A 140,225-nucleotide genomic window follows, 5' to 3' on the forward strand; every position below is an offset into this window, starting at 1 on the left:
ATTGTGTGCCCACACAAACATCGAAACATTCTCACCTCTATCACTCTTTTTTTGCAAATGTTATTTTTTGACCACCTTACACTCCGTGCCATAAAACGTTGCGGACCTTATTGTCATTGTATAAAATTATCCCTGAACTTCAGTGATTAACAACGATCCCACAATACAAAAGCTCGTGCTCAAGAATGTCTCAAAGTTATGACGTATACAACTTGAACAAACTCAATAAGGCATTGTTCGGGGGGTTGGATTCACTTGATTGTTTCTTCTGATGATTCTAGCAAAAAATTCTCTCTTCACTTATAAGAGAAATTATTAGGTTCGATTTTACTTTCATATTAAAATAGTAATTGTTAGGTTATTGTCTGACTCAGCCTAACCCCACTTCCCAATATCGTTAAGTAAAAAATAAAATAGTTAATCAGAACAAATTTTGTTTTTTGGATCCAAAGGGCAAGCTTCAAACCAGAAATAATCAAGATCTGCTGCGTTGGATTGTGGGAGAAAACAAATCAGAAACTCACCAGAGTTTCTAGAATCGAGAGCTCTATGTCTCTGTGTAAGTCTGCAAATCATTTACAATTTAAACAAACGCATTGAATAGGGCCGGTACACTATATATCGGACGTGTCGGTTGATAATATATCAACCTTAGATCCTCTGTGCTGCACTTTGTTTATTCATGCATTGGAAGCCCCTGCCGTGCTGGTCTGGGAATTAAATGATTTCTCAGTTAAAAAGTTATGTAAACTGGGAAAGGAAGTTGAAGTTTCTTCCAGAAAAGGATCGGGTGAGGATACTTTTTCTAAGGATTATAGGGATCCCGTAATCGTGACAGTTTATCATATATCGTACAGTTAGTTTTCGTTAAGTATTTTAAATTTTGAAATAATTTTTTACCGCACAATGTATGATGAACAGTCATGATCGTGGGATCCCTAGGAAAATGATCCGGCGAGAATCCTTCTCCGTTTCTTCCGGGTATTACTTATGTGTGATGATAATCAATATAAATATGTGGGCAATTCATATAGAGTGATATGGAATATATGTGGTTCTTAAACTTTTACACGCGAGCAAACTATGCGTTGATATTATGAAAAAAGTTAAGATTCTAACCAATTTGCAATATAGAAGATAGTTCAACCTCTTAAAATAACATACATTATAACGTCTTTTAAGCTTTGCGATGCAGTACAACATTCCACATCACAAATTGAACATTTACCACATAATCTACAATGCATCCGTAATGCCACAACAAAACTATGCCACTGAAACAGAGTTAACTAAAAGCGAAAACTAAAAACCAAAATGATTGTTGAACGATACAACATCAACAACAATAATAATAACAAAAAATTATCCCATTAAGTGAGTTCGGCTGTATGAATCCTAGAACGTCATTGCGCTAGATTTTGTGTCAAGTTTTCTGTTAGCTCCAAGTATTTCATGTCTTTTTTAGAGTCTCTTCCCAATGCTTCCTAGGAATTCCTCTATCCTTTTTGCCCTAAATCTCTGTCTCATAGTTGTATCTTCTAGAATCTGACCGGAGTACCTGTAGGTCTTCAATTCACGTCCAAACCACCTTAATTGATTTTCTCTTATCTTATCTTCAATTGTGGTTACTCCTACTTTACTTCGGATATTCTCGATCTTAATTCTGTCATTTCTCGTGTGTTGATACATCTAACAAAGTATTTTTATCGCTTTTACACAACATATATAATCGTCATTTATGTGAACCAACTCAATAAGGCATTGTTCGGGGGGTTGGATTCACTTGATTGTTTCTGCTGATAATTCTAGCAAAACATTCTCTCTTCACTGATAAGGGAAAGTATTAGGTCCGATTTTACTCTCATGAATAACATTGATATTATAATATTAATTGTTAGGTTATTGTTTGACTCAGCCTAACCATTTCCCAATATCAGTAAGTAAAAATTAAAATAGTTAATCAGAACAAATTGTGTTTTTGGGATCCAAAGGACAAGCTCCAAACCAGAATAATCAAGATCTGCTGCGTTGGATTGTGGGGGAAAAAAAATCAGAAACTCACCAGAGTTTCTAGAATCGAGAGCTCTATGTCTCTGTGTAGGTCTGCAAATCATTTACAATTTAAACAAACGCATTGACTGGGGCCGGTAAAGTATATATCGGACGTGTCGGTTCATAATATATCAACCTTAGGTCCTCTGTGCTGCACTTTGTTTATTCATGCATTGGAAGCCCCTGCCCAGCTGGTCTGGGAATTAAATGATTTCTCAGTTAAAAAGTGTCTTCATGTATTTTTTGAATCATAGTGTGCTACACGCGACTTACATATTTTAAATATATTTATATGCATAAATTGACAAAATAAAAGTCAAATATTTGAAGTAAATGAATAATTTTAGATCATGCTAGAAGCAACTCATCATAAACCATTTAAAGCAACTGAATTTACATAATAAATTCGGTTTCTATAGAATTTACATTAATAATAGGGAAAATAATATTTAATAAATAATTGATTGAATCACATTATTGTTAGCCCATTGTGAGGCTAAGCTCATCCTCCTCCCATTTAGTGTAAATAATATCGTTTATTAAAAAAATCATTTGATAATTAATTTAATCACATTATTATCCGCGTGCGAAAGATTTTTTTTTTTATGAATAAAATAATATTTAATAAATAACTTATTGAATCACATTATTACTAGTCTATTGTGAGGTATTATTTAAAAAAAAAAAAACTTTACTAATTTATCACGGGCACTACGCACATCTTAAGATGTTTTGAACACAATATTCATGATTTTCCTTATTGTTTTATTATATTTTTATTTTCCCTCCACGTGGGCACTATTAACTTTCACTCATCCTTCCATTTTTTTATTTTTGTCTCTCTTCCCACTTATATTTATATTATATTTTATGATAACCAAATTACCCCTGCATTATTTGATATATTATATTGGGCTGCTTTTGGATTTTTTTTGGTTGAGGGGCATTCTCGTCCTAATTATTTTGTCGAAGCCTTGACCCCAAATTGGGGCTCTAGCTTTATATATAAGAGATAAATTATGTATACTAGGGAAGGAAGTTGAGGTTCTTCCAAGAATTACTTACGCGTGACGATAATCAATATAAATACGTGGACAATTTATATAGAGTGATATGGATATGTGGTTCTTGGACTTTTACACATGAGCAAATTGTGCTATGACACCATGAAGAAAATTGAAGTTCTAACCAATTTGCAATATAGAGGATAGTTCAACCTCTTATAATAACATACAATATAAGGTCTTTTAGCTTTGCGATGTAGGACAACATTCCACATCACAAATTGAACATTTACCACAATATCTACAACGCATCCGTAATGATTGTTAAACGATACAACAACAACAACAATACTAATAACAAAATTTTATCCCACTTAGTGAGTTCGGCTGTATGAATCATATAATGTTTTTGCGCTCAATTTTGTATCAAGTTTTCTGTTAGCTCCAAACACTACATATCTTTTCTTAGAGTCTCTTTCCAAGTCTTCCTAGATCTTCTTCTATTCCTTTTGGCCTAAATCTCTGCCTCGTAATTGTGGAGCACCTCTAGGTCTTTGATTCACGTGTTCAATCCACCTTAACCGATTTTCTCTTATCTTACCTTCAATTGTAGCTACTCCTACTTTACCTTAGATATCCTTGTTATTAATCTTGTTATTTTTCGTATGCCCACACATCCAACAAAACATTCTAATCTCTTATATACAACATATATATTCGTCATTTATATGAATCATAACTGTGTGAATAAACTAAAATAAGAGGTTAGCTAGTAAACGCCACATTAGAGTCAACTAAAACTATTGGGCTATGACCCATGAAGTCAGTGCATGATGCCCCAAAACTCGAGAAAAATTATGATTGAGTAAACTGTAAGTGTATTTCACTTTAATGTTCATTTGCTTCATGTGCCACATTTAATTTGAACCGAAAAATCGGGTCAAATCTGAATTAGAGGGATCCGAGGTCGGCCATTATGCACTCTTATCTTAACTAGTGGCCACCGTAATCAAGAAGTACGGCATGGCGTTTGTTAGGTGGCATCCCAACACACAAACCTCCCACAAGAAGTTTACTATTGAGATTGAGAATGTGAGCATTCTCACAATTATTTTCTTTCAAATTTTCAACTAACTGTATAATTACACTTATTGTATCGTATCGTATTTCTGACTCATCGAAAATCTCTTTTGTTAAAGTATTTAACCAAGGTTTTATATGCAGCATTGAAAATTAACCGAGAATCAAGACCTAAAGTACCGTTTAGTAACTTAGATAATATAGGGTTTGGGTCAACCCTCGAGGGCCTTGGAAAATTCTACATTTGGCTTGCTGCATGGGGAAATATTCCAAATATTGGCTACTCGTTGTGTAGATTAAAAATATTGTCCACGGTTCTAATACATATGAATATTATACTAATTAGATTCTATTTAAATTCATACGCTACTTATTTTTAATCTACACAAAAAACTTTTATTTTGGTCAATATCAGAAGAAAACTTTAAGGGATGTTATTCACGCATTTATTTTTATTTCTAACACAGATTTTTTTTAACAAACGGATCAAATGAATTGAAAAAAGTCTATAAATAAAAATAAACAAGAAGTATGTGAGGATGCCTTCAATATTAATCAAGAAAGGCTCATTAACGTAATGTTCTTCACAATTATCATCCCAATCAACTAAATCTTTATCCTAAAGCCATCTAGAGTCTTTAGAAAATTCCTCACAAATACATGTGAAACAAATGATACTTTTTAACCAAATTTTTATCGAAAGTTACCCTGCGAAAAAAGTTAAAGTTTTATTATACAATTAGTTGATATTACAGAGAGTAACCCAATTTTTAATAAGTTCTTACAAAGTTTTTCCTTTCATTGATTTGAGACTCTTTTACTTTCACATCCTTACACTCCCCATCACGTGTGAAGAATTTTTAAGGGAAACACATGAACTACAGGAATTGGGTGACGTGGAGCACAAATTGAGTGACGTAGAGCACATGTGACCGTTTAACTTCATACGTGAGTCAACATGTTCTGATACCATAAAGAAGTTTGGTGATACCTTTGCACTAAAACATGAGTCTGGATAGTAACTCAAATGGTGGTTTCATAGTTTTCTTTAAAAGTGATAAAAGAACATTGTATATACACATGTCAAACAACAATTTAACTCTAAAGTTTAACAGTAACTCAAATGGTGGTTTCATAGTTTTCTTTAAAAGTGATAAAAGAACATTGTATATACACATGTCAAACAACAATTTAACTCTAAAGTTTAACGCCATGTTTGGATGAGGGTTTTGCTAGTTCCAATAGATTGATGCCAAGTTAATAAGGAATGGATTACAAAATGTAAATATAAAAGGGATTATAAAAAACCCTCCATGTGCATTGCATGGGGATGTGAGAGGAATTTGCTAATCTTTACGTGAGAGATGTTATCTATAAATCCCTCTTGAGAACTTTTCTAATCTTCTCTGCATAACATTTTAGGAAACTTTAACGAAAAATTTATGGTATTGTTCACTTTAACGAAAAATCACATTTTTACACTAAAAAGTTAATTATGGTACTATTCACTTTATCATTTATTTTGTCATTTTCGTTAAAACTGAAAGTTTTCAAGCCATTTTTATTATTTTTCCCACATTTTATGATCCATTACTTCATAACTTAAGCATCAATGTATTAAAACTTGAAATACTCTCGTCCAAACGTAGTCTAAAGAATTCTTGACCTAAGGAGCCAATTATTTTCCTCCACAAATAACATTTTTTATTCTTTTACTTTAATATTTTTCCAATTCTCACATTTCTAAAGTCCATTATATCCCCTTCAAATACCAGCCCAGACCAATAAAAAAAAGTTGAAACCAAATTTACCAAGAAAGCCCGCAGGGAATCCTGGCTTAAATTCCTATAAATCTCACTCTTGAGCCACTCACTCCATCTCTCTCTCTCTCTAGAAAAAAAGACTAGAGAAAGAAACAAAACATGGGTTCTCCTACTGTGTTTGTGCAGCTCTCAGTCCTCCTACTGAGCTGGTTCACTGTCATCGGTGATGTAATTACCACTTTACCCGCCATTCCTCCACACCACAGCGTTCACTATTCCCATCCAGTAGCTTCCCCAACCCACCCACCGGCTTACCCACCCACTCACGGCCAGCACCACCGCCACCCCCACCCACACCCACCCACTGCCTCCCCGGTGCACCCACCAGCCCACTCTCCGTTTCACCCACCAAGCCCCCACCACCACCACGGCCACCCACCGGTTCACCCTCCTATGTACCCACCTAAGAAACCTTTCCCAAGGAGCTTTGTAGCGGTTCAAGGCGTCGTTTACTGCAAATCTTGCAACTACTCCGGCGTCGACACCCTTAACGGCGCCAAGCCAGTTCTTGGTTAGTCTAAAATTTGTTTACTTTTTACATAATTTCAAAACAAAAAAATGTACATATTTTGCATATATAAATAAACAAAAAATTAGTGTTCTTGGTTTAGTCCAAATTAGTCTAATTTTTACATTATGCACCTAAAAATAGTGTTCTCTTCATGTCCATAGGTACACAGCCATTTTATGAAAATTACAAACATCACATGGTTTTGTTTTACTCATTTTTCTAATAATTTGTTTGAATTGTTTTTTTTTTTTGGGCAGGTGCTACAGTAAAGCTACAGTGCAACAACAGAAAGTTCCCATTGGTTGTGAAGGAAACCACAGATAAAAATGGCTACTTTTTTATCATGGCACCTAAGACCATCACCACCTTTGGAGCTCACAAGTGCAAGGTGTCACTGGTCTCCTCTCCCTCCGCCGCCTGCTCCAAGCCGTCCGATCTGCATGGTGGACTGAGCGGTGCTCTCATGAAGCCTGCGAAGCCATTTATGTCCCAGAAGCTCCCATTCCTTCTCTACAATGTCGGTCCGTTCGCCTTTGAGCCTACATGTCCTCGTTAATTTATTTTACAGTTTATTAGAGCTTGTGTTAATTAATGGGGCTTTCTGTTGTCACTTAAGCCTTAATCCCAGATTAATGTGCCATTGTTAGGGTTTCCCCCTGCCCCTGCATGGTTTGAACTTGAAGGAATGGCTGTTTCAAAATAATACTGCTTTGTTATTTGGGTTACAATAATGAATCGTAATTGATCTAGATTTTGGTTCAACGTACGTGCATATACTGAGTTAGTTTAACTAGTAGTAAAAAGTGATATATTTTCAACGATCAGATGTGGTACTGCTTGTCCTATGGCAGACATGATAGTAGCTTTAGTTTTGAATAAAATAAAGAACGAGACCAAAAATTTGAACCTCGGCATGCATGCTGTCCAGTGCACTGAGCTCCTTGAGCCATTGGATTCTTTGAATTGTCCGTAAAATCACATCGAAGAACCCTAAAATGGAACTGCAGTGCGGCCCCTTTGGTGTTTGAAAAATTGGCCTTTTTACCAAACAAAGGTAAAGGTCCTTCTCGTAACGGATAAGGAGTCAGAACACACCATCATCGTAGATCAACAGTTTGCTTTAAAATTTTGGACATGTGAGAGAGTTATTAGTCAGATCAAATCATGTGTATAGTGGGACCTCATCAAGCAATATCGTGGTGGAGTAGAATATTTAGGGTTGAACTGAAAACAGAGAAAATGTTACGTGGTTGGTTATAACTTGGTTTCATCCATCGAATTTCCTGGATTATACTATACATACATACATAAGTTGGCGGATGTGTGGATTTAACTGCAGTTTCTGTTTGGTCGTCTATTGGCTCTGAACTATGTGCATGCACAAACAAGTTAGGTTTCATGATTGGTCATTATGCATGGCTACTGGCTAGGGCAAAATCTTGTGTTTCAAAAGCCTAATGGAGTAGGTGTTTGCAAGTTTACGTTTCTCTTATGCATTCAAGTGTTTGAAAATTCCTCTCGGGCGCCTATGTTATTATTCGGTCAGAGGATTGACACAGAACAATCATTGTTTCTTTGATAATGCGTAGTATTGAGTGATACATAAAATAAATTGCTAAGATTGAAAATAAGAGATTTAATAATTGTGAAAATCAAATTTAACAGCTAATACATTCGTAACTCTTAAGCGTTTCGTATGTAGTATTGAAGTCACACTATTTGATATTATTCTTTCAGTTTTACTGCTTTTATAGAAAGAGAATGATTATTGAAATGTCCATACGACCATGGCTAGCCAAGTCGCCAGGCTCTTAACATTTTAATTCCAAATGCCAGTATGATGATGATTGGGTACATTATCTATTGCTGTGATGACTACACATACATATGCTGATGATTTCGTGCCCTTTTCTTAGAAGTAGTTTCTTAAACAACGATTTTTCTACATTTCCATGATTGCATTGCATCAAAATCCGAAACTAAAAGTGTGTTTCTTTTCATTAAAAAAACCCAAAAGCAGAGACTCGATTTTCCCCTTAACTCGATCATATCACATACGAAACTGCTCAAACACCATTTTATGTTTTACAAGTTCGTTGTGGTTGAATCGAGCTTTTTAGAGCCTGTTGGGCGGCATATATATTCTTAGACATATTTCACAAGCTCTAGAATGTTACCGGAATAAAAGACAGTATATTACACGTCATAATATAAATAGAAGAATAATTGAAAATGTAGCATACATAAATTTATATTTTCAAATTTAATATACGGTCTTATATTCCAAGAACATTGAATTTTTTTTTTCCCATGAACTCAATTATGGAAAAGGTCACGGTGTTAAACTTTTTAAGTTAGTGATTTCACTCTCGTTTTTTTTTTCCTGCAATATTTTCAAAAACTAAAATGCATGAGGGAAAATGTGAAAATTATTATAACACTAAATAATAAGTCGCACCCACACCCTCTCAAGTAATAGTATATCGAGAATTAAACAGCATGAACAGGAAATAGGATGACTGCTCAGTTGCACTATTGCAGAACAGGAAGTAAAATGAATTTATCGTTACTGTAATATTCTATTTAATATATAATCGCAGAGAAAAACATCACGTGTTGATGAAATGTTCCATGAAAATTCATTTTTAACTCTATGATTTAGCAGCGCCGATAATGGTTCTGTTTATAAGACATTATTATTAGTACTAATGCATGCCGATTATCATGTGTCTTCTCAATGGACATGATAATCGGCATGGTAATACTATGGTTTTACAATGGGAGGGAATGTCCCAAGCTCGACACACCATTTATACTGAAGTAACATGTGATGATGGGTGTGGCGGGCTTGTCACCCCTGAGGACGTAGGTGCGGGGTGCTTGGCATGCCATGGCTAGCATGGTTTGTCAAGCAGGAAGCACCTACTATTCGATCTTATAGATATTGGACTTCTCAACTCCTACTAACATTTTGAGAGTTCATGTTAAGCTCTTGCAATTAATCCAAGTGGTAAAGGAAGGGAGAGAACGTAGGCAAATCGTCGCGATCATAAAGAAAAAGGCCAACAACCCACTACTAATTATGTTGTTATTGTTCTCCAATTTGCGTATTACTACCTACTAGTACAATAAGTGAGATTTTTTTTTTTTTTTTTTTATCATAGAAGGTCCGGTGCGACTAGTAGAGGATCCCCTCATTACATGTGAAATTTTGTGAAATTTTCTGATGCAGAGTTTCTTGCATTCTTCAATAGAGACGTGTTAAGATCCAAATTGATCTGGAATCAAATTCTTATTCATTCCCTCCTATACAAACCAATGAGAAATGGTGAGGAAATGATTCGGATAGGTTTGGGTACGATTCCTTCCAAAGTAACCAACATACATGATTGTGTCCATCTTATTAGAGAATAACATAACAACCATTGCATAAAGGGCTGTGGAACTATATTTCTATGCCGTAACTACGAGCCAGGCCCATAATTGATCCTCCTAAATCCGTATAATGACACACCCCGATGTAGAATGTCCATGTATTGGGCAACAAAATACAACGAATTTTGAACAGGATGTAACATCTAAAAATTTTCAACCCCGATCTGATTTTCGCATGTTCTTGCTGTTGTCCCACTTTCCCATAGAATGAAATTGCAATTACAGTATATTTCTACGGTAAAATTGAGGCTGAAGCCCAGAAATCCCCTATATTAAACGTGGCATTGCATTATTCAATCAGATATCACAGTGGCGCTTAATGACCCATTGGGAAGTACTTCTACAATGACTAAAAACACTTTTAGAAAAAATAGTTTGAAATTTCAAAAGCACTTGAAATGCTTTCTATAAGAAGCATCAAATGTGTTTCTTTCAAGAAACACTACGTGCTTTTCCACAATTTAATTGGATTTTTATTAAAAATTAGTTTCAAAAACATTTTTTTCGAAATTGCTTTCAGCCATTTTAAAAGTATTTCCAAACGAGCTCTTAACATGTTCTATGTAAGTTGCTATGGTTTGGCTGGGTGAAGGGATGGAATTATTGAGCAATTAGAGCTACTCCACAGCTGGTAAGCACAAGCAATCCTACCAACTTCAAACTCAAAACGCAAACGCGTTTACGAGAAACAAAACATCCGAATAACAACATAATTGAGAAAGGTAAACGACTTCGATACCAAATATTAAGGCAAAAATTCAAGTTTTTATAAAATAGCATAACATATCACAAAGCTCAAGGTTAAAAACAAAAGTGAGAAGAAACAAAACCATTCCCATGATCTGCTAGTTTCCTCTACGCCAGTTTAAAAGATGGAAAAGCTATAAAATGCTCGTAAAAACTATATGCCAACGATGCAATAAAAGTTGGACTAACTTCAGATACAAGTCTTTGATGGCCTTATAATCTTCTCTCGCTTCGCAACTATTAAGAGATGTGTAGCCAGGTTTCCCCGTTCTCAGCAATTGTGAAAATCGATTTAAATCTGCAGTCACCAATCGACGATGAATCAATCAATTATATATGATCAAGAGATATCCGATGTTATTATGACCAAAAGTGCGACCGCATCATACAACAGGTAACACATGTGAAATATCAATTAGTGACCTCAACAAGTTAAACACATTCATCCCAGAACCCAGGATTTCATTTCAAGATAAGTAACGAGAAGAGTTCAGCCAACTACTCTACAATTTGGCAGAGTGATTCTGGAAATACACAAGTATCCCAACAAAAGGATAAATACAATCCAATTTGTCTCTAATATAATAACTCCTAACATCATACCCTGATCCCCGCTCTCTCACCGTTTAATCCATGATACAGGAACAATGGAATCTATATCTGATGAAGAATGGGCCTAGAATCGACTTGGCAAAAAGTGATCTGTGAACTTGGCACTGTCTAGTCAGTTGAAGTTTCAATGACTAAAGTAAACCATTACATTCATCATCAAAAACTTTAACAAACTAGAACTAATACATGATTCACAGGGAAATCAAATAGACAAAGACCAACAAGCAACAATGAACGTAATTAAAATGTTTAAACATATACCAAATTTTTCAAAATAAATAAAACAATAAGGAACACATATTACAGTAGACAATGCAGCAAGAAACATTACCCTTCAAGCTTCAACAGCATCAACCGGCTTATCCTCAACATCATTAGCAGCAACATTCGGCTCAGCATCTTGCCCTTCCTCCGTCGGTGGCTGAACTTGCTCATCCTCGGGCAGTGGCTCCTCCACATAGTCATTCTCAAAAGCATCTGGAGGCACCTCATATATCCTAACTTGGGGCTTCGATGGGTCCTTAACAAGCACATACTTGCCCTCATTCAATTTCATACACAAGTCCACAATCGACTTCACAATCCCCCACATACTGTTTTGGTTCAGATTAATCTGCGAGGCAAACTCCTTGGGCTTGTATCCAACCACAGCCAAAATCACATGGTTAAAGTGATCACGAGGATGAACCCTTGAAACGTAACCCAATTTCATCAAATCAGCACTGGCCAGGAGCGCTTGTGCAGTCCATTTTGCCAACTTGTTAGCATTGTTCTTCAGCTCAGTTGCCAATACAGCTCCCCTCTGAGTCTCCAACTTCTGCCTCCAATCGACACCCGAATACTTCGGATCAAACTCATTAAGCGCATTCAGGGTCAAAAACGACCTCTGGTTATTCACCTCCATAACACTCTGCACCTCACACCTCGCAACCAGATACATTCCCTCCTCAAGCTTCCACCTCCGGTAGCGATAAGCAACGGAAGCAACCTCCTCTCCTTCATTCGCAAAGGGGTTAGGCTCCTCGAACGTGACCTTATTTCCATCCCTAACCAAAACCTGCTGTGAAAAGTTCTGATTGATATAAGCAGCCTCGACACTCAACGAGTAAGCTGAATTGATATCATCCTTAGCTTCAGGCAAGGGCTCCTGAGAGGTTTCGTGGACCGAAAGCAAATCCAATTGCGACCCATCACGTTTATCAAAGAACAATTTGTTCCCAACTTTCTGCACCACAATATCCCAAGAGTAAACTGACCTGGGTGCACACATGAGAGTCGAGAGAATCGTATCAGTGGCAAAGACTGTGGCTTTATCCTCGTTTGCGAGGCGGCGGATGACGGGGTCATCGGTGGTGGTGACCTTGAAGAAGTTCCTGTTCTTGAACCTCTCGAGCCGCCTCTCGTTCTTGGGGGTGATTCGATCGACGGAGCGATCGTAGAACTCGAGTCCGCCGCAGAGGAGGAGGTCCTCGGGTTCCGGTACAGAAAACGAGAGCTTAGAGAATGTGGAGAAGGGGATCTGTTCCAGCATGTTCCACTCCGGCTGGATATCGACGGAAGATTTGAAAACCGCGGCTTCTCGGCGAGGGGCGTTGACGTTGGACCGGTTCATGTTGTACTGGCGGTCGCGGCGGGCCCGCTCCTTCTCAGCCTCGCGCTTCTTGGCCTCGACCTCCTCGTCGCGGCGGTGGGGGAGCTGTCGCTGCTGCTGGAACCGCCACTTGGGGCCGAATCTGGGGCGCGGAGGGGGCTTTCCATCGACGAGACGGAACGAAGCGTCGTCATCGGCAGAGGCGGGGAAGGACTCGTCGTTGGAGAAGTCGAAGACGGCGTCAGATGGGTTCTTGGAGCGGCCAGGATTGTTGAAGGTGCGGGTCCAGTCGGCGATCCGGCCAAGCTTCTCAGAGCGGGAGAAGGGGGCGAAGGGGACGTTTTGGGGCAAATTGGAAGAGGTGGTTGGGGTGGTGGTGCTGTCCGGTGGGCCCCACCCGTCGGGGTTGAAAGGTACGCCGCCGACTTCGAAACCTTCGACCATCGTTGATTGCTGGATTTGTGAGATTCAGAGGGAGAGAGAAGCTTTTGGCTGTGATGGCAGTGGATTGGGTTTCTGCTTAAAACCCTAGTTTTCGTACGGTTTTTTATACTATGAGTAATTTACCGTTATACCACTGGGCCGTTGTTTGTAGTTATGGGGCTTCGGTTATAGCCCAATTATATTCTATTGGGCTTTTAAGATTGTTTTGTAAAATAAGTAATTCGTCAAGCTTGTAATCTAAGTTCTAAGAGTAAAATGTAGCAATGGTCCTTCAACTAAAAATTCATTACAATTGGTTCTTCAACTCATCAAAATGTGTAGCTATGGTCATTTTTGTCAACTTCGTTAGAATTTTGTCAAAATAAGTTATGTTGGAAGGACTATTGCTACAATTGGGGTCTCTCCACTCATCAAAACGTGTAACGATGGTCATTTTTGTCAACTTCATCAGAATTTTGTTAAAATGAGTTATGTTGGAAGGACGATTGCTATAATTGAGTTAAAGTTAAGGGACCATTGATTCAATTGGGTTAAAGTTGAGGGATCATTTCTCTAGTTGGATTAAAGTTGAGGAACCCATGTTAATGGATTTTTAGTTGAGGGACCATACCTGCACGTTTTGATGAGTTGAGGGGCCAAGGGTAATGAATTTTTAGTTGAGGGATCATTGCTCCAATTGAGTTAAAGTTAAGGGACCACTGCTACAATTTACTCAATTTCTAATAAAAATTGAAAATCCTAATTAACAATTCAAATCCTATTAGAATTAATTTTTTATTAATACTGCAATTGAAACATAAAATAAATCATAATCAAAGAGGTGTGAATTAGGTGAGTTTAGCTGAAACAATGTATTCGTCTATTTGCACTAGTTCGAGTCCTTTAACTTGTACATTTTTAAGACATATTTGATGGTCGAGTGCTAATTATATTTACTTCGTAGTTTCTTTTCAGTTCTGAAATCACTCTATCTTCAAATCTTATCTGCTTTAACGGTTTCCTATTGTCCTATGCATCACTTATGACTCTTGATGGATTAATTAGCTTTCTCTCACTTCAGTTGCGAAGACTTTCTCCTTAGGCGCACATGCCTCAGCAACATAAAATGATAGTTTTGCGCGTTATAAAACTTGACCAAACATCTTGTTGGAAATTATTAGTATTTTGGTTTATTTGAATGTTTGGTTTTATGGGCTTAGCCCGTTAGAATTAGGTTTTGTTAGAGATTAAGGTTAGTTTATTATAAATAGGGTGCTTTGTTATTCATTGAAGATAAGTCAATCACAATGTAGTCTCTTAGGGTTTAATACCATTTTCGGCATTCTCGTTTGTTTAATAATATTCTTATTATTTTGTTAGTCGTTCGTTGTGCACTCTGATATTCAACTCATCTCATGACAAGAGCTGACGACAGCCATACAACATTGGCATGGGCGGTATGGATTCATTCGATTCTTCTAAATTCATATGTGGATTTCAATAGCTGGTTACAAAAAAATTCCAACTTTTTTCTACTTGTGCTATCATATGCTGCATTCGTATCAAATTAGCAATTTGTCGAGTAGGCAGTATGTCTTAAGCCATCGTTTGGTCTAATGGCTTCAAGTTTCTACTTTATTAGAGGAGATTATAAATTAAAATGTCATCCACGACTGTTATTTTAGTCGGCAATATGTGTAACTCTAACTAAAAACATACAGGACGAATTGTTTTAAGTTATATCCCACATGTATCTACTGTCTAAGGCCTGGTTTGGTACCGAGGTGATTCTGAAAAAAGTGGGTATCAAAAAAAGCTGAGAGTTTTTTTGTGTTTGGTAAACATTCAGCTTTAGTTTTTTTCACAGTTTTGGGTGAAAAAAAGCCAAAAACGCAAAGCTGCAAAATCCAGCTTTGAAAAACCGGCTTCTTTTCACATCTTTTTTACATAAAAGTTTACTAAGCACTATAATACTGTTTTTTTTTTCAAAAGCACTTTTACAAAAAAGTTTACCAAACACTCTGCTTTATTTCACAGATGATTTTTTTCACAGCATAGCAGAAGCATTTTTTTTTCAAAGCACAACAATACCAAACCAGCCCTAAATCAATCTGATTCTGGCATTTTTTTTATGAAGCTTTGGAGTATTTATTCTTTGCAAACTCTATAATCTGCTTAACAAAACATTTAATTCGTTTTCTGAAATCAAATCCTATTTGATTCCTTAAACAATACTAATTATATATTAAGCTATTTTTGAACCCTATTAATCATCCTCGAGAATCATTAATTTCCATATACTAAGAGACTGGAGAATGCTGTGAGCTTCACGGAAAGGTTAAGTCCATAAAGAAAACATTTACCAAAAATATAGCCAGGTTACAAGAAATATTCATTAAATTTTATAACTTAATTTGTGCACGTACGAGGAAGGCATAATATTTTTGCATTGCTTCTTTCCTTCATTTTTCTATTTGTTACTCTGCATGCCAATGACCTAGTTCTTGAAACTTACTGTACACTTCTCCTTGCTCTTGCTTGTCATGTCACTATGGACATCACTTGGTTTGGAAGTAGGGAATCGTTTATCTTTTCGCATCAAATCGTCTTTCATTTTTGTCGAAACAGTAGTACATATGATAACAACGTACAAATTTTATGTGTGTGTGCACGCACGTGCTAAGCTGCTAGCTCATTCATGCTAAGATCGACTTAAACATGTATTTCAATATTATTAGTAAAGTGCAGTAAGCTTCAGAATGCTTAGAACTTAGAAAATATTAGCTTCAGATCATCACAAGGACATTTGAGCTTGATTGACAAAGTTTCCGCCTGAAGACAGCCTGAAAAGATGACCAAATTAAGAAATCACTACAAGAAAAATGGGCATTGGTCACGGTGCCCAAATGGTGACAATAGCTGAAAAATGAGTGCTTATATGCTTCCAAGTGCATCAGCTTGATCATTCACAAACTTCTTATTGAGTCTCTCCGAAATCCTTGCAGCTGCACAGCCTGGTGCCAACTCTTCAATCTACATTACATTCAGAAGAACATAAATATCTCTAATAAAATGGTGATGCATTGTGTAGTAATTAATTGTTTCCTTACCTTGGAATGTATTGTATGAAAAACTGTATCTTCAACAACTGAGAAACCGGCATTTACAACGTCAGCTCCCTCTTCATGAAGCACGCGAATCGACTCATTGAACATGAACTGGTATTCCAACCCAGTTATCATCTGAACCTCTAGAGCTGAACCCGTTTCATGAATCTCGACCAATGGTGATCCCCCGGTTATTGGTCCAGCGCAGCGGCCAAAGCCTGCGTTGCAATGAGTGCTCTTCTCGATTCCCCCCATTAGCCTGTCTTTCTTCTCCCTCATCTTCTCCAAGTTTGTCTGTAGTTGTTTAATGTAGTTTACAGCATCATCTAGTTGATCCGGCAGCGATGCCGCTTCCTGCAACAATAATCCCATGAACAAAATACACATTTCTTTTAGCAGGCTTGTATTGGCAGACAAATATATATGGCGTCAAACTGTGAGTCTGGATTATAATCTTAACAATTACATAAACAGACTCACAATCTGACAAGAAAACATGATCTATAATGCAAAAACAAACCCACAAAGAAGATTGAAAGAGAGAGACCCCTGAGCGTTGGTGGGGAACAAGAGAATTAAGCTTGGAGAATAGAGCTTTCATTTGATTTCTTCTGTTTTTTTCTATGGTTTTCCTATCAGTTGTAGATGAACTAGGGCACTTCTCCATCAATATATTCCAAGCTAGAAAGATATCAAACAATATCCACCAGCAAATTGAAATACTTGATGATTATATTAAACAAATACCAACAAATATTGGTCTTCAACTTATTGTGGTATAATGCGCGCTTTTATTAAGACTCTCATCAGGAGAGAAAGAAAGCCAAAGCTGAAGAGCAGTACTCTATCATTAGATGCCACTGAAAAAAGTTTACAGATTTCAGAAGGCGGTGGGACCCTTTGCTCTCGTTTGTCAGGAAAAAATTAAATCTGTCTTATAACCGATTGTGTATAATTTCATGTTTACATTTAATATCTATCATCTAACAAGGTCCTATGAACGCACCACTGTTTTTGACCGTCCATTTGACAAATGAAAACACATGTACAATCGTGCAATTTCAAAGTAGTAGAGCTACTTTGAATAAAAGCATGATGAAAATGAAATTTAACAGATTAGTGCCAATTTCATCATTTGGCAGGTATATTGTGTGAAACCTAGACCATTTATTTTACATTCAAATTGTGTCGATTTAGTAGTGTGAAACTGATGAGTGTGACATGTCACATTACACCCCTTAACCTAAAGACGACTCCGGAGACTTGAAATTCCAACGACTAAATTTCTGCCATACAAATGCCAAGGGACCATTCGTTAACACTCATTGCCATACAAATGCAAGGGACCATTCGTTAACACTCACTGCCATACAAATGCAAGGGACCATTCGTTAACACTCATTCATTTTCTATTCAAGACCTAGTAATTTTAACAATCATTTTTAACTTCCACCTCTCGCGAGTAAAACATTCAATTTGGAAATTGGAGAATATATTATCAAATAAGAAATATGCATGTTTAGAGTAAATTTCACATCGAAAAAGGGAGTGAATCCCCCTCAACTTTCTTCACTGGTCTTAAGAAACAACAAACAGTGAATGCAAATTAAACAAGAAGACGAGATGAATTATATGATGAGTCAGAAACTTGTGTTTAAGCTTAAAACAACATTACAATTTTGTTCCTTTTCTTTTTCCGTGATTTGAGTTTGCATTCTCTAGAAAATTCATTGATAATCCACCCCGATCAAACCTTGTCTGAACTGACGACCAATTCTAGAGGATAATGTGAATCTATTGGTTGGTAGGCTAAATATTCCAGTAAACTCTACACGTGCTCGAAGAGCGTCAATCAGGCAAAGGGATACTGTTTCCCTTTTCAATTCAGCATATGATAATGATAAGCAAACCAATAATTAAAGATGATATACTGCTGCAGCTTTAATCTGCATTAACATATTAAAACCTGGTGTGTGTTTTTTTGTTCGTCTTTTCTGACAGAAAACTTCAAGAGCACTATATGTTTATCAGAAACAGTACCGCAGAGAAATATTATTCAAAGTAGCTTTAGGTGTTACTACCACAGCCACATATACAAGGGGTTATTTCTAGAGATTTATGAAACTAAAGTTACCGGTATATGTTACTTTATATTTTGAGGGTCGTCTTGCTCTCCAATTCTCATACAACCTGGCCATTGTTGCTTTCTTCATGCACAAAGGGTGGAGACACATAGTCTATCTGGATCATCTTGTTCTTTGATTCGATCCTTTTAGTGTTCAAATCTTTCTCGCTACATTGTTTATTTCTTCCCACAAATTCGTAACTAGCTAGCACGGTTTCCAGCTAAATTATCGTAGGGATGATTTTTTTGTAGTATCTAGGCTTCAAAGTTGGTTTTCTTGTAGTGAGCATTACAAAACGATTGAAATGATAGATATTTAATATAAGATTTCTTTGCAAATAACTCGAGTATATGTACGTAATACAACTATAACACACTGTGTGATGCGAGTTTCTCCTTTACAGTTTCAGTGGTTAGATTTATGGTACTAAAACTATGTATCATGACTTTTAGTTATGTATTTTATTCCTGAACCCTAACCCTAGTTTTAGAACCAGAAGTCCTTCCTTTATAATCGATACCTTGGTAACTAGATTGTTCCACTATAACAAAACCTGTCAATTTCATTAAAATTAAGCATCGTTTAGAAAATGAGAATAAGAATCAAAATTAAACACAAAGATCTTGCTTAGTTAAGTTAGAACTTGGCCCAGGCTGGCACAAGATTAAACAAGCAGCTAAAAAGAGTTGAATAGTAATTGAACAAACCCTAATTTCAAAAATAAATATTCACCTCGAAGAAATAAAACTCCAATATTTAGTTGGCATCATGATTCATATTTGCCTTGGTGGCTTTTCTGGGCGATTCTGCGATTTGTTTGGTACGCCTGGAGTCGTGCAAAAGGACCAAAAAGGGTCCCCATCCTTGTGGACTTCTGCCATGCACTAAAGTTGATTGAATCGGTCTGCGGAGTCGAACTAAGAGGCTCTTTGAATTTCTGTGTTCAGAACCAATAAATTTAGAGATACAAACCACTCATTTTAAATTTTTTAGTTTTTATAAGCCCATTTTCATCGGCTTACCTCTTATAAATCTAGAGTTCGAATCTCTTTCTTTTGTACGATTCAAATATCTGAATTCTTGAATTTCGAGCATAGAGATCCTGAAAGGATCTCGGTTCTGCGGCATCTGCCACTAAAATATAATGACCAAGACTCATACATAAGCACTTCCACAAAAATTCGAAATATAATTATAAGTTTGATATCAGATTTGTGTATCACAATTAAGTATTATTTTTTTTGTTGGTAGACACTTTCTAACTTTCCATGAAGTAAACCACAAGACTCAAATCATATGCTAAAATTCCCTACCCCAATTCTCCAATCAAGACAATTCATTGGATCAAATATTGACCCTAACTTGGAGGAGCCAATTAGCTGGTGTTAATGGTATAGATTCCTCTTTCTGCTTTTCTTTGGGTCCTTTCTTTTGGTACATATTATGAGTTGGAGAAAACTATCGTGTTACTGACGATCTATTATTTTGTGTATGCAACACATATTACGTAACTTAAGTTGTGAGGTAGATTTTGTCGTTAGTGTCTGATTGAAGTATTCGCATTCTAAATTCCTTTTCATTCCATAAAGTTTTCTTACTATTCTTATTTATCTTTGTACTTTTGCTTTCTCGTTAATCAAGCGGATATAGGATTTGTACTTAGAACCTTTTTTAGCAAAGTGAAATGACATAATAGTAAACCAATTTGTAGTTTGCTTGTCTATTTATTGATAGTGAATTCTTGATAAAATTGTGGCATGTGATGAGTCGATTTTATACTATATATTTTACCATAATCTTAATATTAATTTATTGGTTATTTTGTGTGAATTTGATACTTTGAATTATATTTCGAATGTATGCTGGAGCATAAAGTATTCAAACGGACGAATTTTGGAGTGATTCCAATTAGATGATATTCGTGAGTCTTTCAAGATGATTGTATCAAAGTATCAGATTTTTCTATTAAGCTGTTTGACCGTGGCAATGAAATAAAGGCCCAGCGTGCAGTTTTTCCAGATTGACGTTTTTGGATGTTTTGGCTATTTTGGAGGTTATGATGACATATTTTGAGGAAGATTCATTCTGATGATTTGTTGGGGACGACTTAAGCTTTCAAAAGAGACCTTTTGGGACCAAATCGGGGTTGATTTGGTCGGTCAAAAGTCTGATTTTCTGAAAAGTTCGAATTTCAGTTAAAATAGGAAACCTTTTATTTGCTAGTTTATTATTTTACTATGTTTCCTTGTTTTATTTTAAGACATTTTATTAAGGAGATTAATCAATTTGGAGAACTTGTCTAGGGTTTGATGATTTGTATTTTTCTTTCAAGGTGTTTTCTATCATTTTTCTATTTTAATAGAATTCCTTTTGTTTGTTGGTCATTCTTAACTAATTTTTGTTTGCTAGGGCGAAACCACGAGCCTTAGCATGAATATGTAGTCTTTATTCAATTGTTTATGATATTATGCATGCATACATTGAATTATTAATCACTGTGTTTAAACTGTCTCTATGTCTTAATGCTTAGCTACCATTAGGATGTTGAGATAAGTAATCGGATGAAATACGGTAGGATTGAGTATTGCTTCTTGTGGTTAATAATTGTAATATCACCTAAGAGGAATATCACGCTCTTAGGGGTTGCATGATTTTTCAAAGGGTTTTCACAAAACTTAATGAGTCTTGCATCTTCGTATTTGATCTAAATATCACAGACGGGTTGCATATTAGATATATGTTCTTGCTTGAATATCACAAGGAGAATATGCATTAGCAAAACCTAGCCTTCAAAGTTACACGTGTAATTCATAAATAATTGGTAAAATTATATAGAATTGTTAAGGTGACGGCGGAACCCTAGGGCTTAACTTTATTTTCAAAACTGTTTTCTTTTGTTTTCTTTGCTCTTGCCGATTTCTTTTATCTTTTTAATTAATTTTGTTTTTAATATTTTAGGTCATAAAATTAATTCTTTCCAAACTTTGTTTTTAAATAGTTAATTAAGAATTAGTTTAAATACAAATTATTCACTCAATTCTTGTGGAGAACGATCTTACTTGAGCTGCTATATTATAATTTTGCAAGAGTTTTTAAGTGTTTTTATCCCTACTTTTATAGGTGGTGAAAAATCCGATCAACCTACCTTCTAACTTCTAAAAGGATAAAAAACCAGGCATTGTCTGCCCTAATGGGAAACATCCATCCACCAATTGCTAAAGGGAATTTGCTTGCTTTATCATTGGTTATTCCGGTCAAAAAAGAAATAATTAGGCATTTAAATTACGTCACTTAATTTATGGGATACTTTGGATGCGGTCCCTAATCCTTAACATTCTTTGATTAAAACCTTGATGATATTCAAAGTTTGATCAAGGTCCCTTGACTTTGTACATCTCATTATATTACTATTAATATTTATAGTTTTATAGTTTTGACATTAATTGTATGATATTTTAAAAGATTTATAATCCTATAAATTTAAAATCCTTCATTATAATACTATTAGAAACGGTTACAATAAAAGAATTCAAACAATTTGATTGAATAAATAAAAACTATGTAAAAATAAGAAATAATAAATGGCAAAAGAATGTATCCATAGTGTTAAAAAATTGGTACATTTTACAAAAAAATTGGTACATTTCACATATGTACATTAATAAAGAAGAATGGGTACATTAAAAATAAATTAGGGTACGTATAAAAGATTAAAAAAATTATGAGTACAAAAGAATTTTAAAAAAATATAGGCCCTAAAAGAAATTAATACATGGGTACAAAATAAAACTAAAAAGAAAATACTACAAATTTTAAAAAACAATGTTGCAAATTAAAAGTGGGTACAAACTAAAAATATAAATATATGATACAAAGTTTAGGCATAAAACATAAATATACCATATGTAATTTTTCTATCATTGATTAAAATATACAATATCATGTGACGGTATACACATGACATGAGTACAAACACAAATAAAACTTAAAAAAATATGGGCACAAAAAGAAACTAATATATGGGTACAAATTAAAAATGAAAAGAAAATTGGTACAAATTAAAAAATATTTGCAAATTAAAAATAGGTACAAACTAAAAATAAAAATATATGATAAAAAATTTAGCCATAAATATAAATATACTACTTGTAACATTTTTAACACTAAAGGAATATATTTAAAAATAAAAATATTTTATTATTCAAATAATTAATGATGTTATTAATACCTAAGGACCTTGATCAAAAATTAAAAATGAATAGGATTTTAATCAATGAAGTAACAAAAAGAAGGATGTGAACCTAATTTCTGCCTTAATTTATGGACCACAACTGTCACTTAATTATATTGTACCTCCAAACATGCACGACACGGCAGCAGGCCTTGTCAAATGCCACAATTAATAAAATAAAATAGATAAATAAAAAATTAATGAAAATAATTTGAAAACTTTGAATTTTAACGATAAGGACAAAATAAAGATTAAAATGAATAGTATCATGATTGACTTTTTAGTGTAAAAATGTGGTTTTTCGTTAAAGTGAACAATACCAAAGCTTTTCGTTAAGGTTCCCTTAAAAAAATTGATCCAGGTTGAGGATAAGAACACTATTTGAAACGTTTTACTGTCTTAATAGTATATTGGGTAAATTACATTTTACTACCTGAATTTTGGATCGCATAGTAATCTCATACGTCATTTTTTAAACATTACAATACCATACATTAACTTACGAATTCAATGCAATGTAAGACCTTTGTCAACTTTTCTATCATTTTTTTGTTATTAAATGTTGACGTGGTATACGCAGGCCCCATTCTTCACCCAATCCAATATCGTTATTGTGATGTTTTGGACTAATTATATGAAGTATGAGATTGTTATATGACGCAAAGTTAAGATAGTAAAATCTAATTTACTTTGATGTATTATTGTGTAAATTTTACTCCAAATAATAATATATAATTAGATGAGGACATCACAACAACGAAAAACATGTTTCATGTAAGTTATTGTACGACTTTGGAGTGGTTAGATTTATATACAGTTGACAAGTCCAGTGCATGTGAAAAACTACAAATCATTGCAAGAGATTGGGGTATTTTTGCTGGTTGTGCTGATGTTGCTTGTTGCAATTGGTTTTTATGCTTTTGTAGAAAAGAAAACGTCGAAGGCATGAGAAATTTCAAACATCACGGATTTAGGTTGAAAGTTATCGGTGGCAAAATAAATAAGAAAGGCCATTACATGCAATGCATCTAAATAAATTCGGCAATCGAATTTGGTAGCGAAATGTCATACGTGGGGACATAAAGGTTCTATTTAGGAGTGGATTTTAAATAATAAGCGTTTTTGTTGTAAGCACTTTTATTAGAAGCATAACAATATGAAAGTGCTTTCATGAGAAGCACATGAGAAACTGTCTAACAAAATATCATGTAGCGTTATAAGGGATATGAGCAAATACTCATGCTTATAGTGCTTTGCTTGGTTCCGCTTTTGTTAGAAGAGAAGTCATTTATGCACATTTCATTTGTTGCCTTGTAAACTCTTAATTTCTTATTTCATGTCTTCGAATTGAATAAATCAAAGAAAAATTGAAGAATAAAAATAAAGGAAAACTAATGAAAATGACTTGAAAACTTTGAGTTTTAACGATAAGAACAAAATAAGGGGTGAAGTAAATAGTACCAAGATTGACTTTTTAGTGTAAAAATGTGGTTTTTCATTAAAGTGAACAGTACCGGAAGTTTTTCGTTAAAGTTTCCTAAAAATAAACATGAGTGGGCTTGAATGAATAGCAAAACAAATTTACTGTCAAAATTTCAAGAAGAACTGCTTCTGCAAAAAACTTTATAATTTATAAAGGGTTTTTTTTTCTGGCCAAACATTGTTAGAAACACGTATGATTATTCGAAAGTGCTACGAACATGCCCCAACTGTTTTGCAACACAAGGACAACGTGTTTTTCCCTTTAATTGACAGGACAATTCAAGTTGAGTTCTTGCCAATAAAACACACAAGAACATTGTGAGAACTAATGTGAATATGTCCTTCACCTACCTAATTAAAGACCACGGGATTTTTTGCACCTAAATTTCCATACAAGTGATGAAACGTGGTGCAAAGATGGTAGGCCACGCATCCATGGCTGCTTCATAAACAGACATTTATGTTTTGCATCAAGAGTTCCCAAAGCTTGGCATCACGGAAGCAGACAAATAGACAAGGGGTGCATGACGAACGGAGCTTGGCTGCTGAATCAGCAGCAGCTCCTGTTGCTAGCGAATCACGGATGGACACGTGTATAAATAATTGATTTTTTAATCATAACTTGGATACGTGTTCATCCATGATTCGCTAACAACATGAGTTGCTGATATTTTTTCAACAACCAAGCTTTCTCCGTGGATGACTGGGTGGTTAGAACAACAAACCAAAGGAGTTGGGGGATGTAAGGTCATCTCCAATCGAATGAGAGATAGATGACTCGTTTTAGCCCTATAACCCTCCAAGAAATTAATATTTTAATTAACAGCACCATATCATATTTCATACCATCTCCAACAAATGGGCCAAAGTGCTATAGGCCAAACATAACCTTGTGATAAAAAACCATCTCTAACGAGGGGGCCATAGTACGAAATGTGAAGAATTAAAATAAAATGAGGTAAGATAGTATGAAATAGTGAAAAATATGTGAGAAATTGTGTAGAAAAAAAAATTGTTCAAAACAAAAAAATGGGCTGGCTCATCGAGATAGTTGATTGGTTTGAGATGGCTAGTCCATTGGCCTGATTGGCTGGTTTTGGCCCGGTGGGGTCAACAAGCCATTTGGCCTAGGGGTGGGTTCGGTTTAAATCGGTTCGGTTTTTTGCCAAAACCGAAACCAAACCGAAATTTCGGTTTGGTTTGGTTCAGTTCATTTTTTTTTCGGTTTTTTCCGGTTCAGTTTCGGTTTTTTTTTTTTTTTTTTTTTCAAAAAATGAAAAACATTGAAATTTTAAATTTTAGGGCAAAAGATTGTTTACTACCCTTATGTTTCGTGGTTTTCAACATTTAGTACATCAAGTTTTTTTTGTCCCAGATTCATACCTAAAGTGTAAATTTTGGGACAGTCTCATACATCCGTTAGTCAAACTGTTAAGTCTGCCGTTAACAGTGACGTGGCGTCTATGTGGACAATGACTGGGCGCCACATGTCATCCATGTGGAAATTTAAAAAAAAAAAATATATATATATATATATATATTATAAAATAATAAATAAATAAATTTTTTTTTTCTTCTTCTTCCTCTGAATCTGGGTAGCAGATTCGTTTTATTTTTTATTTTTTTTCTTTCTTCCTTCTCATTCTTCCGAATCTGCCCATTCTTCTTCTTCTTCTTCTTCTTCTTCTTCTTCTTCTTCTTCGATTCTTCTTCTTCTTCGATTCTTCTTCGATTCTTCTTCGATTCTTCTTCTTCGATTCTTCTTCTTCTTCGATTCTTCTTCGATTCTTCTTCTTCTTCGATTCTTCGATTCTTCTTCTTCTTCGATTCTTCTTCGATTCTTCTTCTTCGATTCTTCGATTCTGCCCAGTTTTTTTTTTTTTCTTCTTCCTCCTTCTTCCTCCTTCCTTCTCCTTCTTCTTCCTTCTTCTTCTTCCTTCTTCTTTTTCTTCGAATCTGCCCAGTTTTTTTTTTTTCTTCTTCCTCCTTCTTCCTCCTTCCTTCTCCTTCTTCTTCCTTCTTCTTCTTCCTTCTTCTTTTTCTTCGAATCTGCCCAGTTTTTTTTTTTCTTCTTCTTCCTCCTTCCTTCTCCTTCTTCTTCTTCTTCCTTCTTCTTATTCTTCCTTCTTCTTCTTCTTCGAATCTGCCCAGTTTTTTTTTTCTTCTTCCTCCTCCTTCCTTCTCCTTCTTCTTCTTCTTCCTTCTTCTTATTCTTCCTTCCTCCTCCTTCCTTCTCCTTCTTCTTCTTCTTCCTTCTTCTTATTCTTCCTTCTTCTTATTCTTCCTCCTTCTTCCTTCTCCTTCTTCTTCTTCTTCTTCTTCTTCTTCTTCAAATCTGCCCAGTTTTTTGTTTTTCTTCTTCCTCCTTCTTCCTCCTTCCATCTCCTTCTTCTTCCTCCTTCTTCTTCTTCGAATCTGCCCAGTTTTTTTTTTTCTTCTTCTTCCTCTTCTTCTTCGAATCTACCCAGTTTTTTTTTCTTCTTCCTCCTCCTTCCTTCTCCTTATTCTTCTTCTTCCTTCTTCTTATTCTTCCTTCTTTTTCCTCCTTCTTCCTTCTCCTTCTTCTTCTTCGAATCTGCCCAATTTTTTTTTTTTTCTTCTTCCTCCTTCTTCAAATCTGCCCAATTTTTTTCCTTTTTTTTTTGTTCTTCCTCCTTCCTTTTCCTTCTTCTTCTTCCGAATCTTCTTCTTCTTCCGAATCTTCTTCTTCTTCCGAATCTGGGCAGATTCGGTTTTTTTTTTTTTTTTAATTTTATAATATATATATATATATATTATTTTATTTTATTTTTTAAAATTTCCACGTAGATGACACGTGGCGCTCAGTCATTGACCACATGAGCGCCACGTCACAGTTAATGGCTGACTTAACAGTTTGACTAACGGATGTATGAAACTATCCCAAAATTTACACTTTAGGTATGACTCTGGGACTAAAAAAATTTGATGTACTAAATGTTGAAAACCACGAAACATGAGAGTAGTAAACAGTCTTTTGCCCTAAATTTTAACATATCCAACACAATCATAACATAAGCATTCTAACTAGAATCAAAGACAATGAAAATAAACATTTAAAGTTGAACTAAAATCATCAATCAAGTCTTCCAAAGTCCAAACTAACAACCTCACAACACAAAAATCGTACAAATGACTTAGAAAAGTTAAATTGTATGATGTTGTTCAAAGATCAAGGTTGTTTGCTTGTAACTGCATGTTGACAACTTGATTAGTAAAAATAATGCGTGAGTGGATTTATTTAGTGTGTGTTGGATTCGTTTCCATCACAAATTACCCAAGTAATCTATCCGAAATAAATGTTTATGGATTCTGTTACATGTTATATGAGAGTAGATTTAGAAAAGAAAGCTAGGGCAGAAATAGACAATGCTATGGAGATGGATGTAGGTACTTCAGGATGAGGTTTGGTTTCGGAACCTTGTATGGGGGATAAATAATAGGTTAGGGTTTAGAGTTTTTATAGGCTTTTTTTTAATAGTTTGAGCTTAAAGTTTGGCAACACATTGGGTTTAGCACATTTTAACTTACAAATTGGGTTTAGAAAATAATACCCAAAACAAATAATTAAATAAAAAATTTAATTTAAAGAATTCAGTTCGGTTCAGTTTGATTTTCGATTTTTTTCGGTTTTCGATTTTTTGAACCCACCCCTAATTTGGCCTAGCCCTCGGTTGGAGACAGTTTTCGTGTCATTTCGGGCTATTTTGGACCTTATGTCCCTCTGGCTGGATCGGTTGGAGATGGTCTAAGGTAATTGCCTAATTGGAGGAGTCACTCAAAAGTATTTAAATGCTTGAGAAGATGAGGGAAATGGGAAAAGGATCCTTGCCTGATCATTTTCCTAGGGATCCCGTGATCTCGATCGTTCATCATACATTGTGCAGTCAGTTTTCGTTAGGTACTATTTACATTTAATTTTAAATTTTAAATTTTAAAATGATTTCTGACCTCCCGATGTACGATGGACGGTCTCAATTACGAAATCCCTACGATCCCAGAAAAAGGATCCGACGAGGGAAAGAAATTGTAAGATTGCACCAATCATTTTGGTTGTGATAATGACATGTGAAAAGGAACCCCCAATTCATGATTTCATGAACATATGTGAAGGTAAGATGAGAGAAAATCAGTTAAGATGGTTTGGACACATGAACCGAAGATTTACAGATGATCTGGTTAGATGATGTGACTATGAGACGCAAGCTTAAGGCAAAAAGGGTAGAAAAAGACCTATAAAGACTTTGAAAAAGACTATAAGAAAATATATGGAGCACTTAGAACTAATGAAAGATTTGACGCAAAACCGAGCATAATGACGCTCTAGGATTCATACAGCCGTCATCTTAGCCGGATAAGGTTTGGTGGTGATTGTTTATGAACAAATGTGAATATCTCAATTCCAAATCCTAATTTGCATGAAAAACTTCAGAAAGATAGCCTAATCAAGGACAAGCTAATCATGTGATTGGTAAAGCCATATAAAAGATATATATGCTTCACTCCGATGCATGCCTATCAATCAATTGGTTCACTTCCACTTGTTCCAAATGAATGTGACATCAAAGAAGATGACAATTAAAGAAGAACCCTTTTCTTTAATTACAATTTTGACCTGGTGACACTACAAAAGCCAGGAGGTCTCACAAGAAAGATGAAGGTTCAAGAGAACTTGGGTTTAGGTGTTGGTGTACCATGAGGATGCGCAGGACCAAGCTTCTGAATCCGGTGAAGGAGCTTCACCTTCTTGTGATCTTGGCAGATTGGACTCGTTACATGAGTCAAGGTTCCGTCGAGGGCGAGGGAAGACTCGAATTGCTCCAATGCTTTTACAACCTGCGGAAACTCGGGCCTTTTGTCCGGATGCAAGGACCAACAATGCTCGATCAATGCTTGCATTGCAGACGGGCAACCCTTCGGGATAACAGGCCTCAAATTCTGAAAAAGCAACCCACCATTTCTTAGAATATGGTTTATATGTAGCATTAACTCTGAATTTTTCCCTGATAAGTAACTTTCATTTGGACGTTGAGCTTCACGAGAAAGAGTAAATGGCGGAAATATTAGTTCAGCGCAAGAATTTTAGAAACAAAACACCCGAATCATTTGCAAATTCACTTCATTGAGATCCTCATTGGCTACTTCTCGAAGATTAGCCGTCATAGAGAAGACGAAAGCTAGAACTAAGGAATTAACAAAAGTACGGATGAAGGAGCCTAATATGCACACTTCTAACTATAGGCCAGTAAAACAAAAGTTAAGAAAGTACCTTGTTTACAACAGCGAAAGCAGCCTGAATGGGATTCATATCCTCGTAGGGGATTGCTCCGGCCACCATTTCCCACAAGACAAGTCCAAAACTGTACACGTCAACCTTACGCCCATAGGATTTACGCTTGATCATCTCTGGGGCCATCCAACGGTATGTCCCAGGGTCATCAGACAACGAATCACAGTACACCTCCTCACAAGCTATACCAAAATCAGCAATTTTCAGGTGGAATTCTGCATCTACAAGAACATTTTCAGGCTTAAGGTCCCGATGAATGACTCCCTGTGAGTGTATGTATTCCATTCCCCGAGCAATGTCCAATGCAATGGCAACCAGTTTCTCCAGAGGAAGAGACTTTTCCTCAAGTTTGTGGAGATATGCCCTCAAGGAACCCTCTGATAGATATTCCGTGACTACACAATAAACGGGTGGCTTTCTGCACGCCGCGATGAACTGTTTCAAGGAAACAAAATATCAGTAACAAATGATACACACTATTCTTCAACGTGAAGTTCATGATTTGCAATTACGAAAGTCCCAAACATGGTTAAACTTAAACATATCTGGTGTCTAAAAACTCCAAACTAGGAACGATAATTTGTTCACCATTATACGAAATTTAACAATCCAAATGCATACAAGGCGGAAAAAAGGAAGAATTGACATACCTTTATGACATTTGGATGGTGGAGACGTGATAGAAGAGTGACTTCTCTATTAAACTGTTTCTCCAATCGAGCTGCCAAGACTCCGCTATCGTCATCCTCTGGCACCCTGATAATCTTAACAGCAACAGCTTCGTCATTGTAAATACCATGGTAAAGCCTGCTATGCGCCCCATGAGCAAATTTAAGCCCGAGAAACAGCTTCGACAAATCAACACTAAATTCATCGGCAGCTTCCAAAGCATTAACTCTCCCGCCAGCATGATCAAAGTACTTGGCCCAAGGCGACTCCTTCCGGCTCTTCGTCTTGTCATTGACGTTCATAGAAGCCAAGTGCCTGAGGGGGCTCGTATTCATCGAATTCGATGACTTACTATGCGAATCCTTACTGAACAATCTTCCCATCCCCTTTCTCTTAGGATGTGGTGTTGAAAACCTCTTCGTATCAGACTTGGCTTCCTTGAACACATCAGAGAGGTTGGTCTGAGGCAGAGGGGACAAAGATCTCTGCTTGTTGGTAAGGAGATTTCGCTTAACCGGTGTATGAACAGAATTCCTCTGTATCTTTGAATTACTGGGACTCGATTGCTGCTTCAAAGGAGCTGCTTCCACCTCTGCCACCGCTGCTGCCACTGCTATCGCAGGCCTTGACTTTAATCCGGCAATCCGGTCGTCCTGCAGGACTAACGGAAGGGAGGCCAACCTTGAAGAATCAAACCGATGTGAAAACTTCGTTCTCCGAATCCAAGAATACGCCTCCTCCTCCATCTTCCCCAGTAATTCTCTCAAATCCCAAAACAGCGTTAACTTACACCCCAAAAACCTCCCTAATCACCTCCTCCTTCACCTTCAGCCGAGAAGAAGGCCTAAATCCGACTGGGAAATCCTCAAACAATCTGAATTCAGCTACAAACAAGCTCGAAAAACTTGAAAATCCGAAGTTCTTTAAGCCCATCAACAACAACCTCTAACCTTACAAAAACTAGTTGAAGAAAAAGAAACAAATTTTTTTAACCCTTTTGGAAGAATGAGGCTGCACCAAATCCTGATAAGCTCATCTCCATCAGAACCAAAATTCCCTCAAACCCACCAAATCCCATCAATCAGCAGGCTCTTCCAATCAAATAATTTGGACACCCTCCTCAGCACCACCAAACCCCCTAACCTCTCTAAATAAATATAAAAATAAATAAATAAATAAATAAAATAAAAACTGGTTATTGTTTCCAAGTCAAACACCACCTTCCGTAAAAGCCTGGAAATTCATACACAAACAACCCAATAAACAAGTCAATAAAAAATATAATTACAGCCCCACGAAAACAAAAGTGTGTTCAATTAAATTGAAATCGAAGAAACACCCATGATTACAACCCCATCAAGCACGGAAGAAAAAGCTAAAAAAATAATCATGGTGTCAAAACAATCATAAATCCACTAAAATAATGCAGAATAAAAAAATACCAGAGACATAAAAAAAAAACTCAAAAATAATCAATAAATCACACATAATATCACTAGAAAAAGTCAAAAATAGCATATTTTAAACAAAGGGTAACCAAGTAAAATGCCTGAGCTGTTGAGGAGCTTACCACAAGGGAAATGGCTTCTACATCACGGCGACAAATCACCACGAGCTTCAATGGTATTTCACCATTTTCACCATCTGATATGAGAGACGCTAATGATTTTATACAGAAGGGCGGATTTAAATTACAAAAAAAAAAATTAAAAAATTAAAAAAAATCCCAATAATTCTGGGGTTTTTTCGGCGAGGATTGCTATACGTATCATGTAAGTTGGGCCTTAGATTCCATGGGACCCGGAAACTTTTGGTTAATGGGGCGGTGGGATTGTGGTGGGGACGGCGGTGGTGGGTGGGGACCACCGGGGGCAGGGGCAGCGGAAGTCAGAAAAGACGGCGAGAGAGAGAGAGCGATTGAGGAAGAAGGGAGGAGGAAGAGGAACTGGTTTGATTAAAATAATGAGAAATGTGGATTCCATTCCATATTTCCATGTGTCGTTATCGGAGAGAATGAGGTACGGATATGGCTTTTTAAAAGGATCAAAAAGCCCGGTTCTCTACGGTTCCTGGTACGGGGTACGTGTGAGGTGAGACATGTTCGTGGAATTACTAATTGCCCCTTTGTTTTTGGTGTGTTTTTCTTGTTGGGTCATGGAGTTTTGAGGCTAATCTTGGGATTATGGAGTTTTGCATCTAGGGTTTGTTAAAAAGGGTATGTCGGAATCGAATTTTTATCGGAATATGAGGATGAATTGGTTCAGTGTTTGTTAGGAGTGTGTAGATAATAAAGTTCAGAATAGATAAAGCATCTTTAGTTTATAATAAAAAATTAAAAATACATGTATCACGTTGTATGTACTGTTTAGAAAAATTTTATTTGAAAACATCTAACATTTTTCTGCACTCAACTTGCTCTCTTCACCCATATTATTTTTTATTAAAAAATTAATATCTCTTTAAACTCAATTTTATTACCTAAACTATTATCTCAAAACCAATTCAAAATATAAAGTTATCTTTACACTCATTCTCTTTATAGAATAACATCTATAATTGAATGTTTTTATTCAAAGAGGCGTCATTTGCCACCCTATAATTGCATATGCCTTATAAGACTGGTATTTCTATGGCTGTTTTTTTTTTTCTTTCTACCACCAAACCCATCCATAGACTTGAATTTGCCAAAGAATGCAATGAAAGCTCAAGGTCAATCCATCACTGTGCCGGAAACATTTGACCTTGATGCTTTGAATTTGGATGGAGGCATGTTCGGTGAGGGGTAATATTCTCATTAACACATTTTCATTCATCTTTCTATTATGCTTCTAAATGAATGTATGATGCAAATAACCTTGTTTCCTCAGGGCCTATGATAATCAACACGCGAGTCAAGAAAATATCACACTATCAGGTTGTAGAAGTTAATTGCTGTTTGGAATTCTCATATTTATTATTTGTCTTTATCTGCACCAAGAATCAAGTTAGATGTCTTTTCAGTACTAATCAAAAGTCCTTTCATGGTGTTTTAGGGCGCAGACAAACACATGTAGAGAAAAACAAATACAATATAATATAAAAAAGTATGAAATTTAATCCAAATAATAAGCAAACAAACAAAATATCCATAAATCGAGTCATACCTTAGTTGGAGGATTCAAAACTTCAAAATCACCATCCATCAATAGAAAAGCTTGTTTTTCCTCTATCAGAGCTATTAGGGTTTTAGCCGAAAAGAATGTAGGATAAACAAAGGGTGATGCTAGGGTTTAATTATAATGTGTGGGTTTATTGATAAATTTGTGTTTTATTATTAATTTCATTTTGTACTTAATAGTAATTATGCAATAGGGTAAAATAGACAATTAACATTTAAAATTTAAGTTGGAGGTAGAAATAGGTTACAAGGGTTTATATAAAATTTCCCCACTATTTATTTGTACATGATGCATGCTCAACTTAAGAAAGAGGTAATTTGAATCGGAACCTAACAAGTGCATACAAGTTAATACTTTATGGGTATGATATTCACACACATTTTTTTACTTCTCACACATCTTTCTAATTTTCGGCCGTCGGACGAGGAATTGAAGAAGATAAAATTACAGAAATCAATAAGAAGTATGTGAGAAATGACAAATTGTATGTAGATAGCACACCCCCATACTTTATTACTGGAGCCATAAGCCATCACACACATACATGTACAATTATCGAATTCTACTTAAAAGAGAACTACATTTTCTAATTAGCATTAATAGTTACTTTGAATCTCAATATTGATATAAATTATTTCTTGTATCTTTATTCAACTAACCGTTGTTAAGAGATTAAAATTGATAATATTTTTTGACAAAATATAGTCTGTACGTCGCTCTAAATGATTAATATAAGCTAAAAATTTCATTTACAAACCATACTATTACTTTCCAAATCAATTAAAAACCTAGGTGTCGAAGGAGAAATTTACGACTAGATTCTACTTCCACGCCTAGATTTGGTTGGAAAATAAACAATATTTGTAGATTTTGATCGTTGAATAAATTGGAAGGGGGAGATGGTTTTTCTTGCTTTTACGAAAAGGAAAAGTGAAAATAAAGAAAAGGCCTTCTGCCGAAAAAGAAGAAAAAATGTATAAAATAAAAATAAATGGCCCAACGGCCCACATGATCAAACCCAACTGGATTTAGCTGGATTTAGCTGGATTTGATCAATTCTTAGGAATGGGCCAATTAGTTCCAACCCAATGAACATTCCAAGCTTCAGCAAGAGAACTTTTTAGTTGTAACAGGAACACGAATGGTACATCACGTATTTCTATGTAAATGGTGAAATTTTTTAATTTTTAAGTTATTAACCTTTTAACACACATAACTCACAATTTATATAGGGACACGTGGTGTACCACCTCGTGTGACGGTTACATTAAAAAATATTTCCTAGAGCTTGACCGTATCGATGGGCGTGTTAAAATTTTATGGCGCGTGTTTTAATTGGACTAATCAGAGATTAACGTAATATACTGGAACGTGCTTATACACTAAATAAAAAAATTAGGGAAAAGGAAAGGAATACACAGAAGGAAAACAAAAAAAGGAAAGCAAAAAACAGAAGAAAAACAAAAACAAGGAAAGAAGAGAGAACCCTACTCTCTTATATAAAGTCCACTATTTGAGCACGTAATTCTAAAGCAGAATTGTTTTCTATCCCAGTTAAATCTGAACTAGTGATCTCCTGCGTGTGTTTTTTCTTCACCCTAGTTTGTCTCTGTAATTCGAACTTGCGCGCAATAGGGCAAGCACACGAGTCAACTTGCATAACTCAGGTTTGCAACTCCTTAATGTATTTTGAAATAGTATTTTTGTGCTATTTTCATGTGAAATTCTTAGACCATCTCCAATGGTGAGTTTCAATGGCTTTTTAGGATCTGAAATTTATGATTTACACTTACAAAAGTATATTTATTTCGCCCACACTCCAAGATAGAATGCCTTAAGGCTCTCAAGTGCTCGAATCATGGTTTTTCCCATTAAACTTTGTTTAAACAATATTTTTTGCATTATCTTAAAGAGGGATTTTTATAAACGTATTAACTTTAAAATATTCGAATTTCAATAAAGTATGAAAAACCACACAACCACCGCCTCCAACACACACCAAGCACACTTCTATATGTTGATAAACAAACGAAATATATTTATTTGGGGGTGGAATACGAGTTACTTGGATTATTTTTTTAATTGTTGGATTCAGTACCAAAAAAAATTAACCGAAAGAAAAAAGAAATTCAAAATATAATATTTGAATCATCCAACGGTCACTAAATTAGCGCGTCCATGTGCACTATCACGCCTCTAATTCTCACCGGATTTAGGTTAACCTAAATTCTAGTGTAACTTTGGTTTTTATTTGGGATTTAGGCTTGGGCAGGGGAAATTTTCGAATTTGGACCTCTCCATTTCGAGATGGTCATACCTTTTAATTATCTACTTGTGTGCACTTCAAATTTTATTCTTTTTCCGATATTATGATTTATTCTTTGAGATCAATCTTCAAGTTGTAAAGAATTTTTTTCTATGTATCTGCATTTTGTCCGAAAATTACGTGTTTTTTTAAGCGATATTGGTTAGAGAAATCAAGCTCATACTTCGGATGCTGATTATACACTAATATTGGCATATGTTTTTGTTTCCAGACAAATTTTGAGTACATATAAATGGAGGCTTCACAAAATACGTTGTGGTGTGCGCATTGCAGATGTCTTATTCATCCGACACGAGATAACTACTTTACGTAAGAAACTAAACACCTTATTATTATGTTAATCTACATAATTCAATTGAATCAGTTCAAAGAATTACCAGATATTAGATTGTTCTTGTATTAATCACTGCTTACTTAACTGTGTTTTCTCTTGATCAGATCTTGTAGTGTTTGTGGAAAAGTTCTCTATCAAAGTGTCATTAGTACTGAACCCCCAGCTCTTGTCAAAAGCCGTGGAACAAAGGTAATATTCTGCTTATTGGTGAGAGATTCTTGCATGCAACTGAGAATACATCCTTGTGTCCTTACTAAACTCATCACACGACGAATGTCTCGTTGTTATTGTAGCATTCTCGATTTGTATCTAAACTATCTGTTAAATTTGTACTTTGCAGAACAAGAAGGCAGGTTCTTGTATAATTGTAAAATCCTTCTCAAGTGACCATTCACAATCATCTAAAAGGCCTTTAAATAAGGGTATGTGATTGTGTTGTTATACAAAATATAATTTGCATATGTCCATTTTCTAGTTTCTACAATGTTGGTTTTAATTTATCAAAAACTATTCTCAAACCTTTTTCTTCTTCTCTCTGTCTCCCATGTTTTTATTTAAATTAGGGTTCATGTCAAAGTCATATGCAGTAGCAGCCCACAAAATACTCAAGAAGGTTAGTATCTGATATATTTGCTGAAAGCTCCAAGTCTTATAAATGTGACAATAGTTGGCATGTATAGAGGAGAAATTCTTAGGGTCTCGTTCACACACACAAGCACAACATCCTACTCAAGACAATAACCTCTTGTGTAGTAGACCAAAAAAAAAAAACAAGGAACCCAGAAAACCTACCAAACTAGACTGATCAGACTGATTTGGTTCGATTTTCATTTTAAAAACTGAATTTTTTGAAACAAACGTGAAGTTTTAATTTTAGTGAGCATAACCAAACCAACCGGGTAAGAGTGATTCAGCCGGCAATTAAGAGGACAACAAAAACCAAACTGAACCATGCCCAATCCTACTCTTTTGTATATTGTCCTCGTGCTCTCATACAATGAAAGATGTGGGCCTCATGGCCCTCATTTTCCTATTTGTGACAAAATTATATTTTGCCTACTATCAAAATATAATGTGGCACTCCATACTCGTAGTTGAAAGCAAAAGTCCAAGGGCCACGATATTCGTGATTGTGATGCAAATTGACAAAACCAGATTACCATACGGCATGACAGTGACTTTGAAATGATGCAGGAGCAAGGAAATGTTGACGTGAGAAGTGATGGAGGAGCAGCAGATTATAAATGCAATCAAGAGAATGATTATGACTGTAGCTATGATGGTGATGATGAGGATGATTACAACTGAGGTTTCATCCATCTGTGTGACTGATAACCATGTCCATCTACCAAATCAAGAGTATGAGGAGGATATCCCACCCTGTCACGTCGTATACAAGATTTTACCGAGTTTCCGAGTCTGTTTTGTAATCCATTTGCTTTTATTTGTAAACGACAAACTCAATAAGACGTTTAGGTATGGAGAATGTCTCATCACTGAAGTGGGTCTAACAAAATGCATCACTATTGCTGTATATTGCTTAATGCACAATTCTTATTTGTGCTCTTTGCATTAAAGGACACGAGGCTTGTGTTATATGTCATGGTCACGGTGCTGCCACTTGGAAGTGGGCGGCCCCTATAAACCAAAATAATTTTATGTGACACGTCTGCATCTGCATCGTATGCCTAGTAGTAAGCAATATGCCAAAAGCAACCAAAATATTCCTCGATGAACAGGGCGAAAACTTGAACAGACTTACATACTTTTAAAAAAAAGGTAAAGCCAACAGATATAAAAACACATGTTATTGCGATCAATTAAATAAAAACATATGAATAAAAATTTACATATATTTTTATTATATTTTAACAAAATGCCAACGTAACAGAGTTCTCGTAAGATTGATCAAACTCATGATATAATTTTAGCAAACTTGAAACCGACCAGCAATAAAATGTTTGAAAAGTGTTACATATCTCTTGGAACTTATTTTGTTATTTCATATCATTACTGATGAGATTATTTTTTTCGTTTACATATATACACATACCCTAACTTCAAAAGTATATATTACAAAGTATTTTACTTAGGATCAAAGCAAGAACACGAAAAAATTTGCTTAAAATCACACAACTTGAATTGCTGTCATGCAATGCCTGTTAGGCATCATCTCTAACAAATCTATGGTTAACATTGACTCCTTAGGCTTCGGTCGCAGCCGGGCGGAGTCTCCCACAGCCAAAACAGGTGTCAATGTTGTTCTTTTGCAGGGGCTAAGCCATTTTGCTTGCATGTACTTCTGCTTCCTCCATGGCCCCATGTGCATTTTCTTTTCCTTCATGCATTTCTTTGCAGCAGAACATAAAATTTTAATCAGGCTTTGCAGTCTCTCAACTTTGCCAACAAACACTTCGGGGAGTTTTTGAACCAGATTGTTGTATTGGTCGCCTGCTCGAGCCATCTCGAATTCGGCTCTGAAGTTCAGCTCTATGATCACTCTCACCTCTCCCTTCTTTAGGCTTGAATTATCCACCACATCCAAAAATGCGTGCTCTCCTGGAGAACAAAGAAATTAGTCAATGAGAAATGTTCTCTTATTAAACACAAAATTTATGTGATTAATTATATATATATATATACACACAGATAATGCTTCAGAATTACAACAATGGTATATGTTTTTACCTGAAGGAATATCCGGCGAACTCCTCCACTTAGACTTGCAGATGGCACTGTTGTGACCATCATTGCAAAGTCTGCCGGAAACTTCTCTCAAGAGGCAGCTCCGGCAACCGCCCGCCATCGTTTTCCCGCAACCACACTCCATCCCCGACCGCTGTATCTCCTTCACCGCCTCCCTTGTCAAACTCCTAATCCTCGTCTCTAGAGAACTAGTCCTGCATAACGTAGCCTGCGGACCATATTTACATAACCATTAATATCGTGCTCATATACTGTAAATTAAAATTCATCTACGGATAACATAACATATAAGATCAATTACTTGTAAAAGTTGGTGCTGGTTATCCCAAAACCTCATGTCCTTCTCCTGATCTCCAGCTTCTTCCTCTTCATCTAACAAGTAGGCTTCATTTTCTTGGCAGCCTTCGGTGCTGCTGCCGTAACTTTCTGGGAACTCGTTGCAGTCCTCAAGGAACCCGAAAACCATGCCGGAAAAACTCGCCGCCAATAATTCTCGAGCGGTGGCCGGAGTTTCTCTACCCATTCACGTTAACTGCTAGTAAATATTTCTAGTTGCTAAACAAATGGTGTGACTCGATGGACATGAACAATGTGAGAGATGGGATCGGATTTATATACCAAACCCAAAGTTTGGACCAACGTGGGGCCTGAGAGTCGGACTCACCACCAAGACAACGTGGACAAACAAGCCGCGGCGTACATGATCCGAGGGGTCTGAAGATTGGGCTGGACAGCCAGGATCCACGTCAGTTTGGTCCAATTATTACAGCTCTCATATACTCGGATATCCAGCCTAAATTCTGTAATGTTGTTCAATCTTAGCCGTTGATGCTGTAGCTCTATCCAATTAAGGGGCCCACTGTCTCCAACCGACTCATTGTTTCGTACATTTTTGTTAATATCGTAATACTGAAAAGATTAGGATTTGATTCACAAATGTTACGAGTACGCGGCGTCTCAGACACCGCAAATCATCTGCTTTTCCGCATAATTAAGGACTGGGAGTTTTTAGTGTGATACTATTAAGACCAACTGAATTTTAAATTAAATTTACAAATCAAATAATATGTTATTAATAGAAAATAAATATCTTAATCAATATTTCAATAATAGTATAATCATCCGACACATCATTTAACTTACAAAATTTAATTTAAAAATTTAGTCTACTTAACATTACTCTTTTTAGTAACAATGGAGAGAAAAACAACTTAAGGGCATTTTTGTTATTTTGACGGCCCAATAATTTTGAAGCACGCCAATGAATGTGTCTATGTGCGTTCAATTTGTCCACATCTTTGCTATCACATGTTTTATTAGGATAAATAAAACAAAATATTTCACTGTTTGGCTATTTGATATTTGAGAATGGATGTGACTGAATTCTTTTTTTAATTTTCGTGTTTAGCATGACTTGATTTTCATGAAAATTACGGGTAACCTATATAGACCTAAATTCAGGTGTCATAGTGGAGTTTGAAATTTATCTTCTTGAAGTCAAAGATAAAGCATGCTAGTTACCTTGGTTAGTTGTTTTGATTCTTTGTCTATTAAGTCTATTAATATGAGATATTTTGTCAAACATCTTGTATGCGTTGCGAATTGGTATCTATACTCAATAATATAAGTTGCATAAATTGACTATAAAACTTAAAACACACCTAAATTAATATTTACACTTTTTTTTTGTATTTTTCTATACCTACTTATCTACGTATAAATTAATTGCCCACATTGTATTAGCTAGGCGTCAGTGTATGCAGGTTGGTTATAAGTAATTGGATTACTCCTCATAATATCATCTACTTACAGTTGGCTACCTAACGTGCATGCATTGTTTAATAACATAGGTCAACGTTGGCGATTTTGTAATGATCTCCCAAACCCTTAGTTTTAGGGGTGTGTTATCCATACACTCCTTTTTACTTCTCCCACACCCTTGTTAATTTCTATCATTTGATCTTCTTCAATTTATTCGATCCGATGACCAAAAATTAAAAGGGTGTGAGAGAAGTAAAAAGAGGTGTGTGGATATCACACCCCTAGTTTTATGTATACCTAGATTGTCACTGTTTTCCTTCAAAATGTATAATATATAGCTTGCTGCTTTGTTTTGAGTCAAATTTGAACAGATTGATTCCACCTTTGATGATAGCAAGTTTGACCATTTGGAAACGGGGTGATAAATCCAGGTTTTTTGGCTGGTATATAGACAACAAGATTGAACCATCTCGTTTAGAAGAAGATATATTTGGTAGGGTTTGCATAAACAGGGCAACTCTCATGAGTGAGACTAAAATATAAAGAGCGTTTCATATTTTTGTAAGAGTGTCACACTAATGACGTAGTTAGATCTGCTACATGTATAGTTTTTTTTCTCAAACTCTAAGACTTACATACTTACTTATTTTTTGGTTTGATTGTATAATAAAAAATTGAACACGCATATGGAACGTCTGGATAAAAAAAAACTGGCTCTAAAAGGGATAAGAACAACGACAGAAGATAACAGAAAGGGAAAGTGATATGTTGGTATGCTTATGGCCACTCCTATTTTTGCCTGTTGATGCCAAACGACACGCTTTTGCCTTCATGCCTTCTGACCAGTTTTGGTGTGGTGATGTTTTTGTGAACCTGTCATGTCCCATATCGATCTGTACTGAGATTATAAAAAACATGCAGGTGTAGTGTTTATCTGAATTCTTTAGTGTCATCGTTAGGGTATATGATTTGACCAGATTTGATCAGCTCAGGTTGCTAGATAGGATCGTTATCTTCTCTTCTAGCCTTGATCAGACTGGATACGATGATGGGAAAGACCTAGCTAGTCCAATTTGGTCTATAGTAGCAGCTTAATTAAGAGAGAAAATTGAGGATCAAATTGTTGTTCACTTAACTATATATATATATATATATATATATATATATATATATATATATTTGAGATGTACGTTACGCACAATACTTGTATAAGTGGCGTTGTATCTGTAAACGAGTTCTTTGCGGCTTTTGTGGCATGCTTCAACATGATCTTTGTTGGCTGTCCTTTAACTTCCTTGATGAATGACTCACCAATTGACCAAACCAAAAAAAAAAACTATATTTGAAACGGAATTAGTTACAAGTTTATAACGTCGATGTTTGATTAATGAAACACAAAGCAAAACTTAGGAATATCCTAGTTAACATGCTTGATCAAAGGATCAGCACTACAAACGATGAAGGTTTCTTGCTTCACGGTAGCACCAATTATCTGCATCATTGTTTCTTTCTTTCGAGCAATATGTCATTTGAAAGACAACCATCAGCATTATCGGCAACGTACATGGAGTGATATTTTGTGTGCTAGGAATACAGCTTGGTACACAAAGTGTTGTAAGACAAGTGGTTGGGTATATTTGAAGATTTTTTTTTCTTTTCAATAACTTGTATTATAATACTTGGTGTACATGACCGTGTTTCTGTTGGAATTTTTGGATCGCCGGGCCCGCCCCACTCTAACGACACCGATATTGTCCCCAACTTAACCACCTGCACAATCCTCAGGTGTGGGGTTTTACCACAAAAGGCCTCGGTGTTAGTTAGAGTGGGGTAATACTATTTAAACCCCTTTGGTTTTCTTGCACCCACCTATGTGGGACTTTAACACTCCCCCTCACGTGTAACCTCATTTAGTGGTTCACACGTGGAGATCCACATCGGTAATTGAAGCTCAGAGGTCAGCTCACGTTGGGCCCACTTGTTTTCAATTGAACTCAGCGGTCGTCTCTTTGTTAAGAGTTCACACTTGTTTCCTTCTTGGTGACAAGCTCATTGGCTTGCACAGGCCCGCAACCATGGGCTCTGATACCATGTTGGAATTTTTGGATCGCCGGGCCCGCCCCACTCTAACGACACCAATATTGTCCCAAACTTAACCACCTGCACAATCCTCAAGTGTGAGGTTTTACCACAAAAGGTCTCGGTGTTAATTAGAGTTGTTAAAGTCCCACATCGGTGGGTGCAAGAAAACCAAAGGGGTTTAAACAATATTCTTTTTCTTTTTTAGTTTAGCCTCTAGGGTATCACCTTGATCCTAGGATTAGGAGGCTACAAAGAAATATGGTGGTTTGATCCATGTGCATTGACACAAGGTATGTAGACAATCCAATGGGGATAGATGGAACCAAATCCTTCCTTGGATGATCTTCTTCGTGGTTTGTACAACGGTTCGTAGGAATGAGACGACGATCCAAAATTCGTTAATTTTGCAAGGTATGTCCTATATCGAATTCCTTATATTTTTAGTACAAATTCCCAATAATGGTATCAGAGCCATAAGGCTTGTTCCTAGTCTTACAATTCGATGTAAATTGCGAGAAGATCCACCATGGTTGCATAAACTCGAAAAAATAACGTTTTGATTCGTTGCGTTTTTTTGAGGATTTCTTTTGAGAAATATGTCATCTTATGTATGAGAATCATTCCCTCAAAACTTCATCCAAATATGTGCCACGGTTTGAGAGAAATCAAATACCCTAGTTTTGTGATTTCTTGAAAATTTCAGTTTTTTTAGCTGTTTTGTGGGCTGAATTTAGGGTACATGGAGCTGATTTTTCTGTAGTTTTTTGCTTGGGGTTTGTAGTCGGCCACATGAGCTACAAGTGACTAATTCGAATTAACGTTTATTTCAGAGAATGTTGTGATGCACATTTATTTCGAGTATCACCAAGCGAGAATCAATTTCACTCACACGAAACGATTTGCCCTGACGCTGAGGTAGCGAGCAGGATGAGATATATATGTCTGAAACGCATTTGAGTGTGAGACCAGACATGTGTATGATTTCACATACAAAACATACACTAGATATAGGTAAATGTTGCCTTAGAAGTGTCTAAGATGAGACCTAGCAAAGGTTGAACATGGAGATTTTTTTCATTTAAAATCCATGATAAAGATTGTCAAGCTGGATGTGAGTAACTAGGTAGGCACCGAGAGGGGTGACTAGGCTAGATGCTCAAGTTAGGCATTTGTGTAGTGCTTAGACTAAGATCCGTATGGTGTATACCCAATGGACATATGACACACTCATTAAATTGAGAATACATCATAGCATACATTTCTTAATGCATGTGCTAGTTGCGGGCCGACAATGGGAGTGACGAATTGATCCCTACCTCAAGTCACTGTGTGAGCCACAAATTTGAAGAAAATAAAATCACCCAAATATACAACCCAAAAAACTAACCAGAAAAACCTAACTTTTGTGTGTACGAAATACCCAGACGGTACAACCCAAAAAACTAACCAGAAAACCCCAACTTTTTTGTGTAAGAAATTCCTTTAAATCAAACCAAATAATTGAACATGATTATCTGAATTTAAAAAAAAACACAACCAATTTACTCTTATCCAAATAGACTTCATCTTCACCTAATACGGTAATACCCCAAATAACGCACAATATTTACATCAATGAAATTCCATCAAAAGTTCAAAACACCTAGGGCCAAGAGAAAAAAAATGTGACCCGTGAATACTTTGCATCCAAGAAAAAGGATAATAAGAGTGGAGCTTCTTCACCTTCAAACCTCATCTTAAACCGCATGCCTATAGAATAGTTGTTTTCAACAGACTCCATGTATTGATCAAATGGAACAATGAACTCAGCAGGACTTGTCCTGTAAACAAACAATTGAAACAGTACTTCAAAAACAAAATTGAGCTAATCATCAAGATCAAATACTACAAACAAAATAAAACACAACTTTCACAGTAAATTTGAAACCTCTAAACTAATTGCTGAGAAATACAAATAATACCTTGGCTTGTAGTACACAGTGAACATGGTTCCTGTTAAAATGGCGTGCCATGCAGTTGCGAGGACACCAAGATGCATACAGTGACTGGATATAACAGAAGATGGTACACTGCCTTGCTGTCTCATAGCACGTCTAACATATTATTCTCTCTTTTTTTTTCCTCTGCTTCATTGATTCCATCCTTCAAGTCACTGACTTATGTTTTGAACTATAAGAGGTTGAAACTGTCATGAGTCAATGGTTGTGAATACGGAAACTAACAATAATCAGAAAATTCAGGTGCATCTGTTACTGGAACTATATATGTGGAATGCATAGAACCATACTAGTACAAAAAATACTTTGCGCGACGTAGGACCGTCGTCGCGCAAAGTCAAAAATACGTCGCCCAAAACTTAGCGAAACGAACCTTCGTCGCGCAAGAACCGTCGCGCGAAGGCAGTGAAGGAAGGGTTTGCGCGACGCAGTGCCTACCTACGTCGCGCAAAGCTACTTTGCGCGACGCATGATCTACGTCGCGCAAAGCTACTTTGCGCGACGCAGTGCCTACCTACGTCGCGCAAAGCTACTTTGCGCGACGTAGGTCTGCGTCGCACAAAGTAGCTTTGCGCGACGTAGGTAGGCACTGCGTCGCGCAAAGTTTTAGTTTTTATTTTTATTTTTTGTCATTTATATTTTTTATTTAATTTTTAATAAATATTATAATTGAACTCTAAAAAATAATTAATAAACCAAGAAAAAGTAAATAATTATAGAATATATGAAAATGTACGTTTGTCCGAACAAAAAAATAAAAAACTACGAGTCTTCTAAGTTTAATACATCATGCTACTCGGTATCGTCTAGGCAAAATGGCTGAGATGTCGAAGGTGGAGCAACATTAGGTGCGGGCATCGTCGGGATTTGGAGGCCGGACATCGCTAAGGCCTGAACAATCATATTCATCCTCTCGTCCTGGGCCCTAATGTGGTCGCCCTGGGCCGCAACCTGACCTCTTAGGGTTGTCACTTCCTCCTTCAAGGAATTAACCTCTCCTATGGACAATCTGGAAGAAGAGGCACCCGTTTCACGAACCCCCGCCTTCCCCGTACACCGAACAACCTTACCATGACGACGACCGAACTTCTGATCCAAGACCTCAGTCACGATCTGAACATCTGCATCCTTGGGTACAATGACGTCCTCGATCGGGGTGTCCGGGGGAAGTTGCGATGTTGCTTCTTGGAGAATAGCAGTGCTCTTTTCCACCATATCACCCTGTAATAATAAAGAAAAAACATATAATGTTTAATAACAAAATATAAATAATATTTGAACGATTCATAAAAATAAGAAAAATAACAATTACATATACTTACATAAAGCTGGTCACTGTTCTCATTGTTGGGATGAACGTAAACATGCTTGAACAGGTCAATCTGTGGGAACTTAGAACCCTCCTAAAGAAAAAAAAACATTAAGAAAATTTTATTAATCAATAATATAAAATAAATTGTATAAAATTTCAAAATTAATATACTTTTACCTCACGTCGTGCCTCAACCCTATACGAAAAGGGCTTCGAACCAGAATGGTGGAGAAGTGTCTTTGAGTCCCGAGCTTTCTTGCCAGCAGCAGATCTCTTCTGTTAAACATACAATATATATGTTAGTGCGACTATTTGAAAGAAATTATTAAAAAAAGCTTAAATAAAATAACAAAAACAATAAATTATTATTAAAGTATTATGTACATACCAAAAATTTTGGATCCGTAAAATGTGTGCAGAGCCACTCCCAATCCTCTCGCCGCTCCTTATACTCGCGTGGGCAACCCTGTAGGCGAGCAATCTCCGGAGATTCCCATAGCTGAAAATGTGTGTGAAGAGCGCTCTTCCAATCTTTGTACCGGCTTGCTAAGGTCTCCTCTAAGTAGGCACTGACCTCAGGGGATATGTCCTCCATTTCAAAAACAACCTACAAATATGAAAAACAAAATGACAAACAAAATGACCATGTATAAGAATAATTGACAACTAGTTTATAAGATATTGATAAAGTTTGTCGGTTTACAATAATAACTAGAATCTTAATTTGTTAGGAAGCAAACAATATAATGTTTATATTCGGAAAGCAGTATCAAACCTTTAATGTTCAAACCATAAGGTTAACACTCAAATTATTTATCAAAATCCTTTCCTTAGCACAATTTCTCAACAAAGGATTTAACTCGACTATTTAAGGCTGCTTTCGTAGTTCACTTTAATAAATAAAACCAGGACAACAACTAAAAACAATTCACTATCAAATTGAGGCAAAGTCAAGAACCATACATAGGACTCGCTCGGTAAAAGATCGATTACTTGATTAGTATAGCCAGTCCTAAGAAGCACTTAATGATTAAAACAAAACAGCATGTATAGGCATAATGTTTAGGTATCATGATGCTGCTCAACCGGTGGATACTATGGATCAGGTTAACTGATGCACAACACAAGCAAAGCAATGTACTAGAGACGGCATGCATACTCACCTAAACACTATCATAAATCATTTAGCAAGGACGTAGACCAAAACTAAAAACCCATAAATATGCATCAGATAAGGTAGTAATCCTTCCACCTAATCAACATAATCATTATTTTAACAATGGTTCACGGAATTATTTTTCAATTTCCTTCCCAGGAAGCATTCAGACAACAAAGAACAGTGCCGCAAATCACTGAAATTAACCAAAACTAAATGACCACACCTGCTCCCAATTATGAACAGAAGAAGAGTGTGCAAAATACATGACCAAATTATTCATCACAACAACACTCGGCTATCAGGTGCAAAACAATGAAATGCACCTGATTTCTCTTTCCCCTTACATTTTCTTAGCAACCAAACAGAAATTGAGAGAAAGATCTTGACTTTACTAATCAAGATGATGGCCCTGCACTAGTTTAAGCAGAGAAAGATGTTGACTTTGCTAAAAATTAATATACTAACCTCCAAATTGTCTCGCACCAGGGCCCTCGTCTCCTCGGGAATTTTTGCCCAACTCTCCCACCGCATAGGACAAAAATTCCTAATAATAAAACCACAGCAATTAACGACGCTGTTATGCTGCTGTGAGGTAACCGCTCCACGATGTCGCTCATCATACGCAATCTTGATCAAGGAGGCAGACATACGTACAACCTGTAGCTCCTTCAACATTCGATTGGGCCCCCTGGTGTTTTTTTTAGCTGCCCAAAAAAACTTAAATGGTAAAAACCCTAAGCTTAAATTTGTACAGAAAATTTGGCAAAACCTCCCCTAATCATAAAAGTACCTTAAAACAGTAATTCACAATCCGCAACACATTTTCACAATCATAAAAGCAATAGTTTTGAAATGAAAAAAAAATGCAACATAGTGAGAATTAGAAAAAAACTACCTGGTTGGGAGGCCACATCCTCGACTCTGGAGGACGAGGAAGTGTGATCAGAAGGCTCCGGCTCGCGGCGGCGCCGATGAGGCCGCCGTGCACTGAGGGGCTCAACTGACACTGATGACGTTGATGATACGGGCACCTGGGACGTTGTAGGAGTAGCCTCCGTAAGGGGTGTAGGCTCCCCAATCAACGGAGCACTCACGCCTGGAGCACTAGATGCTGATAATGCAGGAGCTGCATTGGACACACTCCGACGACGAGTGATCAACTGCGACATCTATACACTTTATGAACCATAAAAATATAACATTAGAAACTAATCCTTTCTTGCATTTGAAACTAATAAAATAGCAACCAAAGTAATATAAGTAATTAGAGCAATAATATCAATACAAGAATATCAATACAAGAATGGGATATGTGGGTTATAATGCAACTGCTCAAAAGTACAGTATTTAAATGGTCGGGTCCTGCACTGCTTAAGTCTTTTGAAGTAAAATTCTCATCTAAGGTAATACCGTAATAGCTCGAGGCGGTGGGTTAAGCAATCATGCATATCATATATAAGTATGTGCATCAAATGTTTTCTAGTTTCAATCCCCTGTGAAAAGTTAACACTTCCTACAAATCTGGAAAAGCCATATGCAGGGCTTATTCTTCAGAACAAGAATACAGGTTTTTCACAACAACTATCTAAAAGAACAAGATTTTCCAGAATACATCTAACATGCATGAATACTATATGCAAGTCAATGCCAATTAAATAAGCAAAAGGTTTGTCTGAAGGAGAGGCCATCGAAGAAATCCAGAAATCCTTCCATGGCATACTTAGTTGTACACCCATGGCATGTGTGTTGTATGCTAGATGCCCTCTCTCTTTTAACAACACACAATAGCTTATGCAAATGCGCAGAGGACTTCAATATGTTTCATTGAAAATAAATTTACATTTTGTAGCAAATACATATGGCGAAATAGTCCATAAGTAATCATAATGGCAACCAAATACAATAGTTCAAAAACTTCAATGCAAATATAAATTGCAGAAAAAAAAAACTTGAATTTCCAAACCTACAAAATAAAAAATTCAACCAGATTATGTGTAAGAAGAAATACCAGAACTGAGAGCTGCAGGCTACCAAAATGCTCATGATCTTGTTTGTGCTGATGAACTAAAAAACTTGAAATCGAATTTACATAGGTAGAAGTTGAGATTCCAATATGAGACAGAACAATCCAAATGAAGATAAGGCGCCTAATATTAAATCAGGGCTCGAAAATAAAATTAAAATTTTTGGGGCAGGTAAAAAACTAATCATTGATTAATTAAGACAAATGACTGAAATTGTCAACTTTTCAAATTATTTGTTCTGAAGCTAATGCCTGGAACAAACTTCAGCCAAACTGGAAACCCCCTAAAGAAAATAGAAACATTCAAAAAGAAATTCATTGACGAAACGCGCAAAGCCGAGGAAAATGATCATTCCCAAAATTCCATTATGAACAAATATATGGACCAATCTTAAGATGAATATAGAGCCCTGCCTTGTAAACCATCTTTGAGCCAACCAATTACACAAATCTAAATAAGAGATGGCAGAAAAGGAATATGCTGGGCAAATGCTAAACTCATATTCCCTCCAAGATCTGAACCCTCTCCGGTAAAGTGCATCAAGAATCAAATTTCATAGTTTTTGTTTGATTCCGAAATCCAGAAGAGAAAGGGAAACCAGGCCAACCGAAACTGAAAAGTACAAGACCCTGTGCCAATCTCATTCAGCCCCATCCCGAATATGTGGTTCTTTAATTTCACACCCTAAACGGTGAACGGTGCAGACTTTTGGTGTAATCTCAACAGACCCACATAACCTCAAACCCTCACAAATCCGAAACCCTATCAAATCAGAACCAACATCCAATTTTATCTGGAGATTTCGACAAAGTACTCAGAAATCAACATGCAATTTGACCCTATACCCTAAATAACAAAAACCCTTCGAAAATGAGAAACCTTTACCTTGATTTTGGGACCCTATGTCGCGTCGGCTTCGAGATTTGGGGGTTGAAGGTTGTGAAGAGGAGAGAGAGGTATACGGGAAAGAAGGAGCGAGAGGGAGAGATGCAGGCTACGTACGGGAAAGAAAGAGCGAGTGGGAAGAGAGAGGTATACGGGAAGAGCAGATTTGGGGGTTCAAAAGGTTGCCAAACTTGAGAATTGAAAACAAGCGCCTATTTTTCACTATTGGGGCGCCAAAATTATCACATCAGGCGCGACGTAGGTATACAAATTGAGGTCGCGCAAGGTTTTTTTTTTTTTTAATATTATAAAAATTACTATTTACTTCTTTCAAATTCAAATTTATTTTACATAAAGTCCACAATAATATATTTTTCTAACAAAAACTCACAATAATTATTATTTTTACATATATATCATTAAATTTCTTAAGTGTTATAAGTACAAAATAAATAAATTAAAATCAACTTAGTAAATATATATACCATTGAACTTGATGGGAAACGCATTGTATGAAACTAATTTCAACTATCCAACCGTCAAACTTGTTTGTATATGCTTCGAGATCGCAGACGCCAAAAAATTGCAAAAAACAAACATTCAGATATTATGTAACGGGACAAAACTTTTTTACGGTTATAAATGAAAAAGCACGATTTTTCTTTACAAGTTTATATTAATCATCATCCGAACTACAATAATAACTCTCGCTATCCTCACTACTATCATTTCCGGATTCCCATTCATCTTCATCTTCGTTTGCCTCTTCTGGTGCATTGTATTCAGGTAGATCACCAAGGTCAATTGATATTTCGAATTCAGGAAATCCAACTACGTCAAACGGTTCTTGGACAATATTAGTATCCCGGAGTGTTTCTTCACCAATTTCTATCGAAGATGATAACTGTTGGTCAACGACGTTATCGTAATTGTCATCATGATCTTGTTCTGGAATATCATATAGCCCTCTTCGATCAATCTTTTGAACAACTTTCCAACCATTGCCAGCTTTAGGGTCGTCTAGATAGAATATTTGTTTCGCCATTGTTGCCAAAATGTATGGGTCTTCATCGTACCAATGTCTCATAGTGTTTACTGATAGTAAACCATGGTCTCGCTTAACACTCGTTCGGTTATGTGGGTTTGTATCAAACCAAAGACACTTAAACAGTATCACTTGACACCTGTCTTTGTAAAGCAATTGTACTACACTAGTTAGTTTGCCATAAAAATCAATGTCTTCACTGTCACCCGCACCCGGAACATGGACACCACTATTTTGAGTAGACAACTTGTCATCACGTGTTGCCCCCAAGAACTTGATCCCGTTGACATGACAACCTGAGAACAATTCAACGTGAAGCGGTCCTCTCGCCAAGTTATATAATTCTCCATCGTAAGAGGGTGAATTCAATTCCTTCAATTTGTTCATCTAATATAACATATACAAAAAGTTAACTTGTTAGTATAACCAAATTTAAAGACGGGCATGAACAAGTTGGAAAATATGCTCAATTCAAACCACATACAACTTACATGTGCGTGAAACCACGAAGGAAACAAGTCACGGTGCTTCTTGGCATATAAATGTGAAGGATGTTCCTGCTTCATCAATTGTTCATGCTCTTCAAGGTATGGCAAAGCCTCATCACAATTGTTGAGTATGAACCAATGCGCTACCTCCATGTCCTTTTTGGTAAACGATTCGTCTTTTACAGGATCGCCGAATGGTCGCGCAATTTGGGCAAAAACAGACAATTTCTCTTTTCTGACACCACCGTCATTATTGCATTGAGAACGATTGAAAGCTGTCTCAACATCTTCAAGATACATTGCACAAAAAGTAAGTGACTCATATGCGACCCATGCCTCCACAAGTGATCCTTCAGGCTTTGCCTTGTTTCGAACAGACTTTTTCAACTCACCAATATATCTGCACAAATAAAAGGTATGCTACAAATTATTCAAAGCGTTCGTTGATCATGAATATGTTATATATATATATATATATATATATATATATATATATATATATATATATACGCTTAATTAAATACCTTTCTATTGGATACATCCATCGACAGTTCACTGGTCCGGCAAGCAATGCCTCATCTGGCAAGTGAATCATCACGTGAATCATACTTGTAAAAAAAGCTGGGGGAAATATCTGTTCGAACTTGCATAAGACGTTCACAATGTCGTCCTGCAATTGTTTAACATCTGACTTCCGCAAACACCTTGCAGTCAACTGCGAAAAAAATCTCGACAATAACACGATTGGTTTCACCACATCAAGAGGCAATAAGTGTCGAATACCAACTGGAAGAAGGCGTTGGAGTATCACATGACAGTCATGACTCTTCATGTTTTGAAATTTACACCCATTCACGTTCACACAATGCGAGATATTGGAAGCATACCCATCTGGAAACTTTATAGAAGAAATAAAGTTGAAAAACTCTTTCTTCCCATTCGGCTTAACTGTAAAAAAAGGATGGCCTTTCTTCAACGTACCACCGACCTTCTTCATCCACAAAGATGACCTAATGCCCATTCGTTCCAAATCGAGGCGAGCTTCGATCGTGTCTTTTGTTTTTCTTTCAATGTCTAGAATTGTCCCGACCAAAGTGTCAAACACATTTTTCTCAATATGCATAACATCGAGGTTGTGTCTCAATTTTAACTTTGACCAGTACGGAAGCTCAAATAGCATACTCTTGTGCGTCCAGTTTAGATGTGTAGTTGGTCTGGGGTTACTGACCCCTTTGCCGAAATGACCAAATTCCAAACGGTTTAACTGATCCAAAATCTCATCTCCGGACCATTCTCTTGGTCTTAGCCGAGTCTCTTTTGTGCCGTCGAAGGCTTTATCGTTCTGACGCCACTCGTTGTCCCAAGGGAGCCATCTACGATGACCAAGATAACAAACTTTTCTTGCATGCCAAGATGATGTTACGTTCTCCTTGCATATTGGACATGCCAAATAACCCTTAGTCATCCACCCAGAAACCATTGCATATGCAGGAAAATCGTTTATTGTCCACATCACTGCCGCTCGCATGGTGAACATCTGCCCAGTATATTTATCGTATGTACGAACACCGTTTTCCCATAAATCTTTTAGCTCATCAACCAACGGCCGCAAATAAACATCAATGGACTTTCCTGGATCTTCGTTAATTAATAGAGTCAACATCATGTATTCTTTTTTCATGCACTTCCAAGGTGGCAAATTATAAGGAAACACGACGACCGGCCAAGTGCTATGCTTTAGGTTTAACACCCCGAATGGATTAAATCCATCGGTGGCAAGTCCCAATCTGATGTTGCGCGGGTCAGCTGCAAAATCAGGGTACATCCGATCAAATTCTTTCCATGCCTCTCCATCTGCAGGATGCCTCATAACATCGTCATTTACCCGTCCTTCTTTATGCCATCTCATGTCGGTTGCGGTATGCATCGACATGTACAATCGCTGCAATCTAGGCTTTAATGGAAGATAGCGCATTACTTTTTGTGGAATCTTGGTGTTTCTATTCTGTGATGTCATTTTAAACCTCGGCTCATTGCAAACAGGGCATTTATCCAACGCTTTGTTCTCCTTATAGAACAATATACAATTATTTACACATGCGTGAATTTTTTCATACCCCAATCCGAGACCCTTCAACACTTTTTGGGCCCTTTTATGATCTTCAGGTAAACAATTCTCCTTTGGAAGCATCCTCTTGATAACTCCCAAAAAGTAATCAAAACACTTGTTTGATAAACGAAACTTGATCTTGCCATGCATCAACTCCACAATTGCTGTGAGCACTGAAAAGTTCTCGCAACCCGGATATAATTCTTGTTTGGCATTTTTCAATAGTTTTTCGTAGTTTTTGAATGCCTCACTGTCCATGGTTGGACGGCCGTCATCTCCCTGTTCTCCCCCTTCCTGATTGGTGTTGCTTGAGGCGTATGGATAAACGTCATTTAGAATATTCATAACTTGTTCATTAGGATCCACATTAGATTCAACAGTTTCCACTCGTGTCACGTATGAAGACGAAGCTTGGTCTAATCGTTCTCCATGATGATACCAAGTAGTATAGGTCTCCAACATCCCATTTCTTACTAAATGAAATCGAACATTCTCGAATGTCTCCCACGTTGAGTTGTTACACCTCCTACATGGACATCGGATATGAGTTGAACCTAGGTTGTGTCTAGTTGCGAATTCAATGAACGCATGTATTCCATCCAAGTACTCAACATCACATCTATTATGATTATGTATCCATTGTTTGTCCATTTTGTCTGCAATCCGAATAAAAGTACAAGAATTACAACAACGTCTACAACGGAATCCTTATAAATGTGTTACCAAGGAATAACCCTTCGTGCTTCCCCACGCTCAAGAAGTAACTGCAAAATCCACCGTGAACCAGTGAGAAAAAAGTTGTATAGATCTTTAAGAGATGCAACTGCTGCAACTAATAATATCTAGAAAAGTTTTGCATCCAGCGATCATATAAAATTGGAATGAATAGGTATATAGGTAAATGGAGATATAACTAATTAAACTATATGAAATTGGATGCCATTGAAAATCTAAACCGTTGCTGACATTCATTTTATTCAAAAATTGGAATTAAGTACAATTGAAGCAAATTATGAGACAGATTAGGACATGAAAACTATTGTCTTGTCACCTTATTCCTCCGGTCAGGGCCCTATCCCATTCAAGAATGCACAGTTATGTGCCGTAATTTACGATTCCAATGGATTAAATTTCGACGTGGGCTAATTTCGGCAGCATCTCCTTACAGTTCTTCAAGTGCACGTCGTAGATACATAATATCCACCGTGTACTCAAAGAACATTAGGAAATGTTACCAAAATTTCCACTATCGAAACCTAATCCGTGGACCGCAAACTACAACACATAACTAGGGCATTCCCAAACTGTCCAAAAAATGGGACAATTCAAGAATTAATTGGACCGCAGTCATGCTTTCGCATCCATGCACGAAATCCAACTAATTCTCAAACGGGAAACTAAGCTTTTCCTGAGAAAAGGGTACGAAGTTAAGTAGTATTAACTTCGTACAACACAAAATAATTTTGTAGGTGATGTACAAAAATATATGCATACAAATAAACTAAATCACAATAATTACTAAAACTAAATAAAATAGATAAAATTAACCAAAATTAATTTAGCGAAGAAAATGAAGTGATTTATGTACACTGTGACATCTCAAATGTAGTTAAATTTCTCTTAGACTTCATTTTAATATAAAGTGATTTATGCACCCTTTATTTCACTTTACGCATCTATCTCTTAATTTAGTCCTTAGTTCTCCTTTATTAGTTCTCCTCTTATATGAGATACAATAGCCATGCCTCTGTCATCACCAATCAGAGTATATAATGACAGTGAAAAAGTTGATTACAAAAGGCAGTAACAAGTGAAAAAAATTCAAAAATAAATTGCTTCACATGTGTACACGTATAAACCAGATCACTGCATGCACACACAACACAGAGAGAGAGAGAGAGATAGAGAGTTACCGAGCATACTGAACTGTTTATGCTAGATTGCTTTGGATTACGGATATCCTCTACTGGGGAATCTTGAAGAGTCCTAAAAACATCTGTGATTTGAGAAATCAACTTCACATTTTCAGCCACCTGCACCTCTCAAACAAAGGAAGGGAAAATGAGTATACATTTGAAATATATAATTTGCAACCATAAATAACTTATTTGTGGTGGTCGAAATGCAAACCATAATTATTATGCACAGAGTTTCAAAATGTCAACCGCTATGGTCACCACAGAATTAAATAACAAAGTTGCATAGACTAGAACGGTAAAGTACACAACATTATATTCATAGTTATAACACCCCAACAGAATTAAGAAACAAGCACATGCTATCCTGTGAACTAGAACGATTGAGTATTCATTATTCACCAAAAACAAAGAACTTACTTTATTTAAAACAACTTAGTAAACCCCCCTCCTGAAAGAAAAAGGATGCATCATAAATTCTTGCTCGATTGTAATGGATCTCTGGAAAGCTTCCAAAAGAAATTAGTAAACCCCCCCCCCTCCTGAAAGAAAAAGCAAAAAAAAATAAAACAAACAAACAAAACAAACAAAAACAAAAAAAATTGGAAGCTGTTTTATAATTGCATACTTCTTGATAAGAATTCTTAAAATCGGAACTCATGCATTCAACAAGTCAGCCATGTTGGATTGAGTTCTAAACACGATCCTCCTATCCATAAGATGCACATACCTCAATGGGAGTTGATAGCTTCTTCTCACAAATCTTATCATATTTTTGCTTCTTTGTTGCAGCTTTTAGACCCTGCCAAGGAAGGCTAAATGCAGAAACCAATTAATCAGCCAGGCCGAAAAATAGTGTAGAGGAGTACCCAGATATCTGGTCAAAACATTGTGCGAAGAGTGCTTGTCATCAAAATGAAATTGCAATAGCCAACGCATCGGTTTCACCAATAAACGTAAATCAGCAAGAATCCTAACTGGAGTGGAAAATAATTCAAAATATAAAATTCTCATTCAGAAAAGTGGTTCGACTTTATGGCATACCTTCCTCTTAAGAAGTACAGAAGAACATATCCAAGTGACTCCAAATCATCCCGACGACTCTGATCTAGAACAATGAACCCAAAAATGAGAAAAAAAGATAGTCAAAACGTTTCTAACAAAATTAAATAAACAGTAAATCTCTACTTACCTATTCCCAAATGGGTATTGCAACTAGCATAGCGCAGTTCCTGTTAAGCTTTTGTTTTCCTTGTATGAGTTTTAAAAAGAAAAGATAAACAACACATACTGAAAAGCGAAATACTGTTGATAGTAGGAAAAGCTCATTCAAGATCAAAACAACTTGTTAAGGTGGGAAAAAAGCGGTAAATTCTTAGGGTTTGGCGCCAAAAGTTTGCGCGACGAAGGACTACGTCGCGCAAAGTTGTTTTGCGCGACGTAGATGGGCATGCGTCGCGCAAAGTGGGAAAAAAGCGGTAAATTCTTAGGGTTTGGCGCCAAAAGTTTGCGCGACGAAGGACTACGTCGCGCAAAGCGGCTTTGCGCGACGTACGTATACCTACGTCGCGCAAAGCCTCTTTGCGCGACGTAGTCCTTCGTCGCGCAAACTAACGTCGCGCAAAACCGTTTTGAGCGACGTAGGTGTACGTACGTCGCGCAAAACCGCTTTGCGCGACGTAATTAAATGCGTCGCGCAAGTTTTGGTCGCGCAAACATGTTTTTGTACTAGTTAACTTTGAGTTGATACATTCAAGTGCTTTATGACAATAATCTAATAAAAAAACAACACAAAAAATTCTTGTAACTAACAGACTCTAATCTGTATGTATAACAGGTATGCTCTTGAACTGTGTAGATAGCTCTGATAGAGAGTAAACATGTGAGCTTTAGTATCAACGCGTCATTTACATTTTTCCCTCTTGATGCAGTGAATCTGCAGTTGATAAAGTTACGCTGACAAATGAAAGCAAAAGTGGAGAATTCCACTCAAAGATTTCTAAGAGATTGGAGCAAGTTGGATCTCAAATGTGTCAGCCATCATCGATAGGAGCAAAATATCTCTCATCTGGAATCAAAAGGATTGATACCATGCGTCTACGTCGTGCAATTGAGCAAGGGTGAGCGATACAGTGATACTTTCCCGTAACAATTGAGTAGTAGGAATTTAAGTTATAAACTGTTTTGGTTAATCTTCAAAAGGGTGGTGGTTACTAATGCTAATGATGCACAAATTGGAAGCAAATTGCCTGAGACTCCTGAGTTAGTTGATAAAGAAACAAAAGCCAAACATGTCATATCGGGAAGGTGATGTTAAAATCCAATTAGTATCAGCTGATGACTCGAGCCAACATATTCCAGTAACCTTATTGTTTTAAATAAACATAAGTTTTTACACTGACATCATATTATTTTGAATCGCTCAAGAAAAAAGATACATCATTTTAGTTCATAGAAAATACAATAACGCTATTGACGATGCTAAACAGCAGTGTCCCGTCCTTTGTAATCATCAACGGAGAGGATTTCAATTCTGACAGTGTACCCAGGAAGGCCAAACTGGTTGGGAATTCACGGCTGTCTGAAAAAGAAGTAACAGAAAGGGAACCTGTCCTGGGAAGTGGAACGAGAAGAAGTCTTCATGTTCTCAGATAAGGCATTTATAAAAGACCTTGTTCCATCTTGTACTTTGCATATCTTATCATTAAGAATGTGGCTCTTTTGACTGATGTTCTTATCCAAAGATGTGACTGCTTATTTCTCATGCACGTGACAATTTAATTCGTACATTGTTGAGCAACATAATCAATGGTCGAGTGGACCTTCTAGTGAAGCGTCTGATTGTCAATGCATGTATTCAGGCATGTGGAGATTTCTAGCAGTCAAGCAAATCCTTCCAGCTTAATCGAGAAGACTATTAAACCTAGTGCTCAGACATGTGTAAATCCTAAATCCATGCTTTCAAGCATGGAGTCTATGAGGAACTCAAGGATCATTACAGTCGAAGGGAGTAAACTTTGTCCTGATAAACCTGCCAAGAAGAAAACCAAGCTTTCTACCTTAAACATTTCAAAGTATGGTGCGAGTGTAATTATTCCTATGTTTCAGTTCTTTTCTGTGCGGAAATGTTTTGGTTGTGATTTTGAATGTTTTGATGTTTCTAAATGTAGGAATATTGATGGTAGTAAAGTTTCATCGAATAATGCTTCCAGAAAGACCTGCGGAAATTTCAAAGAACCATCAGAAGTTTGTTGTTTCAGAACAGGTTCTCAACCAACTCTATAGTATCAAGGAGTTTTAACGAAAAACTTACGGTACTGTTCATTTTAACGAAAAATCATATTTTTATATTAAAAAGTTAAATCTGGTACTATTCATTTTAGGGGTGGGTTCAAAAAACCGAAAACCGAAAAAAACCGAAAACCAAACCGAATCGAAGCCGAAAAAAACCGAACCGAAAAAAAACCGAACCGAAACTGCCAAACCGAATTGAACCGAATCTGGTTGGTTCGGTTTCGGTTTTTGAGGTCCGGAAACCGAACCGGACCGAACCGAACCGAAAAAAAAATCATATATAAATTCTAAAAAAACATGTAGGCGCCGGGGTTTGAACCCCTTCCCTATAGCTTAGGATTAGTTGCTGCAAGCCAACTTGACTGTGGGCTTTGAGTTGTTATTATTGTACCAGTACAATATTTATAGGCTTCTTGTATTTAATGCTTTATAAAATTTCTTAAACTTTACAAACCCTAGCCGTCTCACACTTTATCTCACTTCCCATTTCAGATTTCAAACTCCTCCGCTGCGTCCTCTCTCTGCCTTTTGCTTCCTCAGCCCCTCTCTCTCTCTCTCTCTCTCTCCTTCCTCTCTTCCTCCAAATCACTCTCTCTCCAGTCTTCTCATGTCCTCCTCACGGATTCCTTCTTCCAAACCATGATTTTCCCTCGCCCCTTTCGAATCAGAACCCCCTCTAAATTGGAAGATTCGAATCCGGGTTTTCCGATCTCTCATAGGTAATTTTCGAATCAAAACTAATATGATTTATAATTTTATATTGTGATTTACTGAATTAAAATGGGTTTTTCTTTTCATTATTTGTTGGGATTTGCATGTTATAATCTTTGCAGATTTGTTGGGAATTTATATTGTAATTTTCGTATTCATTTGCAGATTTGTTGGGATTTTATATTGTGATTTACTGAATTAAAATGGGTTTTTCTTTTAATTATTAGTTGGGATTTTGCATGTTATAATCTTTGCAGATTTGTTGGGATTTGGGATTTTATATTGTAATTTTCGTTTTCATTTGCAGATTTGTTCCAGTTCGTATTCATTTGCAGATTTCTTCCAGTGCAGATTTGCAGATTTGTTACAGTTCATATTCATTTGCACCAACACCCAATAAGTTTCTGCATCTTCAGTGCTCGCAACCAATCGTTTCAGATTTGTTCCAAATTAAAAAAAAAAAAAAATTATGGAAAAAACCGAACCGGACTGAAACCGAACCGAAAAAAATCAAAACCGAAAAAACCGAACCGAAAAAATTTGAACCGAACCGAACTGAACCGAAATTTCGGTTCGGTTTCGGTTTTGACTAAAAACCGAACCGTTTCAAACCGAACCCAGCCCTAATTCATTTTATCTTTTATTTTATTTTTATTATTAAAACTCAAAATTTTCAAGATATTTTCTTTAGTTTTTTTTAGAATTAATGATTTATAATGTAACAGCCCGTTTTTAAAATTGGTGTGGGACCCACCACAGTGTGGTGTTTGTAAACCGGCCCACTGTTTTTCTTCCCACTCCGTGATCTCTCTTTGGATCCCTCTCTCTCCAACTCTCTTCTCCTCTCAAACTCACTCTCTCTCTCTCTCTAGGATGGGTGCCAATCACCATCATCTTCATCATCTAAGCCAAATTCGTCCCCCAAATTACCGAAATCACAACATGTGGAGCTTGGTGAGCAACATGCTGCCCTTGCATGTGAGGATCTATGTTGGGTTAAGTAAAACTCACCACACCGAATCATTCCGACGAATTTGAGTTCAATCTTGAGGGATTTAGACTTAATCGAGCTCATGATCGTCTTCAATGGTTTCCAGGTAAGGAGTTCGTACTTGGAATCTTGATTTTTAGTTTGAAATTTGAAGATTTTAACCTTGGGTAGTTTCTGTGCAACTCGGAGATTAAATCTTAGGGTTGCATACATAATTTATTTCAGAGTTGCTTATGTTTTAAAAATACGATTTATAAAATTGCATATTTCTGATATTTGGATAATTTATTAGTAATTGAATTACTTATGGAATATATTGGATATATCAAGTTTACTATATAATAAAGGTTATAAAATATTGGTTTATACGTATGATTTTTCTGTGGATTTGTGAGGATGTATTATTTTACGGGGTTTTGGAACTTTTGGATCTTGATACGTTGGCATGAGATTTGAGCTATGTTTTGGATATATATATATATATATATCTAGTAGGCTATCATACATCACATTCACACAACACGGGTATTAGATGTCTATGGCCATAGGACACGGTGATGAGGAGGAGTGAGATATATGTTATAGTGTTCTTCTTTGGCGTAACCCAGAGTCGTACAACTTCACTTTTGGGTGATGGGGCATACCATGTTTCTTCATTGGCGTGACCCAATGTGGTATAGTTTCATCTTCAGGTGATGGACAAGTTTTGCCTTTGGGCAAATATGATACCCCTAGAGAGTATAGTTGTACTGAGATTTATGGCTTTGCCTTCGGGCATTTCAAGATGCATGTTTTAGAGATGATTTTACGGTTATGAACATTTCCTGCATGCTAGAGTTTTAGAAAAACTCATACGTAGTATTATATATGTTTTCAAAACAGGGGGTTATTATGTTAAGAAAGGAATTGGTTTACTTATTATTAGCATTAGTATAACTTATGGTCCACTCACCTTTTCTGTTTTTGCGCCCCCTCAGGAGTTAAAAGCGAGGCGTTCGATCCCCGAGTCAGTGTACCTTTGCGTAGGTATGTTCGAGTCTTTTCAGCGTAGGACCCACTCCTTTATTCATATACTTTATTGTGATTCTTTCATAAATTCCTTGACTAGTTGTATGCTTTGAACATGTTTCCGCATCGACATATTTCTTTCTAATTACCTATCTTATTGTATGCATGTTTAAAATGGCTTCGTCATCCTCAGGTGTCGGCCAACACGTTCCTACCCTGATATTTGGGGATATTGGGGTTGGGGCGTGTCATATAACGACTGCTAAGTGTATCTCTTAAGTGAATTAGGCGGGAGCCTCTAGTGGATAAACTTAGTAAAATATTTTTATGTTTCGCTAGGTTTGCATTCATGAGAGTCGTGTGGAGAGCAAGTCTAACAACACTTTTGATGACCATCCGACCTCTGGACTTGGTAGTCCTTGCGTGATCTATGTGATGGAACTTGATATTCCTTCAGTAATGGAAAACGATGGAATTGTTTTAGAGTATGCTGTGGACAAGGAGCTTGAAGATGTGAGTAAATTTCCACTTCTTTTATGGTGACAATGTGTGTGCATTATAATTAAAGAATTCAAACACCTAAAAATGCAAGGCATCATTATCTTCTGCCCATAATTTGAGCCGATAACGCCATTCCGTATGATTATGCATCGGTAATTTAAGCTTAGAAGCTGAATGACGAGTTGTAGCTAAGAAACTGAACATCTGGTGTCTATTTTGTTTATACAGTTGCATACTTTTTAATTTTTTTTAAATTTTTTATGGTTACGTTGTTATAACCACGTTGATTCAATTGTAAATGAGTATCAATATCTTCGCGTTGCAACAGGCCATTTAAAGGAGTCTCTTGATGAAATTGTTGAAGAACTTCGAAGACAAGAGGGCACTACATGCCTCTGCTTCTCCTTCACAGGCTTTGCCTTGTTGGCTGTAGATTCAAGGGTCACCGGCCCTGACATGTTAACAGTATCAAAGATCTCGGTTGTGAACAGCTCATTGCAGACCAAAATATGCCGCTGTGGGGATCTATATGAATCCGTTCTCTTGATTGAAGGTAAAGAAGGAAAAATGGAGCATAAGAGGAGCCATAATCGTGTTGCAAGAGCCAGTAAAGATTTCAACAAGCATCAAAATTTCATGCTATGTTTGCACCGGTCTTGGAGAAGCACATTTGGTATATTATAATGTTGAAAAGAATGGTGCAACATCCCATGGTTCTACGTAGTTGAGCTTGGGATTGCATGACATGGGTTTCGAAACACCCGTTGCAATGTCGGAGCTAGCTTATAAATTTTTGGGTAGACGAGATGGAGTCTTGCGTAATGCCTATCTACGTCACTATGGAATAAAAGGGTCGCTTGTAGGTCAGTGAGGTGGAAGCCATAGAGGCAGCGTGTGGAGCCCTATACCTTGCAGGTCTTAAAAGCATAAAAACTAGACCACCGTATGAGGTGCATGTGTTCCGTAGAGGAGTACCAAATTACGAACGGACTGTGCTATTAACAGACGTTTCTTAGAAGTAGTGGGATATAACAAAGAAGTTGGTATGTGGAAAGAGAAATATGGCAGTGTTTTATTCGAAGGCGTTACTCTGAGAGAACCTTTGGAAAATGGTCACAACAAAGTACCCTTTTGTAGATGTTTGTAGGCAAGGACACCCTCTTGCGCTTCTAGAAGGAGGATATATTCTACATGTGGTTAAACTTGGGAGTCTTGGTAGCATCAAGAAAACGATTCAACGTGCGGCGACGTCTAGTGTAATTGTACTTGAGGAGTTTGTGGTGGAAAATTCATATTACATTGAAATGCGAGTTTTCGAATTGAGTTTCACAAAGACAATGGTCAAGAGGAAGAGGAAGTTGACGTCGAATGTTTATATTGGGAGGGCTGGAGACAATTTGTTGGAGTGCCTAAAAGAATCCAATCACTAATCCAAAAAGAAGGGAGATCGACTAATTTATGAATTTTCCACCGTAAACTCCGGAAGTACAATTGCACTAGACGTCGTCGCACGTTGCATCGTTTTCTCGATGCTACCAGCACTTCCAAGTTTAACCACATGTAGAACATATCCTCCTTCCAGAAGCGCAAGAGGGTGTCCTTGCCTACGAACATTTACAAAAGGGTACTTTGTTGTGATCATTTTCCAAAGGTTCTCTCAGAGTAACGCATTCGAATAAAACACTGCCATATTTCTCTTTCTACATACCAACTTCTTTGTTATATCCCACTACTTCTAAGAAACGTCTGTTAATAGCACAGTTTGTTCGTAATATGGTACTCATCTACGGAACACATGCACCTCGTACGGTGGTCCAGTTTTCATGCTCTTAAGACCTGCAAGGTATAGGGCTCCACACGCCACCTCTATGGCTTCCACCTCACTGACTTGCAAGCGACCATTTTATTCCATAGTGACCGTAGATAGGCATTACGCAAGACTCCATCTCGTCTACCCAAAAATTTATAAGCTAGCTCCGACATTGCAACGGGTGCTTCGGAACCCATGCCATGCAATCCCAAGCTCAACTATGTAGAACCATGGGATGTTGCACCATTCTATTCAACATTATAATATACCAGATGTGCTTCTCCAGGGCCGGTGCAAACATAACATGAACTTTTGATTGTTGAAATCTTTGCAGGCTCTTACAACACGATTATGGCTCCTCTTATGCTCCATTTTTCCTTCTTTACCTTAAATCAAGAGCAAGGATTCATATAGATCCCCACAGCGGCATATTTTGGTCTGCAACGAGCTGTTCACAACAGAGATCTTTGATACTGTTAACATGTCAGAGCCGGTGACCCTTGAATCAACAGCCAACAAGGCAAAGCCTGCGAAGGAGAAGCAGAGGCATGTAGGTCCCTCCTGTCTTCGAAGTTCTTCAACAATTTCATCAAGTTTAACCACATGTAGGATGTATCCTCCTTCCACAAGCACAAGAGGGTGTCCGTGCCTACAAACATTTACAAAATGGTACTTTGTTGTGACCATTTTCCAAAGGTTCTCTCTGAGTAACACCTTCAAATAAAACACTGCCATATTTCTCTTTCCACATACCAATTTCTTTGTTATATCCCACTGCTTCCAACGAAAATTTGTTAATAGCACAGTCCGTTCGTAATTTGGTCCTGCTCTACGGAACACATGCACCTCGTACAGTGATCCAGCTTTCATGCTCTTAAGACCTGCAAGGTATAAGACTCCACACGCGGCCTCTATGACTTCCTCCTCACTGACTTGCAAGGTATATGTGGTTATATAATGTTATTTCAATAGGCTGGCAGATGGATAAATCTAGAGACTTTATGTGGGATATATAGATTTGTGAAAATAGTTTTGAATTCCAGTCGGGTTCCTTTCTCCATGTACTATCTATGCTTCAGGAGAGAGAGCTACGAGCAGTTGAATGAGGCGCTTGGCGATACAGATCATTCGTATATTGTCGATTATTTTTCTTGAGCAATTTTATATATTTGTTTCCTTTTGGTAAAGATTGATTGGATTACAATTGCCATTCACAAAATTAGGTGTATAGAAGAAAAGTAGTATCATGCCTTGGAAAATTGTTTACAACTTGATCTGATTGTAAACAATTTTCCAAGGCATGATTGAAGGGTTATCCAAGTCTCGTCGTGGATGACTTTTCTGTCTTCGGGTGTCTTCCCTTGATGATTGTCTTCGCAATTTGACTCATGCTAAAACGGTGTCCAAGAACACAAACTTAGTGTTGAACTAGGACAAATTTCCTTTCATGGTGCAAGAGGGCGCTTTGTATTGGGGCATTGAATTTCTTTTCTATCTTGGGCATTGAGGTTGATCGAGCAAAAATTTGAGCTTATTGAAAAGCTTCCAAAACCTAAACACGGATGATGTGAAGAACTAGACCATGCATTCAACATTTCAAGCAGCTAAACTCGGATAATATGAAGATGTTAAAGTACCTTAATAGTAGCAGATTTGGACTTAAGACATATCAATTATTTATACCAGAATTACGAACTAAGAAAGACATATCAATTATTTATACCAGAATTACTAACTAAGAAAGACTTGACAGTAAAAGATTTTAATTACATGCATGGTCAGTTTGTATCCGAAACTTATATAACTTTACGTATGTTTTACAAGGTGAATTTTTGTTCTCCATGTGAAATTTTAAAGCCAAACAACATATATAAAAACAATAAAGTGCAGCAATTTTGATTCGGATTTAGTTTTATTCTGATGAGTAATACCTTAAACCATGGTTAAAAACCCAAGCTTTCTTCCATTCTCTTAAAAGGGGGGACCCCTACAGCATTAGCAAACTTATATGACTTCATCGACAATCAAACAACACTTGGGGAAAACACATCGAACTAATGCAAAATGCGGAAATGCATTCATACGGAAGTACAAAGAAAGTTTCGCGTGATTCACAACGAAAAGTAGTATAAATACACCGATTCTCTCTCTTAAATTCAAAAGAGGGGTGAACGAAAAGTAGTATAAAAACCTGCCCTTCCTTGAGGCAATGCAAATATGGATGGTCCAAGTCCAAGATGGTTCAATTGTGTCTTTAAATAGCAAGACAAAGAGCTTCTCTCATAGCAAAAATCTCACCGAGTCCTACCCTTGCGGAGTGAACATGCCTTTTACAATTGGGATGCTACTGATCTTCTGAGTTGACTTTCTCGTTCTTCTTTTTCTATCATCCTTCTCATAATGTTGTACGAATCGAGACCTAAGTTCAAAGATTGTGAACAGATAAATAGTTTGCAAAAACACAACGGATCTTTGTGCAAACTCATCATTCATATTATGTGGTAAAGTGTGCTACAATACATATGTACCCAAGAGTTTCCCTTTCCATTTGGTGAATGATGGAGATTCACCTACCTTCCACTGTGCTAGTATTGGACCAAGAAAGAGACGTTGAAGTGGATATGGACTGCTTGATGTCTTCAAAAGTTGGGTGTGAATATGATCCATACCCAAAAGTTTGTGAAAAATCCGACCACATCTCCTTGGATTGCAACTTTCGGAGCACATATGCATCCATGTCCTCAGTTTCCGACTCGTCCGGCTGATCGTTCTTCTTCCCCTCCAACACTTTAACCACTTGTCGCATCGACGGTCTAGCATTTGGGTCAGGATATGCACACAACAATCCCAAATGCAAAACCCTTTCTACTTCCTCCTCATCAAACTCTCCCCTAGCCCTTAGCCTCTCATCAAAGGCTTGTAACAAGTTTCCTTGCACCTTAAGTTTCCACACCCATTCCACCAAAGGTGGCCTCCCATCCTCTAGAGGCCTCCTCCCACACATCACTTCCAAAATCAGGATCCCGAACGCAAATATATCGGTTTGCTCTGATGCTCGCCCCATCCGGATCACTTCCGGGGCCAAGTAACCTACTGTTCCGACAACCCTAGTGGTGCCGAGCACTTCACCATGTCCATGCATCCTTGCCAACCCAAAATCCCCAAGCCTCCCATTCATTTCCTTATCAAGTAACACATTACTTGCCTTAATGTCCCTATGTAGGACTTTGGATTCCCAACCCTCATGCAAGTAAAACACCCCTGAAGCCACATCTTTCAAAACCCTAATTCTGTCTTCAAAATTCAACATCTTATTCTCATCACAATCAAAAACCCTTTTGTCCAAACTCCCATTTTCCATGTAATCATACACTAATACGAATCTACCTTTCTCTTGCTTGCACCAACCTCTCAACCCTACCAAATTTCTGTGCTTCAACCTCCCAATGCTTGAAATCTCAGCCAAGAATTCCCTCATCCCATCATTTTCGTGTGAGATGCGCTTCACCGCGATCTCCGCCCCTCCTGCTAAAACACCCTTATAAACCTTCCCATTGCCTCCAACTCCGATCACATTCTCTTCATCGAAACCCTTCGTCGACGTCTCGATTTCCTGGTAAGTAATTCTATGCGGCCAGTACTCCAATTCCCAATCTTCCATTTCCTCCCTCTCCCTAGCTAGCCTCCTATGCCCCTTGAACAAAAACAGAGAAACCAGAGCAAGTATACAAATCACAAAAAATCCACCCACTGTGATCCCTGCAATGAAACCTTTTGATGCGAAAATCGAACTCTTTGGAAGCACAAAAGAAGGTAAACCAGAAGTGATCAAACTCTCACTCAACGAAAAGTTGGAATTGCTATAACTCCATGCCAAAACCCTGTGGCTCTCAACTAACTGCCCCGTTGAACTTGTGAACCCAATAAACATTTCATCCAACAATACATCAGACAAATTGTAGCCAAAACTCAACAACGGTGTTTTCGGCCTTTTTGCGCCGGCCCGCGCCATTGTAACATTGATCAAAAGATCCTTGTAATCAATCCAAACCTGGTAATTTTCCCCACTATTAAGCTTCAATTTCTTGAAACTTTTTTCATCACTTCCATCACTATTTTCCGGCCAAAACCCTGCCTCGTGTGCCTTGACAGATAGAAGAGAATTCAGATCGATGCCGACATGGTTGTCACTAATATCCGTAAACTCCTCATTCTTAAACACATCAAATTCAACACCGAAAACATGGTTGTCGGAGCTACCGCCGTTGGTGAAGTTGAAGAGTCCGAGATGCTCGCCCGGGCTCGTCCCCTTGATGCCAGTTTGCGGCACAAAAATGAACACCATGCCGTGACCGGCAAGTGTGTTCTTGTAAGGGGCAATGGAGAAAATGAAAGAAGTTGAGAAAGGGTATACGTACGATGAGTTAGGTTCTTTGGTAGGGATCTTGGATTTGTAGAGAGCTCGACCGATGGAGAAGTTGGTGTCGTTTGTGAGCGTTAGGGTTCGAGACTCGACGGTGGCGTTGCTGTAGAGGAGCAACATGTCGGAGGAGTTGAAGCCGTTGAAGACAAAGTCGACGGCAAAAGCTGGTTGGCAGGATAGGATCGAAGGTAGTAGAATTACGAGGAGGAGAGGTTTGGGATTTGGTTTTGTTTTGTTCATCGTAGAGAAAGTAAGGAAGAAAACGACATGAGTTAGGTCAAATGGTCAGTTAGTGGAGTCGCTCGACTATAACTGATGCTGAATGTCCGGCCGTGAAGATTGGGGTAGTTCAGAATCTCCAAAGTAAAAGGGAAGAAGCTGAAAAAAGGAGGAGGAGGAGGAGGGAAAGGGTCACACATGGAGTTTCGGGAAGTGAATGAAACAGGAGAATTGTAGGGGACGCAGAGAAGTGTTCTTTGTCCTTCCGCACTGATAAGGTGTGTGTGAGTGCTCATGGTCAAGCACTCCTAGTCAGGAGATGTGTCTTCTATTTTTTTCGGATTTGGATCGCATCCGGATTTAAATGGTGGGGATCCTAAAGATGCTCAGATCATAATTATTCATTGTATATTGTACGGTCATAAATTATTTGAATTTTTTTATTTAAAATTAAACATAAATAGTAACTGACAAAAACTAACCGTATAATGTACGATAAACTATTAGGATGTGAGGATTGATCCTCACAAAGAGAATCCGAATAGGATCCTCATCCTTTTTTTCGCTTTTGGAGATGGGTTTAATTACGAAAATGGTAGGGTTTGGAGGTGGGATTTGCTGTCTGGCTGCCGACTCGAAAGGCCACCATGAAATGCAAAACAGCAGCATTCTTTCTTGAGAGTTGAAATTTCAAAGGGCAAAGAAGCCATCGGCTGATCGAATAAAAGTCCTCCCAAATGTGATTTTATTCAAGTCAACTTATTTGGTCTAAGAATCGGAAAAATTAGTAGTTATTTTGTTTATTCGGATTCTTAAATCACATTTTAGTGTTGTGATTTTTTTCCTCTTTGCATTTCTTTTTTGAATTAGATTAAAAGAATTTCTTCGATCCTTCTATATTCCTATCACTTTATTAAACAAAATTTAGTTTGTTTTTCATTAAAAAAAAAAAACAAACAAACAAACAAACAAAATTTAGTGAAAAAAAAAAAACAGCATCTATCCATCATCAAACTGGTATCAAAACAATATCGTATGAGGTGTGATATCCACACATCCTATTTTACTTCTCACACACTTTTTTAATTTTCGGCTGTCGAATCGAATGAATTGAAGAAGATCAACGAACATAAATTATTAGGATGTGTGTGAAAAATAAAATTGGGTGTATTGATAGCACACCCCTATCGTAAAACTAATTTCGAAACCTCGACTCTAACACCAAACTAAAATCAAAATAGTCATAAGACAAAATTCAAAACCTAAGCTCTGATATCATGATAATAGTAATATATAATATCGGGTCAAACCATGTTAATATATAACATCACTTGCCATGAATACCAAAATGGCATATTGGTTATTTCGGTAGAAACGATGGCCAGTTTCCATGAAAAATAAATAAAGTAAAATGTACACAAAACATAATGGAATGGATGCCTTTTTCTAGCTGCCGTTGGACTCTCTCTGTCAACAATTATTTTAATGCATTTGAAACACCAAATATCATAATATAAGTGATTTCAGCACTTAATATATTAAGTTGTGTTCTCAACATACTAAAATATTTATCATCTCCGTCGAAGAGAAAGGGACAAATTATTAAACCCTAGTTGGCTGATATATAATACGTACTTTGGGAAAAGGATCCTTGCCGAATTCTTTTATTAGGGATCCCGTAATCTCATTCATTTATCATATATTATGTGATCCATTTTCGTTAGATACTATTCATATTTAATTTTTAATTTTTAATTTTAAAATAATTTTTGACCGCACGATGTTCGATGAACGGATGAGATCACGGGATCCTTTTCCTGTACTTTGGACATCCCAGATAAATCCATCTGCTACCGTACAATGAAAATAGAAAAAGAGTTGTTTTTGACTTTGGTGATAATTGGTTTTGGTTGGCCAATTTAATACCTCTCAAATTCTTTTTTTAGAATAATACCTCTCAAGTTGAACACAAATAAAAGTCAGAAAGAAAAAATAACTAAACATTTGATTATTATTTTTAGGATTGAATAATTTTACACTTTTCAGGTCTGAAGTGTTTTTTAAAATGTTTACGAATTTAATTTTTTTTTATATTGTATTATGTGAATTTAAAATTGCATTAATGTCTATTTTATGACGTTAGCATAATCATTTTTAGGTTGATAATACTTAAGTACTGACTAATTAGTACCCAATTTACTCACTATATTTTGTGGCCCAATAAAATTGTTGTAACATCTGTCTATTTAATATTTAAGAAAAACTAATGAAAAAGATTTGAAAACTTTGAATTTTAATAATAAGTACAAAATAAAGGATAAAATGAATAGTATCAGGTTTGACTTTTTAGTGTAAAAATATGATTTTTAATTAAAATGAACAATACTGTGGACATTTCGTTAAAACTTCCTAATATTTACTCAAACTCTTTGCTATGTTGATAACCAAACACCCACCTTCTCCTACCTTTACCCTGGCCATGGCAAATCTGCATATTTGAATCCGATCCCATCCCGACATACTCCTCCAACCTCCCTCCTCTGTTTGAACCCACGCTCATCCCCCCCAACCTATCTTCTCCCTCGTCTCCCTTCCTCTGAAAATCCGAATCCCACCAAACCATCACCTGGCCTTTGATTAAACATTTCAAACTAAAATTGGGCACTGAACAGAGAATAAGTCTAGAAAATACTGGGGAGAGTGAGATTTGTCGCGGAGAGAGGTTGGTGGAAAAATTCATGCGAGAATCGATGGAAAGGTTGGAGGAAGAAATGCGTGTATGCTTGGCGGAAGAGAGATGGATTGGGGTGAGGTCTGCGACGTTTGGAGGAAGGGAGGAAGAAAGGTCGCGTTTGGTCACAGGCTTAAAGGATAAGTTTGTGTTTGGTTATAGTGATTGAGAAAATATAAATAAACAGGTGTTGTAATTCGATTGGGCTATATAAAATGGGGAGTAAATAGGGTACTGACTGGGCAGTACCCAAGTATTTTCCGACCTATAAGCGGTCAACCATCATTAGTTTAACGGTCATATGGACAAATAAATAAAAAGAAAATTATTTGAAAATTTTGAATTTTAACGATAATGACAAAATAAAGGGTAAAGTAAATAATATCAAGATTGATTTTTTAATGTAAAAATGTGATTTTTCATTAAATTGAACAATACTTGGAGTTTTTTTGTTAAATTTTCTATAAATAAAAGACATAAAATGATACTATTTTATAATACATAATGCAATGTGAGGGAAAAGAATCTTTTGACAATTTAATTATGAAAATCAACCTAAAACTTGAAAAAGTATAAAAGATAGAACATGAGTAGTGCTATCCACAATCATTTTTACTTCTCACACGTTTCTCTCAATTTTTGGCCGTCGGATAAAATGAATTGAAGAAGATTAATAGTAAAAAATTAACAAAGATGTGTGGGAGGTAAAAATGAGTGTGTGAATAATACTTTCCTAGGACATTCTTCACAATGTTTGTAGAATTCTCAAGTTGGAACGTACGGTATATTAACATTTTGCAACAAACTAATGCCAACAAATTACTTGATTTTTGCAGGTAGAGAAAATGAATTAGTATAATTAGTGATATAAGTTGTGAGAGATGTATAATTTTTTATTTTTCGTATATTAAAATAGAAATATATTGTATGATTATGTAGTAGATTTTAATGAATTAAATTAATAATTTTCAAAATATAATTAAAATAAGGTTTAAGCACCTTAAATGTAAAAGAGACGGTGACTTTAAGAGTTGGTGGCCTATCATAATCAGTGGCCGATTAAATAATTTGAATATTTGGTTTTCCAAAACGGGTTTAAGTGACCAATTCAGAGTTCAGCTAATCTTTGCTACCTTTGGGAGGTTGCTGGCTTGATTAAACAACACCATAATCCGATTCATCATCGTCACTAATTTTTATTCTCGTAAGCAAATAAGAAATGGTTATCATGGTTTGTTTGTTAGTGTTAGCAAGAGCTGAGTACTTTTTTGGTGTACTGAAAATATAGTCATATAGTGTTATTATTCCAACGTAAATTTTTATTTATTTATTATTAATTTATGTTAAAAGTAAGACATAATGTTACAGATAAACTGTGAACGGAGACTTGCGTGCACGACCAACGCACCACATGGTTTTGACAACCAATTGGCAACAACAATCCAATATTCAGATATATAACGGCTGCAGAGTGCATACCAGCTTATATGAAGATTATTTATTTATTGTTATATCTCTTCAACTATTTGGACTCTCGGTCTCAACTCGAGTCAAGACTTCTCTTTCAACCCCAATCGACATTATTCACACACAGTTCAAGGCCTTCCCCTTCAATTCCAGTCGATGATGATGAGACGATATTGTTCAAGCATCTACATTCTCCAATTGGTTCTATTCTGCTTTTAATTTGTTTGCTGTTTCAAGCATTTATCTTGCAACTTTGTTAAGGAAACATAGTTCATGTGCTCAATTATCAAAGAAAAATATAACCAATTTACCTTGATATATTAAAGGGGGAGTTGAGATCGTAGAGATGCATAAAGGATGGCCATTTCTTGTCATCTTTGCCGTTCAATATCTCTATGCATGACTTTCGTCCTGCCCTCTGGTTTTTTATCATCAAATTCACTAAACTGATGGATGAAGATTATATAAGAAGGAAGAGAAATGATAAGAAGACTCTTTCAAAGTGTGATTCTTTGTTACCTCATGTTTTTTCACAGTATTTTATAAAGTTGGCACAAAAATTGTGCTAAAAATATAAGGTGATGGAGAACTTATGGAGAGTCCTACTTTTGAGAAAGTCTTCCCAACATTCCTTTTATAAGGAATGTAATCTATGTATACAGCTCTAATGGCGTGTTTACGAAACCAAAACTGAATGGCAAGAAACGGAATTGCATTCTTTTCCAAACATTCAAGCTGTTTACTAAAATTTCCGGAATAACAAACAAGATGGGGTCCACTTAAAATTAGGAATTGGATCCCTAAATCTCCCGGAATCGGATCCCCTAGATGGAGGTGGTATTTGGATTCTGGAGTGAAGACTATTCCAGGCATCCAACTTTTATACCCAAACTACCCCCGTATCTTCTACCTCCCCCTTCATATATGTGACTCTCTTTGCCCAGTCTGCCGACTCCCTTGCATGTTCACCAGCTTAATCACGGTTCTAGATGATTTTGTGCTAGGATGGGCTTCAAAGACTAAGTTGGTGGAATGGGTTGTCGTTGGCGAAGAATGGATTTGCAACCCTTGCGGGTTGTGTTGATCTACTTCGCATAGTAAGAGGGGGAGCAGAATGTGGTTGGCAATGAGGAGAATGGTGTTGGAGAGGATAGTGTGGGTGAGATATTTGAGGGTTTTGGTCAAAGCAGCTGCTAAGAAAGATGGACTTGGATTCTCTGCCTTCCCAATTCGGTGCCCTCCTCGTGCCCTCCTGTTTGTGTGGTCACGGTTAAGCCACGTCAATATTTTATATTACTATTTTTTTTTGTCTTATTATTTTTATAAAAAACAATATAAAATGTTAGCATGGATTAACCGTGACCACACAAAACAGGAGGGCACAAGGAGGGCACCGAAATGGGAGGGCAGAGAATCCAAATCCAAGAAAGATTGGGGAGAAGGAGAGAGAGAAGAGGAAGTAAATTTTACTTTATGTTGATATTTTTAATAAAGTTTAGGGTGATTAAGGTTAGGTTTGGGATTGCTTAACTTTAAAAAAAAAGCTGGAGTGTAAAACGTGTTTGGTAAATATAAAAATAAGTGTTTTTTTTTTCCTTCAAATCTCAGGTCAAAATAAGCCGAAAAGTGGAAGCAACAAAATGCTGCTTCCTAACCCCCCCCAAAAAAAAACCCTTTTTTTTATTTTTTTTATTTTTAAGTAGCGGATGAACAGTAAAGTTTAAAGAAACTTTCTCAACCCAATAATACCCTCTCCGTTTTTCCATCTCCCTCCCTCCAATGGCATTTGGGCTGATGCTGCATCAGATTAGGGGAGCCTAGAGGGGAAGATTGGGTGCTTTGAATCCCCATCACTGAAAGTGAACTTTTTAGCTTTGGTATATAGAGATTATGTAAAGGGGAAAGCTAGATACGTAGACAGTGGTGGAGGTGGGGTAATTTGGGTGCGTCTGGGCTGCGGCGGGGCTGGGTTGGAATTTTTGGGGTGTTGGTAGCGCGGCTGGGTTGGGGATTTAGGGTGTCGCCATCACCAAATGCTTGAGGGAGATGCCACTTGTTCATAATTGAAATAAAAAAGGTAATGATTTCTCAAGAACAGGCACTGATGCAATAAAGTTTTTCAAGGTTCTGATGCGATAAGTTGTTTCAAGGAAGATTGAGAAGATAAGATTTTAAATAAAATAAATTATTATTTCAATATCTAATATTAAACATTTTTCAGTCTTTTAATATAGTCATAGCAGTTTTATGTAAAAAATTTGCCAAACAATCGATTATGCTTTTTTCAAAGCACTTTCACAAAAAAAAAAAAGTTTACTAAACACTCAACTACTTTATTTTACAATTGTTTATTCTCACAGCACAGCAGAAGCAGTTTGTTGTACTTTTATGCGCAAACGGAAGCGAATTATAATAAAGTATTAAATATCAACGTCGTAGGTGAAAACTAAAACAAACAATCTCAAACTAACACAAGAGATTTACATGGTTCGCATAAAGCCTACTCCACGGACGAAGCACGGCGAGGAATTTCACTAAACAAACGGAGATTACAAAAGAATGTTTAACTCTCACAACCCAAATCCCACAAATTACAAACCCTAAACCAAATGAGTAGAGAACTCAAACAAACGGAGAAGATTCTCCCAAATTGCTCTCTAACTCACAAATTGACTCTCAACAAATTGCCACACGAATGAGCCACACACAAATACACTAACCCTAAGGTCCTATTTATGGTGCATAAGACTTAGGTTACAATAAGAATCATAATAGGAAGTAAATCCAAATCCTAATCAAATAGGGAATAACAAAATCTCTCCACCAAGGAAACCAACTAAGAAGTCAAAATTCAAACCCAAATAGGACACCGAAACCAAATAGTTAACACAACATAGTTTTTTTTTTTAAAGCACAGTAATACCAAACTAGCCATAAGAATCTTCTCTAACATGTAGAAGAAAATAAAAAATATTCTTTCATATTAAATTTGTGCTAAAAGTTTTACTAAAAAATAAAAAAAAATTATTCTCTCTAAAAAATTTAAAAAAATGGAAGAGTAAAAGTTTTACTAAAAATAAATAGCATATAAAATATATTAGTTAAACATGGGTACTTTATTACTTACATTAGATTTTATTCTGACTCATATGAATTAGTAAACAATTTATATAGATTAATGCCATTTCTACTCCGATTCTAGGCAGTTTTGGTAAACAACTTAAACAAGAATTTAATTCTGATTCCACTCATTCCAAATTCTCATCAATTCAATTTCTCTCAATCTGATTACGAATTAGTAAACTCACCCAAGCCTCTTTCTCTAACCATACAAATGATGCTACATGCATGTGCCACGTTCATTTGTTACCAACTATAGAAAGATAACGGTGACATGAATAATTAATTGGAAAAAGGCCACCAGTAATGACTAATTATCTATATTATATATTCAATAAATAATGTTTGGTTTTTAAATTAAACCACGTCTAAATCCTTCCAATCCCTTTACGACAAGTAATTGCTTTGTGTTGTTAAATATTTGAAAATCAGTGCCTAAACTTTCCAATGTGCTTCGCTAAAGGAGACTCTCGCAAAAGTATGATTCTCTGTCACCTCATGTTTTTTGTACAATCTTTATAATGACACGGAATTGATGTTAAACTATTAGGTGATAGAGAATTTATATAAAGTTATTTATATAAAGTTTCACTTTAAAAAAGTCTCATTAGCATTTCTCATCCAAATGATATCGTAGTTGTGACAAAATCCTTCTATAATTTGAAGCAATGAATACGAATGTTTTAAACCTTGGCTATTGTGCTTATCCATATTGCATCAAATTGATGAATTTGCAACTTGCACGTTTTAATTTGAATTGATTTTGATTAACTTATTTATGAGCATTCAAAACTTTCCAAATCTAACAAAAATAAACAACAGGATAGATTGCATCAAATGAAAGTTATGCTCCCTTTGAGTAATAGCGTGGCAAGTGACCTGAAAAGCTGCACACAAAGTTATCACGTTTAATTAGTATATGGCGACCCATATTCATATTTATTTTTTTCATTTTTTAAACCAATGATACTGAAGGAAGAATGAATCAAACACCGTACTTTGAATGTAAAAATAAACGCTCTGTATTAATTGGAAGCCTCTTGCACTTTGTCCACATTTCAAAAGAATAACAAATTGGGAAACGTATTGCCTTGCACAAATACTTCTATTGTCAATAAATAAAAGTACGAGACAAGTTCTTAATTGAAAATATTATAGATATGAGCTTTTGTACACGCAAAAACAAAAAATCATGTGTTATTATGTTTATAGAAAACTTATCTTGCATTGTATATAGTAAAAGGATAAGTGTAGTGTATTAACAGTTTGACACACCCAGACCATGAATCATAAATGTACATTTGGACCTTAGAATCGAGTTGAACCCCGTTCACATGCGTACTCTAACGTTAGTTACTCTAGGTGTTAATTTATTCGCACTTTCCACAACACCATTCAGATGTCTAAGTGAACATTACGGATCGGGATTTGTCATGTATGATCAAGTTTTCCTCCTATATCCATAATTGTTAGAGGATTTTTGTCACAGCCCGTTCCAAAATATTACATTCGTGGCTGTGAATGGACGAAATTGCCCTTAAGAAATACTAAGTATGTGAAGCTCAAGTTGTTAATTATCTAGGTTCCTAAGTTTTGAAAATAAAATGGAATTTATTAAGGATGAAACTTAGATTTTTAGGTTAAAATTTTGTGGTTTGGAGTTGGGGATTGGAAAAGGACCACGAGGGATCCCCACATCCCTCAATCCTCTCCCTATTTTCTGCATACTGTCTCTCTCTCTTCCCTCACGACTCTCTCACTCTCTCTGTCACTCTTCTTCTCCGTTCGAACAAACCAACCACAAAACAACCCTAAACTTCTACCAACGACGGAGTTAAGACCACCATCAAACTCCTGGAACCTCCACGATCACGATGGTATCCATTTCAGGTAAGTTTTGCTTCGGAAAAACCCTAGTTTCAAAGTTCCCGTGAAGAGCACTGTTCATGAACTTCGAATTGGCTTTGTTTTAGGTGAAACCAAACTCACAGTGAGCTTTAGGAAGTCACAAGGAAGCTCGGAGTGCTTCGTTGGCATGGATTGGACGTCGGGATCACGAGTTGTAAGTTTGGCCGATTTCTTGAATTTTTGAAAAGTTTGATCTCGTAGTTTTTAGGCCCTAAAACTAGTCCAACGTGAAAGTCGATGTTTAGGGCTTCAAATTGGTGTAAAATTCGAGAAATTTGGATGAAAAACGAAGGAGAATAGTGGATTTGAAATATTCCTCAGTTTCCGGTGACCGGAGTCCGGCGAGGGACGACCGGAGAAGAAGAAGGAATATTCCGTTATTTTTAACGGCATATTCCTAACGGCAGTAACGGTATCCGGTTAAGTTAACGGAATATTCCGGGATTTTAACGGAATATTCCTGACGGCGTCAATTGACACCGTCAGTGTGCACGACACGTGGCCGCGCATGGGGGCGCTTAGGTCCGTGCCACGTCAGGCGCGTGAGACCTCCAAAAATTATTTTAAAAATATGGGGATGATCCTGAGGTTGTGTAGGTCACGGTGGTATATTCATATACCCAATTTGAGCAATATATGAGGAGTTATTAACTAAGATTTGGGTTAGGCGTTAAATAACGTCAAATTGGTTACTTTTGTATAGGTGAGGTTTATGCGGGCATCGGGCATGGCCAAGGGATGCTCAGGGACTTACGAGACGTCGATGTAATCTGTGAGTGGGCAGTTTTGTTTTCCGTATACATATATACTTGCCGTTTTCCCAGAAATTGAAAATGCATGAAATTATGATTTAAATGAAAATGTATAAAAGTATATGAGATATATTAGTTGAAATGCCATGCATAGAAGTATGCGAAAAGTATACAGAATTATATGAAAAACGTGAATCGAATTGCCATGCATGAAAGGATATGAATTGATATATGATGCATATGTATGAATTGGTGCGGCGGACGCACAGGTGAGTATCAGGTGAGTATTTAAATACTGTTATGATGATGTTGATATATATTGAGCTCAAATCCTGCACCATGGTTTAGTGCTTATAGTATTCACCGCATCGCACGCTCGCCTTGGATCCAAGTAGATGCTGGTCGCACAGTCCACGCGGAGTGGGTGCGACGGGCCAGTCGAAGAGTGTTAGTAAGATTTCGACTGGTGGGTGACCTTAGATTATGTGCACAGATGATTGATGAGAAAGCACTAGAGCGTAACTTGTGTGCAGAAGGCCGGACAGGTCACAGAGGTGACTCCGGCAGAGTGAGAGTGATAGATTTTGAGCTCTAGGTTCAACCGTGCAGGGCTATTAGAGGGCCTCCGGTTGATTACTTTCTTGTACCTGATATGATTATTGTTGATGCATCCATACTTAACTGTTGATTTTAGACATGGCATGGCATAACTGATATGAAAAATGTTGAAAAAGTGAATTGAAGTTTTGAGAATATATATGTATATTTATATTTTACATTTCTGGGAAAGTATACAGGTTTTACGGAGAGGGGTTACAACGTTTTGAGAAATGTTTGGATTTGGAAAAGAATTGTTTTACTGACCCACTCAATTTTGGTTTTGCGCCCCTCCAGGTTCAGGAATCACAAAGGTGTGGTGACTACGAGGAATTCGACGGTGTTCTGACAGATTGGACAAAATTAGGACTCACCTTCGGATGTATCAACTTATAAATTGTATCTTTAAAGCTTCTGTACTGTGCAAATGGTTACGTCACTCTCACGTGACGGCCAGCATGCCCTCCTTCGGGACGGGGTGTGTCAATTTTCCAACTTTCCCAACAACTTCATAGTGCAATCCAGCCAAACCAAGTAGAAAGAGAGTGGTCATTGTATTTGTTAAGGATTTGAATCCAACAGTTTTTGATCTGCATGAACATGGTATTTGTCCAGTTCATAAATAAAATCTGTGGTTTTCTTCGAAAACATAAAAATAATTTTGTAAACGACCCGAAGCGATTAACCAATAAAAAACCATAAACCAAAAGGATTAAGCTGTAAGCAATGATTTTACCGTCTTAAAACAATAAAAAAAAAATTAAGAGTACAAATATTCCCCCAAGTTGCCAGACGTCTCGATTTGAACTTACGGTAGCACGAAAGATAAATACCACCTGAGTGAGACAAGGGGACGCCGTCTGTATTGTTAACATCACGCACATGGCGCAGGTTAGCACGTCATAAATTTCGTACTTACATTTGAAATATTTCCACAAATTTGGACAAATATAAATAATCCAAGATTTCGTTCTCACCGTCACCACCTCAAAATTAGCAGAATAATAATACAATAAAAAAAACTTTAACTTGTTTGTAAATTGTGATCCCAGATTTCTTCACACAAAAAAACCTAGATTTATGCTATAAACCCTACAAGCCCAATCACCAATTATTAATTTTCCACCCCTTCACAGAGTTCAAAGTTCATTTCTTTCAGTGATTGGAGCAGAATTTTGTTCTTGTTTTCTGCAATCCTCGATTCCCAGAAGCATATTTGTTCTTGCTGGTAACTTCCCAACTTTGTTTTTTGGTTTTCGGATTCGAGAAAAAACAGATTTTTTGGAAAAGCTGAGTTCTGAGTGTTTTTTTTTTTTTGTAGTGCAATTGGGCAGCAAGGGCGCTTGTGATTCAGTGAAATTTGGGAGTGGCCCTTAATTCTGCGGCCGATTTGATGAGTTGGGTAGTTGAAAGTTTGGGTTTTTGATCGAGAAAAAAATCTGGGTTTTTGGGAGGTTTTTGAATAATTGGGTTGGGATTGGGAGGAAGAGGGAGATGAGAGGGGCACATGAAGGTTTGAATCAACAATGACTGGAGGGTCATTGGGGATTCGCTCAGGGAGTTATGGGTCTTTGGATAAACAGCTACAGAACAACAACATCAACAGCATCAACGGAGTGTTGCCAATCCAATCTGCAAGGAAGCCGTCGAAAATGCTCAAGGAGAAGGATAGGTTGTTCCATTGGATCTTCAAGTTTGCCGGCCGGAAGAAGGTTGGAATGCTGCTGCTCTGCCTCATCTCCGCCGCAGTTTTCGTCTGGGTTTTGTACGTTGGAAAAGGTTCGGTATTCGTGTTCCTGTGCATGTTTGATTTTTATGAATTTAATTTGGTTCTGTTTTAGTTGTGTGTGTTGATGTGGGGGTATTGATTGTTTGAGTTGATACTAGCTGATTTTGATAGAACTGATTCTTCAGAGTAATTTAGTTGATTGAATTCGATTTTGAAGCTGGGGAAGAGAATTGGGTTGAATGCTAGTTTAATTGAGAGTAAACGATTAGTGTTAGCACATTAATTAAACTTGAGCAATGCATTTCGCACGGCTTTTGTGAATCATGCTGGGAGAATTACTAGATTACCATTTTGTTCAAGAGATGCTTCTAGTAGTGACAGTGTAGAATGAATTTCATCTGCATTAGTGTCGGCTTCCCTATCTGGTGGTATTAAAATCTTCTTCTAGTTGAAATTTTTAGTACTAAGTTCGTTTCTTAGACTGAAAGATGTTTACTTGATAAACCTGGGCTTTATGTATGTATTTAGCTTGATATCCGTGTATCTGAGCTCAAAATTACCTCTTTGATTTGCTTAAGGAAGTAATTATGCTTATCTGCTCATCTATAGGTGAAGATGGACAAGATGTTGTCAATGTCGGAAACATTAGTGTTAACAACAGCATCCCTTTAAGTTTTTCTGAATCCTCACGACAACATGGAGCTCAAAGTATCAACATGACTTTTCTGCTGGCGTTGCCCCCTCCTCCTCCTGCTGTTTTTCTGGGTTACACTCTTCCTCCTGGGCATCCATGTAATACATTCACTTTGCCTCCCCCACCAGCAGATAAAAAAAGAACTGGACCACGGCGTAAGTTTCTACATTTTCTTTGATATTTGTTTTTGGTTATTCCAGATTTATCGTTCTCTCTCTCTTCCTCTTCTCTCGAAAAATGTTCTGCATTACGCTCTTTTAAAATGAAAGATGGCAAGAATATTTGGCACTAAGATAAGTTAGCAACTCCTGTGATGTTGCTGAGTTTCTTCCTTCTTTATGTTTCAGCTTGTCCAGTATGTTACCTTCCTGTGGAAGAAGCCATAGCCTTGATGCCGAAGGTCCCTTCATATTCTCCGGTTCTTAAGAATTTAACATACATTTATGAAGAGAATTTATCAAGAGACACAGAATTTGGAGGCTCAGATTTTGGTGGATACCCTACATTGAAGCAAAGGAATGATTCTTATGATATAAGAGAGTCAATGAGTGTGCACTGCGGGTATGTTTCTCCCTTTTTGCTTTCCCTTCGTCACATTTTCTAATATTATTTTTTCATACCTGTTTTTTCTTTTTTTGAATTAGGTAGTCTTGTAATTATGAGCTTCTATTGGCTCTTCACTCATTTAAGTTTATTGTGCATTTTGCTTGACGGATTTGAGCATCAATCAGATTTGTTAGAGGAAGTAAACCTGGGCGGAATACAGGATATGATATGGATGAGGTTGACCTAAATGATATGGAGCAGTGTAATGGAGTGGTTGTTGCATCGGCTATATTCGGTAATATGCAGTATAATTTCAGTTCAACTTTTTATTAGATATAGATGGTGGATCCTTATCAATTGAATTTTGTTTTCATCAGGAAATTTTGATGAGATAAACCAGCCAAGGAACATTAGTGATTATTCCAAGGAGACCGTTTGCTTCTATATGTTTATAGATAATGTGACAGAAGCTTACTTGAGGACATCTGGAAAAATGGGCAGCGATCGTAAAGTTGGTATATGGAGAACTGTGGTTGTGCATAATCCTCCTTACACAGATGGAAGGCGCACTGGGAAGGTAAGATTTCTACTATTTTGCAAGCAAAATTTTTCAACTCTAGAGCGGAGTTGTCTTGGTTATAGTTTCTTAAATTTGGCTCTTTGGTTATGAAAATCCATAGACAGGTGTTTATCATGTTGTGCAAAATTTGATCACAAGTGAACAGTATAATGATTTGGGAACATATAAGATATCATTTAAGCTCTCTAAAAGGAGCAAATGAGTTTAGTGTGAATGGTTTTGTTTCCATGCATTTAAATGTGTCACTAGGATAATGGGGCTTTCTTTGCCGAATGCTGTGTTTTATATACAAGTGTTTTACCTTGACATAACTTTGACGCAGATTACATCTTTTGCAGATTCCCAAGCTTCTAGTGCATAGGATGTTTCCTAATGCCCGCTTTTCTTTATGGATTGATGGGAAACTTGAACTTGTCGTGGATCCATATCAAATTCTTGAAAGGTATATCTGATTGAAATTTTCACACACATCTAGCCTTAGATCAATTTATTTATAGGTTATTTTTTTTTACCAAAACAAAATTTTTTTATAGCTTAAGCTTAGTATTATGATAAATAGGTCTACGTAATTTTGTTTTTCGGAAATTACTGAGTTTGGAATATCATCAGTATCTCATTCAAAATTTTGGCCAAGTTTTCTTAGAAGAAACATCCAAACGCCCAGATGCAAAATACTAACCATCATAGTAATGTTGCCAAACAAGTGCATTTTCTACATGATATCTTTTGTTCAATTTCCTAGTTACCTCTTTCTGATGTAATTTTGCATCTTACAACCACGTCTGACTGTGGCACGTTGATGAATTATCATATGCTTCTCAACTTACAAAACCAGTGCCTTGAGTCCTAAAAGCTGCTTCCCCTATTTCACTTTCCTTTATGTTTGCTCTTCCATATATTTTGACCCACACGTTGTTGACTAGTCTGACTCTAGTCATATATGGCTAAACTTTCTGTTCTGTATTGCTTTTTCTGGGACATTATGTTTTCTTTTGTGTGAACAAAATCAAAATAATGCTCGAGTATGGATGAAATCTGTAGAAACACGACAAGATATTTGAGTCTTCTGACACTTATATTAGGAATACGATCCCGTCCATTTATGTACTCCTTTCGTTTGGATATGGAACATCTGATTGAAAAGCAAATTGTAACCAGTCCACAGTGAGTCTTTGCTCTTTCGTGCTATCTTTATTCAGCCGGGTTTCCCAGCATCAATGCTTACGCTTGCATGAAAACAAACATTTATTTCAGGTTCTTGTGGAGAAAGAATGCAACTTTTGCAATTTCTAGACATTATAAACGCTTTGATGTGTTTACGGAAGCTGAGGCAAATAAAGCTGCTGGAAAATACGACAATGCCTCTATTGACTTCCAGGTTGAATTTTACAAAAAGGAAGGTTTGACCCCATATTCTGAGGAAAAGCTTCCCATTACTAGTGGTAGGTGGAACTTCACTATGCTAAAACATATTGTCTATGTTTCACTTTACTAAGTTTTCGTGTTTTTGCCTTGCTGCAGACGTTCCTGAAGGATGTGTTATACTAAGGGAGCATGTCCCCATAAGCAACCTCGCCGCTTGTCTTTGGTTCCATGAAGTTGATCGTTTTACTTCCAGGGATCAAATTAGTTTTTCCATAGTGAGAGATCACATTCGGGCAAAGACAAACTGGACTATCAGTATGTTCTACGACTGTGAAAGGCGCAATTTTGTCGTTCAGGTACGCATGCATATGTTGGAAGATATATGGTCGTTATTAAGAACACCGAAGAAACACCTTTTTTTCCCTCTGGGAGAGATGTGTGGTGGTCATCGGGTGCAATTGCAGTTCAATTACTTTTCTTTTTTCTTATGTTCCTTGATGCATTTTATGTATGTTTTTCATCGTCTACAGAAATATCATAGAGATGTATGGGAGCACATGGCTCCTCGTCTTCCTAAGGCTGTTCCTCCACCACCGCTATTACCACCACCACCTCCCTCACCCTCACTCCCAGCTTTAAGTAACGAACCGCCAGTTAAACCATCAACCGAAACTTCACCCGAAAGGGTTGTAAACGCCCCAGCTAAGAGGCCTCCAAGGCGCGGGAGAGATAAGAGGCCGGGCTCTAGACGTCACCGGAAAGTTGTTGCCGGTGGTAGAGACATTGATTCAGGTTAAAAGTTTTGTTCAAGAAAATTACATCATTCGTTAAACCTCCCCCTTTCGAAACTCGTTCACGGCGGCGGGGACGGAGGATTTCGTGCAAGATGAGAGTGTCCTAGCTCTGCTTCAAAGCGGCTTTCTCCTCATTCTTTCTACCTTTCGGAGTATTGTCAAATTTTAATCAATTTTTTGTTGTATATATATAAATATAATTTTCCCAAATTAAAAATAATATGGGTTTGCTACCAAAACCCCCTCATATGTAGTGACCCATTTTGCCCTTTCAATTACCATTGTAACCCCCCTCCCCCCCCCCCCACACCCACCCAAAATTATATACTAGTAGCTACACACTCATGTCTTTTAATTTGAAAAATCAATAAAGTTAAAGAAAGTTACTGAATTAACCCTGGTGCGGATTCAATCTCCACTGAATCTCCCATTCCTAACAACTAATGATTAACTAACTAATGTTATCGTTTGTTAAAAGAAACAAAAAAAAAATCTACTTTCCTCTTTTTATTTTTTGTCTCCAATTCTTGATCTGGAAAAAAAAGAAAAAAAATTGTCTATTGTCAATCGAACACGAGCAGGGGCGGATCCACAGTGGGGTCAATGGGGTCACACGACCCCTTGGAAGCCATGGAAATAACCTTGGAGCTGCTGGTGCGACCTCTTGGAGCTGCTGGTGCAACCTCTTGGAGCTGCACACCACGTGGTCGACGAAATGTCTGAAAGAAGAAGAAAGAGTTCGCTTGCAAGTTGAAGATGAAGGAGGCTGCTGGCGCGTTGATAGCCTCCTCGGACTTTGAGAGAGAACTCACAGCCTCCGATCTCGACCGAGCAACAAGCAAAATGCCGAAGCAGATCCATGAGATCAAGGATTTCCTTCTAACTGCAAGAAGGAAGGATGCTCGCAATGTCAAAATCAAGAGGACCAAGGATGCTGTCAAGTTCAAGGTTCGGTGCTCCAAGTACCTTTACACACTTTGTGTGTTTGATTCCGAGAAGGCCGACAAGTTGAAGCAATCTCTTCCTCCAGATTTGAACGTTCATGACTTTTGAACAAGGATTTTGGAGTAGCTGGTCGCGCTATTCTACCAAGACTCGATGAAATGACGATATGCATGTCGTTTCTGTTAAAAAAAAATTTGCGCGCTATCCTTATTGACCCCCCTAACATTATTTCCTGGATCCGCCACTGAACACGAGTACATCAGTTAGTAAGGTAAGATGGCATACGACGTCATGCATAGATATGTTATTGAGTAATTAAATTGTCCAATCAATTTTACATTTGTCTGTTTTTCAATGATGATCTTCAAGTGAGAATGAAAAAACGATTTTGATTATAAAATTTAATTGAAAGTAGACGATTTCTAGGTCTATCCGCAACAAGGAACCTCCAAATTTTTTTAATTAAGACGTCATATGCATAATTAAACATAATTAAACGTTCTGAATCACTTTATTACAATTACGCTCGCGTATTTTTGGTGGGTAAGTAGGGACAAGAAGCTCTTGATCTTTTTCTCAACGGAATTGAATCGGTAGGTATCCACCACATCAGCTTCAGACGACGTCGTTTCGCGATCACGGTGTCTGCTTTTGTGTTTGGAGACAAGGGCAGCTTCCTGAGAGATCCTCCTAATCAATCATTGTCGACCGTTGGATTTTCATCCAACGGTTATAATTATTATAACTTTAAAATGATTATCTATTTGTAACCGTTAGATAAAAATCTAACGACTCACAATGGTTGGTCAAATGATCCTCTCCATTAGCTCAGTAAAGGATCCAAATCCCTGACGGACGGCGGAAAACTTATGGAATCAGTAGGTCCCAACTGAATCTGTCGGCACTGCTACGATCTCGACACGTGTTCATCCAAGACAAATTAGTCCACTGCACGCTGACTGTCGACGTCCTCTGGGTCCCACCGGACCCTTATCCTGGAATCTCACCGTATCGAAAAACTAGTAGAAAACCGAGAATACATTTTTGAATTTTACTCCCCGATTCAGAAATTGAACCACCCAAAAAAAAAAATTCAATTAATTATCTTTCTGCTTCACCTTCTTCCCCAATTCTCAGAAACTAGGGTTCTTGGTAGCATCATGACGATGCGTACTGCACCGACGCCGCGATAAGTCAATAACAGCCGTACGATTGATCAATGTCGTCGCCGGCGCCGTCGTCGGCCTTCTTCGTCATCTGCCTCCTCCACTCCCTAATCGCCATATCCTGCGGGGCACTTATGATGTTCTACATGACGGAAGTCTACACCTTCGGGCACGGGATCCAGACAGCCCAGAAGCTGCTGGGGTCCACCCCCCACGACCAGCTCCTGATTCGGACCTGCGACTCCTTCTCTGGCCTCCTCCTCTTCGCGATCGGCTTCCTGCTGCTCATGGTCTCCTTCGTGAAAGATTGCGAGTTCCAGAGCTTCTTCGCCAAGGGGTGCACGTTGCTCCACGTTTTCATGGCGCTGTGGCGGTGCTACTTCGAGCGGCGGGTGGAGGACCTCGCCTGGGACTGGCTGAGGCAGACGGTCGGCGACGTCGTGCTGGCGGCGTCTTGGGTTTTCTTCCTTATTTTCTCCTGGAGAGAAAAGTACGACTAAGCCCCTCTTCTTCCTCGCAATTTACGGCGTGTTGTTTTGTTATATGTTGTTAATTTGCCTTGTGGATCAATGGGTAAATATGTCGATTACTGAGAAAGTGTGGAAAATTGGGATTCTTAGTGTTTTTGTTTTTGTTTTGTTTTTTTTATTTTTGTTTTTATGTTTTTGTTTTTTTTGTAAGAAAGAAAAAGGTGTTTGCTTATTGGTTCGGTTGGATGTTAGTGGAATTTTGGCGATCTTTGTTGTAGATATTTACTTTTGTGGATAATGAAAGTTGAAACACATCATCCTTCGGTGGTCGTTTATGTTTACGTACTTTCTTTTATTCGAGCGATATTCCAAACTAAACTAAACCAAACCAAACTACATTAAACTAAACGGGGAGGGAGATTCCGACTTGTGTGAGGTAGGAGCGTGCATTGCTCTAGCTAATTTGGCTATGCCCAGGTCGCCCATGTTTGTTTATATTAAACCATAATGACTGGGTGACAAACCATTGCCTTAAAGGCTTGAACTTCATCAGCTGATGATCGTAAGGGTGTTTATCTTGAATCTTGACGGCAGTTCAAATGTGTAGAAATCGGAGTTTCGATTTATAGGAACTTAAAGGGGTTGTAAGCGGTGATGACATTATAGTTTTTGTTGCAATATTTGGGATTGCAAATCTGCTTCTTCTCGTGAAAGGGAGTAGTGGACTGCTATAATGCTAGTTCTGCCCACTTCACTCTTGCTTTGTTGTTTGATTTGTGGAGTTTCTAACCTCTTATATTTGATCAACCGTGTATCTTCCTTCTGTGCGCATTATCTATCTCGTTTTTAGCTCGCAAGGTTTGAGTCAGCATTTCTTTGTTCAATCTACTTCTCAATCCGCTTCATCTCATTGGAAATCTGTAGAAAGCCTCAGTGATCACCATGCCAGCTGACCAGGTTGAGAAGTCTTTTCTCCCCCCAATATACTCCTCATCCGGTGAGTGCGTTGAAAGGATCTCTATTACAGCCATGTACTTGGTTGCTTCAAATAAACCTGACACTGATGCTAGGAAGTATTTCTGTGGATCCCTTATGAAAGCAGCATACTCTGGGTCATGCTCTTGCGGCAATAATCGCCGCATGTATGGTGGGCGGGCCGAGACATACCTGCCATATTTTAAGGGTATCAGACTGATATGCAACAGCAACATATATCAGAATAGCCACACAAAAAAAGCAGGATGAGCCAATGAACATTCTGGTTCCGGAGGAGCTCCGGCTATGGTAAAGTTCAGAATGCTCAAACAAAACAAAATGCAAATGAAAATAGGATAGAAGTGCACACAATCATGCTACCTGCCACTAGGGCCTTCCAGAAGGCATATAACTTGCTCCACCAATCTTTGTTTTCAGGGTATATATATCAATTAATTTCAAAAACCTAAGCCTTCAATTTCGATTCCATTTCCCATCCCCAACCTAGATGGTTTTATTCCTTCCTCTCCCTACCCTTCCCACCTGTCTCCGGCTTTCCTTCACCCCACATATTTACAAATCTGCAATCACTCGCCTTTAACGCGTTTTGACGTGATTCTCTCGGAGGTGTGTAGAGCTCAGGCGCAGGTGTTCACACCACCACCTCCCATGGATGGGAAGTGCGTTTTGCTCCGGCTCAAATGTTCACACCACCATTTCCCATAGATTTGTCCTCGGTGGGTTTTTTGCCTTCAATGACCACCTTGTTGATTGGTCATATCTCACTAGCTTTCTTTGGGTTGTGGTTGCTGTTCTGATCTATGTGGTGCTTTGTAGAAGTTGTTTGAGTCATTTTTTCCATCATTTTTGCTGATTTGTATGGCTGAATCTCTGTTTATTGTAGGGTTTTTCTGTTTCTAGGCTCAAATTTCTTTTGGGTTTTGTTTTGGGGGTCCATATCTTCTTTTGTGCTTTTCATGTAATTGGGCCTCTTCTTATGCAATTTGCATATAGTTTGTTGGTAAAAAATTTACTATCTAGCAAAAAATAAAATAAAATAAAAAAATCAATTTTGTTGGAAAAGGAAAGGGTCCAAACTATTTGTTTTGAATTTAACCCTGTTTTGGTCGGATAATAATACTTGCATTCCTCTTTTGGGGATGAGCTTATTCCTTCATATGAATAATGTATCTTGACTATATAAATTTCATAATCATAATCGTTCCATTTCTTAATCTTCATATGAAAATCAACCTTACATAAAATCATTAATATCGAGATGATTTAGTAATTCAAATGTATAGAACAAATTGACAGTGTATGTACCAAGTAAAATATTTATGACGAACCATCCATTTATTTGATACATTTAAGTGATTAAACGATCTCCAATTCGAATGAATTTTTGTAGAAGTGATATCCAAATGAATATTAATAAGTTGACGGTTTGATCGTTGATTTTATTCAATCAAGATACATTATTTCTAAATGGAAGGATATGTGCATCCCCAAATGCGGATGCAAGTATTATGGTATTGTGTAAGGAAGATTACATTAACCTCAGATTGTTATACTATTAGGAACTCCTCTGCATGTAACCCCAGGCTCCGAGCTTGGCATGAGCAGCTCATATGGTGAGACCCCAGCCCCACATCTGTTCCTCAGATTTGAATCACCATTTCTTCCTTCAATCTCCTTCTCAATTTTCTTCATCTCCATTAAAAACCTATAAAATGCTTCAACAATCTCAGTGTCAGCTGACCACGTCGACAACAAATCCTTCCTTTCCCCAATATACTCCTCATCGGGCGAGTGAGCCGAAATGATATCGATAACTGCCATATACTTTGTTGCTTCAAAAAAGCTAGGCAGTGATGACAGAAAATATTGCTGTGGTTCCCTTATGAAATTGGCGTACTCATCGGGATCATCGTGCTGATTTGGCACTAGTCTTCTCATGTGTGGTGGGCGAGTTGGGACATAACCACCATATGGATACTGGCCAAAGTTTAGGGCAGCATGTTGGGCGGTTGTGATCCAAATTATGGTGGTGAGAATTGCGATTAGGTCATTTGGGGTTGAGAGTTTTGGCCACCAGCTTGCATGGGAAAGATCTGCATGCCCTAAATTGATTGACTCGTGGTACCATGCATGGAGTTCTGTGTCTGATTGAACCACACTTGCATCAGGGTAGTAGTAATTCACATAGGTTTGAACCAATCTCTCAATTGCTGACCATATGAGGAGTCCATCTGTTGCATATGGGTAGTCTTCAATTAGTAATCTTAGCCCATGGGATTGAGTTGGGTCTGGTATTGCCACTCCTCTACATATAGAGACGACAATAAAGTTAATAAGATATCAACTCAAGAAAAAGTTTACGTATCTTTTTCAAGACAATGTGATATGTTAGGTTGTCATATTGTCAATCCGAATAATTAATTTGGTGAAACTTGTCCAAGTATGATGTTAAATTCAGTCTAATAACATAATAGATGGATATGTTAGGCAATAAAACATAACGTCCGAACCTTCTAATGAGATCTGCCGGAAGGCCTTCATGGTCAAAGCGCCACCAATCTCGATAAGCGGCACAACTAAACTCCATGGAATATTTGCCAGGAGTGAAATTAGACTCGATGATGCCTCCAGCGTTGATGAGCACCTGACGAGCCAATGCATTTACCTTCAAGGTGTATCGCATGTGAGGTTTGAGGAGCTTGTAGATTGGGTGCATTACACTCAAATGGCGATGAGCTGCTATTATGAGTGGTTCCATGCATGCATGAACGCGTAACCTGTTTTAAAATTCAAAATTTAATCAATGGTAGCAGAGTAGAAAGTTATCTGATGAGTCTAAATGAATGTTTACGATTACGTCAATCCTCCAGAATTATGGAAATTGTTGTGCATACCAATGATGAATTAGTTGATGAGCACCGGCATCATTGGAGCAGACATGGGCTTTTCCTATTTGCCAAAGCCAATATGCTGTAGCATCAACTGGAGGCGTGAGAACCTGCTTATTGGATGCTGAACCTAACTTTGTTGGAGGCAGACTGAGCTCAATAGCAATTGGCTTTAAAGTTCCCAATGAGGTCAAGAACAAAATTGTACGTGTTCCATAAGCTTTTCGGTCATCCAAAGTATTTATTTGGTTGAGAAATGGAAGAAACATGTCATGATAGTCTAATATGAACAGCTTGTTTTCTTCCAATGCCTGCAAATTAAACACAATTTATTGTAGTGAATTCTATCATGATCTGTATCATTATAAAACATATTTCTTTTGGCATCTGATGGTGATGAAATTTAGAGTTTAGGATTTAGCCCTTTTGGTATGATGAGTTCGCTCTTGTACTATGCGCACGTAACGGAAGATTTGCATACAATATACATACCTGTTGTACGGACATTCCCTCAAGATGGCCTATTAAATGTTCCTCCTCGAGTGCTGACTCTTGTGAACCATAGATGGATGGATCAAGTTTGCTTACAGGTGGGAAAACTGTAAGCCTTTCTATGCTCAGAGGGTTTATGCCTGCAACCGCTTGACGCCCGAATTCGTCGTCTCTTAAACAACAAGATGTATCCCCTGAAAGAATATATGGGAGTGAGATTGTATATATTGAAACTGGAACATTTCTGTATGTTACCACGTTGAATATAGTGGACAGGAAACAATTTACATCCCAGAAATTAGCCTATACAATATCTTTCCTTTCCTACACTCCTATAATCAAGGATAAATTACAATATATTGGGAAAATTAATCCCAAATCATTCTTTATTCTCAACACTTCCCCTCAAGTTGGAATGTATGTTATGATTCCCAACTTGCCAAGTAGATCATAAATTATGATAGGCCCAGCGGCTTTGTGAACATGTCCACAGGTTGCTATGAAGTTGATATGTGAGCCGTTTTAGTCATTGTATGACGTCATTATCAATAGTGTCATTATTTATTTCGACATATACAACCAATTATAACCATATAATGATCTTAAGTTCTTAACTGTATGATATTAGATTTTTTTTTCCACTTAAGCAGCCACAACCTTTAATTTGACTCCCATAAGCAAATACATCACTTTTAAAGATTATTGATCAATCCTTCAATTGATTGAATTACTACGAAATACTGTTGATTACCATGCAGACATAAACTTAAACTGAACCTAATTATTGGAAATTCCTATTGGGGTATATGGGGATCAATAGCAAAATTGTGAAAATTGTGTGGAATAATATAAAGTTGTTGGGGGTCCTGTGAACTCATTGACCCCCCCCCCTTCCCTCCGCTACTGAACGCGGCCCGTCACTCTAAAACTTTAGTTGTTTAATCCGAATTAACTCATTATTACTCTATTAAGATGATATATAAATGCTTACTTGAGATTAATTTTGGAGGGTCAAATTTGAGGTTCTCTTGGACTTTGTTAAAAATCTTTGGCAACGGAAGCTTCATCTTTTGTTTCTTGTTTTCAAGCAAAGACGCATCGCTATACAGACCGTTGATGTCTGAGTAGCCCTTGAAAAATTTACTGTCCCTAACAATGGCTGTTACTGTAGGTATTATATGCCTCAGAATACCCTTCAACTTTCCAACATCAAGAGCTTCTTGCTTGGCCTCCTCAAACTCCTCGTCTCTAGGCACGTAAATTGTCGTGGATTCATTCACCGGTGACTCCATATTCTCGTCTGTCTTGGTCGGAGGGCGGCCAGTTCGACAACGTCTAGGGTGTGGATTCTTGTTGCCTCCAAGAGTCGGTCTTACGAATTCCATTCCCTTATCTGGATTTCCAATGTCGTTGTATGTGTCGTAGTCGTATATTCTATCGGACGGCGTTCTAAGTCCTTTCCCATCACCTCTTAGCTGCCTTAGCTCCATTTCTCTTAGCTCTTTCAACCCTTCGGGTGTCTCGCCAGGTAAGTATGCCTGCAAAATCCAAGGCCTCAAAGTCGTGATGATCAGCGTGTAGGTAATCAGATTTCAATCTCGCAACACATGTAAAAAAGGTCGTACCCAGTGCACAAGGCTCCCGCTTTACGCAGGGTCTGGGAGAGGTGAATCTCGCAACACATGTACTGAACAATTTACATAAATGAAAAGAAAACAAAAATCGAAGTATTACTACAATTTTTTAATCTCTTAACATACTTTGGTCCAGATTTTTACTTTTCATTTTTGTTCAAGGAGCATACAGCCTTAGCCAACTAACCTAACTTGGTCCAGATTCACAGTTTGACAATAAATGCCAAACTGTGTGCATGTAAATACATGATCGTCAACTTAAGTTTGGTGTCTCAAGTACCTTAGAACAGAAGAAGATTCTTTGTACAGACATCACCCTCTGTGGTTGAACCCAAGAATTGCATGGAAAATCAACAACACCTTCAATGTTGACGCTCTCTAAGTAGAACTCGTTTTCATATCCATTGCTCACCGTGATGGCTCCTGGCTTCCCAAATTTTGGATCCACCATAAATTTGACTTCGTAAACGCTCTTCTGATCAGAGCCCATCTTTAGGTTCTTTGTCCAAACCAATCTAGCTTCATCGCTCCACTTTGGCGACATCCGATCTTAATTTGTTTCGACACACACAAAATCAAAGGAAAATTAAATCAAATATTGTAAACACGTCAATGGGAAAAAGACTTCGGAAATTATAGTTACAAAAAAAATTACAGTTTGATATGTACGTAACAGACAGTTCGTTGCTAGCTAGCTATAACAATATTGGTAGTAATAGAATCAATTAGGCAGCTTACTTGATTCAGTTTCAGTACTAACAAGCTGTAGAACAACACCCTCTTGATTATGACGATCAAGAGTATGCTTGTCAAACCAATGAAACATCATGTCCATGACATTTATGATCTTTTTCTGACTTTTCCGAACAGTCACCAGCGCAGTGAGTTCCAACATCATCGCTGCTGCAGTTTTCTCTACATCAACTGCAGCGGAGAACTTGTTACGAACGATTTCTGCGAATGCCGCCCTCTTCTTCCTCATCGCTCGGAATGTAGTTCTTTTTGTTGAAGAAAAGAAAATGCCCGAGGAAAATTGCTTGTAACAATTAGCATGCCACATGATATCCATTGGTTTTGAAATGTGATTGGGATGAGCAAGTGCACCCACAGTCATTGCCATATAGCTTAACTGGGTGTAATAATTAACTATAATGTTAGAACTATAGCCTATATATAGAGTAGGATGAGCGAGGACCGTAGGCCATCTTCAGCCAAGGCGAATACATTTAGTACTAAAATTGATAGAATAAGTCTCAAGCTAAAGGCCTTAAGATAATCGGGCTAAAATAATTAAGCTAAGTTTGGCTCTAAGACAAACAACATACAGGAGAGAGGATCCTTGCTAGATCTTCTTTGTGAGGATCCAAAGGATCCTCCAATTACATCCATTCATCGTGCATCGTACAGTCAGTTTTCATCAAGTACTGTTTGTATTCAATTTTAAATAAAAAATTTACAATGATTTCTGACCACACGATATACGATAAACGAATGTGATTTGAGGATCCTCTCGCCCAGGGCATGCTAAGTTTGACCACAAGTAGTAATAAAATAAGGAAAACTAATGAAAATGACTTGAAAACTTTAAGTTTTAAGGATAAGGACAAAATAAAGGTAAAGTGAATAGTACCAGAATTGACTTTTTAGTGTAAAAATATGTTTTTCGTTAAAGTGAACAGTACCGGAAGCTTTTCATTAAAGTTCCCAATAAAATATGAAGAGTAAAATATAGGCTCCTAGAAGAATTGATGCTATCCACACATTTCTTCATTCATTCGACGATTGAAAATTTAGGGAGGTATGCAGAAGTAAAAAAAAATATGTGGACCACTATAAAAATTTCAGTCCTAAAGGTGTCTTAAATTAATTTTCCAAAAAAAAAAAAGTAGTCTTAAATTATTAATTTGTAAAAAGCTAAAACCTAGGGGCTAGTTTGGTATTACTGTGCTTTGAAAAAAAAACTGCTTCTATTGTGCTATGAGAATAAACAGCTGTGAAATAAAGCAACAGAGTGTTTGGTAAACTTTTTTGTAAAAGTGCTTGTAGCAAAAAAAAGTAGTGTTAAAGTGTTTGGTAAATTTTTATGTAAAACTGCTGCGACTCTGTAGAATGACTAAAAAATATATGATGTTGAATATTATATAATAATTTTTTTTATCTTTTCTTTCATCCGATGAAGTCAACCCTGATGTGCCCAACATCTGCTCAATGCCGCCCTTCTCCATCTCCGCCAGAACCCTCTCTACAATAATCAACATCATGCCGTCAACGGTTGCTTTATCGGAATCCGGGTACAATTCGGAGAGCTTCTACTTCATGATCCACACGAATCAGGACAAGAAATCGTTAACGGCTCCGTCTTCCTCCTGCTCGGAATCCTCAGAATCAACCGCCTGAGCTTAAGCTAAGTGAATGTATCAGTGAAATGGAGAAATGGGTTTTGGGAAATTAGGGTTCTTGATGGGTTTGGAGCCGCCATAGCTAGGTGGACGAAACGAAGTCAGAGGCTGGGTCTGCTGCTATGGTAATGAAAGCATAGAGCGATCGTAACCTTCCCATGATAATTGAAGCATTTGTTACTGCTTGCTTGGAAATCAAGTGCCGCAAATTCATTTCTCAACGGAGGGAGAGGGAGAGAGAGAGAGACGAATACAGAGATGTTGGCATTGGAAAATTTCATTAAAGCCTTAGCACCTCTTGGTTTGTGGAGAAGCTGGGTAAGCAAAAAAAGCCGTTTTTCAAAGTTGGGTTTTGCAGTTTTTGTTTTTGTTTTTTTTTCACTAAAAACTGTGAAAAAAAAATCTGAAGTTGAATGTTTACCAAACATAAAGTTTTTTTTAATACCCACTTTTTTTTTCTTCAGAATCAGCTCAATATCAAACCAGGGCCAGTCAAAAGCTTCGTAGCCCTCCATAGCAAAAAATGGTCTAAATTTACTTCTCTCCTCTACTAGTGACAGTGTCGCTTGTATCGCGAACATAAAAGTAATATGGCCCACACTTGTTAACTATCAGACCGATAGCTAGCAAAAATGAATGAGGATTCTCTTCGGATCCTCTTTTTGTGAGGATATTCTCCGGATCCTTTAGGAGGATCCTGAAGATCATCAAATCGTGTCCGTTTATTGTACATCGTGCGGCCATAAATCATTTTGAATACTTTTATTTTATATTAAATATGAATAGTACCTGACGAAAACTAATCACACAACATACAATAAACGGACACGATTTGAGAATCCCCAAGATTCTCATAAAGAGGATCCGGAGAGGATCCTTCTGGAGCAAAAATGACGCTTCTCAATTATTTTGAACTCAAGTCATACAAAGACTCAGTACATTTTTATCATTGTACTAAAGAGTATAACTTACACACTTCTCAATTATTAGACAAGATAATCAAGTAACACGTTTAATTATTGGTTTCTCGGCTGTGTCTGTGTGGCCGTAGGGTAGATAATCACGTAACAGTTTTAATTGGTTGCCATATTCTTGCTGCTAATCTGTCTGTACTGATAAGCACCAAACATATTAACTTTTTCTCTTTGACCAAGAGACATTTTTCCATTTTTCTGGTCTCGCGAGAAAATTACGTGAGAGTAATTTAAACAAATGGTTGAATTGGCCTGGATGTCAAATTTACTTTTCCAAAAACAAGTCAGTGGTGTATATTACTAATTTACACATTTATTGTCTGCAACCATAGCATCTTACCACATACTAACACAATAAGTGAGGATCCAACCCACAACATGATGCATTAATATGATTACTTGTCGTCATTGCGATAAAACGTTATTTATCTAAAATATATGTTTTATTAAGAGACATGATTTTCACTTTCTTTTTAGCTTCACATTTATCTCTCTTTAATTTTGTCCATCAGCTTATTAAAATTAAATGAAACAGAAAAAACGGTGTTTGAGAAACTAAAAGATGTGTGTGTTTACATCTTCTTGTACTAATAATAAAATCATTCATTTAGTAATTACTAATTTACTATGTCAAGTTTCCGCGGTGGACATGGTTCTGTAGATTTTTCTTAAGGTCGAGTTAGAGGATGGTCCCGACATGCACGTGAACTAAGGAATCAATTCAACAATGTTGTATGCTATGTTGTCATGCATGCATACGTACCCGCGAATGCTTTTCCATTACGTGTTGTACCAGTCTTAACCTAAGCAGAAGTAAAATGTGCAAAACGCAAAGCTACGCATATAGAACAACTGCATTCCTTCAGCTCAGCTGCCTCTGCAACATTGTCTCTTGTCATGACCAAGTATTGCCTCTGCAACATTGCTTCAGCTCAGCTGCCTCTGCCACTGCATATGTTGGCGACAAATTTTCTGTATATATTTTCAACGAGGGAAGCTTCAAGCCATGACCAAGTATTGTGAGCTAGCTAAATGATCAATCTTCATTTTGAAAGGATCGATATGATAAAGAACGCGTTGATAGAGATATAAATGGTCTTAGTTGTGAGGACGAGTAAGTAAAAACGTCCCATATCAGACAAAAGAAAACCATATAAAAATGAAGTTGGATTCTCTCCGCTCTCTTTTTCTCTTCTCCTCCCCCCCCCCTCTCTCCTCTCTCAGTGGCCTCTTCTTCTTTTCTCTACAAAGAAGGTAAAGCAAGATGATGATACTTCGATTTCCTTTACTAGGAACTTGTAATTTGTACAATTACTAGATGCCTTTTTTTGAGAGCGACAACATGTGTCTTTACTCTTTAGAGCAGTTCCACTCCTAAAAAAAAGCGCCAGCACTCATCCTATTTAATTCACTTAGGGTGCGTTTGGTACGCAGACGGAACGGAACGGGACGGGACGGGACGGAACGGGACGGGACGGGATGGGACGGAACGAAGGTGTAATTTTTGAAAAAGACATGGGGTATATTTGTCTTAAAATGGTAAAACATTGCGTTCCACAAACGTGGAACAAACCCGTTCCAGGGGGGGAAGGTGGAACGCAAAAACACTCAAAATCTGTCCCGTGGAACAGCCCATTTCACCCATTTTTGGCGCACCAAACGCGGGACGGAACGCCTCGTCCCGTTCCGTCCCGTCCCGTCCCACGTACCAAACGCACCCTTAGTGAACAGTAATAGACCCTAATGAACAGTAATAGATCAACTGCATCTTCACCCCTAACAAAAAATAGCATAGTCAATTTTATTAAAATATTATTATTTTTATTATAAAATAATTAAAATAATAATTTATTAAAAAAAGACGGTAAGTTTGGAACCTCCTTGCATTTCTCTCTCCCTATCTGTCTCTCTCTCTCTCCCCATTCGGATTTGGAGGAGACCAAGAACCCGAAATCTCCCTTCGCCCCATTATCAACCTCAGCCTCGAGGAGCTCTGCACCAAGAACCTGTAATCAACCTCCCCATTTGGATTTGGAGGTGCACCAAGAACCCGGAATCAACCTCAGCCTTGAGGAGCTCTGCACCAAGATCTTTCTACGACGCATTGATCGTGCTGGAGGTTGATGGCCCGACTGACGTCAAATGGCCCGGCATGTGGGTTTGTCGATTTTAGGCCGGTCTCTTGCCTGCCTTGAGCTAGGTGCTGATCAAAATGCTGGGCTGACGTGGATAGTCTGGGTGCCGGGCTGGTTTTTTGGCCCCGGTGGAACTGCTTTTATGTATCTTTCATTTTCTACATATGGTTCCTGTGTTTTGATAGCATAAAACGTGAAACATGAGTTAAATTGCATTATTATGTTTCACGAGATTTAAAATTAAAATCAAAACCAAGCATGATTTCGTGAACTCCAATATGGATATTTCTTAGTAGAGGAAACAAATGCTATAGATCAATTATCAAATTTAGCGAGGTATATCAACCTAACAATGGCATGTCTGGCAATGTTTTTCAAAAGCATCTTTGTAAAATGAAAAGAGAAAATATAAAATTTTACGTTTAACATGAGAAGGCATCCGGTAGGTCATCTGAAACCAATTTTTGAGAAGAAAAAAAATGAAAACATGTTTGATATTGCATAAGTGTTCGATTCTACTTGTATTTTCACTTTTGAAAAAACATAATATAGAATGTCGTGATGATCAATTTTTTTAGGAAATGTAAAGGGCTTGAGCTAAGTTTATTTTAACAAAAAAAAATCATCCTATAACTTTTTTTTAATGAAAATGACTTAAATTTTAATGAAAAACACCTAAACTTTAATGAAAATGATAAAAGTTTAATATAATAATAATAATAGAATGTAATAAAAAATGGATGCACAGATCCACACGTCAGTCACACACATTATTTCTGAAACTGAATGGTACTATACTTTTCTAAAACTGAACGGTACTACACTATTTTTGAAAATTGAATACTAATTATTTTTGAAACTAAACATGAATGCTACATATATTTCTGAAATTGAACACGGGTACTACACTATTCCTGAAACTGATCACTATTTCTAAAAATTGAATACTAATTATTTCTTAAACTAAACACAAATACTACATTATTTTTGAAATTGAACATGGGTACTTGTTTGGACTCAATTTTACATCATCGGCCCGAGCAAACAAGGTCATTGAATGAGCAAGATTTTAGACCGTCAGATGACTCTGAACATTAAGGCCTCGTTTGATAAGCTGTATAAAACACCGGATAATACGAATAATATGAAGTCCTTTGTTTGGTGCCCATACGTATTACATAGTTACTGGATTAATAATCTGGGCCCATCCATTTTATCCGGTTCATGCCCGCATACTCACCCAGAACACGGTATTATTTAGTCAGGGCTAAAGAGCCAAAATGGTCCCTGAGATTTGCATAACTCATCACTTTGGTCCCTAACATTTCAATTCGATAAAAGTGGTCCCTGAGATTGTCCACCATCCATCATTTTGGTCATTCCGTTAAAAACTCTGTTAAGTGTCCTGGAGCTATTGGCCGGAAGTTTGGGCAATTTTCAAAGCTTCCTAACTCAATCGTTTCTTAACCAAATTCGACCCATAATATATCAAAATGAAGATAGGAAAATGTAGAATAAGATTATACCTATTTGGATGCTCAATGGTTGCCTGAAATTTCTGGAAAATAGCCTCAAAGTTGACTGGTCCGATGGAAAACTGGAAAACTCGCCGGAAACTGGGTAAACTTTAAACGTTCATAACTTCTTCAATACTCAATGAAATCAAGTGATTCAAAAACGAAAATCATACTTCTTGATTAGACGAAGAGAATGGTACCTTTTTTTATGGATAACTCACCGTATTTTGGCCGGAAAAAAGGCTCGAAAGTGGCTGTCTTCTAGACCAAGACAGCTACTTTCGAGCTATTTTCCAGCCAAACCATGGCGATTTATTTAGGAAAAAACATGAGAGTTTTTGTGGTGCAGAGATAAATGTTTGAAATTAACCAATCAATTAAGACATTAATGAGAGAGTAAATATGGTAAACTTGTTTGTTTGATTATTATTTTTTTTTTCATAACTGGAGATTAAAAGAAAATCCTGATCATAATTAAAATTAAAATTGATTACACGTGTCATGACTTTGGAAGACCTAGAGTTAGGGGGTGGGCAAAAATACCTCTATTAGAATTAGGTGCTCCATGCATATTTGGTAAATTGGTATATTTATTGTGTTCATCATGAATTTTTTTTTGGGTAAAAAATGATATCCATTAAACACATAAAAATTTGAAGCATAAATATCAACAATGAAGTGCATGATCGACAAGCAGAAGAAAAATATAAGAAAACAAAGATTCACTAATCTTTGTTTTCAGCATATATATCAAATCCATTTGGTTGGAAAAGGAAAAGGTACAAACTATTTGTTTTGCATTTAACCCTTTTTTGTTTGGATAATATACATGCTTTCCTCCTTTAGGGATGAGATCATTCCCTTATGTGAATAACGCGCCTTGACCGTACAAATTTCATGATCGGAAAATCACTCAATTTTTTAATCTTCATTTCAAGATTATCCCTACAAAAATGACACTGAGATTGTTGAAGCATTTTATAGGTTTTCAATGGAGATGAAGAAAATTGACAAGGAGATTGAAAGAAGAAATGTTGATTCAAATCTGAAGAACAGATGTGGGGCTGGGGTCTCACCATATGAGCTGCTCATGCCAAGCTCGGAGCCTGGGGTTACATGCAGAGGAGTTCCTAATTGTCTCGAATTAACCTCAGACTGTTATACTATTAGGAACTCCTCTGCATGTAACCACAGGCTCCGAGCTTGGCATGAGCAGCTCATATGGTGAGACCCCAGCCCCACATCTGTTCCTCAGATTTGAATCAACATTTCTTCTTTCAATCTCCTTGTCAATTTTCTTCATCTCCATTGAAAACCTATAAAATGCTTCAACAATCTCAGTGTTAGCTGACCACGTCGACAAATCCTTCCTTTCTCCAATATACTCTTCATCAGGCGAGTGAGTTGAAATGATGTCGATCACTGCCATATACTTTGTTGCTGTTAAAAGTATAACACCAGCCCAAAGACAATGGATCCAGCCCATGCATAAAGAAAGATCCATGCACATGCTAGAGAATTCTAGCAAAGTTCAAGTTGGTGGAAGAGTCTAGAAGAATGGTAAGGATTCCACCAACATGCAAGATTAGTGTAGATAATTCTAGCTTAAGAAGGTAGTAGAATTATCTAGATATCTCTAGCATGATGTTTCCATACTTCTCCAAGGTTCCATCCATGCCTATAAAAAGAGAAGGCATCCACACCATTTGTATTAACAATAAAGCAAGCAAGAAAGTAGTCAAGCCAAGGAGAAGGCATCCACACCATTTGCATCCAACGTTGATGAGCTCCCGACAAGCCAATGCATTTATCTTCAAGGTGGTTCGCATGTGAGGTTTGAGAAGCTTGTAGATTGGGTGCATTACACTAAAAATGGCGATGAGCTGCTATTATAAGTGGTTCCATGCATGCATGAACGCATAACCTGTTTTAAAATTCAAAATTTATCATGATATCAGAGCAGAAAGTTATCAGATGAGTTCGAATGAATGTTTACAATTACATCGATCCTCCGAATTATGGAAATTTGTTGTGCATACCAATGATGAATTAGTTGATGAGCACCGACATCATTGGAGCAGACATGGGCTTTGCCAAGTTGCCAAAGCCAATTTGTCGTAGCATCAACTGGAGGTGTGAGAACCTGCTTGGATGCTGAACCTGACTTTGTCGGAGGCAAGCTCAGCTCAATAGCAATTGGCTTTAAAGTTCCCAATGAGGTCAAGAAGAAAATCGCACGAGTTCCATAAGCTTTTCGGTCATCTAAATTGTTTATTTGGTTGAGAAATGGAAGAAACATGTCATGATAGTCTAGTATGAACAACTTGCTTTTTTTCAATATACCTGCAAATTAAACCCACAATTCATTGTAGTGAATTCTATCATGATCTGTATCATTATAAAATATATATCTTTTGGCATCTGGTGGTTATGAAATTTAGGGTTTAATTAAGATTTAGTTCTTTTGGTATGATGAGTTCACTCTTGTACTATGCGCATGTAACGGAAGATTTGCATACAACATATATTTGGTAAAATATATTTTCATTTCACACTCATAATGTTACAGCTTAGGTGTATATATATATACAACAAATTATCAGAATATCTTAACCACTAAGATAACAACTAAGAAGGTATAGTTACAATGTTGCCCTTTATATCCCCTCTCAAACTGAACTTGGGTAGTCTAAGTTGAAGTTTGTCACGAAGGAAGAGGAATCTGAGCTTGGACAAAGACTTTGTGCAGATATCAGCTACTTGTTCTTGAGTGCAGACAAACTGGACAGAGATCTGTTTAGCAAGTACTTTTTCCCTAATGTAATGATAGTCTATTTCTACATGCTTCGTCCTAGCATGAAAAATAGGATTTTTTGCTAGGGATATAGCTGAAATGTTGTCACACTAGAGTTGGGGCGTTGCAGGCAGGCAATAGCCAATATCCATCAGTAACTGACATAGCCAGGTTATTTCAGAAGCAGTGTTAGCTAGAGATTTGTACTCGGCCTCTGTGGAAGATTGAGCAACAGTTGGTTGCTTCTTTGCACTCCAGCTAATCAAGGAGTTTCCTAGATATACACAATAACCTCCAGTGGATCTTCTGTCAAGAGCACAGCCAGCCTAATCAGCGTCTAAGAATGCTGTGATAGTAGGAGGAGTTGAACACTTGGAGAACCAGAGACCAAGGTCAAGAGATCCCTTGAGATATCTGAAGATACACTTAACAGCCTGAAAGTGTGAAATTCTAGGGTTGTGCATGTATTGACATACAAGATTAACTGCAAATCTAAGATCGAGACGTGTCCAGGTGAGATATTAGAGAGCACCAACTAGTGAATGATACTCAAAAACATTTTGACATAAGGGAGAATCAAGATCGAGTTTAGAAGTGCTGAGAGGGGTACTGCAAGGTTTGGCTCCAGTCATGTTTGCCTTGGAAAGCAAATCCAATATGTATTTGGTTTGAGAGAGAAAAATACCGGATGAGGATCGTTTAACTTCAAGACCAAGGAAATAGTGTAGAGGACCTAAATCCTAGATTGGGAACATGGAGCTAAGTTGCTAAATAACTTGTTTACATGCTGCAGAATTTGGACCAGTGACCAAAATATCATCAACATAGACAAGAATGAAGATCATATCTGGACCCTTTTTGATAAACAATGAATGATCACTGTGAGATCCAAAAAATCCAAGAGAATGAAGAGCACCATGAAGCTTGTCATACCAAGCCCGCATAGCTTGTTTTAAACCATACAGAGAACAATGCAAGTGGCAGACATGAAATGGTTTAGTTGAATCTTCAAATCCAGGAGGTTGTTGCATGAAAACTGATTCATTGAGTGTCCCATGTAAGAAAGCATTGCTGACATCAAGTTGGTTCAAGAACCAATCAAACTGAACTGCAAGAGTGAAGAGAAGTCTAATGGTAACTGGCTTGGCTACCGGACTGGAGGTTTCAGTATAGTCTAAACCTTCATGTTGATTGAATCCCTTGGCAACAAGCCGAGCTTTGTACCGGTATATAATGCCATCTGACTTTCTCTTGATACGGAAGACCCATTTGCAACCTACAATGTTCTGTGATGAAGACTTGGGAATAAGAGACCATGTTCCAGTGTTGATAAAAGCATTGACTTCCTCTTGCATTGCTTGGCTCCAATAAGGGTATTTGGAGGCTTGAAAATAGGTTTTAGGTATGTAATCCACTAAGAGATGAGAGGGTAGAGGGTGTTTAGTGGCAATGAGTGCTTTAGGTTTGAAAATGTTAGATTTAGATCGTGTTTGCATTAGATGAGTGTTAATGGTTTGATTAGAAATGGGAGGAATGGAATTTGGAAACGCCACTATAAGACTTGAGATAGTAGTGGATGAATGGTCATGGGATAAGATAGGTGGTGTACTAGAGGATGATCTAGGCAATGAGGTGTTAGTACTAGAGGAAGAAAAAATAGGAAATGTAAAGGTAAGAGGAGATGGTACAAGTGATCTAGGCCTAGGATGCAAAGGTGGTAATGGGGTTGTGGTGTTTGACATATGATGAAAAGGAAAATTGGATTCATTGAAGAAAACATGTCTGGAAATGTACACTCTATTGGTTGCAGGATCAAGGCATTTATAGCCCTTGTGATTCAGACTATATCCAATAAATACACATGTTTTGCTTTTAGGATCCATATTTAGGATCCATATTTGAGGAAGTATAAGGCTTGAGCCATGGAAAACAAGCACAACCAAAGACCTTTAAAAACTCATAGTTTATAGAGATTCCCAATGAGACTGTCTGGATGCAGTGGGCAATCTGTTGATAAGATAGATTGCTGTGTTGAAGCCTCAACCTAATAGATGTGGGGTACTTTGGAAGCTGCCAAAAGAGTGCGAGCATTTTTAACTAAATGACGATGCTTGCGTTCTGCACACCCATTTTGTTCAGGTGTGTGGGGGCAACTGAGTTGATGTTGAATGCCATGTGTAGTCAAGAAGTTAAAGAAATGAGTACTTAAGTACTCTCCACCAGAATCAGTCCTCAAAGTAATGATGTTTGTACACAGAGAATTCTCAACCAGAGATTTGTATTGCATAAAAGTTGACAGTACATCAGATTTGCATTTCAAAGGATAAAACTAGCAATATCTAGTAAGGTCATCCACAAAAATGACATAGTACTGAAAACCTTGAGAAGAGGCTATAAGTGATGGTCCCTAAACATCCGTGTGAATGAGTTTTAGAGGTTTGCTAGTTGTACAAGATGTAGATACAAAAGGAAGCTTGGTGCTTTTACCTAATGCACAATCTGAGTAGAATGACGTATTTGTATGAGCGAAAACAGGAATACAAGATTTTGAAGCAAGTTTATTGAGAATCTTGACTGATAGGTGACCCAATCTTTGATGCCAGACATCCTTAGAAGCTTTTGCAAAAGCTATGAGTGCCTTATGATGACCATTTGCAGATGAGGGAAAATGAAAAGGATAAAACCCTTGCTGAACAGGGCCTTTAAAACATATCATCCCCGAAGAAAAATCATTCACAGTGAAGTGAGAAGGATAAAGATTCAATGAACATTGATTATCAATCCGAAATTGATTTGCAGATAGAAGGTTATGTTTCAAGGCAGACACATATAGTACTTTATTGAGTGTAAAAACACTAGTAGAAGTATTCAAAATAGTAGAACCAGAGTGAGTGATGGGCAAACCTTTGCCATCACCAATGTACACTTGTTCTAGAGCTGTGTATGCTTCAGGATTCTGCAGAGTTGCATAGGAGTTGGTCATGTGTGATGTGGCTCCAGAATCGACAATCCAAGTAGGATTGGATGAAGAAGTATTAGCAACCATTGCTGCAAGAAAGGATTTTCCACCATAAGCCAGATTCAGGCGATGAGGACAATCACATGCTTCATGATCAAACTGATGACAAATCTGACAGGGATTTTTCTTCATGTAGGATGAAAAATTGTTGCGAACTCCACGATTATGACGCTGATTATTACCACGATTATTAAAGAATCTCTGATTATTAGAAGATCTATAATTTCCAAGATTGAAATGACCTCGATTATGAGGGCGATCCATTTCACGACTTTGAGTGCTGAAGGTAGAAGGAGACTGAGCCACAAAAGCCTGAGAGTTAGGATTGGATGCAGGAAGGGGAATGATGCCTGCAGACATGTTAAACGCCTGAAAAGATGATGCCTCAGAGATGATTTTCTTGTGATTGGCTAATTGAATCTATTTGCTAAGGAGCAAGCCATGTAGTTCATCAATTGTTGTAGATCCGAGATGGAATTGAATAGCATCAACAAACGAGTCATACTCTGGGGGAAGGCCATGGGGAGTGACAGAGATTAGAACAGAATCTTCAACCGAACAGCCAGCACTGGCAAGAGCATTAGCAATTGCCTCAATTTGCTGAAGGTATTGAGCAGTAGTTGAATTGCCTTTGGTAAGATTACGAAAGCGAGAGTGTAGCTCATGAATATGAGACTGAGAAGCCATGGCAAGCCGTGATTCCAATTTCGCCCAAAGATCACGAGCTGAATTCACACCAACAATATATGGAATTAGGGATTCAGAAAGCATGGAGTTGAGCCAGATGAGAATGTTTTGATCATTCTCATACCAAGAAACATAAGCAGGATTGAGAGTGCGATTTCCGGAAGAATCAAGAAGAAAGTGAGGCGGCGCCGCCATAGGTCCATCAATATGACCAGTAAGGTTGTAGCGGCGAAAAATCGGGGCAAAGAGAGCACTCCAGGTCAAGTAATTCGTGGTGGTGAGCTTGATTAGCACCATGGATCCAATGTTTTGGATCGTGATTGAGGTAGAATTTGAAGAATTAGAGTTTGAAGATTCAGTCGGAAGGGGATGAATTGGAGAAACCGATTCCGACGAAGGAGACGCCATTGTCAGATAGACGATGAAGGCAGATAGCACAATCAAGAGCACGATCGAAGATCTCGAACATGATCGAAGAATTGATCAAGAACACATAGAGGAGGAACGCAGAGAGAAGCAGGAAATGTAGGATCGAAGAGTGGGAGTCGTTAGACAGAGAAGGCGGTTGATACCATATTTGGTAAAATATATTTTCATTTCACACTCATAATGTTACAACTTTGGTGTATATATATACAACAAACTATCAAATTATCTTAACCACTAACATAACAACTAAGAAGATATAGTTACAATGTTGCCCTTTATAACATATATACATACCTGTTGTACGGACATCCCATCAAGATGGCCTATTAAATGTTCCTCCTCGAGTGCTGACTCTTGTGAGCCATGGATGGATCAAGTTTGCTTACTGGTGGGAAAACTGTAAGCCTTTCTATGCTCAGAGGGTTTATGCCTGCAACTGCTTGACGCCCGAATTCGTCGTCTCTTAAACAAGAAGATGTATCCCCTGAAATAATATACGGGATTGAGATTATTTAATCCGAATTAACTAATTTTTACTCTATATACACGCTTACTTGAAATTAATTTTGGAGGGTCAAATTTGAGGTTCTCTTGGACTTTGCTAAAGATATTCGGCAACGGAAGCTTCATCTTTTGTTTCTCGTTTTCAAGCAAAGACGTGTCACTATACAGTCTAAATAGAACTTGAAAAAATTACTGTTCTTAACAATGAATGTCATTTAATTTACAAAATTTAATCTACACATTCAATTTCTCCAGAATTATCCCTCAATTAAATCTTACCATGTGGCTGCATATCATGCATGCACATACTGCTAATCTGTCAGTGTATAATCTATCTGCATTGATAAGCACCAAACACATTAATTATTTCCTTTTGAAGAAAAGACATTTTGTATTTTTTCTATAATTGTTCCGGTAAAAGAGAAAAAGCCTCAAAGACATTTATGAAACAAGGAATCTCGAGTCAAATAAAATAGTTTGATGAGAACAAGTTTGCCGTATCAAAAAAGTAAACACCAAACAAAAACATAACCAACACAGAAACTTATAATTGCTATAAAACATCCCATAATCAACTTTTTTTTCTCTCTCATTTCAATAGATAACATAACTAAGTCACTCAATCTCTATAGAAGGCAGTACACTATTTGATCCATTTCAAATAAAAAACAAATTCAGTTTTAAAATTAGATTATCTCAAGTTCTATTCTTCTAAACTGTATGAGATAGTTAATGGTTTACTTTCTTAAAATTTTATGTGTAATTTTTATTTTTGTTAAATGATGAAGGAATAAACTGTAAGCCTTTCTATGCTTAGAGGGTTTATGCCTGCAACTGCTTGACGCCCAAATTCGTCGTCTCTTAAACAAGAGGATGTATCCCCTAAAATAATATATGGGAGTGAGATTATTTAATCCGAATTAACTAATTTTTACTCTATATACACGCTTACTTGAAATTAATTTTGGATGGTCAAATTTGAGGTTCTCTTGGACTTTGCCAAAGATCTTCGGCAACGGAAGCTTCATCTTTTGTTTCTCGTTTTCAAGCAAAGACGCATCACTATACAGACAGTCTGAATAGCTCTTGAAAAAATTATTGTCCTTAGCGATGAATGTCATTTAATTTACAAAATTTAGTCTACATATTCAATTTCTCTAGAATTATCCCTCAACTAAATCTTACCATGTGGCTGTATATCATGCATGCACTTACTGCTAATCTGTCATTATATAATCTATCTGTATTGATAAGCACCAAACACATTAATTATTTCCTTTTGAAGAAAAGACATTTTGTATTTTTTCTATAATTGTTCCGGTAAAAGAGAAAAAGCCTCAAAGACATTTATGAAACAAAGAGTCTCGAGTCAAATAAAATAGTTTGATGAGAACAAGTTTGCCGTATCAAAAAAGTAAACACCAAACAAAAACATAACCAACACAGAAACTTATAATTGCTTTAAAACATCCCATAATCAACTTTTTTTTTCTCTCTTTTAAATAGATAACATAACTAAGTCACTCAATCTCTTTAGAAGGCAGTACACTATTTGACCCATTTCAAATAAAAAACAAATTCAGTTTGAAAATTAGATTATCTCAAGTTCTATTCTTCTAAACTGTATAAGACAGTTAATGGTTTACTTTCTTAAAATTTTATGTGTAATTTTTATTTTTGTTAAATGATGAAGGAATAAAACGGATAGAAAATAGAGAGAAAGAAATGCATTTGCTTGGATCAAACTCCTGACAAGGAGACAAACTAATTTCTAGTTCATTTCACCAACACAATAACAATTCAACTTTGAAAACAATGTTATTTATCAGTAACCTAACACATAAGGTAAATGAATTTCGGGACCCATCACACTTGGGAGCCCTAGGTGGTCGCCTCTTTCGGCTACCCTCAGGGCCGACCCTAGGTAGGCTTGAATGCATAGGTAGAAACCAAATATCTTATCCACTATGATATTGGACCATATGGAGCAGTTAGCAAAACTCCTTAAACAAATGTTTGGCTCTTCAATACATGAGAAAGGAAATGACCTATCATGAATGCTTAACAAGTTTAACTCTCTCATTCAAAGAAAAAACATTTATAACTTTTTTATGTTGGTAATGGACCACATGCATTACTATATTAAATATATGGGGGCATGTGGATGTATGGGTAGAAACCTAACATCTTATCCACTAGGATATTGGAACACATGCAACAGCTAGCAAAACTCCTTCAACAAAGGCTTCACTCTTCAGTACACATGAAGAAAATGACCTTTCATGAATGTTTAATATTTTAATTCTCTCATTCAAAGAAAAAACAATTGTAACTTTCTGATTTCAGCCATGGACCACATGCATTATTATAATAAATATATGGCAGCTGTGAATGCATGAGCAGAAACCCAACATCGTATTCACTAGGACATTATACCACATGCAACAGCTAGCAAAACTCTTAAACAAAGGCCTCGTTCTTCAGTACACATGAAAGAAAAGAACCTTTCATGAATGCATAACATGTTTAACTCTCTCCTTTAAAGAAAAAACATTTGTAACTTTCTGATGCCGGCCATTGACCACATATATTCTTACATTAAATATATGATAGTTATGGATACATAGGTAGAAACTCAACATCCTATCCAATGTGATATTGGACCACATGCAACAACTAGCAAAACTCCTTAAACAAAGACTTGGTTCTTTAGTACACGTGAAAGAAAATGACCTTTCATGAATGCTTAACATGTTTATCTTTCAAAGAAAAAATACTTGTAACTTTCTGATGTTGGCCAGGGACCATTATAATAAATATATGGTAGATGTGGTTCACTATGATATTTGACCACATGTAGCAGTTAACGAAACTCCTTAAACAAATGCTTGGCTATTTAGTACACAGGAAAGGAAATGACGTTTCATGAATGCTTAACAAGTTTAACTCTCTCATTCAAAGAAAAAACATTTCTAACTTTTTTATGTCGACCATGGATCACATGCATTACCATGTTAGATATATGGTAGCATGTGGATGCATAGGTAGAAACCCAACATCTCATTCACTAGGATATTGGACCGCATGCAGCATCTAGCAAAACTCCTTCAACAAAGGATTCACTATTTAGAACACATGAAAGAAAATGACATTTCATGAATGCTTAACCTGTTTAACTCTCTCCTTCAAAGGAAAGAATAGTTGTAACTTTTTTATGTCAACCATGGACCACATGCTTTATTATAATAAATATATGGCAGCTGTGAATGCATGAACAGAAACTCAACATCCTATCCACTAAGATATTGACCACATGCAACAATTAGCAAAACTCCTTAAACAAATACTTTGTTCTTCAGTACACATGAAAGAAAAGAACATTTCATGAATGCATAACATGTTTAACTCTCTCCTTTAAAGAAAAAACATTTGTAACTTTTTTATGCTGACCATTTACCACATACATTCTTACATTAAATATATGATAGATATGGATATACAGGTAGAAACCCAACATCATATCCACTGTGACATTGGACCACATGCAACAACTAGCAAAACTCCTTAAACAAAGACTTGGTTTTTTAGTATATGTGAAAGAAAATGACCTTTCATGAATGCTTAACATGTTTAACTCTATCCTTCAAAGAAAAAACACTTGCAACTTTCTGATGTTGGCCATGGACCATTATATATAGTAGTTATGATCCACTTGGATATTGAACCACATGCAGAAGTTAGCATAACTCCTTAAACAAATGATTGGCTCTTCAGTACACGTGAAAGAAAATGACCTTTCATGAATGCTTAACATGTTTAACTCTCTCCTTTAAAGAAAAAACATTTGCAACTTTCCGATGTCGGCCATAGACCACATGCATTAGTATATTAAATATATGGTAGTTGTGAATATATGAGTAGAAACCCAACAATCTATCCACTAAGATATTGGACTACATGCAACAGCTAGTAAAACTCCTTAAACACAGGCCTGGCTTTTCAATACACGTGAAAGAAAATGACATGTCATGAATGCTTAACATGTTTAACTCTCTCTTTCAAAGAAAAAACATTTGTAACTTTCTAGTGTCAGCCATGAACCAGATGCACTATTATATGAAATATATGATAGATGTGGATGCATAGGTAGAAACTCAACATCCTCCACCAAGATATTGAACCACATGCAGCAACTAGCAAAACTCCTTCAACAAACTCTTCTTTACACATGACAGAAAGTGACATATCATGAATGCTTAACATGTTTAACTCTCTTCTTCAAGAAAAAAACATTTGTACCTGTAACAACTTGTTCCGGAATTTACATAACGGAAAGGTATGTTCGTATTTTCACTTTGGTTAGGGTCCATTTGTTTAAAATATTGCTTTTTGGTCTTGTTTGGTGTGCTTTTGGGGCCCACTTTCCTCTTGGTCCCCGATTCCCTCTCCCATTTTCCCCTCTTTTCTCTCTTTCTCCCCAAAGCCCCCCCCCCCCCCCGAGCTCTCTCTCACTATCAGACCTCCCTCTTATCTCTTCCTCCTCATACACCATTAATCACCACCACCACCTTATCACTCTGGCATACATCACCTTCGAGCAGCCTCACTCACAAACCTTTGGCTGAGACACGAACACTCACATTCTCCATTCTCTTGCACATCATAGTAATTGTGCATCCGTTCATGCTTTACTGCGAATATTTTGGATTAGCATATTTTATCGAACTTATGTTCTTTGTAGTATATACGATGGATGACTATATACTGCTTATAAACATGTTTTTACACTTCTTCATAATATATATGATGGACGACTATATGCTATGAAGATGCTTTGAAGATATATGTACCTAGGTTTGGAAAGAGTATATTAAATGGTTTTGTGCGCATCTAATGGTCACTGTTCTACCAACGGGCGATGAGATTTATATATTGGTCTTTGGGTCGAGTGATGTAGGGGCCTTCAGGTCGATTGAAGATTTATATATAGGCCTACGGGTCGGGTGATGTAGGGGCCTTCGGGTCGATTGAAAACTTATATATTGGCCTTCCGGTTGGGTGATGTAGGGGCCTTCGGGTCGTTATGATACCACTAGTTAGCACACTGTATACAAGATATGTTTTATGAAAGGTTTTATGGTATGGTAGGGTTTTCGGAAAACCCATTACATTTTATACTACTGAATTTCCAATAAAACTTTGGGGGTTAGTATGTTGATAACTATTTCAATATTATATATATATATATATATATATATCAACTTGGTCCACTCATGTTTGTTTTGCGCCCCCTCAGGACTTAGAATCGAGGCGTACAATTCTAGCGTCAAGGCACTTCCGCATCGGTATCTTCGAGTCCTCTTGGTGTATGACCCATTCTTGTATTCATTCAATTTTATATTCTTCCCCTTAGTGTTCTAGTTAGATTGTATGCTTTGAACACGTTCCTCAATTGCATATTAATTACATTTAAATTTATAAGTATTGTTTATATTTATTATTTCTCATGCATCCTAATATGACTTCATCACCTTCGGGTGTCGGCCAATATGTGTCTACCATGGTGTTCAGGGAATATCGAGATCGGGTGTGTCAGTAACTATCTGATGTCGACCATGGATTACATGCATTATTATATTATGGTAGCTGTGAATGCCTCCTTCAAAGAAAAAACATTTGGCACTTTCTGATGTCGGTCATGGGCCACATGCATTATTATATCATTATGGAAGCTGTGAATATATGGGTAGAAACCCAATATTCTATCTACTAGGATATTAGACCACATGCAGTAGCTAGCAAAACTCTTTAAACAAAAACTTGACTTTTTAGTACACATGAAAGAAAATGATCTTTCGTGAATGCTTAACATGTTATCTCTCTCCTTCAAAGAAAACATTAATAACTTTCAGACCACATGCATTATTATATTAATTAGATGGTACTTGTTGATGCATGGGTGGAAAACCAATATAGTATACATTAGGATATTAGACCACATGCAGCTACTGAGATTCAAACGTTATAAGATACATGCTTTTTCAGAGCTATAATGCATGTATTCAGCTATAGGTTTGGGGCTTATTAGATTTCTAGCTTAAGAACATTTTTTGAAATGTTTTAGTTTTCTAAGAGTTATATGTTATTTCACTTGTCTTTTCATATTTCTTATTTAAGTTAAGTTGTAAGCCTATAAATTCAAGTATTTGTAAGGTGGAAAGGAGAAGTTCGAAACATTGAAATTTGAGTTTATAAACTCATTTTTAGGTGCCTTGCTCTTGTTTAAGAATATGTCTCTTTGTTCTTGTAGTTGTTGTCTGCTGGTACTAGAATCGAAGTTCTTAAGGTTTTCAAGTCTCTTTTCACACTAGGAGATAGTTGACCCTACCTATATATATATATATATCTTATCTTTTCATTTTTATTTTCTCACCCTGCTACACCCTGCATCACTTTCGCTTTCAATTTACCCCAAAAAATAAAAAAAATAAAAATTCATTTTATAGCAGTGACATTTACCAGGCAGCATCTTCGCCCCATAAAACAAACAGTACAACTAGAATGAGAGAGTAACTTACACGAAACAGGTCCACCGCCATGATGGCATCCGAAATAATAATCATGGGACTGTAACATCCCTCCATGTTCCAATCTATACAATACTACACCCAAGGTACAACTCAAAACAACCAAGGATTGATCCCAACAGGGGAAAGCACCAGCCTGCAAAAAAAATCATCTCTCCTTTCCTCAAGAACAAAACCCGAAACAAAAACAAAAACGAAAAGTGGGAGGGAGTATCTAAAACATAAGAGTGAATAATTAACCGAACTATCGAAGGATAAGAATTCTGTGGTTTTCATATCCTAGAAGAACAGTGCCATATAAACTAATATCGAACAATGTCCTGAAGGCAATCGTAAAAGTGAGTGATGTTTATCTTCTCTTCTCCGGAGTAGATTGCCTCGGCAGATCCTCCTTGGTCGCCCTGAGCTGCCATCTCAATTAACATGTAGAGCTTCTTGATGGGCATCTAGAGAGAGACATAGATCAAAGTCAGATATTAACAGTAAAGAAATATAAAAAGAACGAAGGGATGAAGAAAATTAAGGAGGGCGGAGTTTACATCGTTCAGGGCCTCTGCAGCCGCATCGATGTCTTCATCAGCAAAAACATTCAATTGTGACAGCACCTACGATGAGAAAAAGGGAAGAAATTAGTGTATTACGTACAAAGTTTAAAGTTTCTATAACATCACGTTAGATAAAAACACGAACATGCAGTTCTTATTCCAAGAAATATACAGCCAAGATGGCAGACTGCTTTCACTTTGTTTTGGAAGCGAAGCGATACAAGCCTTGTTTTGATAAAAACATGCCCACTGAATCATATTTGGAAGGCGAGAACATTCACTCACCAACAACGTTAAAAGCAAAACAGCTGAAGATGTAAAGCCAAAAAATTAACCAAAATGGAAGCAAATTTTTCATTACCTTCTTTGCATCCAACGTCTTTAGTGTGGGAACATTGTAAGTGACAGAGAAGGTATCACAAAAACCGATTGAATCTAAGAAGCCCAATTCACTTGTTGTTCCAATGACCAGAAGTTTTTTCCCCTGAAGAGGAGAGAAAGGTTAAAAACAAATATTATGGGCATCCAAACTCCATAATCTTCAGAGATGAAAGAAAAAAGTAATCACATTCCAAAAAATAATCACTCAGCTAGCAGATAATAGGTATCATTGATATTCAATGAAGTCAAGGGTAAATGACAAACCTTTGGAGGGAGACGCTTAAGTAGGACCAACAGTGTTTGAGATATCAAATTGGAAAACCTTGGACCAATAGCAACATACTCCAGTAACCTGCAACGCGAATTAAAAATAACAATATATTCAAGATAAATCGTTGCTAAAGGCTTTTGGAGACAAGATACGATGAGTCACAAAAGTCAATTAAACTTAGAGCAGCAGTAATGACCTTTCAATATCATCAAGGATAATGATGCTCAACGGTGATTTGTATGCATCCTCAAAAACCTATTCAAAAAATAACAGAAATGAAAACAAAAACAAAAACAAAAACTATATCAATAAGGCTACATTCATCCATATGCGTGTCTATACTTACACAAGGATAATAAGTAAACAAACAGATAATCCAAGAATACTGAATATTTTGCATTAGTCGGAAAGTTGAATATTTGAGACATGAAAGTGACATCTCTAAAACTAAAATTGTTCAAGAAGACAAAACAAACCTTCACAATTTGTGCGCATTTGGTGCTCTCATGAAGACCAATCATTGTCTCAGCCGAAACCTATCCAATTAAAAACTCGTAAAATTTGTAACAGGGAATAAAAAGAATATAGATTATTAAAAGACTGGAAATTCTTGAAAAACATATAAATATGTAAAGTGAAACAAATAATGTGGGAGCTTACAATCTTGACATAAGGAAAATCACTGTCAATGCCAACGGTAGCTGCTAGTGCAGATTTACCACTGTCCAAGATGGGTAAAGTTAAGAATGCTCAAAGTAAACAAAAAGCAAATGAAAATAGAACAAAAATGCACACAATTATGCTTACCTGCCACTAGGGCCTTCCAAAAGGCATGTAACAAGTGGGCTTCCTTTGCTCAATTTGACTTGCTCCACTAATAATATAGCTCTTTGATATATGTGCTTATGACGATCACCACAATCCACCATTCCATTAAGTCTACAAATCAAGTGACAGAACCATGAGGAAATGAAATACAAATAAAAACATTTAATAGGTTCCATATTTTGCTTCAAACTACCAAAAAAACATGACGTCATTTTAAAGGGACCAGAATCAAGATTTCTGTACTTTTACAAGGGCCAATTCTTGGTAGATGGGTCTAATTTAACAAAATGATGAAACTAGTTAAATAGCGGGTCAGATTTATTTACTATTATTAAATAGTTCTGAAGCACAATCTCAAGCCATACCTGCATCTTTGAAGGTCATCAGTGGAGGCTCCAAATGCAGGTACAATTTCTTGGAGTGCATGTAGAAAATCGTCCATAGTAACCTTAATGCTCTCTTCATCCACTGGCTTGGTAAGATCATCCAAACTTAGTTGTCTATTCAGAGCAAATGACACTGCACTTTTAACAACACCTTCAAGTTCTGCACCACTGTAGTTTTTCGTGCGAGCCGCTGCAAACATGAAAGATATAAGCAAAGCCTTCTATCTCCTTCATGGATACATAGGAAAGGTTCAAATTATTGTCAGGATCCTTAAAGTTTCATGCATTAAGAATTTGGAACATTAAACAATCAAAGAATATTCCAATCTCAAGGACCAAGGTCATTGATTTTGAAAAAACATCATACCCCTCCGCCCACATAAAAAAGTCTTATTATATAAAATTACAACTTTTGAGAAAAAGAGGAATTGAATAAAAGGTGAAAGAGATTAATAAGGATTTGGCAAGCATGTCACTTATGCACATACCAAGCTCTTGAAGGTTCACATCTGGAGCAAGAAAAGAGCTCTCCTTCATCTTGTTTGTATGAATTTGAAGAATCTGTAGACGACCATTTTCATCAGGAAGGCTTATCTCAATTTGAACTTCCAGACGTCCTGGCCTACAAACAAGAAAAGGACAAAAAATTAGATGACTACTGAATAAACATGTTGTGGAATGAGTTTGGAGAGAGTGAGAGAGAGCACCTCAAAAGAGCTTCATCAAGCAAATCCTTTCTGTTTGTCATCCCAATAAGCAAAACATTATTAAGAGACTCCACACCATCAATCTGAAAAAGAAGTTTCACAGACATATTGATGAGATTGCTTAGGAGCACAAAGAAGATATACTGGCCTAGAAAAGTTTGTAAGTTTTTGCAAGACTTAAAAAGCACAACTGTAAATTTCACCAACCTTCGTGAGTAACTGGTTCACAATACTGTCATGAACCCCAGTACCATCTCGAGTTGATCCTCTTGACTGTATTGCAAAATAAAGCATGTGTTATAGTAAATACTAAATAGCATAGAGTAAGAAACGTTTTGATCCAATTCAAGCTATGCAACTGTGAAAACGAAGGGTTTGGAGGTTTTACAATGTAGGTGAATAAGGAATCTTAGTAAATAGCATAGAGTAAGAAATCTTTATACCTTACAAATAGCATCAATTTCATCAAAGATTATCACATGCAAGTCACTCTGATCTCCTGGGGAATTAAGGACATAATGACATTAGAAATTATTGAAAAACCAACCTAAGTGCACTTGAAATATATATTTTCCCTTACCGCGAGCCCTTTGATCATTCTCAGCATCAGCAAATAGATCCCTAACATTCTTCTCAGTTTCACCAACGAACTTGCTCAAAACTTCAGGGCCATTAACAATCTACGGAACACAAAAATAAAATCTCATCAATCACCAAAGCATCTTAATAACTAACCTATATAAGGAAAAGTTGCATATCCAAAATCATTCAGACATGCTCAAATAGCTTTGGAACCTTTAAATAATGTACTAGCATCCAAATAATGTATTAAAGCATGATTCGGCATGGTTCAATGTTTACAGCTGGCAGAACTTAATCGATTCATTACATATGCCTGTTATGAAAAATGAGAATACAAGATTGTGACAATGAGTACCTAGTTTTTAATTTCATCTCAGTTTCATGAGTCATCAATTGGTAAGTATTATTTGAAATTACAGCTGAAACTTAGAAAACATTCAAACATTCATAAATTTTCAACTTCCGGACCAATGAAAAGAACAAATTCTTAGTCCTAACAGTGCTTTTGGATGAGGAAATTTAAGATTACTAAGGAATTCCAAATTGACAAAAATTAAAATGATGGGATTTTATTTTCTAGAATTTGTGAATTTTGTTGGCTACCTAAAAGAAGAATGAGTGGTGGTGGTTGACAGAAATTGAAATGACAAAATTTTATTTCCTAGAATTTTTGAATTTTGTTGGCTACCTAAAAGAAGAATGGGTGCCAACTATTTACACAGATTTTAAACTTAGGAGCCCCAAATTCCAAGTTTTTTTTTCACATAAAAATTATAAATTTCTACGTTTATGAATCCAAACAAGGGAATTGGCGCACATCAATTTCTAAATTCTGACTTTTGTTCGAATTCCAAGTTTTTTCTCTCATCCAAACAGTGTTTAAGAGAATTGACAACTCAGAAATTTGATTATTTAAAAAAAGGTGGATCAAACTCCAAACCTTTGGTTCTTTCCCGTTCAACATCTTTCCAATTTGACGAGCCATGAGAGTTTTTCCAGTACCAGGTGGCCCATATAACAGCATACCCTTTACATGCTTAATCCCTAATCTGGAACATCAAAATCTTTCCAATAAGGAGCGTGGTATAAAGATATACCAACAAGATATCAGTGCAGCTTGAAGAATCAGTTATCTTACTTATTTGTCACATGAGGAGGGAATACACGGGATGCAAAAGCTCTTCGAAATATATCTGCAAACTCAGCACCTAAGCCACCAATTCCAAGCGTTTGAAGATTAAACTCCTTGTGCCTGAAAATGTTGCTACTTGCAGCTTCACGCTGATTTACAATCTGGAGAATACAATTTAGATATCAAATTTCAATACATTATTTGATATTGTATACTAAATGATAATGAAAATGTTCTCCTTTAAATGGCCATCATATCACGACTCTGATTTGCATAGGATATGCAGCTAAATAAGTGATCAAAGGTGCAAGTGCAAAACTGATTTGTCATTGCAAGACCTTCACGGCCAAGTATGAAGTGAGTTCAACCATTCTAATATAGGATTTTGTGTTTTCTTATTGTAAACACAGGGTCATGAAAACCCTATAATGATAACTATTAGCAACTACATGAAGTTGCATTTTCTGAACATAGAATAAGGATCTATGTAGCCTGCCAAGACAATGATGCTAAAATATGTCATACAGTCCTTTCCACTAGTTAAAAGTTAAAACTACTGGGTCTGACATAATTTGACAATTTATATTAATAAGTAAAGATAAATATCAAAATCTCACCTTTATTCCACTTGCATTTGATGTTTCAAAGATGAAATATGTATCATTCACAATCATCCCTCTTTCAATACCATTATTAGACTTTTCTTGTCCCTCTACTGCAGCTTGATTGACAGTAAAAATGTAGTTGATCCCCTGAAACTCAAATGATACTCTTTGCCCAGCCGTCATGACCTGCACATAGTAAGGCACAATGTTTCAAAACTCATGACCTGCAGTAATATATACTGATGGGAAAGGGGGGAAAACTAAATGAGAGAGAAAGATCCATCAAACAAATCAGGAAATAAGAACACGGCTGATTTTTTTCAAGCAAATACGGCTGAAGTTTGCATCTATTATAACTGAATCAGTACTTGACCACTACGTTCTATCCAAAATAATTTAGCATGAGTTGCTTTTATTCCTTCCTTAATTTAATGGTAAAATTCACACACGCATTGGAACAATAAGAAATCTTCATTTAGTAATACACGTGATCAATTTGGTAACTTGCCTCAGAAAGGATCATGTTCGAAATTTGAACAACATTTGTATCATTATTTGCTCGTCTGGTGTGCAAATAATCATATGCATACATTCCTCAACAAAAACCAGACGATATAAACAAACATGAAAAACAAGTGTAGAAGCAAAAGTTACCTGGTTGATAAACCTTTTCTTAAGCTGCTTCGACAGGGCAACAGCATCAACCTACAAAACAATCCGGAAGCCCTTCAAATCCCCAATGCTTAAAATGGCATTTGTATTCGTACAGAAAACTGAAAACAATAATGTAAAAATTGAAATCGATATGCAAATACCTGTTCACTCTTAGTGCCTTTCTTCACAAACTCCAAATCCAGCGTAAGCAGGGCCAGATTAAAATCCTCCGGTGGAACAAATCTAAATTAGGGATTTCAAAAACACAATTAGAAACCAAAATTGACCAAAACCTCAGCTCCGAGCCAGTGATCCTTTGATTGATTGAGTGCCTGACTAACCTGCTCACAGAGATAGAATCGCCACTAGAAACCCTAGCATGCCGCCGCTGGATTGCGTTCAGCGCAATGTGGCCGCTCTGTATGCTTGGATGACCAGTTTCTTTCAATTAAGGCCACCAAAAAACACAACATAAAATCCACACCAACTCCAAGCAATTGAATTTTCAAAAATTCCAACTAAATCATAGCAATTTCACAAATAATTATAATCAAATCATAAAAAAATGGAGCAAAAACGGCGTGATCGAATAATGACAGATTGCAATGAAAAATTGTACAAAAATTATAAAAATAATCAGAAATCATGAAGATCAAAAGGATATGAGACGGTGAGGACGAAGGAGTCGCCGACGGAAGCGAGATTGAGCTTGGTGCCGGGGATGGCGAAGTTCTGGAGATCGGTGGGGGAGCAGTAGGCGAGATTGGTTAGAGCGAGATCTGGGGCGGGGGTGTTGGTGACGGTCATCATCACCGCTGGCGAAGAGGAGGATAAGCCGAACCGGCCGGCCATTTTTTGATCGGAGACGAAAAGAATTCCGGGTGGAGGATTTCTAGTTCCTTTGGTTGTAAGAAATGGAGATGATGAAGTTTTTGTCTAATTTTTCTGCTTTGATCGGAAAGAGACGATAAACTTTGAAATTTTTGGATTTTCTAGAGGCCCAAATAAAAGCCCAAAACGAACAGCTGGATTTGATCGCATAATGTCGGTCCTTTTAATAAGCCTTGTAGCCCAATATATAGTGAGAAGTTTCAATTTTTTTTTTTTTTTTTTTGGTCAAACGATAGATTTTGTTAGATTAGAAGATAGATTAGCCACTGATAGAGTTTGAACTCACACCCTCAGGAAATGGTTCATCTCCTTTCCACCATTGTGGTAAAGAGCCACTTGCAACGAGAAGTTTTAAATTTAAGATAACAATAACGAATATGAATCGTGCATAATTGAGTTATGCTTAACATAAATATAATATGTCTTCGTCGTTTATAGGCAAACTTACAAGTGAATAGGAATTCATTAAGCCCCAATTTCTACTTTTGGAACCCTAAGATAATGCTTTGCCCTTGACAGTGAGATTTGATTTTCATGTCTTCTTTGCTAAGATAGCTTATATAAAAAAATTTCAAAACCTAAAAAGAAAATCAAACACAATGATGCGGAAAGATAAAAACTTTTTGCTTAAACTCTAAATCAGTTTGAAATTGTTTTTAGAATGGTTATAAACATTTTGACAGAAGAATTTATAAGTACTTTTAGCTCTTTAAAACACTTATGGGCAGTTTGGTATTATTTTATTTTTAGTTTTACTTTTCACTTCTTTAAAAACTGAAATCTTAAAAGTCATTCGATATTTATTTTATTTTCAGTTTTTTATCTTTTTGAAATTTAAAAACTAAAATCTTACTTGATAACTATTTTAATTTAAAAAAAAATGAAAATTAATTTCTTGAGTTTTCAAAATTTTTCCTTGAGTTTTTACTTTTTTATTTTCAATTTTCACTTTTTTATAAAACTAAAAACTGAAAATAGTTACCAAACAAATTTTTAGTTTTCAATTTTTGAAAAAAAATGAAAACTAAAAACTAAAAATGAAATGGTTATCAAACAACCCATTTGATAACTACTTTCGGTTTCAGTTAAAAAAAACATATATATATATATATATATATTAAAACTAAAAACTATTTATTGAGTTTATTTCCAATTTTCAAAATTTGATCTTGAGTTTTCTTTCTGAAAGTAGTTTAGCAAAACTCAAACAAAGCTCTCCTTCAACGAGATTTTAATTTTCAGTTTTATAAAATATAAAAACTGAAAATCAAAATCTGAAAACTGAAAAAAGAGCAATTTAGCAAAAACCCAAAGAAAGCCCCCCAAATCATGATCAACCGAAATATCGGCCACCTCAAAACCCCAAACTCGAGAAAGCTAAAACCCTAGCCCAAAAGAGCCATAACGACGCTCATGGCGACCCGACGGCGCCTCCAAGCTCTGACCCGCCACGCCTCCGCCCTCTTCTCCAAAAGCCCTTCATTCCACTCCCTCCCAGCTCCCCTCCCCATCTACCAACCCCTCAAAACCCTCACCTCCAATTTCTCCCTCATTTCCTCCAGCCCCGATCCCACTCGCTCACTTACCCGCCATTTCTCGTCGAAACCCCGAATCGGCGACGTAAATGAAGACAACGAGCACAGTGAAGAGGAGGAAGACGACGACGACGACGACGACGACGACGAGGATGAAGAAATTGGGGACAGTGAGGACGAGAGTGCTTACCGATGCAGCGGTTCGAAAAGAGAGTATACTCCAGAGGAGAAAGAGGCGGAGGCCGCCGGCATTGGGTACCAAGTGATTGGGCCGCTTCAGAGGTCTGATCGGGTTTTCAAGCCATATGAGCCGGTTTTCGCGGTGGTTCAGGTCCGTCTGTAGAGTGGATTATTATCTTTTGGCGTCGAATGAGACTGTTAGATTGGTAGGATTGGTTTTGATTAATGTGATTTTGTGGTGGTGTTGTTGTAGGTTGGTTCACATCAGTTCAAGGTTAGCAACGGGGACTGCATTTTCACGGAAAAGTTGAAATTCTGCGAAGTGAATGATAAGGTCGGTACAGATTAATTGTTGCGTGTTGCCTATTTCGGTGTTAGGATATCGTAGGTTGTTATGTATGCGTTAACATTATGTTGCAAACTTGTACTGCATTTACCCACAGGAATAATGTCAGTACTCATAGTCGCTGAAATTGAAATTTGAAGTCTTTTTAGCTGTTCAGTTCACTGGTGGTATGTTAATGTTTGGCATCCATTCTGCGTTCGCTACTATTTGATCAATTGAATTTGTGTCTTCCAAGATTATGACTCTTTGGTGGGCTTAAAAGAAGTTCTTAATTGGAATTTTGAAGCAACGTGTATGCCGGGGGACAGTATTTTTTGTAAAAATTGTAGAAGAGTAGTTTCCGTGTCATATGAATTGAGATGGTATGTTAATGGGCTTACAAGTGGAAATGAATACCTTGGTGAGATTACTAAGGAATTTAAAAATGATGGAAATTGAAATGACGAGATTTTATTTTCTAGAATTTGTAAATTTTCTTGTTTGGTTAACCTAAAAAAACAATGGAATTGAATATAGAATTTGTTATATTTAAACTCTCAATCATAGAAATTGGGAAAGGACACCTATTTACATGGAATTTGAACTTGGGAATTGGAGGTCCCAAATTCCTAGTTTTTTTTCACGCAGAAATTCTAAATTTCTATGTTTATGAATCCAAACAAGGAAATTGGTGCATGTCAATTTATAAATTCCGACTTTTATCAAAATTCCAAGTTTATTTTCCTCATCCAAACATAGTGTAAGAGTTGCACTGGTTTTGGTAAATATTTAGACTAGGAAGATGGTTTTGTGACCAGCATTGAGGGCCACCTAAGTTCGAAGTACCATAATTTTGGATGCTATTTCTTTTCCATTGGTGTTCGTTTTGTATCCGAGCCCTCAAGAGGGCAAGCTGGACTTGCAAGCTTACATTCGGTTTTCCTGTTATCTATTGATTCTATCCTTTCTGTGTTGGTTTGTAATAACTCTTTTGATCTCTATTAGAATTTAGTCAAGTACATGATAGAATTATCGTATCCTTGTTTAAGATCAAATAATTGTACTATTTCATAATTTTTTGGTAGATGACGTTTATAATTTTCATAAATGAACTCTATTGTCTGATGTTTTGCTTGCTTGTTTATTGCAGTTAGTACTGAACAAGGTTCTCATGCTGGGCTCAAGTAGTCAGACAATAATTGGTAGGCCCATATTACCAGATGCAGCAGTTCATGCGGTTGTTGAGGAGCACGTAAGTGTGACAGAATTGTTTCTCTTTTCTTACCGCTGTGTGCGTGAGTGTCACAGTCAAGAAGAAAAATGAATATATGTATGCTTCAAAATCCAACCACAGAGTCACAATATTGTAGTTTCTTTTTACCTCATAAGGCTCAGGGAAAAAACTATGAACCTAATTAATTTTTTTTAAAGAAAAAACTGTAGCTTAATCTCCGAGAGTCTTTTCGGAAACTCTGCTGCACAAACTTGTCACAGGCAAGAAGAAAAAGATTAGCTTCATAAAATGTACGAAGTGGTATGTGCCATTGTATCTATTGTTAATGCCATCGAATTCTTAATAGCTGAAAATAACAGGCTAAGAATTTCACTGGCACTAGAATACAAATTTGTAACCATTACAATACATATACATTGGTTCTCTTCACCTTTGGAATTTATATTTGTATTGTTCCTTTTCCGTTTTTCATCTCAGGCATTAGATGCAAAGGTAATTATTTTTAAGAAAAAGAGGAGGAAGAATTACCGTCGAACCAAAGGACATCGCCAGGTATGTTCAGGAACCTTGTCCAAGCAGTCACAACTTCTTTTCTTAGTACAGTGATTATCATTTTTTTTAAGGAAAACTAATGAAAAGGGCTTGAAAACTTTGAGTTTTAATGATAATGACAAAATAAAGGGTAAAGTGAATAGTACCATGATTGACTTTTTAGTGTAAAAATGTGGTTTTTCGTTAAAGTGAACAGTACCGAGTGATTTTCGTTAAAGTTCCTTTTTTTTTATGTTTCTTTCAGGAATTGACTAAGTTGAGGATAGTTGATGTTCAAGGAATTGAGAAACCAGAGCCTGTAGTCACTGAAAAGGCTCCAAAGGCTCCAAAGGCACCTGGTAAGAAAACGGAAAAGGTTGTGGTTGCTGCTTAGGATAGACGTTCACTATGGCTGAACATTATCAATAATGGCACTCTGCTCATAATGTTGTGCTTTTATGGTTGAGCATAATCAGATTCGTACGTTGCTCCACGCACGGTTTTGGCTGTCATTCAAAATAGAAAATTTAGAATTTAACCGGGGGTGGTTGTTGTAGGATTTGTCTCCCAAATTTCTGCCAATTTTATCTTCTGTATTTAGAAGTGCAAATTATGAAATCCCCCTGGCTGATTGAATCAGTTTTGCTCCTCTTGATCTTTAGTAATCTTTTGTTTGTGCTCAGTCTTGACTCTTGTGACGTGAACGATGATGCAACTCGTGCATGAGCCATGAGTGTGTTTCTTTCACAATTCCTTGTACGGCATGGCATGTCTCTGTTTTCTTCTCGTGTCATGAATGCATGTTGGTCGAAACTTAGATTGAATCGAGGTTGGAAGTTCCATTGGCCGAAATTAAGTTCAAGTTGTATCCTTCTTTTCAGTTGAATGAATATTATGTGCGGCCCCAAATTCCTTAAATTAACGTTTGGTGGGTAACTGGTAATGCTAAAACCTTTTTGTAGTCGCTTTTTGTTTTTGTGTGATTTGTTTTTGGTCAACTTGCAGAACCTGGATAGTGGTTTCTAATTTGGAATGTTACATCCACCAACATTAAAATAAAATAAAAAATTCTCTGAGCATTAACTAACTTAGACCATTAATTTCCGACCTACAAGGCACTTTCGGACTTTTTCGGACCAATAGGTTTTATGTTACGTCAATTCAAACTTTGTCGATCTCTTCTATTTCGATCTTATAAGGCAATTCTCCAGTCTAATAGTTGTACATTATTCTGTTAAGGTTAAACCTATGGCAACAAAATTAGGAAATCATTGTCTTTTGGTTTCTGGTTTAAATTAATCTAAATTACAGTGCCCAGGAGGGTCATATGACCCTTCTTACAGTTTCGAAATTATGTTTTTTTTTTTTGAACAAAAAATATTCTAACTAAAAGAGTGAGAGAGTGGGCTAAGCTTCGCAATACTATGGTTGTAAGGAATACCGCTAGACCGTAGTACTAAATGACAGAAATGTTGTATCTATATGTGCTATATTGATGTGGCTTGGCTTTTATATTTAAAGTTAACCCTCACAAAAGTAATTTGCTCACAGTTAGTGTTCAACACTTAATTTCATATTTTCATTATTTGCCTCTTAATCAAATAAAAGATATTTAATTTCATGTCTTCATATTTATACCCAATTTGCACCAAGGTGTATTTTTTTTGGGATCAAAGGTAGAGTAATTCATTAAACAAAGTCCAAATGAACATAAACAACTTACTACGTGTCCTAAAAAGGATTAGCATACAAAAGAATGTCACTAATGCAACAAAACATGAGTAATGATTTCTTTCTGCAGTGAGTACAAAAACGGTGAATAACAGAAATGCATAAGGGGTTTCAACACAAATATAAATATTCTCTTAAGTGGCCCGACCAATCGAGATCCAAAAATAGCTAATACAGAAAACTTTAGAAGCCTATGTGACAGATGGCCAGCCTCAGAAGCTCGAAATCCAAAGGTGATGAACCACACCCCTCCAATTTCACACCACAAAATAACAATTGCTCCCTAGATCATACACCAAGGTGCACATATGATCGCCGTCATTTGCTATAATGTAATTAATCAAATCATAATGATATAGAGGTTTGAAACTTGAAATATTTTTTATGCTAAATAAGTTGACACTCATGATCATTTCTTAAGTAATTTTTATGTATAAGCTCTATTTATTATGATTTTATTATCACTTAAGATTGTCTTTTTTTAACACAATTTCTAACTCTGGCACTAACTACGGAAAATGAATTTGAACTCAAATGTACAAAGCGAGTGCATCCGTTCTAGCCAATGCAGCTAAACCAACGTCGGAAGAGGGAGATTGTCTTTAGATTCATTTTACATATGCTTATATAATACAGAGAGAGAGAGAGAGAATGGTCGAGACTCCAATTTTTTTTCGTTACGCAAATGATGTGTGAATGGACTAAGCAAACTGCCGCATATCATATGTGCAGATCTGTTTCGTTGACCAAAAACTCGATTAAGATGAGACTTATCCCTTTCGGCCATCTCATGCCATATGGCTTTTATTCTTTTGTGTATATCCCCCCACTTCTTTGTCGAAGGTCCCACAATTCCTTTCGTTTCAAGAAAAGCATTCCTGTGCATGCCAGTTATGTCACTCCCCACCACCATAATGCTTTTTATTTTGTATGAATTTGGTTCTTTCCCTTTTCTTCACTGTTTATGAGATTTGAACTCATTATCGTTATTTTTGAGATTTAAACTTATAGTTTGTTGTAGTTTATGATGTTGTAACTTATAATTTGTTCACTTTGTATGAGATTTGAACTTGGAATATGTGTTATTTATAAGATTTGAATTCATAATTTATCGTATTTATGATACTGCAACTCATGATTGGTCCTCTTTTTATGAGATTTGAACTTCTGTCATCATCTATGAGATTTGAGCTCATGATTTGTCGTAGTTTATGATACCGTAACTCATGATTTGTCCTCTTTTTATGAGATTTGAACTTGTGATATGTCGTCATTTATGAGACTTGAACTCATGATTTGTTGTAGTGTATGATAAGATTTGAACTCATGATTTGTCTTAGTTTTATAGTACTGTAACTCATAATTTGTCCTCTTTTTATGAGATTTACTTTTGATCTGTCGTCATTCATGAGATTTGAACTCATGATTTGTCGTAGTTTATGATGAGATTTGAACTCATGATTTTTCGTTGATTATGATACTGAAACTCATGATTTGTCCTCTTTTTATGAGATTTGCACTTACGATGTGTCGTCGTCTATGAGATTTGAACTTGTAATTTACCGTAGTTTATGATACTATACCTCATGATTTGTTGTCTGTGGAATTTTGCATGTTTACTTAGAATTAGATCTCAACTATACAAGAGAACATCTCAATTTATAACCCATGATTCGAATTGCAAGGGAGCACATTTAAATGTGCTCAATTAGAGGGAGTGGAAGAAGCAGTAACGCTTAAGGGGGGACAGCTGGAGAATGCTTATAGGTCATTTGGGTAATTGACCCCAACGAAATCCACTTCTATGATTTATTTTTCTTTGAAGTCCAATCTTTTCTGTTGGTGTTGCTCTGGATGGCTGAAGGGCCAGCCTCCGGTAAAAGGAGAATATCCCTCTTCCATGAACCAAATTGCTTTTTTAAGTGGACTAATCACCTTCTCTTTGCCACCCATAATTCCTCTTTCATCTACAAAACTACATTTGTACAGAGTTGGGCATTTTCCCTAAAGCACTTTTGTATCCCACTTTCAGTTTAATATGATTATGCTAATGGAATTCTTTGTCACTTTAATAGTTTCTCCACTTCATCTCATTCACACAGATTTTCCTAATAAATCTCCACGAATACCATCTTAACTAACCTAATTATGTCATTAGTTAATTAATTCCCTGTGTCTTTGTACTATTACTGAATATGATCTGACCACGACATATTAGCATATTATTTTTCCTAAACTTTTCTTAATAAGTGTCTTGGACCAATAGTGACCACTAATTATAATACCCGGTTTCTGTTCATGATAAACACTAAGCTAATCTGTCTCCTCGATCTCATTAACAAACATGATTTAGTGTGACTTAAAAGTAGTTAAACGTCATTTACCTTACAATTAAGATACTAACTGGTGCTTTAAGAAAACGATATATGTTTACAAAGACTCTTACAACGCATCTACATTGACACTACAAAAATATATCGCTCTTTTCGTCCATGTTACTATGTTAGTCGAATAAAAAAATTCGAGGCTTAAGGCAATTATATAGGTATCGTTTTCACGATGAATATCACCGGATTATGGACTAGATAGATACTAGCTAATTGCATGTTGACTCCAAAGAGGTTGCCTTTATGCAAAGCCCTAATGCCTTTGTACACGTGGAGCTGTGAGTTGCGATTTGGATAATATCAATTGTGCTGCTAGGGCACGGTTAGTATAAACAGAGGGCGCATTTGATTGCAAATCCAAACAAATGAAAGAAATCATGTGGGCTTGTTAGTCAAAATGGTCTTTGAGATTTGTATAATTTATCACTTTGGTTCTTGATATTTGAAATCAATAGAAGTGCTCTTGAATTTGTCCACCATCAATCATTTTGATCATTCTATAAAAAATTATATTAAATAAGGACCAAAATGACAAAAAACATCCTGAATTTAATAAACAATGGGCCAAATGATTTGACAAAAAATTGAGAGTATTTTTGTCATTTTAGCCTTATTTAATGGAGATTTGTCATAGAATGAACAAAATGATTGATGGTAGACAAACTCAGAGACTACTTCTATTGATTTCAAATCTTCAAAATTAAAATGAATAGTTATGCAAATCTCAGGAATCATTTCGGTTAAAAAGCCAATCAAAGTGTCACAAAGTATGAGCACAGAATTCTAAACGCAATTGAGTGAATGGAAGAAGGTGAACCTTTTTTGTCTTTCAAGGCTTAAAATATTTAAAAGATCCAAATAATGTTGTATCCACCTTCAACGGTATGGATACACGCTACTGCAATATTATGGCCGGGACCAACTACATTCCAAAACCGTCCCCCTCCACTAACTAGGGTTTGTAAAAGTAAAACCATCTCCTACTAGATACGTTGTCTCGTCGTCTGAATTTTTATTATTTTAATTATAACAATACCATCAGAGCAAGATCGGATACGTATCTTCGAAGCATTCTTCTGAGAGGGACGAAAAGCTATCTAGATGGCATTAGCGATGGCCGCGTCAAATTGCCCAAATTCAAAAAGATAGCGTAGACGAGGTGACATAGTTCTGACATAAGAAATCGAAAATAATTAGTGTTTAACATACGTATGTAATGAATGCAGGATTGTCTAAACCTATGCTCTGGTGGCATCAGAGCAATCATAAAAGCAATTTTGAAAATTTAAGCTATGATACCAAACTAGCATCAGCGCAATCATGAGACCAAATTTGAAAAACCTAAGCTTTGGTATCAAATTAACACATCCCGACCCGAAATCCATGTGGACACCGAAATCGAAGGGTGTTATCCGACACACGAAGGATGACGAAGTCATAATGAGAGTAATTGTGTAAAAAGTACAAAGGACATTGAAATACGGGGCTCAAAGCACCAAATTCGATGTCCGAAAACCCATATCCACTGTTGTACGCCGTTGGGGCCACCGTGTGCAGGTTGAAACATTTGAGCCAAGTTATAATAATTTAATATCAAATTCACAGTCTATGGGTGTCAAATTTAAGATTTTCCATTTATAAGTACTTTGAGAAGGACTTGTATGACATAAGAGCAAGTCCACCCCTAAAAAATGCACCAGCACCTAGCCTATTTAATCTACTTAGTGAACAATGCTAGACCCCAATGAACAGTAATATGCCAAATTCATCTCCACCCCTAACAAAAAATAGCCTTGTCAATTTTATTAAAATATTATTATTTTTATTATAAAATATAAAAAAAATTAATTTCTGACTTTATAAAAAAATATTATCCATTTTTGATATTTTTCCACTCCCCAAATCCACTCCCCATTTTTTTGAAACCTCGCCCTCTCTCTCACCTCCAAGCCATCCCTCTCTGCTTTCTCAGTAACTCCCGCCTTGCACCGTCGGGCTCCTCCGCGGCTGGTCGTGGTGCTGTTTGTTGCGAACCTCGATGCCAAGCCCACCATCATCGTCTGAAGCTTGAAGAATTTGAAATCAACCTCCTACAATCTCAGCCCCGAAGAGCTCTACACCAAGATCTTGATCTGCGACACGTTGAACGTGCATCGTGGGACCAAGGTCACCCGCGAGGTGTTCGAGTCCTCTGGCGGGAGGTTGAAGGTTGTGGGAAGAGCTGGCATTGGCATCGACAACGTGGATGACCCGACTGTTCGGTCTGTCGATTCTGGGCTGGTCTCTTGCTTAGCTTGGGCTGGGTGCCAGCCTATTAGGCTGGGGTGGAGTGATTTGGCTAGGACCGGCCTGTTTTTTATGCTGGGTGCCGGGCAATCCACTCCCGGTGGACTTGCTCTAAGAGTATCGTCACATAACTTCCCGTGCCAATAATACAAAGATATGTACTAACTTCTCTTTTTTGTTTTGTATTATTGACATGTGACCGGCGGTATAACTATAATATACAAGTTAGCTCTTTTAAACACCAGTGCTAAATGACATTGCATTCGAATTCATTTATACTATACACAAAAGTGCAGACGGAATTGATCACGAGTGATCAATCAATAATATTCTACTTGCTGATCTAATGGGGCACTACTATACACTTCCTGCGCTGTATGAACTACTAGGGTTTTAAATTATCAAAGCTTTTAGATGCGCAACATACCAATTAAAGAACATATATGATTGCATTTTCCAGCCGATCTATATTTATTAATTGGCATGCTTGAGAAAAAAGAAATATATTGCAAAAGGAACGAGTGAATATTCGACCTCAAGATGCTCTCTATAGCAGTGGACGAACCAGGACTTTTAAACAATGTGGTCATAATATCTATTAAAAAGTTTCATTAGGTCATTTCGTCGAGCACTTAGAAGGCATTTGTCAATTTCTGCCAACATATGCCAAAAGCTTATGCCAACATGCGTCAACAACTACTATTATTTGTAGTGACTTGTCAAGGGTGAATGCAAGATACTGTGGAGTAATGTTGAAGACTGTCAATGCTTGTTAATTAAGGTATTTCATCAAGCACATGGTACTATTACAGCTCCTACGGACTATAATAATGTTGTATATATAAACTCATCAGCCATTTTACTATAATGCGTGTATGGATTGGTGGCTTTGGTGCTATATACGTGTGTGTAATGAGAAAAATACTTTGCATGCATGAGCTCTGGTACGCAGTTTACACCCTAATTCAATTCGTACTTTCTCTAACCCGTTCAAATTTGAAGTCGGATTCGAATGGATCCAAATTCTTGCAGCTCTATATATACCTAAAATAATCTAACTGTAGTTATTGTACCGAGATACTATTTTAGGAAAATAACTTATATAACACAGATTCACTGTCACGGTGACATTTTATGTCAATAACACAATGACATGTAAATAAAAACTAAAAATACATCTTTATATTATTAGTACGAGACACACTATACCGGAGAACCCATGTCATGCAAGTCCTCCTATCTTAGAGGGAAGGGACAGTATATATTACCATCAAAATTTGGAGCTCAAAGGTCGGTGCACAACGGAAAAACACGACCCACTATATATAGTAAGATGAAATATTTATGCACTACAAATTAGAATAGAAAAATAATTTCCGCACATTGTTTCTCTCTATATATGAACTACTCCATTTAATTTATCGTTTTATACAAAAAAAATTAAGTGCCGTAATTAAGAGTATATAGAAGTCATTGCATTACTTAAATGCTTGCCCATGTTAAAGGAACCGATGGTTGCAAATCGTTATACCTAGAAAGAACATGGATGGTCCCAAAGAGATTTTTCAGTATGCCTAAAACATGGAGTGAAAGTACTATATGTCATTATGCAGCTTGAGTGACACATGAAAAAAAAATTTCCTTCAATTGTATAATAACGTGTGGTGTTTCGCTCCGTGTTCTTAGCACACAAAAAATTTCATTCTTACAAGCCGTCGAGGTCACAGGAGTTGAATTGGAAGTCATATCTAGGGCACATTACGCATGCATATGGCAAAATGCATGCAAGTATGCATCCACAATTTCTCCAACAACAAAAAAACAAAAAGTACAACAAAGATTTGACACTTTGAAATAATTCACCCCAAAAGAGATTAGAGAATGTAGCAGTAGAGAAAGGAAACATATAAAAAATTACATGTGTTTATCTAAGTAGAGGTTTAAAGGTATGGTGGTTAGGAATTAGTCATTTTCCATTGCCCATGTTCTTTTAGCATTCTATATGTCTAATTTCTAGTGCCGTTAGAGCAAGGCCTTAAAGTTTACTCATCTTTTTCGATACTTTGCCTAAAAGAGGATCGGACCATATTTGTAGCCTTTTTGTTTTGTACTTACATATTTCTTAAATGGTTCATCTTAATTGGTTTCTCAAACAGAAATATTAGGCTTTGTCACTTACACGTAAGGTACTAATATATTTCTTAAATATTATTGTGTGAATTGACAATTTCATATATATGATATGCTATGAGTGAACGACAAGTTTATATATTAGAGCATAGTATTAGTACTTGTGACTTAATTATACCATGCATATAAGGTATTACAATACTACATATTCCTCGACAAACAATAAAACACCACACGTGATATAATGATGAGAGGTACGTACTTAACATTAGTCATACGACAAGAGTTCGATCCTCACCCTCTTGCGCTCCATTACACTGATTGCTTCCTAACATATCGAATATCATACTTCTTTTGTCTCTATAGAATATTCCAAAAACATGGGCTGCTGCCATAGTATACAATCTCCTCTCTAAAATAAACCGATACAGGTGCTTTGCATCATCTTAAAAGTACGTCTGATGTTTATTACATATGCGTATCTCCCTTTAATAAAATGAAGAATATTCTTCGCATAAACGGTGAGTTAAATACTAATTCGCCTCTTTACAAATAAGTTACTCAAAAACTCAAATAATAATAAAACAATCCTTAAATATCACTAATTTTGAAAATGAAATCTTAGACTCAATTGTTATCGCACCCGGCTATAAATATACTCGGCATTAAAAGTTGGTATGCTAATGATTTTTCTCTCAAATTTGATTCTTGAAGTGTTTTTTCACTAACATTAGTAGCTATTAAGTGAACTACAATCTTTAATTAAGTATTCTAGTCTTTGATGTACTAGCATATGGAGCGGAGTTGAGTCAACCTGGCTGCATTTAGGTCTGTGAGAAATGTAGGGTTACATAATTATTCCTATCGTAAACATGTAGGAAGGGTAAAATGGTAATTTGACTGAGAAAGGTTCGGTGAATGTAGTTGGTATATTCTTTCGCTGTATATCTTATATCCAATTGGCCGTCACACACGGAGACAGACCCACACGGACTCCAACCCGTCCAAATTGCTGAACCATCACCAAAATCCAAATTCCAGAAGAAAACAAGCTCTTTGTCTCCTGCATGTGCGCCAATCCACTGTGCCCAGCAGCGGTTTCGAGGCTCGGAGACGGCGCCAAGGATGGGTTCGAACCGGGCAGCAGCAGCATCTCCGTATCTGGAATCCCAGTTTTTCCTTAGCTCCTTCCGATGATTTTCCCGGGAAAATGAGACGGCTGGTATTCTTCCGAGGAGTTGTGTTCTGGGTCGACTTTCTCTTGTCAGCTTTTGGTGGCTTTCTGATGTTTTCTCAGTATTATTGGCTGTATTCGTGACTTTTTCTTGCCACGGTTTCCCTTGCTTTTCAGAGGCTGCTAATGGTTCGTACACGCTTGTTCTCTCTTCAAATATCTTCGCTTTCATTGACTATATGATTTTTGTTTTGGTGGGTCTGCAGAAAGTTTGGACCTTATGTTCATTGAGTTTTAAAAAATTCTGGGCTGGAATTTCTTGATGTGATCAGTATGCCAATTTAACGTTTTCATGATTGTTCTATGGTTTTTTCTGCGAAGAAATGGTTAACCGGATAGAATCATAGAAGGAACTTGATGGGTTTTTTTCTGGAAATTTAATACTTTTTTGCGTTGCATATCCACATGAGGTTTTGAAAAAAAAAATATGGGTGCCAAGTTGAAGTCTGACTTACAAACTGGGGTGTGAAAGTATAAATTTTTCGATCTCATGTTAGTGAAACTTATAAATGGCTTGGAGCTTCATTTGATTTCATGCATGGATTTGAAGCTATTTGGTGAAAGATGTTTGATTCGTGTCCCAAACGATTTTGTTGGAGTAAGAACTTCTTTATGGTTTTTATTCTCTGCTATCCAACAGAGGTATCTCCGCTGTCCAATAGAGCGTAGTGGTGTTCTAAAATTCATATAGCCGACCCAAATTTGTGTCATAAAGGCTTTATTGTATCCAGCTCCTTGTTCATACAACCGACCCCACTTAAGATTCATACAGCATCATATCTCTCTCAATTATTGCTCTAATTGATTCATTTTGCTGGTTTCTGTTAATTGTTATAAAGGATAGCAAAAACAGAATAGTAATAATAATACACTGACAACAAAAAGAGAGCATATGCTAAAGATGCAAAATCTCCAGAAGATCCTAAAGTGCTTTTGTTAGGTTGTTTTGCAAAGATCCTAAATCTTTAACAATTTGAGGCATTCCTTTCACACACGAGAAACTTTAGTTTATTTAAAATTTACATATCACATATTCTGTTTTATGCATTTACTCGTATTCTCGAACCTCTTTTTCCCCTCTAACTCTGTTGGACTGTTATTCGTTCTTTTTTTTGTTTTTTTTGTCACACTAAAATGAAAAGGTGACTCTTGCAGGTTCGCAGAAGCTTATATGACTTTTGGCCTTGAAAAGTGGCTATTCTGTAGATTCCTTAGAGTTTTCATATATATATATATATAAAGGTGGTGGTGTTGTTGCTGAAGTATCATACTGTATAGAGAAGCTCTCAAGATCTTTCTCGGTGAAGGTTGTCATACCTGTCTGAGCGATCACGCAGTCTTCAGCTGAATTGCAGTAAACCAAGCGTAAAGACATACTTCTGTTGGCCGGATTGAACTTTGTTGGTCCCATTCCTGCATTCTGTTGGTTAGTTGAGCTCGGCTAACCTCCTTTTGGCAGTAGATAATCCCTGACAGAAACTTCGGCTTCCTTTTGGGGCAAATCTCCTTTGGCAAGAGACACGCGCGCACATTTCATGTATGCATGTCTCTATATATATGATATATTTACCCTATCAACTAGTGATTTCAGCTCTGTTGAGCAAATCTCCTTTGGCAAAAGTTACTGAAGTTCCTTTGTCGTTGGTTGACTTCCTTTCGTAGTGGATGAGAAGAGTGCTTCTTTTGTTGACTTGTCATCAATTTATCTCAAACTCCAGTGTTTCTTTAGGGCAGATCTCCTTTGGCATTCTACTCGCTATTTCGGCAAGCTTCACCTCAACCTCTGAGAAAGATCTCATCTGGCAGTTGCACTATTCTTCTGCAGTTGGGAAAAGCTCCTTTTGGAAGTTCTCCTGGGGTAATCGGGCAAATCTTCTTTGGCATTTGGAGTCCTTTGTTGACTCCTGTTACCCTTGTAGGGCAAATCTCCTTTGGCATTTGGAGTCCTCGTTGACTCCTGTAATCCCTCCCGGTAGGGCAAATCTCCTTTGGCATTAGATCTCCAGTTTTAGTGGTCAAAGTACCCTACTGGAGATATCACTATCAAATATCAACTGGAAAAGTGTAAGGTGAATCTGTTAATCACAGAGGATTGTAAAAGGTATGTAGTCGACTTTACTACTCTCTTCTTATCTATTAACTTTTACGTTTTCCCCTACAGATCTCTAATTTCTGTACTAAGTTGAGGTTTATATGCTTTCTATGGCAATTGATTTAAAAAATAATATTTGTTTTGCAGATCAGTGAAGATTAACCAAGTTTTTCCAGAAAGCTTGTAATTTTATTTGTTCCCAGTTTGCAGTTGAGGTGAGAAACCTTGCACCGTGGACTCTTTAATCTTTTTGCTCATTTGATTTTGGATTTCTTTTGTGTTATCTTGTAGTGATGTTTTATATGTGCATGTACATGTCACATGCATCTATGTAAATAGATTTGCAAACATAGTTTCATACTTTATTTCATATTGTTGATATCAAACTGATATGTATGGTAATGTTCTCGTAGGCATCTGAATGATGAATGCACTCCTCAGTGACTCTGATTGGGAGAGTTTTAGTGAGACTGATAGCAGCATGGATCAAGAGGAAAACGAATATTTCTATGGTGGGCATGCCAGAAACATATTGTCCAGCCTAGAGGCGTCCATTGGGAAAATCGATGATTTTCTCGCGTTTGAGAGGGGGTTCGTATATGGGGACATGGTATCCCCTGTAAGAGATCCATCTGGACAGATGGGCAGAGTGGTTGGGATTAAGATGTTGGTCGATTTGGAGAGTGATAATGGAAATATAATAAAGGATGTAAACTCCAAAAACCTATCAAAGATCCGTTCCATTTCGGTGGGGGACTATGTTGTTTCTGGCCCATGGCTTGGAAGGGTGGATAGAGTGGTTGACCGTGTTACTGTTGTCTTTGATGATGGAACGGAGCGTGAGGTCACTGCTGTGGATCAAGAGAAACTCTTACCTATTTCTCCAAACCTACTTGAAGATCCTCAGTACCCATATTATCCAGGCCAGAGAGTGCAGGTCAGGCTCTCAACTGCTTCCAAATCAAGTAGATGGTTATGCGGTAACTGGAGGGAAAATCAAGATGAGGGAACTGTTTGTTCTGTGGAAGGAGGTTTAGTGTATGTTGACTGGCTTGCCTCTTTTCTCATGGGTTGCGATCAGAAAATGCCTGCTCCTCCACGTGTGCTGGATTCAAAAAAATTGAATTTGTTGTCATGTTTCTCTCATGCAAATTGGCAGCTTGGTGACTGGTGTACGCTTCAAGTTGCTGATGATAAGGCTGCCATGGAGCAGGCTTTTCAAAATGCTTCTACTTGTGAGATGGTTAAGAAGCACAAGAAATCAGAAAGAGGATTTCGGAGAAGTAACATGAATTCAAGGGATGAAGTCTTCGTGATCATAAAGACAAGGACCAAAGTTGATGTGGCGTGGCAAGATGGTAGCCACTCTTTGGGATTAGATTCACAGACACTAGTTCCAGTAAGCGTTGTAAATGATCATGAATTTTGGCCTGAACAGTTTGTCCTGGAAAAAGGAACTTACGATGATCTGCACATGTCTAGCAACCAAAAATGGGGTGTCGTGAGGGGTGTGGATGCAAAGGAACATACAGTAAAGGTGCAATGGAAAACCATCACTGCACCTGAAGAAAAGTACTCCAAGGGGGAGCAGTTGGAGGAAACTGTAAGCGCGTATGAACTGGTTAAGCACCCAGATTACTCCTACTGTTTTGGCGATTATGTGTTCAGGTTGGTCCAGAATCAGTTTGATGAACAAGCGGATAAAAACTGTCCACACACAAAGATTGACATGAGCAAGGAGGCTGCTTCTGACGACAAGAACTGTGGTGGAGATCAAGAGTATTACACCGATAAACGCTACCTATCTCACATTGGAAATGTTATAGGCTTCAAGGATGGAGCTGTGGAAGTGAGATGGGCTACTGGTATTACAAGCAAGGTATAAATATAAGCCGTCCTTACTGGTTTTTTTTATTCATCATTCTGTGTGTAAAATAATTTCCTGCTGACTTTGGTTTCCCATTAAATTTTGATGATCATGTTTAAGTTTTTTGTTGGTCATTGTTACAGGTGCCCCCTTGTGAAATTTTCCGGTTTGACAAACATGAAGTTTCAGCTGCACTCCCTGCAGAAGATGACATCGAGGACTTGAGCCGAGAGATGATTCAAAATGAGAAGCAACCTTCTAACCAGAAGGGAAAGGTAAAGCCATCTCTCTCTCTCTCTCTCTCTCTCTCTATTTTTTTGGGTGTATATGAAGTTTATGTAATGTTTGAAGTTTTGGTTTTCAATAAAAAAACTTGACATTATTGCTTCCCATAACTCTGAAATCCTTGGAGAAAGCCTGTATTTTCTGCATTTTCCTCACAACGAGCTAAACGACATTTTTATGTTCAGGGTTTATTGAATTTGGATGATGTCAGTAAAGTTGGAAAAGATTACACAAGGGAGACTAGTTCCTCTTTCCTTCCTCAAGCTGCCATTGGATTTTTCACTAGCATAGCTGCAAGTCTCTTTGGATCCCAGGAGTCTGTGCCGCTTTCAGCTCCTTCTCCATCAGTCTGTATTTCTGAAGTTGGAAATGAATCTGAGATTCCCCATGAGAAAGGAATAGCAGAAACTTGTGAACTCTTTACTGAGCAACAGTCAACGACTGAGCTGGAGAGGTTTGAGGGGAATAGCATTCCACATTCAAAAGCTAATGACAGTGTAGATCAGTATAGACAGTTTGACATAATTGCTGATTGCACCGACCACCATTTTCATGGTGCTAACAAGGAGTTGGCATTGTCTCAGGTTAGATACTTGATGATATTTCCCGTAAACATTCCATTTCATATATTCATATAGTCTGGTTAGCCATAATTCTTATCCGTTTGGTTCCTTCATAGGTGAAAAGAGGCTGGATGAAAAGGGTTCAACAAGAGTGGAGCATCTTCAAGAAAGATCTGCCTGGTTAGCACTTCATCTGTTTTTAAAGTTTATTTTGTAATGGTTTTCATAACATGAGTTGGCAACACAAGGGATATTCTTATGCAAAGTGCTTATAACCATCGTTAGAGGAACAACACTAACTTAGACCCATCAACAGAACAAATCTATGTCCGCGCCTTCGAGGAAAGGATGGATCTACTGCAAGCAGCCATTGTTGGTGCACCTGGAACTCCATATCATGACGGGCTTTTCTTCTTTGATATTTATCTTCCACCAGAATATCCTCATGAACCGCCTGTAAGTACTTGCATGTGGTTGTGCAGT

General features: G+C 37.0%; 15 protein-coding genes and 4 long non-coding RNA genes across 26 annotated transcripts in view; 9 read left to right on the forward strand and 10 right to left on the reverse strand.

Moving 5' to 3' along the window:
• Nucleotides 1-5,998: 5,998 nt before the first annotated feature.
• Nucleotides 5,999-7,232, forward strand: LOC126622326 (non-classical arabinogalactan protein 31-like). The gene is made up of 2 exons (XM_050291027.1): nucleotides 5,999-6,470; nucleotides 6,728-7,232. The coding sequence occupies exons 1-2, from the start codon at nucleotides 6,059-6,061 to the stop codon at nucleotides 7,024-7,026; spliced, it is 711 nt and encodes a 236-aa protein (XP_050146984.1). The 5' UTR covers nucleotides 5,999-6,058; the 3' UTR covers nucleotides 7,027-7,232.
• A 3,386-nt stretch (nucleotides 7,233-10,618) lies between these two features.
• On the reverse strand, nucleotides 10,619-13,383 carry LOC126622327 (eukaryotic translation initiation factor 3 subunit D-like). The gene is made up of 2 exons (XM_050291029.1): nucleotides 11,596-13,383; nucleotides 10,619-10,950 (listed from the first exon to the last, which is right to left on the reverse strand). Exon 1 carries the CDS (start codon nucleotides 13,297-13,299, stop codon nucleotides 11,599-11,601), a length of 1,701 nt encoding a protein of 566 aa, XP_050146986.1. The 5' UTR covers nucleotides 13,300-13,383; the 3' UTR covers nucleotides 10,619-10,950; nucleotides 11,596-11,598.
• A 2,604-nt stretch (nucleotides 13,384-15,987) lies between these two features.
• On the reverse strand, nucleotides 15,988-17,196 carry LOC126622328 (transcription factor bHLH162-like). The gene is made up of 3 exons (XM_050291030.1): nucleotides 16,933-17,196; nucleotides 16,389-16,739; nucleotides 15,988-16,311 (listed from the first exon to the last, which is right to left on the reverse strand). Exons 1-3 carry the CDS (start codon nucleotides 17,050-17,052, stop codon nucleotides 16,213-16,215), a joined length of 570 nt encoding a protein of 189 aa, XP_050146987.1. The 5' UTR covers nucleotides 17,053-17,196; the 3' UTR covers nucleotides 15,988-16,212.
• Nucleotides 17,197-28,634: 11,438 nt separating this feature from the next.
• On the reverse strand, nucleotides 28,635-32,170 carry LOC126622329 (serine/threonine/tyrosine-protein kinase HT1-like). Its single transcript, XM_050291031.1, has 4 exons — nucleotides 31,772-32,170; nucleotides 30,183-31,434; nucleotides 29,512-29,967; nucleotides 28,635-29,180 (listed from the first exon to the last, which is right to left on the reverse strand). Exons 2-4 carry the CDS (start codon nucleotides 30,945-30,947, stop codon nucleotides 28,905-28,907), a joined length of 1,497 nt encoding a protein of 498 aa, XP_050146988.1. The 5' UTR covers nucleotides 30,948-31,434; nucleotides 31,772-32,170; the 3' UTR covers nucleotides 28,635-28,904.
• Nucleotides 32,171-35,757: 3,587 nt separating this feature from the next.
• Nucleotides 35,758-37,519, forward strand: LOC126622330 (uncharacterized). The gene is made up of 5 exons (XM_050291032.1): nucleotides 35,758-35,994; nucleotides 36,124-36,208; nucleotides 36,360-36,441; nucleotides 36,583-36,632; nucleotides 37,214-37,519. Exons 1-5 carry the CDS (start codon nucleotides 35,918-35,920, stop codon nucleotides 37,325-37,327), a joined length of 408 nt encoding a protein of 135 aa, XP_050146989.1. The 5' UTR covers nucleotides 35,758-35,917; the 3' UTR covers nucleotides 37,328-37,519.
• A 478-nt stretch (nucleotides 37,520-37,997) lies between these two features.
• On the reverse strand, nucleotides 37,998-39,324 carry LOC126622331 (uncharacterized). Its single transcript, XM_050291033.1, has 3 exons — nucleotides 39,027-39,324; nucleotides 38,708-38,933; nucleotides 37,998-38,578 (listed from the first exon to the last, which is right to left on the reverse strand). Exons 1-3 carry the CDS (start codon nucleotides 39,246-39,248, stop codon nucleotides 38,148-38,150), a joined length of 879 nt encoding a protein of 292 aa, XP_050146990.1. The 5' UTR covers nucleotides 39,249-39,324; the 3' UTR covers nucleotides 37,998-38,147.
• Nucleotides 39,325-42,776: 3,452 nt separating this feature from the next.
• Nucleotides 42,777-58,571, forward strand: LOC126622335 (uncharacterized). Its single transcript, XR_007623397.1, has 3 exons — nucleotides 42,777-42,979; nucleotides 57,436-57,624; nucleotides 57,997-58,571. It is a non-coding gene; the product is annotated as an uncharacterized LOC126622335 (long non-coding RNA).
• LOC126622332 (uncharacterized) lies at nucleotides 45,266-50,077 on the reverse strand. Of its 3 annotated transcripts, XM_050291035.1 has the most exons (7): nucleotides 49,946-50,077; nucleotides 47,929-48,212; nucleotides 47,502-47,740; nucleotides 46,266-46,484; nucleotides 46,055-46,153; nucleotides 45,888-45,968; nucleotides 45,266-45,786 (listed from the first exon to the last, which is right to left on the reverse strand). In XM_050291035.1, exons 2-7 carry the CDS (start codon nucleotides 48,203-48,205, stop codon nucleotides 45,358-45,360), a joined length of 1,344 nt encoding a protein of 447 aa, XP_050146992.1. In that variant the 5' UTR covers nucleotides 48,206-48,212; nucleotides 49,946-50,077; the 3' UTR covers nucleotides 45,266-45,357. The 3 variants fall into 3 exon arrangements, with proteins under 3 accessions (XP_050146992.1, XP_050146991.1, XP_050146993.1); XM_050291034.1 differs by lacking the exon at nucleotides 49,946-50,077 and having other exon boundaries at nucleotides 47,929-48,412; XM_050291036.1 differs by lacking the exon at nucleotides 49,946-50,077 and having other exon boundaries at nucleotides 47,932-48,407.
• On the reverse strand, nucleotides 54,000-56,791 carry LOC126622334 (uncharacterized). Of its 2 annotated transcripts, XR_007623395.1 has the most exons (6): nucleotides 56,697-56,791; nucleotides 56,549-56,612; nucleotides 56,235-56,319; nucleotides 55,925-56,046; nucleotides 55,502-55,621; nucleotides 54,000-54,352 (listed from the first exon to the last, which is right to left on the reverse strand). It is a non-coding gene; the product is annotated as an uncharacterized LOC126622334 (long non-coding RNA). The 2 variants fall into 2 exon arrangements; XR_007623396.1 differs by lacking the exon at nucleotides 55,925-56,046.
• A 654-nt stretch (nucleotides 58,572-59,225) lies between the features above and the next one.
• Nucleotides 59,226-65,006, forward strand: LOC126622341 (uncharacterized). Of its 4 annotated transcripts, none has more exons than XR_007623399.1 (5): nucleotides 59,226-59,517; nucleotides 59,817-60,606; nucleotides 61,478-61,526; nucleotides 61,848-62,021; nucleotides 62,338-65,006. It is a non-coding gene; the product is annotated as an uncharacterized LOC126622341 (long non-coding RNA). The 4 variants fall into 4 exon arrangements; XR_007623401.1 differs by lacking the exon at nucleotides 59,226-59,517 and having other exon boundaries at nucleotides 59,540-60,606; nucleotides 62,338-64,759; nucleotides 64,899-65,006; XR_007623398.1 differs by lacking the exon at nucleotides 59,226-59,517 and having other exon boundaries at nucleotides 59,553-60,606.
• Nucleotides 65,007-65,874: 868 nt separating this feature from the next.
• On the reverse strand, nucleotides 65,875-68,726 carry LOC126622336 (L-type lectin-domain containing receptor kinase VII.1-like). Its single transcript, XM_050291037.1, has 2 exons — nucleotides 66,394-68,726; nucleotides 65,875-66,238 (listed from the first exon to the last, which is right to left on the reverse strand). The coding sequence occupies exons 1-2, from the start codon at nucleotides 68,480-68,482 to the stop codon at nucleotides 66,150-66,152; spliced, it is 2,178 nt and encodes a 725-aa protein (XP_050146994.1). The 5' UTR covers nucleotides 68,483-68,726; the 3' UTR covers nucleotides 65,875-66,149.
• An 11,263-nt stretch (nucleotides 68,727-79,989) lies between these two features.
• LOC126622337 (probable hexosyltransferase MUCI70) lies at nucleotides 79,990-85,019 on the forward strand. The gene is made up of 10 exons (XM_050291039.1): nucleotides 79,990-80,264; nucleotides 80,358-80,815; nucleotides 81,375-81,614; nucleotides 81,807-82,020; nucleotides 82,191-82,300; nucleotides 82,383-82,582; nucleotides 82,924-83,027; nucleotides 83,840-84,027; nucleotides 84,107-84,306; nucleotides 84,481-85,019. Exons 2-10 carry the CDS (start codon nucleotides 80,563-80,565, stop codon nucleotides 84,745-84,747), a joined length of 1,776 nt encoding a protein of 591 aa, XP_050146996.1. The 5' UTR covers nucleotides 79,990-80,264; nucleotides 80,358-80,562; the 3' UTR covers nucleotides 84,748-85,019.
• A 118-nt stretch (nucleotides 85,020-85,137) lies between these two features.
• Nucleotides 85,138-86,044, forward strand: LOC126622340 (60S ribosomal protein L38-like). Its single transcript, XM_050291041.1, has one exon. It carries the CDS (start codon nucleotides 85,501-85,503, stop codon nucleotides 85,795-85,797), a length of 297 nt encoding a protein of 98 aa, XP_050146998.1. The 5' UTR covers nucleotides 85,138-85,500; the 3' UTR covers nucleotides 85,798-86,044.
• Nucleotides 86,045-86,706: 662 nt separating this feature from the next.
• On the forward strand, nucleotides 86,707-87,642 carry LOC126622339 (uncharacterized). Its single transcript, XM_050291040.1, has one exon. It carries the CDS (start codon nucleotides 86,909-86,911, stop codon nucleotides 87,353-87,355), a length of 447 nt encoding a protein of 148 aa, XP_050146997.1. The 5' UTR covers nucleotides 86,707-86,908; the 3' UTR covers nucleotides 87,356-87,642.
• Nucleotides 87,643-89,655: 2,013 nt separating this feature from the next.
• Nucleotides 89,656-94,589, reverse strand: LOC126622342 (linoleate 13S-lipoxygenase 3-1, chloroplastic-like). The gene is made up of 7 exons (XM_050291042.1): nucleotides 94,074-94,589; nucleotides 93,616-93,884; nucleotides 92,693-93,239; nucleotides 91,702-91,895; nucleotides 91,216-91,520; nucleotides 90,832-91,098; nucleotides 89,656-90,626 (listed from the first exon to the last, which is right to left on the reverse strand). Exons 1-7 carry the CDS (start codon nucleotides 94,453-94,455, stop codon nucleotides 89,861-89,863), a joined length of 2,730 nt encoding a protein of 909 aa, XP_050146999.1. The 5' UTR covers nucleotides 94,456-94,589; the 3' UTR covers nucleotides 89,656-89,860.
• A 6,466-nt stretch (nucleotides 94,590-101,055) lies between these two features.
• Nucleotides 101,056-102,546, reverse strand: LOC126622343 (uncharacterized). Its single transcript, XR_007623402.1, has 2 exons — nucleotides 102,400-102,546; nucleotides 101,056-102,284 (listed from the first exon to the last, which is right to left on the reverse strand). It is a non-coding gene; the product is annotated as an uncharacterized LOC126622343 (long non-coding RNA).
• An 11,821-nt stretch (nucleotides 102,547-114,367) lies between these two features.
• On the reverse strand, nucleotides 114,368-121,450 carry LOC126622345 (vesicle-fusing ATPase-like). Its single transcript, XM_050291043.1, has 21 exons — nucleotides 121,136-121,450; nucleotides 120,813-120,908; nucleotides 120,633-120,714; nucleotides 120,472-120,522; nucleotides 119,830-120,003; nucleotides 119,219-119,373; nucleotides 119,021-119,129; nucleotides 118,079-118,178; nucleotides 117,942-117,997; nucleotides 117,706-117,771; nucleotides 117,499-117,581; nucleotides 117,280-117,413; nucleotides 116,771-116,981; nucleotides 116,385-116,516; nucleotides 116,238-116,298; nucleotides 116,054-116,113; nucleotides 115,774-115,832; nucleotides 115,571-115,658; nucleotides 115,287-115,409; nucleotides 114,920-114,985; nucleotides 114,368-114,826 (listed from the first exon to the last, which is right to left on the reverse strand). The coding sequence occupies exons 1-21, from the start codon at nucleotides 121,321-121,323 to the stop codon at nucleotides 114,683-114,685; spliced, it is 2,238 nt and encodes a 745-aa protein (XP_050147000.1). The 5' UTR covers nucleotides 121,324-121,450; the 3' UTR covers nucleotides 114,368-114,682.
• A 1,185-nt stretch (nucleotides 121,451-122,635) lies between these two features.
• On the forward strand, nucleotides 122,636-126,023 carry LOC126622346 (50S ribosomal protein L21, mitochondrial-like). Of its 2 annotated transcripts, none has more exons than XM_050291045.1 (5): nucleotides 122,636-123,228; nucleotides 123,331-123,411; nucleotides 124,553-124,654; nucleotides 125,114-125,248; nucleotides 125,412-125,542. In XM_050291045.1, exons 1-4 carry the CDS (start codon nucleotides 122,776-122,778, stop codon nucleotides 125,240-125,242), a joined length of 765 nt encoding a protein of 254 aa, XP_050147002.1. In that variant the 5' UTR covers nucleotides 122,636-122,775; the 3' UTR covers nucleotides 125,243-125,248; nucleotides 125,412-125,542. The 2 variants fall into 2 exon arrangements, with proteins under 2 accessions (XP_050147002.1, XP_050147001.1); XM_050291044.1 differs by having other exon boundaries at nucleotides 122,642-123,228; nucleotides 125,114-125,188; nucleotides 125,433-126,023.
• Nucleotides 126,024-134,659: 8,636 nt separating this feature from the next.
• LOC126622347 (probable ubiquitin-conjugating enzyme E2 24) overlaps nucleotides 134,660-140,225 on the forward strand; it is a 6,612-nt gene continuing 1,046 nt past the window's right edge. Inside the window, exons 1-8 of the mRNA XM_050291047.1 lie at nucleotides 134,660-135,064; nucleotides 136,091-137,036; nucleotides 137,175-137,242; nucleotides 137,441-138,906; nucleotides 139,038-139,169; nucleotides 139,365-139,763; nucleotides 139,859-139,922; nucleotides 140,059-140,198. Of these exons, the coding sequence (XP_050147004.1) occupies nucleotides 137,449-138,906; nucleotides 139,038-139,169; nucleotides 139,365-139,763; nucleotides 139,859-139,922; nucleotides 140,059-140,198 (2,193 nt within the window). The 5' untranslated portion in view covers nucleotides 134,660-135,064; nucleotides 136,091-137,036; nucleotides 137,175-137,242; nucleotides 137,441-137,448. The remainder of the gene's footprint in view (nucleotides 135,065-136,090; nucleotides 137,037-137,174; nucleotides 137,243-137,440; nucleotides 138,907-139,037; nucleotides 139,170-139,364; nucleotides 139,764-139,858; nucleotides 139,923-140,058; nucleotides 140,199-140,225) is intronic.

The sequence above is a fragment of the Malus sylvestris genome, chromosome 5 (genome assembly GCF_916048215.2).
Source record: "Malus sylvestris chromosome 5, drMalSylv7.2, whole genome shotgun sequence".
Taxonomy (NCBI): Eukaryota; Viridiplantae; Streptophyta; class Magnoliopsida; order Rosales; family Rosaceae; genus Malus; species Malus sylvestris.

Excerpts from the sequence above, each read along its gene's own strand:
- LOC126622326 (XM_050291027.1), top strand. The coding sequence starts at position 6,059 with ATGGGTTCTCCTACTGTGTTTGTGCAGCTCTCAGTCCTCCTACTGAGC. Across the intron at positions 6,471-6,727 it reads CGGCGCCAAGCCAGTTCTTG|GTGCTACAGTAAAGCTACAG; the intron begins GTTAGTCTAAAA and ends TTTTTTGGGCAG.
- LOC126622327 (XM_050291029.1), bottom strand. The coding sequence starts at position 13,299 with ATGGTCGAAGGTTTCGAAGTCGGCGGCGTACCTTTCAACCCCGACGGG.
- LOC126622328 (XM_050291030.1), bottom strand. The coding sequence starts at position 17,052 with ATGGAGAAGTGCCCTAGTTCATCTACAACTGATAGGAAAACCATAGAA. Across the intron at positions 16,740-16,932 it reads TTCCCCACCAACGCTCAGGG|GAAGCGGCATCGCTGCCGGA; the intron begins GTCTCTCTCTTT and ends TTATTGTTGCAG. Across the intron at positions 16,312-16,388 it reads TTCATACAATACATTCCAAG|ATTGAAGAGTTGGCACCAGG; the intron begins GTAAGGAAACAA and ends AATGTAATGTAG.
- LOC126622329 (XM_050291031.1), bottom strand. The coding sequence starts at position 30,947 with ATGGAGGAGGAGGCGTATTCTTGGATTCGGAGAACGAAGTTTTCACAT. Across the intron at positions 29,968-30,182 it reads ACCATCCAAATGTCATAAAG|TTCATCGCGGCGTGCAGAAA; the intron begins GTATGTCAATTC and ends TCCTTGAAACAG. Across the intron at positions 29,181-29,511 it reads CTTTCGCTGTTGTAAACAAG|AATTTGAGGCCTGTTATCCC; the intron begins GTACTTTCTTAA and ends TTGCTTTTTCAG.
- LOC126622330 (XM_050291032.1), top strand. The coding sequence starts at position 35,918 with ATGGAGGCTTCACAAAATACGTTGTGGTGTGCGCATTGCAGATGTCTT. Across the intron at positions 35,995-36,123 it reads ACACGAGATAACTACTTTAC|ATCTTGTAGTGTTTGTGGAA; the intron begins GTAAGAAACTAA and ends TCTCTTGATCAG. Across the intron at positions 36,633-37,213 it reads CCCACAAAATACTCAAGAAG|GAGCAAGGAAATGTTGACGT; the intron begins GTTAGTATCTGA and ends GAAATGATGCAG.
- LOC126622331 (XM_050291033.1), bottom strand. The coding sequence starts at position 39,248 with ATGGGTAGAGAAACTCCGGCCACCGCTCGAGAATTATTGGCGGCGAGT. Across the intron at positions 38,934-39,026 it reads ACCAGCACCAACTTTTACAA|GCTACGTTATGCAGGACTAG; the intron begins GTAATTGATCTT and ends TATGGTCCGCAG. Across the intron at positions 38,579-38,707 it reads TTCGCCGGATATTCCTTCAG|GAGAGCACGCATTTTTGGAT; the intron begins GTAAAAACATAT and ends TTTGTTCTCCAG.
- LOC126622332 (XM_050291035.1), bottom strand. The coding sequence starts at position 48,205 with ATGTCGCAGTTGATCACTCGTCGTCGGAGTGTGTCCAATGCAGCTCCT. Across the intron at positions 46,154-46,265 it reads TTACGGATCCAAAATTTTTG|AAGAGATCTGCTGCTGGCAA; the intron begins GTATGTACATAA and ends TATGTTTAACAG. Across the intron at positions 45,969-46,054 it reads GGGTTGAGGCACGACGTGAG|GAGGGTTCTAAGTTCCCACA; the intron begins GTAAAAGTATAT and ends TTTTTTCTTTAG.
- LOC126622336 (XM_050291037.1), bottom strand. The coding sequence starts at position 68,482 with ATGAACAAAACAAAACCAAATCCCAAACCTCTCCTCCTCGTAATTCTA. Across the intron at positions 66,239-66,393 it reads CAATACTAGCACAGTGGAAG|GTCTCGATTCGTACAACATT; the intron begins GTAGGTGAATCT and ends CTTTGAACTTAG.
- LOC126622337 (XM_050291039.1), top strand. The coding sequence starts at position 80,563 with ATGACTGGAGGGTCATTGGGGATTCGCTCAGGGAGTTATGGGTCTTTG. Across the intron at positions 83,028-83,839 it reads CCATATCAAATTCTTGAAAG|GTTCTTGTGGAGAAAGAATG; the intron begins GTATATCTGATT and ends CATTTATTTCAG. Across the intron at positions 84,307-84,480 it reads GGCGCAATTTTGTCGTTCAG|AAATATCATAGAGATGTATG; the intron begins GTACGCATGCAT and ends CATCGTCTACAG.
- LOC126622340 (XM_050291041.1), top strand. The coding sequence starts at position 85,501 with ATGAAGGAGGCTGCTGGCGCGTTGATAGCCTCCTCGGACTTTGAGAGA.
- LOC126622339 (XM_050291040.1), top strand. The coding sequence starts at position 86,909 with ATGTCGTCGCCGGCGCCGTCGTCGGCCTTCTTCGTCATCTGCCTCCTC.
- LOC126622342 (XM_050291042.1), bottom strand. The coding sequence starts at position 94,455 with ATGGCAATGACTGTGGGTGCACTTGCTCATCCCAATCACATTTCAAAA. Across the intron at positions 93,240-93,615 it reads GAATCTTCTTCTGTTCTAAG|GCATACTTACCTGGCGAGAC; the intron begins GTACTTGAGACA and ends TGGATTTTGCAG. Across the intron at positions 91,521-91,701 it reads AGGGAATGTCCGTACAACAG|GCATTGGAAGAAAACAAGCT; the intron begins GTATGTATATTG and ends TTTAATTTGCAG.
- LOC126622345 (XM_050291043.1), bottom strand. The coding sequence starts at position 121,323 with ATGGCCGGCCGGTTCGGCTTATCCTCCTCTTCGCCAGCGGTGATGATG. Across the intron at positions 116,299-116,384 it reads TTGGAAGGCCCTAGTGGCAG|TGGTAAATCTGCACTAGCAG; the intron begins GTAAGCATAATT and ends CATCTTGGACAG. Across the intron at positions 114,986-115,286 it reads AGACGTTGGATGCAAAGAAG|GTGCTGTCACAATTGAATGT; the intron begins GTAATGAAAAAT and ends TTCTCATCGTAG.
- LOC126622346 (XM_050291044.1), top strand. The coding sequence starts at position 122,776 with ATGGCGACCCGACGGCGCCTCCAAGCTCTGACCCGCCACGCCTCCGCC. Across the intron at positions 123,229-123,330 it reads CGGTTTTCGCGGTGGTTCAG|GTTGGTTCACATCAGTTCAA; the intron begins GTCCGTCTGTAG and ends GTGTTGTTGTAG. Across the intron at positions 124,655-125,113 it reads ATGCGGTTGTTGAGGAGCAC|GCATTAGATGCAAAGGTAAT; the intron begins GTAAGTGTGACA and ends TTTTCATCTCAG.